The sequence below is a fragment of the Salminus brasiliensis genome, chromosome 1 (assembly GCF_030463535.1).
Source record: "Salminus brasiliensis chromosome 1, fSalBra1.hap2, whole genome shotgun sequence".
NCBI classification, from domain to species: domain Eukaryota; kingdom Metazoa; phylum Chordata; class Actinopteri; order Characiformes; family Bryconidae; genus Salminus; species Salminus brasiliensis.
In genome coordinates, this window is record NC_132878.1 from 32,967,236 (window position 1) to 33,111,414 (window position 144,179).

Consider the following 144,179-nt stretch of genomic DNA (forward strand, 5'->3'; position numbering starts at 1 on the left):
TAGGATCCAGGATTTGGCGCGCTGGAACCCAGGAGCGCTCCTCAGGCCCGTAGCCCTCCCAGTCAACCAGATACTGGGTACCACCCCGGACCGTACGCACGTCCAGCAAACGCCGGACAGTGTAAGCCGGGGCACCCCCCACCATGCGTGGGGGAGGGGGCTGGGCCCGAGGCACAGGGGCCCCACACACAAACGGACGCAGGCGGGACACATGGAAGGTGGGATGCACCTTCATACTTGTGGGCAGTTGCAGCCGGAAGGAGACCGGATTCACTCGCCAAAGTATCTTAAAGGGGCCCACATACCTAGGGGACAGTTTGTGTGAGACACCTCGCAGCGGGAGGTCTCGGGTGGACAGCCATACCCTTTGACCCACACGGAAAGATGGAGCACAACGCCTCTTGCGATCCGCAATCCGCTTTCTGGCCCTCGAGGTTGCCAGTAGGGTGGCCCGAGCCTTCTGCCAGGTCCTACGACATCGACGGACAAGCTGCACAGCAGAGGGAACCCCCACCTCCATCTCTTGTTCTGCGAACAAGGGAGGAGAGTACCCATATTGGCATTTGAAGGGAGACATACCCAGGGACGAGTGCCAAAGCGTGTTGTGAGCATACTCCGCCCAGGGCAGTTGGTCCACCCAAGAGGCTGGGTTCCCTGCTGTCAAGCAGCGGAGCAGCTGGCCTAGGTCTTGGTTGGTTCGTTCAGCCTGTCCATTCGATTCAGGGTGGAAACCTGAAGTAAAGCTGACCGTGGCTCCCATCAACTGGCAGAATGCCCTCCAAAACCGGCTGGCGAATTGGGGTCCCCGATCCGACACTAGGTCGCAGGGCATTCCGTGCACCCTCACTATGTGCTGCAACAGCAACTCTGCTGTCTCTTGGGCCGAGGGGAGTTTGGGCAATGCAACAAACTTGCATGCCTTTGAGAAACGGTCCACGACCACCATTATAACCGTGTTGCCTTTGGATGGTGGAAGACCCGTCACGAAGTCCAGGGACACATGGGACCACGGACGAGCCGGAGTTGGCAATGGATGTAAAAGGCCAGGTGGTCGGGACTGGAGTGCCTTGTTTTTGGTACACACTTCACATGAGGCAACATAGGCACGTGTGTCCTTGTCCATTCCTGGCCACCAGAAGCGTCTCCGGAGGAACTCCAATGTCCGGACCGCACCCGGGTGACCAGAAAATGGGGAGGCATGTCCCCATTGCAGAAGCGCCTGGCGAACTGCGGAGGGCACATATTGCCGACCAGGAGGACCACCCCCAGGGTCAGGCTCCCGTCTGAGAGCTTGCACTATGTCCTGCTCAATGTTCCAGCGGAGGGGAGCAACTATTTGAGAGGCCGGGATGATTGGTTCAGGCTCTGGATTGGATCTCCGGGGTTCCCACCGCCGGGATAAGGCATCTGGCTTGGTGTTCTTTGAACCCGGCCGATAGGACAGTGTAAAATGGAAACGGCCAAAATACAGCGCCCATCGGGCCTGCCGAGGGTTCAGTCGTTTGGCCTGCTGTATGTAAGCCAAATTTTTGTGGTCCGTCCAAACAATAAATGGGTGTTTGGCCCCCTCAAGCCAGTGCCTCCATTCCTCCAGAGCCAACGTCACCGCGAGGAGCTCCCTGTCCCCAATGGGATAGTTGCGTTCCGCCGGGGTTAGCCTGTGGGAGTAGAACGCACAGGGATGGAGCTTTTTACCTGGCCCCAGGCGTTGGGAAAGGAACCGCACCTACGCCTACATCTGAGGCGTCTACCTCGACGACAAACGGTTCATTGGGGTCCAGTAGCTGTAAAACCGGGGGTGAGGTCAACCTCACTTTAATCTCTTCAAAGGCCCTTTGAGCCTCCATGGACCAACGAAAGGGGCCTGGGGTCTTTCGAGTCAGGGCAGTGAGGGGGACCGCCACCGTACTGAAGTTCCGCACAAAACGGCGAAAGAAGTTAGCGAACCCCAGGAAGGACTGGACTTGCCTGAGAGAAGAAGGACGAGGCCAGTCCTTGACGGCCTGAATCTTGGTTGGATCCATTTGAAGAGTGCCTTTGGAGATTATGAACCCCAGGAACGACACAGTCTCTGTGTGGAACACAGATTTCTCCAACTTGATGAAGAGACGGTTCTCCAAGAGCAGTTGGAGGACTCGCCTGACGTGTCCCACGTGTTCCTCCAGGGACTGGCTGTATATTAATATGTCATCGAGGTAGACATATACGAAGTGGTCCAACGCCTCCCGTAACACGTCGTTGATAAGACGCTGGAAAACCGCTGGGGCATTCATAAGGCCGAAAGGCATGACGCGATACTCATAATGCCCTGTTGGGGTGATGAAAGCAGTTTTCCACTCATCCCCCTGTCATATGCGGACCAGGTTGTAGGCACTGCGTAGGTCCAGTTTGGTAAAGACTGATGCCTGCTGCAGTGCCTCAAAGGCCGTCGACATGAGGGGGAGGGGATAGCGGTCTTTCACAGTGATCGCATTTAGGCCTCGATAATCAATGCATGGGCGGAGTCCGCCATCTTTCTTCCCCACAAAGAAGAAACTAGCCCCAGCAGGGGATGAGGATGGATGTATGAAACCGGACTCCAGTGCCTCCTTAATGTAGGAGTCCATGGCAGAACGTTCCGGAGGAGAAATTGCAAACAGGCGCCCCCTTGGGGGAGTAGTCCCCGGTAGGAGGTCTATGGCACAGTCATAAGGCCTGTGAGGGGGCAGGATTAGCGATTCCTCCTTGCGGAACACAGCACAGAGATCCCAGTACACCTCAGGAACCCTGTCTAGATGAGGAACGACTGACTCTGGCTTAGGGTCTCTCTGAGGGGGTCCTTCCTTGTGACCCAGACAGGCCCCCTGACAATGTGGCCCCCAAGCATAGACTGAGCGGGTTGTCCAATCTATCCGTGGGTTGTGGAGTTCCAACCAGGGGTAGCCCAGCACCAACTGCAGATAAGGTGCCCGAGTCAGGTACAATTCCACCTGCTCAGTGTGGGCCCCAATCCGCAGTGTTATCGGTTGGGTGCGATGGGTCACAGGACCAGAACCCACAATCCTCCCATCTATGGCATGGACAGGTAGTGGGCGTTCCAGGGGGTCCACGGGAAGGCCAAGACTAGCCGCCAGTGAGCTGTCCACAAAATTGCCTGCAGCCCCAGAATCCACAAAGGCTGTCAGCGATTTATGTTGGGAGGTCCAGGCTAGAGTAACCGGGAGGTGAAGTCCTGAGGTGGGGGATACCACATGGTCTAAGGCCGAGTCCCCCGCTTGGGTTAGACCCTCTCGTTTCCCCGACTTACGAAGGACTGTCTTAGACCTGTCCCCCGGGACGGGTCAGGGTGGTAGATAACCGGGTAACCGGGTACCTCCCAGTTGCATGGGCTCAGGAGCCTCCCGTGGTGGGGGTTCCCAAGTGGGATTGACTGGCTGCTGGTGCCAAAAACCTGTAGCACGAGGGTTACGTGCTCTCTCTGGCCCTCTGACGTATGCGGTTGTCCAGGCGGATGTACACGTCATAGAGGTCACAGAGTGTAGGGGGTAGGTCACGAGTGGCCAGCTCATCCTTCATCTTGCCCTTGAGACCTCGCAGAAAGATCGGCCTCAAGGCCTCTTCACCCCAAGCACTCTCTGCTGCCAGAGTACGAAAGTCTATAGCATATTCCGCTACAGAGCGTGCACCCTGGGTGAGGTCTAGCAGCCGTGGGCCAGCGTCTCTACCCTCCAATGGCTGGTAAAATGTCTGACGCAATGCCTTAGCGAACGCCTGAGCAGTGAGGCAATCAGGGGAGTTCTGCTCCCACAGGGCCGTAGCCCACGCTAGAGCTCGGTCCGTGAGCAGAGACAACATGTAGGCCACTTTGGAGCGCTCTGTGGGGAACCGGGAAGGTTGCTGCTCGAATGCAAGACTGCATTGCAGCAGGAATCCTCTGCATTTTTCTGATTCCCCAGTGTAACGCTCAGGTGTAACCAAGTGGGCCTCATGTCTCACCGTAGTTACCTCAGGAGGAGGGAGTGGGACTGGGTGTGCGGCAGTCTCAGGGCGGGCCTGTGGGGCCTCAGCCTGAACTGTAACCAGCTGGTTCAGTCGCTCTGAGATCGCCAGCAGCAGTTGTTCATGGCGGCCGATGGCCGTGCCTTGATGCTGTAAAGCTTCATTAATAGGTGCCAACTCTGCTAAGTCCATTTTTGGTCGCACCTTTCTGTTACGGTGTGCAGTTAAAGTTTGTTTTATTATTGTCAAATGAGACAACTCCTTTTGTGGTGTGTGCTTGGTGACTGTTGGGCTTGAACTCCCAACCTTGGTAATGGGAGCCCAGTGTATTTCCACTGGGCCACCACAGCTGTGGGGGGGTGGCAGTATAAGCACTGATCGTAAGCAACACAAAAAGGTGGGAAAACAAACAAAGGACAACCAAACTAAAGACAACTCAAATTCTTTTCTCTTTTTTCGCTTTTCTCTTCACAGCTGTTCACTTTTCTCTTTTCTGTTCACAGCTTGAACTTCTTTTCTTTTTCACTTTTTTTTTTTTTCTTTTCTCTTTTTCACTTTTCTCTTCACAGCTGTTTACTTTTCTCTTTTCTGTTTACAGCTTGAACTTCTTTTTCACTTTTTTTTTTTTTTTTTTAACAGCTGTTCACTTTTCTCTTTTCTGTTCACTGTTACCGTTCGCCCCTCTACAAAGGTGCGACGGGGAAGTGTGTTTGGCTAGGTGTATTTATACCGTGCCACACAGGTGGGTCTGGTTAGCGTTGATTATCGCTGGGAATTCTGGGGCTTGGAGTTCTTTGCTCCAACCCCACCAGCTTTCCTACTTTGCTGGCTGGGCCCCCTGCTGGCAGCTGGCGGTACATGCTGCCTGCTCACAGTCATCATGCCTTCTTCCATTGCTATCATTTGATCTCGTGTTCAACCAGTCTGCACCAACACACAAAGCAGAGAACACTCTGGACCTTTTCATTAGCAGACCTGTCCCTGCTCTGGATGATGTGGCTGTGACTCCTTTGGACTTCTCTGAACACCACTTTCTCTCCTTCTCACTCCCTCTCTTTACTCCTTCTTCAACCACTACTTCCACAAATTCTTCCACCCTTTACTGCAACCTTCGCTCTGTTTCCCCTTCAGCTCTTGCCTCAACTGTCTTGAATCTTTCTCCTCTCTCCCACTAGATAGTACTACAAACACTTTCCTCTCATCTATCTCCACCTCTGTCGACCTTCTCTGCCCTTTCCATTCTAGGTCAGCAAATTCCTCTCCACCTTCCCTATGGCTGTAAGATGTTCTCGGCAACAACCGTAGAGAGCTAAGAATGGCTGAAAGGAAGTGGACATGACATGACTCTGACCTCAATTCCTATCGGTCTCTTCTCTCCAGGTTTAGAACGGAAGTTGCTGCTGCAAAAAGCATCTTTCTACAGGGGGAAATTGGAAGCATCTGCATCTGACCCACGCAAACTTTTCACCATTTTCTCTTCCCTCCTCAACCTTCCTACTCCCCCACCACCCACTACCCTGTCTGCAGAAGATTTTGTCTCCTTCTTTAAAGAAAACGTTGATAAGATCCGCTGATCCTTCCCCCCTGCCTCTGCACCCCCTTTAGACACGGTCCTCCCTTTTCTCTTTCCTGCTTCTCTCCTCTTTCCACAGATGACCTCCTACACATTCTCACCTCTAATAAGTTCTAAGGTTTCTACCTGCATCTCAGCATGTCTTACAGATGTGTCTTTTTGGATGGTGGCTTACCACGTCAAACTCAACCCCAGCAAGTTCAGCCATGTCACTCCTGTCTTCCAGAGTCACTTGCTGTTCTCAAACGCAGACTGAAGACCTTCCTCTTCCGAGAGTACTTGGGTATTATGGTTTCCATATTGACTTGTGTTTAGTAGTGTTCTTGGCCAGATGTGGACTTGGGCTGCGACTCATGGCATTTCACAAGTCCACAAGAGAATCAGCTAAACATGACCAACATGACCCTTCTGTTTGGTTCAGTTGGGGTTTGTATGCTTAGAAGATAAACAACTGCATCAGCACCATCTGTTCTTGACTGTCAGCATCACTCTATCTGACTTTTAAAAATAGTCGATACACCACAGTATCAGTTATCAGCTGATGGTCGCTGGACTTTTCCCGGACATCTAGATGATCAGTCTAGATGACAGATAGACTAAGTAGTTATTTAAAAAGGCAATATTATGGTCATGGTCATGGACAGTGAGAGGATCTTTAATGAGCTGATCCGCTCCATTGAGAAAAAGCACTCTGAGGTAACAGAGCTGATCAGAGCTCAGGAGAAGACTCAACTGAGTGGAGAAATTACAGGAGGAGATCAAAGATCTAAAAGGGAGACACACTGAGCTAGAGCAGCTTCGCCAGATTTCCTGTTTGTAACACAGGACTGCTGATCCTGTCCTTACTGTTGCGTCATGAAACACAATTCCTAATTTTGTAGTTTTATGTTTATGGTCCTTAATTGCAGTATATTAATGAAACTAAAACATAACAGTACATGACATCCTCATCGATACGCAATGAATCTCTGGATATGTTGGTATGCTGTCGAAGGATCTTCCCGAAAAGAAGGACTTAAAGGTTGGATGGAGTAAGATAAGGAAGTAAATAACAAGGGAGTCAAAAGACTGAGGTAAAGAGAGATGAAGAAAGTGGAAAGGTATAGAGAAGTATAGGAGGACATGGTTTACATAGTAACTTACCCACAAAGTTAGTACCCACTGTTGGCTCTAACTGTAGTTTATTACAGTACAACAGTTACCAAAGTCAAAATCCATGAAACTGGAACTGTCCCCACTTTTTATTTCACCAGTAAAAACATGAAATATTTGAATAATATAATGACTGGCTATCTGGAAATGTCACCAGTTTTCATTTTAGAAGTGTCTTCAACCAGCTCTTCTCTTTAACCAGAGTAATCTCCATTTAGCTAACTGGTGTAGAATTAACAGCCTCCCAGTAATTCCAGGGTCTGCAATGCTAGCACATCTCACAACTAATAAACACATGAAAAATAAATACATCAGTGATCATTTTAGTGGCAGACAGATGCATGAACACACACACACAGAACCAACGAACACCATTGGAAAATGCACTTGCATCCACACCACTAAGCAGCATGCTGAACTTTGCCCTGAGCTGCTTCAAACCAATGAATGACATGCCACCTATGAATGGCATCCAGTTTGTACTGAGGTACTTTGTACAAGGCATTTTTAAAAGCCTGTTCTACAGAAAGCAAGGGGTTTAACCTGCAGTTACTGGTCAGGCTGCATTTTTAACCAACTTTAGTTTGGAAGGTTTCTTCCACATCGTTTCATCATTGAACAACATGCATTAAGTTAATAAGTGAAAGGTAAAGGGGGAATTATTGTTAGTGTTGTGGCTTTGTCTTTCAATTATGAACATCCTCAGATTGCTCTAACATATTTTACCAGAGCAGATCTTCTTACAGTGGTTGTCTTCTAACTGGAAGAAGTGAGTACTAACTGCAGTGTCTGCTCAAGATAAGGACACGTCACACTACTGAATGCAGGGTTACTGCATGTACTGCACACACTTTACTTTACTTTCAGAGTGGGAAAACATTTACTATTACTTTAAAACTTGAAATTAGAATCAGATGCAGCACATTAGCTGATGGAGAGCTCTGGAGTCAGAAAGTCAAAGCCAGGCTCTTAATCCTTTTTAAATGATGAGGGGCGATTTAAAGCTTTCTAACATCACACAGCTGAAAATATTCTGCATGGAGGAGGGGGAACTTTCTCCTGGTCAATGATAGAGACTTGTCGACAGTTAGGAAACATCTAATTGAGGTTATTTCAGCCAAAAGGGGCAATTACCAGCTATTAGGACATAAAGTGCCAACTTGTACCTAAGTAGGAAGAGGCATCCTTTCTTATTTATTTTTTGTTAAATAAATTATTTAAAAGATCTAATTGCATTGTTTTTAAGAAGGCAACACACATCACATTTATCTGGAGACATTGTTTGAAAGAAAATCCCATATTGATATGTCCATATTTCCTAACAATGAACTAAAAAAGATATATAAATAATAATTTCATATGATGAGAATATATGGATGTTTATTTCAGCTCATCACATAAACAACCTTAATGTCTGCTCCACAGAGTATATTCCCTCAGTCTGTCTAGGGTGGGATATTTTTCTGCTTGAAGCTGCTTGAAGCTTCAGCAGGTTCAATAAACGCAGCAGTGTACTGTAATCACCCTTGCCTGGCCCTAAATGGTTCCCATTTGTGCCTCCTTTGTAGCCCTGCCCTATCTTTGTCCTCCCTAGGTATTTTGGTTCAGGTGTTTGTTCATGAACTAATTTTTAGGGATTTTACTATTATTAATGTTATTAATGTTTTATTAATTCTCTGTTCAGTGACCTGTTAACTGTGTTAAATAATAATTAAACATAATTCAACAAAATAGTTAAATAATAAACTCTTACATGCCTTTAAAAATGTGTTTGAGGTGGGTACAAACACCCAGTCTTGTGCTAATGGATGTGTTTGGTCTGTTTTTTTAGCCGTGAAAGTGCTTCTTTCACTTTCCTGGTCCGCCGCTATGCAGCAACATTGCCACTTTGTTTGAAACCTGGGATTAGCTGATCGCGCTGAATCTGGCCGGCATGGAGACCAGGACAACGGACATCCCCGAAGAGCTTTGGAGATGGACACACAGAAGATGCAGAGGAGGAACAAAATAGGGTGAGTGAGGGCGAGATGACGGAGGCTTATGGAGAATATGTGAGGAGATGGTCTGAGGAAACTTACGAGGCACTGCAGGATAGCTTTAAAGCAACAGACTGGTCAGCACTCTGTGAGCATATGGAGAGGATATTGATGGGTTTCAACCAGGACTGTTAAATGTTACCCAAACAACAAGCCGTGGGTAACAAGGGACATTAAAGCTCTTCTTAATAACAAGAAAAGGACCTTCAGAGCTGGAGACAGGGAGGACATGAGAACGATCCACAGGGAACTGAAGACAGCTATCAGGGAGGCTATGAACAAATAGTGGAAATTCCAGCAGAACAACCTGAGGGAGGTCTGATGTTAAACGATGACAATCTCTGGCTTTAGGTCCAGCAACAACAGAGAAGGAAAGGACAGCGTGGACAGGGCCATCAAGCTAAATATGTTCTTTAACAGATTTGACACTGTAGGTTCTGTCATCCCCTGTCCTCAGCAGCCCACTCCAGTAACCCTGTATATTCCACCTGAAAGCCTGCCCCCCTCCTGTGACAGCCCACCTCACACCTCCATCCTTTACCAACCCGTTACCTCTAGAGTGAGTTTACTGCTGACCAGGTGAGGACATCAACATGAGCATGGGCCTCCAGAGGGTCCCTGTGATGTGGAAGACGTCCTGCATTGTTCCTGTTCCTAAGACTGTGGAACCCAGTGACATCAAGGACTACAGGCCAGTGGCACTAACGTCACACGTCATGAAGACTATGGAGAGGCTAGTATTGGATGAGCTCCAGTTAAGCCAGTCCAGCCAGTTAAGGAGTTGAGGATGCCATAATCTACCTGCTTAATGGAGTCTACACTCACTTGGACAAGCCAGCCAGCACATTGAGAGTCACTTTTTTTTTACTTCTCCAGTGCATTCAACACCATTCGGCCTGATCTTCTGGGTGACAGTGATGCAAATAGATGGCTCCCTCGTGTCCTGGATTGCGGACTACCTGACTGGCAGACCATAGTATGTACGTCTGCAGCACTGTGTGTCGGACAGAGTGGTCAGCAACATTGGAGCCCCGCAGGGAACTGTCATCTCTCCCTACCTCTTAACCCTCTACACCACAGACTTTAGCTACTGCACAGAGACCTGCCTCCTTCAGAAGTTTTCTGCTGACTCTGCAATAGTTGGATGTATCAGCAGGGGTAATGAGAATGAGTACAGGGCGACAGTGAAGGACTTTGTCGCATGGTGTGAGCTGAACTATCTGCAGCTCAGTGTGACAAAGACAAAAGAACCGGTGGTGGACTTGAGAAGGACACTGACAGAGGTGAGCCCTGTGTTAATCAGGGGGGTCAGTGTGGACACTGTGGAGAACTACAAATATCTGGGAGTACAAATTGACAATAAACTAGACTGGGCTAAGAACACTGACACCAGCTACAGGAAGGGCCAAAGTCATCTCTAGTTTCTGAGGCACCTGAGGTCCTTCAATATCTGCCAGAATTTGTTCACAATCCTTTTATGAGTCTGTGGTGGCAAGTGCTATCCTCTATACTCAAAAAACTGATCCCCAAGGCCAGGAATGTCGTAGGTGTGGAGTTGGACTTGTTGATGGCAGTGTCGGAGAGGAGGATGCTGTCTAAGCTGCATGCCATTATGGATAATGGCTACCACCCACATAATGATGAGATAAAAAAGTACATTCTATGCAGAGGTGATTCCTGCCTGTGTCCATCAAACTCTATAACATGTACATGTTGTACATACAATTTTCTTTTCTTCTCTCTCTTTTTGTTGTAATTTTTTTAAAAGAGTGTTTATTTTTATAGTGTTTATTCTTACACAAACAGTTTTGATTCTGATTACTGAGCTCAAAAATGTAAATTAAAACGCATGAAAACAAATTGCGTTTGGTTCCATATTTTTGAGGTTAAGCTATTAAAACAGGTCAGTTTGTAAGGGATAAACCTTGGTTTTCTTCCTCAGTCGCTTTGTTATTTTAGGTTCCACTACCCAAACAATTTTCACAACCGATGAGAAGTCTCTTGTCATGCAATAATATACGGGATCCAAAGGTTGAAGCAGTCAAACAGGGTGAACAAGGCAAACAAGGGCAATTCCAAAAATCTAAAACATAGAGACAGAAGCAGGTTGAAAATTGGAACAGTACTAAACCAGAGAATAACATGCTTTGAATTGCTGGGGTTAAACAACAAGATGTCACTCCTCAGTCAAGGTGCGGCATCCTAAAGTAACGTAGCTAATGGGTAAGTGACACCAGGTGTAAGCAAGTCAATACTGAGGTGATAGCAACCTCCTTAGGCAGAGAGGTGGAACTCCAGGGCCATTCGTGTCAGCTCTCAACTTTGCTACGATACACCTGACAGAGGTACAAGATACAAAAAATAGCAGATCTCTAAGCTCAATGCACCAACTGCTAAACAGAGAAAGTTACAGATATACAGAGGGGAAATGAATACCAATGGCTGGATCGTGTCAGAGAGAATGCGTACAAGCACAACTGCATCATCTGCCACCCGGTTTTCTCCAAAGCAATCAGAGCTCCTCAGTCCAGCACAGCCAGCTAAAGTTAGTAGTCATCCCTCAGTCCAGTTGTTTAGCCTTCCTGCTCACTGGCTGGTGATAACTTGTAATTTCACAGCTTCTACGTAATAAAAGAGAGCTGTTCTGATGGTCACTGCAGTCAAGGCAGAGAGGACCTTGGAGTGAACTTGCAGTCTCGGTGGTTAGTGTGGCACAACAGATAACACCACCACTGGGAGACTGGGGTTCGATTCATATACTGGGTGACTATGCTGCGCTACACCAATAAGAGACTCCTAAAACTGCATTGGCCCACCTCTGTAATACGAGTAACCTTGTAAGTCGCTCTGGATAATAGCGTCAGCTAAAAGCTAAATAATGTAAATGTAAATCTTGTAGACAGATGTTAGGGTAGGCTATGACAACTTAACTTCTCTCAGGGATAAATAAAGATGGAACTGTCTGCCTGCCTGAGTCAATAACTTACCATTCTTGTGAACGCTAAAGGAACTGTAAGCTAAGTAGGGCCGTTGTGTGCCAAATGCTGTGTATTTCAGACGTCTGGTGATGTGATCATTATTAAGTACTGACACAGTGGTTCAAAGCAACGGGGGTGGTGTTTTGTTTTTTTTTATATACATTGTATTTTTGTTTTTATAAACTCCAATTCCCAGCATACATCAGGAAAATCATCTAATTATTGTTCCATCTCACAGACTTCTGATTATATCTATAGAAGACTTAAGCAATCATTGACTGCAGGGGAAGTAAGAAGAGTTTGAACGATTAGGGATCCTGCTCATCCAGCATTGTTTTGTGTGAAATTTCATTTATATGAATTTGATTCCTGTCTTCAGCTTGTTGGGCATGGTGCATGCCCACTTTCATATTACTTATAAATGTACAATTCTGCACGGCTTTGTGCTTCTGTAGATGGAGTGATCTAGCAGCTCCTGGGATGTACAGCAGCTCAATCTTGCTGAGTTAAGTTTGAGGTGGTGAGCTGCCGTCCAAGAAAAGATGTCAGCGAGACATGCTGAGATGCAGGTAGAAACCTGTGTGTCAGAAGGTGGGAAGGAAAGGATGTGTTGAGTGTCATCAGCATAGAAGTGGTAAGAAAATTCATAGGGGGATATTACTTTACCAAGAGAGCTAGTGTAGATCAAGAAAATAATGTTTGTCTTGTCTTACAGAATATACAAGCATGAGGTCATCAACAGTTATTTATGGTTATTGTGTACACTCATTTACACTTCTTAGAACCCCTTTACGGGTTCTAACCTTGGTTTTCCTTTCAGCAGAGGATGGACTCATCCAGGTGAGTAAAAGTATTATCAGCCATCTGATGATAACTGGATCAGCGGTTAGAGCGCCGGGATATCGATAACAGGGTTGTGGGTTCGATTCCCAGGCTCGGCAAGCTGCCACTGTTGGGCCCTTGAGCAAGGCCCTTTACCCTCTCTGCTCCCCGGGCGCTGGAGTTGGCTGCCCACTGCTCTGGGTGTGTGTGTGTACTCACTGCCCCTAACACGTGTGATTGTGTGTTCACTACCAGATGGGTTAAATGCGGAGGACACATTTCGCTGTACAGTGTACACTGTACAGTGACAAATACGTGCACCTTAAAACAAATGTATTATTTTAACAAGAACAAATGTACCGACACAAGGAAGTGACATTTTTATTGTTGATACCTGCATACACTGTTAGACTGTATAGATTTTATAATCATAATAATAGGTTCAGTATCATTATATAATGTATACATTACTAAACAGTGTACTTTACATATTCATAGATGTTCTCATTAAATGTCACATTATAATACTGCCCAAGCTGCTATTACTACCAGATCAAAGAATAAAAAGGGCTTGTGCTAGAGTCACATCTAATAAGTAAATCAGGTGAAATGCTGGTGGAAGTAAACAAACTCATTCAGTGTTCTTCTTACTGTGTTCTTCCAACCTACATATGACTAACATTACTTTACTGACAAACAGCATGCTCTGATCACTGACTTTGTGAATGTGTTTATTCTGTTAGTGTTTTGCAAGTTCAGAGCTTGCAAAGAGTTTGGAGTAGTTTTCTTAGCTGCTTAAGGCTTTCACACGGTGCTATTTGTTTAGATAATAATAAAATCATTAAATAAGAATTCAAATATTCAGTTGTAATGTCTCCCTCTGCTGGCCTCAGTGGGGAGCTCATGCACAGCAAGCTCCAGTGTGCAAGGGCTAAGCTCCCTCCCCCGAGGCTCCGTCCCTGTGCTCCTACCAAGCTTCAAGTGTTTGTGTCTCTATTGTTGTTTATTCTGGTTTTGACCCTCTGTTGTGTTCTCTGACCTGGATTATGGACTTGCTTGAGGCATGCATGCCTGCTTGTTTCCTGACCTCTGCATGTCCTGATGATAAATATTGTATTAGCCCTAATAAAGTCTGTCTGCACATGCAGCCTGCCTCAATCCATATGTTACACCAGTAGTTGATCTGCTTCTGTCTATAGGAAGCCTTTGAATTGTGTAATGTATAAGCACAGTGTTTGTGCTGAGGGTGAGATGATATGTTTTATTCTTGCATTTTATTTGGCATGCCTTCCTTTCTGTGAAATTACATCTTTTTATTTCTCCACATTCCATTTACTTTGATTCCCTGAATGAGCACAGAACATAACAGGGGTATGATGTGTGGCATGTGATCAGTTATTAGCTTCTTAGGGATGAACACACCACCACTGAATACAAGCTCATAAGGAATAGCTTTGGATGGGGCCTTTCTTGAGAGCACAGCCTCTCGATAGCAAGTGGCATGATCAGTGAGGACAAGGATATTGGTCAGCCTAAAGAATCTTTGGCAGTGAGCTTGCTAGGTCTATTCTCTGACATTTGGTCATGAGAGAAAGCTGCGTCATGCAGGCTGCGATGAGGTTCACTGGCAGGCGGGGCAGTGCTGATAAATTTCACACCTCAACATTCACAGAGTGAAATCTCTAGCTAGGGTCTTCTTCGGGCTTAAGAAACCCCTATCAATGGATATGTGCATGTGGACAAGGCTTAAGGACAGTACCACTTATCGTTTGCCATGGGTCTATGTCAGCCATCCTGGACCGAAATTCTGTTTCTACAGCCAGGACATTTGGATGGATCATTCAGATCTTCAGGCTGGGTGGTGGTGGTGGTCTCATTATCACTGTCTTTTCTATATTCCCAGATCATTCATTTCAATCGCCTGTTTGTCCAACAGCAATACATGTAGGCCCCAGTACACAATACTGCATGTTCAACTGTTGTAAATGGAAGCATAAGCATATTGCATAACCAACACACCACCCTGTGAAGATCACTCTAAAAGCACACAAAAACATTGTGGGTTGTCTCAAGTTTGTCCAAGGTCACCTGAATGATTTAGGGAAGGGGACAAAAAAATGGAACTTTTAGCACAAATGCTGAACAGTTACTATTGGAGGAAAAAGAACACTGCACACCAACACCAAAAACTCATCCAAACTGTGAAGCACGGTGGAGAGAGCATCATGTTTTTCTGCCATCATGTTTAGGGCCTGGACACCTTGTGATCATTAAGGCAACAGGGAATTAAAAGATGCATCAATGCAGTTTACGTCAACCTAGACGTTCCCACATTATGTACAAACCAAAGCCAGACTTAGAAGCAGTGCTCTGCTGCCCTTTAGTGGTGATGTAGGGTACTGCATTATCCCTCTACTATACTATGCTATACAATATAACACTCATTCCAGCATTGCTGGGACTTTAATTAGTGTATAAATAAGGGTTAAGTTAAATGATTGATGAAGGGTTCCACTTCCAAACCTTCATACACCGAAGGGCCGTCTTTCCAACTTAAATCATAATTTTACTTTTGAAACATGGAAACTTATAATAAATAGTTTAGTATAAATATAAACTTTAAAAAACATAGTTGTTGTACATAAATCTTTGTTTGACGTATCTAAACATAATAAATCAAACAGTGTCAAGACATTGTTTTCTGTTACTTTCTAGATGTCATTTGTTTCATTAGATGGACCATGTGCTCCTTGAGAAGAGAGACTGAAAAGCAACCAACCTCATCCCCTTTGGAGCTGGATCTGCTGAAACCAGTTAGTATTGTTCTTACATCATTATATCAACATATCTACATTGAGCTTTGAGCTCTACAGTGTTCTCTAAGAACTCCAATACACACTGACCAATCCACACTTTCCACACAAAGCCACTCCCACTCTGCTGCTTCCTCATTTCAGAGAAAACGAAACTCTCTCTTTCTCTCTCTCTCAGTCTGTTAGAGCAGGAAAATGGCAGAGGCCAGCATTTCAGTAGATCAGGAGCAGTTCATCTGTCCAGTCTGTCTGGATCTGCTGAAAGATCCAGTAACGACTCCCTGTGGACACTGCTTCTGTATGGTGTGTATTAATGGCTGCTGGGATCATGAGGATCAGAGGAGGGTCTACAGCTGCCCCCAGTGCAGAGAGACGTTCACTCCGAGGCCTGTTCTACGCAGAAACAACATGCTGGCTGAAGTGGTAAAGAAACTGAAGAAGACTAATCTCCAGTCTGCTTCTGCTGCTCAGTGTTACGCTGGACCTGGAGATGTGGAGTGTGATTTCTGCACTGGGAGAAAACTCAAAGCCTCAAAGTCCTGTTTGGTGTGTCTGGCTTCTTACTGTGAGACTCATCTACAACCTCACTATCAGTCTCCTGCTTTCAAGAAGCACAAGCTGGTCAAAGCCTACAAACAGCTACAAGAGAAGATCTGCTCTCGGCATGATAAACTGATGGAGATCTACTGTCGCACTGACCAGCAGTTTATCTGTTATTTGTGTACGATGGATGAACACATGGGTCACAGTACAGTTGCAGCTGTGGCAGAAAGGAAAGAGAAGCAGGTGAGAAGTAGAATCCCTCTATAATCAGAATGATGCATAACTATATTAAATGCATTGAGCAGGAAAGTGTTAAGTGAACACATTACTTATTTGTAATTTGTAACTTAAACATTAACTAGTCAAAGCAGTCATCAATCCACCATCTTTCGGCTTTAATTTAAACCAGAGTTCAAATGCTTTCTCCTCAGAGTCAGCTAAAGGGAATACAGAAGAAAGTTCAGCAGAGAATCCAGGAGAAACAGGAGAAGCTGCAGGAGGTCAAACAGGCTTTAAGAAGTCTTAAGGTGAGTAGTGAACAGTGTGACAGTAAGGGGATAAATGTCTAGACTGTTTGGGATTTTAGACAGCTACAGTAGAAGTATAATACTAACAAAGTAATTACTTATTTAGCCAAGATATGAGATAATGGACTGAACCAAAGCATATACAAGACTATATAGTCAAGAAATATCCCTAATAATAGTAGCAGATCAGGAATTTACAATGTGGAATGCCTTTCTTTACGTTTCTTAACCACATATGAGCTTTAATACAAAAATCTCAATCCTAAAAGCTTAAAAGCAGGTTAACAGGCAACAAAGACGCAACAAGGATCAAAATCACCAGGGTGGCCTTGGAGAATATTTTCACACTACAATGGAAATCCACCTATTCAGCAACTTGGAGAAAATTTTGTTGGAGACATGTGATCCGTTTTTTATGTTTTAACTCCAATGCAGACTTTACAGGCAAGTCAGTATGTTGGAGTCAATGTGGTTCACAAAATGCTAATCACTACCATATCTTCTGGGAATGCCCTATTATAAAAATATATACAATGGGGGAAAAAAGTATTTAGTCATTCACCAATTGTGCAAGTTCTCCCACTTAAAAAGATGAGAGAGGCCTGTAATTGACATCATAGGTAGACCTCAACTATGAGAGACAAAATGAGAAAAAAAAATCAGAAAATAACATTGTCTGATTTTTAAAGAATTTATTTGCAAATAATGGTGGAAAATAAGTATTTGGTCACCTACAAACAAGCAAGATTTCTGGCTGTCACAGACCTGTAACTTCTTCTTTGAGAGGCTTCTCTGTCCTCCACTCATTACCTGTATTAATGGCACCTGTTTGAACTCGTTAACAGTATAAAAGACACCTGCCCACAACCTCAAACAGTCACACTCCAAACTCCACTATGGTGAAGACCAAAGAGCCGTCGAAGGACGCCAGAAACAAAATTGTAGACCTGCACCAGGCTGGGAAGACTGAATCTGCAATAGGCAAGCAGCTTGGTGTGAAGAAATCTACTGTGGGAGCAATAATCAGAAAATGGGAGACCTACAATCAGGGGCTCCACGCAAGATCTCAGCCCGTGGGGTCAAAATGATCAAAAGAACAGTGAGCAAAAATCCCAGAACCACACGGGGGGACCTAGTGAATGACCTGCAGAAAGCTGGGACCAACGTTACAAAGGCTACCGTACGCCTCTTCTGAAGTCTGTATACAAGAAGGCCGCAAACAGTTTGCTGAAGACATGTCAACAAAGGACATGGATTACTGGAACTGTCCTATGGTCTGATGAGACCAAAATTAAATTGTTTGGTTCAGATGGTCTCAAGCATGTGTGGCGTCAATTAGGTAAGGAGTACAAAGATAAGTGTGTCATGCCTACAGTCAAGCATGGTGGTGGGAATGTCATGGTCTGGGGCTGCATGAGTGCAGCAGGTGTTGGGGAGTTACATTTCATTGAGGGACACATGAACTCCAATATGTGCTGTGAAATACTGAAGCAGAGCATGATCCCCTCTCTCCGGAAACTGGTTCCAGCATGATAATAACCTCAAACACACCTCTAAGACGACCACTGCTTTATTGAAGAGGCTGAGGGTAAAGGTGATGGACTGGCCAAGCATGTCTCCAGACCTAAATCCAATAGAACATCTTTGGGGCATCCTCAAGCGGAAGGTGGAGGAGAGCAAAGTCTCGAATATCCGCCAGCTCCGTGATGTTGTCATGGAGGAGTAGAAAAGCATTCCAGTGGCAACCTGTGTAGCTCTGGTAAACTCCATGCCCAGGAGAGTTAAGGCAGTTCTGGAAAATAATGGTGGCCACACAAAATATTAACACTTCAGGAACTTTCACTAAGGGGTGTACTCACTTTGGTGAGTGGTTTAGACATTAATGGCTTATTTTGAGGGAAGAATAAATTTACACTGTTATATAAGCTGCACACAGACTACTTTTCATTGTGTCAAAATGTCATTTTGTCAGTGTTGTCCCATGAAAAGATATACTTAAATATCTGCAAAAATGTGAGGGGTGTACTCACTTTTGTGATACACTGTATATATATTTATGTGTGTATACGTGAATGCATATAATACTTGACAATGGAATTAGGCTTTCATGGTGTAACAATATTTAAATTTGTTAACAGAACTTACTGATTTGAAGGTTTTGTAAAGAAGCAAACAATACCTGTCTTTTCAATAAACATTTAAATAATAAAAATAATAGAATCACAGAACCAAAAACTAGTGATGTCACCCTTCTTGAATCTGAAGCTTTGAGGTGTGTCTCAAAAACAACACTTGTTTGCTTTCTACAATGATTCGTCCGAGGATTAGGAGAAAAACAGAAACAGAAATTGAAACAGAGACATAAACACAAAGACAAAGAGCTGTGGTAAATATATCAGAATCCCTGCCCAAGAGATTGTAGAAGAATGTTAGAAAATTTTTAACTGTAGATATACCATCAGAATAAACAACCAGCAACAGTGTGAACGTAATAAGAATTACATAGTTCCACTGTGCCTTGTTGTGTTCCAAACGTATCCTGACTACTTACTGTTTAATGCATTGTAATAGACTACACATTACATTATTCATCCATCAATACTTTTTCCTAAGTATTCTGCCCAACCCTGGGTGTTTGTATCCAACTCAGCAAATGATATGTTGAAGACATACACAACAAATAATTTATTTTTATCAGTTGCCTTTACTGAAACATCGAATGTCATGTTTTTTTTGTTAATGCACTGGTACAAATGCCTTTGTCTACTGTCTACACATAGCACGTTGTAGTTTTGGCCAGCATATGCTGCTAATGTGCACTGTGTCAGTTGTTTTCAATTTCACATTTTTCAATTTTAGTGCTTCAGAAAGCTTTGGTTTGCTGTTAATACAATATACTATATATTTATATATACAGTAAGTCAACTAGAGTAACCTCTTGTGTCTTGTGTGTGTGTGTGTCTGTGTGTGTGTCTGTCCTAACAGAGCTCTGCACAGGCAGCAGTGGATGACAGTGAGAGGATCTTTACTAAGCTCATCCGCTTAATTGAGAAAAAGCGCTCTGAGGTAACAGAGCTGATCAGAGCTCAGGAGAAGGCTGAACTGAGTAGAAATGAAGATCTCTTGGAGCAGCTGAAGCAGGAGATCACTGATCTAAAGAGGAGACACACTGAGCTGGAGCAGCTTTCACACAAAGAGGATCACATCCAGTTCATCCAGGTAACAACCACCCTAACCTAGGTAAAATTCAAACTTTGCATTTATGAGAAATCAGAATCAGGTCATATTCTCTCACTGGGACCTATTAGCCATCAGCCAGTGTTAATGACTAATGCAATTAGGAAATTGGTCACCACATGTAATCACCTTTACCCTTCCTAAATTATAGGTCTGTGCATTTTTTAGGCAAAGGTTATTTAAAACAGGTGCCAAAGGGGAAGGGGTTTTTAAATAAAATTAAATTGAAAGCTTTTCACTTTTCCACTTTTGCTATGCCTCGTATGTTTTAAGCATGTGACAACCATAATATCTAGCAAATCTTTTGTTTTGTTTTGTCTTAATCTTAGTGTTTTAGAAAATTTTGTAAAGATCCATTTTTTTGTTAAATGTTAAGCAAGAAATACAAGGATTCTATTGGTAGACAGAGTAGTCACTTTTCTCTGACCCATAAATGGTCATAGAAAACATGGCATGCATGTGGAGGACAAAAATATTGGAAATATCAGTGTCCCAAGGGGCAAGGTTACAAGGTCCCCACCGCTACCTAAACCTGAATTTAGTGCAAAAACATTTTCTTGTTTTATTGAACGGAATTCTCATTACATGGTGCATATTACCTTAGCAGTGTTGAGGAAGGACATGAGGGCCTCTAGCTAGACGTTAAGCATTTGTTTTGTTTGCTATTCCTTTTGGAAAATGCTTCCCACTGCTTTTTTATAAGCACGAGGAACATATTTAAAAGATCATTTGAAACACTATTGCAGAGTATACAGAAACACCATGCTGAAAAGTTTTACTCTTTAGGACCATTCCAAGACCTTTAAATTTTCCCCTTAAACCTCTCAAGTGTTGCTTTAGCAGTATGTTTAGGATAATTGCCCTGCTGGAAGATGAACCATCCACCGATCCTTCCATTTTGACCAGCTTTTCAGTCCCTGAAAATGAAAAACATCCCCACAGCATGATGCTGCCACCACCATGCTTTACTGTGGGTTGACTGTGGGTTGATGGCACCAATGACCAAAAAGTTCCATTGTTGTATCTTTTACCTTCTTCCATATTTTCAGGGAGTCTCCCACATGTCTTTTGGCAAACTCCAAACAAGTTTTCTTATTTTTTTTAATGTGAGCAATGGCTCAAGCCCAGCTCTGTGGAGTGTATGGCTTAAAGTGGTCCAAGGGACAGATCTCTGCTGTGGAGCTTTCCAGCTCAGCCAGGGATATCTTTGGTATACTTTACTGGCCTCTCTGATTAATGCCCTCATTGCCTGGTCTGAGAAAACTGCTCTGTGGGATGTGTTTTTGGGGGATATTTTTCTATTACCCAGCCTTGATATCTATACTTCTCCACAACTTTGACCATGACCTGTTTAGAGTCTGCCTTGGTGTTTATGGTGCTGCCTGCTGGTGGGGCTCCTTGCTTGTTTTGCAGACCCTGGGGCCTTTTAGAACAGGTATATATACTTGATAGTAAGATCATGTGACAGATCATATAATACTTGCAAACACATGGGCTAATTATAAGATGTCTGAAGGTAATTGTTAGGGGCTTTGTAGCAAAGGGGATGAGTATGTGTTTTTTCAGTTTTGTGTAGATTCATTACATAAAATCCAAATAAAAATCAGTAATACAACAAAATAGGAAAAAGGGGGTGAATACTTTCGCAAGTCGCAGTAGGTTCATTTACTCATTAAATACTGATTAAACACTTTATATGAAAGAAAATAAAGAAAACCTGATTTTACAGCAAAGATCTGACCATGGCACAAACTGCTGATTACAAGAGCTCAAAAACTATCCATGATTTAGTTTTTCCTTGACCACCATAATGCATTGCTTATAAGAAATCATACAACAACAACAACAACACTTTAAACTTTTTTTTTAAACTCACTTTTAAATATAAAAGGACAATGAATATGTAAGCTACATTATTCACTGGTGCCTGCTCATACTAAACTAAATACAAATCTCACTTAACACTAAACCAGCAGAGAGTCTCTCAATAAAAATGGCCAACATTGTTCTTTATGACAGCCAACCATGCAAAGCCCTACAACTTAAAGCAAAGCATTCATAAAAAAAAATACACCAACCGTTCATTAGACATCTATCTGCATTACTGTGTTCCCTCTGTAGAGTTTTCAGTCCGCGTGTGTCTCTTCTGGATGCAAGGACTCACCCAGCATCACTGTCCATCAGCATCTCTCATTTGACAGAGTCAGGAAATCTCTCTCTCTACTGAAAGAGCGACTGGAAGAATTCTGCAATAAGGAATTCCGTCTAATCTCTCCACTTGGTAGGAAGAATTGTCCTGATGTAAAGCCTTTGGATACCTATAAATGGATACTTACAGCTTTTTTGAATATTTATGCACTAGTAATTTGAATGTCATACATTATATTTCAAAACATATATGCTTAACAATATAAAAATGTTGTGAATTTAGGTTATTTCCCCATGTTGGGGAGTAAAAGCTGTCCCCCACTAAACAATTCCAGTTCCATCATTGGCCTTTATTCACCCAAGTTGATTAATAAAATTGTTCTACTGCATCAACAGTGGAGATTATAACATTGCATCTGTGTATTAAAACTGGTGTCTGCATATATATATATATATATATATATATATATATGCAAAAAAAGGTCTGACGACTGTTTAGCATTTAGCCAAGTAGACATACCCAGCCTGGTAAAAGCAATGAATGCTAACCACTGGTTTGTAATGACTTTAATGACCTTAACTGGCACCAGCAGCGTGTTACTACTAAAGCCTAAGCACCAAGAAAACTAACATTCAGTGCTTAGTAAAAGGCCAACCTGTACAACCTACATGTTTTGTTCAGGTTCAAACACTGAATCAATCCATGAACTGTTACACCCCTAGTAGCTGATTAAATCTATGAATTTGCATTTAATCTCATTCTTTCTGTTGGATTTCTTGGTTTGCAGCAGTTGCAGCAGTTCCGACGAGTTTACACCCTCAGCCAAAAACCAGAAAAGATTTTCTGCAATGTATGTGCAACACATATAAACACACTAATCATTTATATTGAAACTTGTGCCCTCTCTTTCCTTATTGGCAGATTTTGGGCATTGTCTAAAAAATTTTTTGAAATGTGTAAGAAACGAAACCTTTACTAATTCTTTGTTTTATTTGTTTATTTTGTTGTTGTTGTTGTTTAGATTTCTGCCGGCTGACTCTGGATCCCAACACAGTCAATTATTTCCTCAGGCTGTCTGAGAACAACAGAGCAGTGAGTTTCCATGATGAAACCCCGATGACCAGTTACCCTGACCATCCAGAGAGATTCGACTACATTTTCCAAGTGTTGAGTAAGGAACGCATGACTGGACGCTGTTACTGGGAGGTTGAGTGGAACATGGGTGGGGGATATGAAGTTTCTATATCAGTGTCATATAAAGGAATCAAAAGGAAAGGAGAGAATTGTGAGAGTGAATTTGGGAACAATGATCAGTCCTGGAGTCTGGAGTGTTCTTCCTCTCGCTCTCTCATCTTCTGCCACAACAAGATTGCGGTTGCGACTAAGATCTCAGCTCCACGATCCTCCAGAATAGGAGTGTATGTGGATCACAGTGCAGGAACTCTGTCCTTCTACAGCGTCTCTCACACAATGACCCGCATACACACAGTCCACACCACCTTCACTCAGCCTCTCTATGCTGGATTTAAGGTCTATGGAGGGGAAACTGTTAGGTTATGTTAAAGTGTGATTAGCTTTTATTCTTGATTGTTGTTATTAATTATGATGATTATAGTGGGGTAAGGGTTCTGACCCAAAATCAAAACAAACTTTTTTTTTCCTCCCTTGGACATCCTGGTGCTTGTCATGGGATTTGAAGGTTAATTGTTCAAGTTCTGATTAAGATCAGTTATGTTTCTTGAGACCATTTAAGGCCCTAGACCTTCTTAAGAGTGACTGTTACGGATATCAGTAGAATACAGTCAGACACTCATGTGGGCGTCAATGTCTGAACATGACATTGTTGTACTGTACCTTATGAGTTAATCTTTGTCTATGAACCTAGAACTCACCATCATAACTGTATTTTGCTTGGTTATGAGGAATCAGCCGCTTGTCTGATTTACTGATACTTTATTTACTGAATTTACTAAATGTTATTGGCTTGTTTTGTCTTTTTGGTTTAATCTTTTTTTTTTTTTGCTCAATTTTAGTACTATTTTACATACATTGGATTTAAATTCCAATTTGTGGCCTGTGATCTGTGTTCGTACAGTGTCTAGGTACAGTATGCTGATATACCACCATATGGAAATATTCGGTATGTAACGTAGTTCATTCATGTTAAAGCTGATGTACACATGTGGAGCCAACTAATGTATTATGCTGTGTAGCAAGTTGAACATAGTTTGATTGACTTATAAAACAACAAACCCAAAGGAGTAATTTTAATGCTTAGATTTAGTTGAAATATGTAATTGCCTACCACATGAAGTTTCTGAGCTGAGAAAAAATTTACACGCATTTTGGATCATGCTTAACGCATCTGGAAAGAGATCTACCCTATGTACCCTGACAGCCGAGCCACTCAACAATAACACACTGTTCTGGGTATAATTATATGCTTCAAATATCTGCAAATGACTTCACAGAATATCCATAGCATAGCAAATAAAAATCATGGTAAAAAAAATATATATAGAGTTGTATTATGCATCAGATGTAGCTTTAATATGTCTAAATGGCTAAAATGTATATGCCACCTCAGATTTCCTCCTGACGTGGAAATACACTAACCAATGGGAAGAGAAAATGGAATCATCTAAACTTCTGCATGTCAAGAGAAGTCACCACATGATTATATTGAAAGCTTATGCAAAATAGTAGTGTGATTCTACAGTGCGGTTCATTACATTGCTTTGACCAGTATTACAAGGCCTTATAAAGGGTTACCCAAATGGTGTGAAGGTAACATAAAATTCAGGGGACCTGCCAAGGGCAAATTGAGAGGAGAACATAGAGGAACTTAAACAAAGTATTGATTATTTGAATCTTTACTTATGTCATTACCAGGGAAAAATTTATGCTGTTAAGATGATGGTACTCCCACAGTTTTTGAATAGATTTTTTTAGACTGATAACCCCATTCTTTTGGAAGGCAGAAGGTGATTTTGGTTTACCTGCATTTAAATTGTACTTATATTATATTTGTAAAGATTTTTTCATGGTGGAAACAAGGCTCTGAAAACTTTACAGCTAATTGTCCTGCACTTTTGTCTAGAGATAGATCTCTTAGCAATAAAACCCCACTGTCTGCCATACATAATAGCCCTAAAAAAAGTTTTTTTTTAAATGTTTGAATCATTTTATGATGGCATTTTATCATAAGTAATGTTTTTAAGATATGAAAGAAGATCAAGGCACATATAGGAATCTCAGATGTGTATCTGGATAATCTAAGACGTGGAAACCATGCATTTTTCCCTGCTTTAAATAATTTTGCATTAATTCAATGGAAAGAAAGTGAGATTACACATTAGGGGATTTGTATATTGATGGTAAGTTTGTCACTTGCAGGACTCCAGAGAAGATCCAAATTTACAAACTAAAAGTTTTTTACCTAATTGGTAACTGGAAAACAACAACAACAACAACAACAACGTCTTGATTATTTCTGATTGATTTATTTACCTGCTTTAGGTCAGGAGGGGCTAGGTCAGACAGAGAGGGTGAACACGTGCAGGGGATGGACCAAAGCGAGAGGTTTATTGAACCAAACAGGGGAAAACGGGGTGAACAGAAACAGTGGCAAACAAACGTGGGCAAAACTAAAGAGCACACCTGAGGCTGGCGAGACACCGCAGAGCTAGAACTGAGACGTGAACCAAAACCTTCAGGCCGCGCCTGGGGAAAACTAGCTAGCTACAGATAACGTGAATAACTGCGCTGGTAGCTCTGGTTAGTGTGTGCTACCCGGGGCTGGCGCATATAGGGAGGGCAAGTGCCAGCTGCCGGATGCCGAGAATTGCACCCAGTGTACTCAGTGAACCTGTCGGTTCTGTTGGACTCACGGACTCTGTCGGGCTATTCGACAGACTCCTGGAGTAGCTCTGAACTTACGAGACGTGAGTGCGTGAGAGATCAGCCGCCAAACCCTAAAGACCGAACCGGTCCGGTGGCGGGACCAGCTTCCGCGAATCACTAGCGTACGAGTAGCTCGACACCTGAGCTCTTGACCCCAAATAGGCCTGGTGAAAGAGCTCCGTAGGCTAAACCTAGCTGCGTCTGGAAAGGTCCACTCGGTTCCGTAAGCTCCAATGACTCGACCGGTGAACCGGAGTCCACTTCTAATCCAGGAGTCTGTCGAATAGCCCGACAGAGTCCGTGAGTCCAACAGAACCGACAGGTTCACTGGGTGCAATTCTCGGCAGCTGGCACTAGCCCTCCCTATATGCGCCAGCCCCGGGTAGCACACATTAACCAAAACACTGAGCGGACACATGACGCTAACACAAGCAATATGGCGACAATGAGTGTCAACATAAAAGTCCGTGTCAACATAAAAGTCCTGAAGCCTGACACATGACCGTGACTGTGAATGTGAACCTACCCCTGAACGCCTGCGGGCCGTGGCAAGAGACACTTTATCATTAACATTTCTTAATTTAAGAATGTACAAAAACACATCTTTTTTCTAGTATTTCCAGTATTCTGTACAGTTGTTTACTGTAATTAAAATACAACATATTTTGTCCCTGATTTCCTAATTGTAGAATACATATAAGAAAGTTGAATAGGTTTCCTTAAAGCATTAATTATTTAGATTCAGTCTTTAGTTGCGTTGAATTAGCACAGAAAGGGTGTACATGCATGTTCTTGATTTTTAGATAGAGACGAGGTATGTGGGTCAGAATATGGAAATATTCTGTAATTGTATTACTGCTTGTAGGTGACTTACAGCAATTAGTGGAACTCAGACATGTATTTACACGACCTAGAATCAAGAGTTGTACTGTCGGATGTACAGTAAACAGGCAGTTGTACAATAAAATACTTACTTTGATAATCCTCCACTAACACACAAGCTATTAACACAGGTAAAAACACTACACATCATTAAACATGTGCCCCCCCCCCCCCCTCTCCTTCTTGGGGACAGGAACCACACAAGAAGTTTTGTACCTGGTTGGGATCCATCCTTGACTGCAGCTTAGGTTGAAAATGTGCTGAATGATCCCAGTTTCAGAACCTTAAGCTGAATGCAATCAGGTCATCAGGAGTTTCCTCAGTTCCTTCTTCACCTGGTCAAATATCAAATTCCCACACTCTTTCTGCAGTGTGTTTGTTTTTCTGAGCAGCTGGACATTTTAGCAGGTTTGAACAATGTTTACAGTTTCTGCTCTAGCAGAATTCACAATAATGCTCTGTTCACTACTAACTGAACAACATTATTATTAAGTATTAACTACAAACATGGAGCTTTAAGCTCTACAGTTTTCTCTGAGAGCTCTGACCAATCCACAGCTTCCACTCAAAGCCACTCCCACTCTGCTTCCTCATTTCAGAGAGAACGAAGCTCACTCTCTCTCTCAGTCTGAGAGTGCAGAAAAATGGCAGAGGCCAGTATTTCAGTAGACCAGGACCAGTTCAGCTGTCCAGTCTGTCTGGATCTGCTGAAAGATCCAGTAACGACTCCCTGTGGACACAGTTTCTGTATGGTGTGTATTAATGGCTGCTGGGATCAGGAGGATCAGAGGAGGGTCTACAGCTGCCCCCAGTGCAGAGAGACGTTCACTCCGAGGCCTGTTCTACGCAGAAACAACATGCTGGCTGAAGTGGTGGAGAAACTGAAGAAGACTAATCTCCAGTCTGCTTCTGCTGCTCAGTGTTACGCTGGACCTGGAGATGTGGAGTGTGATTCCTGCACTGGGAGAAAACTCAAAGCCTCAAAGTCCTGTTTGGTGTGTCTGGCTTCTTACTGTGAGACTCATCTACAACCTCACTATCAGTCTCCTGCCTTCAAGAAGCACAAGCTGGTCAAAGCCTCCACACAGCTACAAGAGAAGATCTGCTCTCGGCATGATAAACTGATGGAGATCTACTGTCGCACTGACCAGCAGTTTATCTGTTATTTGTGTACGATGGATGAACACATGGGTCACAGTACAGTTACAGCTGTGGCAGAAAGGAAAGAGAAGCAGGTGAGAATAGAAACTCTTTATAATCAGAATGACTGTATTTAAGAGGTTGGGTAGGAAAGTGATAAGTGAACCTATTGTTACCTATTGTTCCTTGAGTCAAAACAGGCAAACCTTTGAACAGCCAACCCCAATCTTTATAGTGCTCACGTCAGAGCTCTGTAGATTAAGAGTAAACTTGCTCTTCAACTCTTCAACTGCTGTTACTTTAAACAAGAGATCAAACTTTTTCTTTAGTGTCAGCTAAAGGAGATACAGAAGAAATTCCAGCTGAGAATCCAGGAGAAACGGAAGAAGCTGCAGGAGGAAAAACAGGCGGTGAAAACTCTTAAGGTGAGTAGTGAGAGGAGAGTCTCAATAAGGAGCTCAGTGTTGAGACTCATTGTGATCCTACACAGCCACACTATCTATTTTTACATGAATGCAGTGGACACGTACTGTTCGGGTTCTTATTCAGAAACATAATACATAGTTCATATACACGGTCCTCAGGAGTCACCTCTACCTTGTGTGTTCATTGTCTGTGTGTGTCTTCACAGCGCTCTGCACAGACAGCAGTGGAGGACAGTGAGAGGATCTTTACTGAGCTGATCCGCTTCATTAAGAAAAAGCGCTCTGAGGTAACAGAGCTGATCAGAGCTCAGGAGAAAACTGAACGGAGTGGAGCAGAAAAACGTCTGGAACAGCTGGAGCAGGAGATCACTGATCTAAAGAGGAGACACACTGAGTTGGAGCAGCTTTCACACACAGAGGATCACATCCAGTTCCACCAGGTAAGAACCATCTGTCTGATCTACAGAGAGACGTGCTTTTAGAAGGCTGCTCACACTCTTCCTCATTGAATTGCCCTTTTAAGGATCAATAAAATAGAAGTTCTTGCTCCTGATAAATCTCCTGACCACCCCACACTTTCATTCTATAAAAGATGTGTGAGAGCCGTTTGCTGGAGTGAGAACAGTTGCTACAATAATGCCACTAAATTCACTGTAGTTCCCACAATGCAGTGCATATTCTCAGTATCATATTCAGTGCATATAACTCCCAATATTCCCAAATAAATGTACATACAAGCACAACACCCTCACTCCACCTTCCACATTTAAACTAAAGAGAAGTAACTATAAACCATGTTTAATCTGATTTGTTCTCTCTTCAGCCTGCAGGGGGCGCTATATGCCAACAAACACATCAGGCAGTAACAGAACAGCAGCACTTTTCTTCATCTTTCTGTTGTTTTTGCCCCTCTGTAGACTTTCCAGTCTTTATGTGCCTCTTCTGGATGCGATGACTCCAGCGTCACCATCCATCAACATCTCTCATTTGATACAGTGAGGAAATCTCTTGCTGATCTGAAAGAGCGGCTGGAGGAATTCTGCAAGAAGGAATTCAGTCAAATCATTCCAGAAGGTAAGGGCTTTCAGAGGGCTTCCTGCTACAAAGAATAGTCATAGGAACATAGAATGTTACATTTAGTTAATGTTACACTGTTAGTTAATTAAAAGACAGAGGAAACACAAGACCTTCAGTGAAAAAAAGATTTAAATGAGGGAAGTGCTTCAACACAGTTCTTGTGCATAGAAAAGTGCATTTCCTGATGTGGGTTCCACTTCCAGGCAGTTGCTAAGCTGTTGCTATACTACATGATGGCTATAGTATTTCAGATGGTTTCCATGGTGTTGCCAACTAGTTGCTATAGTGTTGCTTAAGATTTATGGTACCCCAAGTGTTTGCTTTGCCTGTTGCTAAGGGGTTGCAAGGTAGTTGCTGTTGTATCACAGAAGGTTGGTGGTGTATGGTGTCCCGGGGGTTTTGGAGGTGGTTGCTGTGGTACTCTTTGTGGTTAGTTTGGTGTTTCTAGTGTATTTGCAACATTGTGACAATAGATAACATTGAAACTTTTGCACCCCATTCATTCACGGGAGAAAAATCCACAAAAAACTGTTGCTACATGACAACTGTGTGTCTAATCAAAAAGCTGCAAACAAGGCCACATCGCACAAGCTGACCAAACAATCTGGAGTTTGAACATTGTCTGAAAATCTGGGAAACGATTTAATGATTTATTAAAGCTGTAATAAAAACAGTTCCACATTGGGTTTGTGTCTCCACAGCTGCAGCATCCCAGACCCTTTTGCCCTCAGAGTCAAAAAGCAGAGCAGAACTTCTGCAGTGTATGTAGACAACACACACCTACAACCATCACACACTTACACACACGTAACAGTGTGTAACAGGGCCCCGTTAAGAGATATTACACTGGGCCACACAACAATTCTGCCAATAATCTCAGATTAATACATTTTTTAGGGCCCCTGTCAGTCACAAGCCCTTAGAATCAACCTAATGTCCCTCCCCTATACACTCCCCAGCTCACACACACACACACACACACACACACACACTTCAAATAAAAAAATAAAAATCTCCTTCAAATACAAACCTGAAATATTCAGATTATTTTCTCCCTTTTTTTCAGATTTCTGTCGACTGACTCTGGATCCCGATACAGCACATTATTGCCTCATTCTGTCCAACAACAACAGAGTGATAAGAAACAGAGGGATAATCTTTAGTTACTCTGACCATCCAGAGAGATTTGATATATGGAGACAGGTGCTGAGTAAGGAGAGTGTGAGAGGACGCTGTTACTGGGAGGTTGAGTGGAGCAGTGAGGACGGATATGTGTACATAGCCGTCTCATATAAAGGGATCAGCAGGAAAGGATGGGCTAATGAGTGTGGGTTTGCACACAACAGTGAGTCCTGGACTCTGGCGTGTTCTCCGTCTTTCTCTTTTTGGCACAAAAGCATTGGGACTAAGCTCTCAGCTCCTCCATCCTCCAGAATAGGAGTGTATGTGGATCACAGTGCAGGAATTCTGTCCTTCTACAACGTGTCTACAACGTCTGACACAATGACCCTCCTACACACCGTCCACACTACCTTCACTCAGCCTCTCTATGCTGGGTTTGAGGTTGATAATGGGTTTGGAACTGTGAGGTTGTGTGATCCAGAATGATCAGTTACAGATTGTTTCTTTATTGTTTATATAAATGTATTTGTCACAGAAGTATTGATGTTATCTCCACAGACAAAGTTTAATTGGAAAAATCTTTTTCTATTTTTTTTTTAATGAAAAAATAAAATGAATATCGTCACTGTATAATGAAAAACATGTATCTCTAAAATGGTGACTTACAAGATGTTCTTAGCTTTGAATGGAAGTCAATGTAAAATAAGAGTTTATTTCAAATAGTTTTGAGCATTTCTATTGGTATATTCATCCAGAATTATGGAGTTATTATGGAGTGTACAGAGCAGCAGTGGCCATCAACAGTTTTTTAATGTAAATATTGGGAGATTTGTACAGCACTTAAGCAATTGATGCTTAAGAGACTCAGCCATTTTATTTCTTGATTACTTCCACCTTAAAAATGAATGTTTAAACAAATGCCTGAACTTTTAGAGCCGTGTCTTAAACAAAGGCTTCAAAGCCTGAACGTTTAGAACCACGTCTAACGGCAGTTTTTTGAGTTTGCTTAGACCCAATTTCTGGAACCCTCTCATCTCTTGTCAAAACTTAACACACAGCTGCCCAAGCCACATACACAATATGCCGAATGACTTGCACTTCTGGACAAAGTGAACACTTCACCCAAAGCTCTGTCAGCTCTTGCCAAAATGGTTTATTTACAGTTTTTCCACATTGTATAGACACATAATGTGAGACTATGCACATAAATCCAAAAACATGAAGCTCATGTTTCAACATTGTGACTCCAAACTTTTAAACTCTAAGCACAATTGCATATATTCTCACTCAAATATCGTTCTGCAAATCACTAACCACAAACTGCATCATTTAGCACACTTTGGTCTCCTAAGAAACACTGACCTTCAAATTCTACTTACCAAACTGTCTTACACAAGGTACACCTGTGCAAACTTCATTAGAAGAACGCTTCAATCATTTGTCAGAGTATAGAAGAGGCCTCAAATAATGATAAAGGTGTTAGACAAGATGATGGAGCAGCAGAAGCACAGAGGACGAGTGAGAGTAAGAGGAGGCCTAACAGGCCCAAGAGAATGAGGAAGGCAAAGACGAGGCAATCTTTCAAATGAGATACAGGTAACCTAACCATGACTTGAAGCTGGACGTCGAGTCCAGCCATATTTGAGCCGCTTAACAGAGAACAGAAAAGAATAGGTAAGTAACTATTGATTAGTTCTACAGTAATTTCGGTGTACTTTATGATTTCAGTGCTCACAGAAATGTGTGTACTATAGTGCAATGTTTATCTTAACATTTACGTAGCAATATATTCAAATATCATTTAATGTGTGTGTATATACTTTTCCCAGAATAGAAAGACGGCCAGCAAGAAGGAAAGAACAACAATACCAATATGTGCATGTGAGTACAGCACCCGCTCAGTACCCTGTTTGGAGAGGTCACTATTTACGTACCATAGTGTCTCTATGTAGGCTTTTTGTCTAATAATGTAATTTTTCTTTTTTCCAGAGTGCTTGAACTAGATGCCAGTGCTGTATATTCAGTATATTCATTGACGAGGCAAAGTTCAACCTGCACAAGATCAGGTGGGGGTGGAGGAACATTATTGCCAACCGTGCCATTGTCAGCGTGCCTGGGCTGCGTAGTGGATAATGTAAGTTTCCATCGGGCCGCTCTGGTCCATGACTGGTTCATTAACAATCCAAAATGTGTTGTGCTGCACCTTCTAACGTACAGTGGGGAGAACAAGTATTTGATACACTGCTGATTTTTCAGGTTTTCCCACTTGCAAAGCATGTAGAAGACTGTAATTTTTCTTCAACTGTGAGTGATGGAATCTAAAACAAAAATCCAGAAAAATACATTGTATGATTTTTAAATAATTAATTTCCATTTTATTGTGGGAAATAAGTATTTGATACACCAGAAAAAGAAACTTAATATTTGGTACAGAAACCTTTGTTTGCAATTACAGAGATGAGACGTTTCCTGTAGTTCTTGACAAGGTTTGCACACACTGCAGCAGGGATTTTGGCCCACTCCTCCATACAGATCTCCTCCAGAGCCTTCAGGTTTCGTGGCTGTCGCTGGGCCACACGGACTTTAAGCTCCCTCCAAAGATTTTCTATTGGATTCAGGTCTGGAGACTGGCTAGGCCACTCCAGGACCTTAAGATGTTTCCTACGGAGCCACTCTTTAGTTGCCCTGGCTGTGTGTTTTGGGTCGTTATCATGCTGGAAGACCCAGCCACGACCCATCTTCAGTGCTCTTACTGAGGGAAGGAGGTTGTTGGCCAAAATCTCACGATACATGGCCCCATCCATCCTTCCCACAATACGGTGCAGTCGTCCTGTCCCCTTTGCAGAAAAGCATCCCCAAAGAATGATGTTTCCACCGCCATGCTTCATGGTTGGGATGGTGTTCTTGGGGTTGTACTCATCATTCTTCTTCCTCCAAACATGACGAGTGGAGTTTAAACCAAAAAGTTATATTTTTGTCTCATCAGACCACATGACCTTCTCCCATTCCTCCTCTGGATCATTCAGATGGTCATTTGCAAACTTCAGACGGGCTTTGACATGCGTTGGCTTGAGGAAGGGCACCTTGCGTGCACTGCAGGATTTTAATCCTTGACGGCGTAGAGTGTTACTGATTGTTTTCTTTGAGACTGTGGTCCCAGCTCTATTCAGGTCATTGACCAGGTCCTGCCGTGTAATTCTGGGCTCATTCCTCACCTTCCTCAAGATCATTGATGCTCCACGAGGTGAGATCTTGCATGGCGCCCCAGACCGAGGGAGATTATCCGTTATTTTGCATTTCTTCCATTTTCTAATAATTGCACCAACAGTTGTTGCCTTCTCACCAAGCTGCTTGCCTATTGTCCTGTAGCCCATCCCAGCCTTGTGCAGGTCTACAATTTTATCCCTGATGTCCTTACAAAGCTCTCTGGTCTTGGGCATTGTGGAGATGCTGGAGTCTGACTGATTGAGTGTGTGGACAGGTGTCTTTTATACAGGTAACGAGTTCAAACAGGTGCAGTTAATACAGGTAATGAGTGGAGAACAGGAGGGCTTCTTAAAGAAGAAGTAACATGTCTGTGAGAGCCAAAATTCTTACTGGTTGATAGATGATCAAATACTTATTTCCCACAATAAAATGGAAATTAATTATTTAAAAATCATACAATGTATTTTTCTGGATTTTTGTTTTAGATTCCATCACTCACAGTTGAAGAGTACCTATGATAAAAATTACAGTCTTCTACATGCTTTGCAAGTGGGAAAACCTGAAAAATCAGCAGTGTATCAAATACTTGTTCTCCCCACTGTATTACCCATTTCTTAATCCAATAGAGGAATTCTTTTCTGCATAGACGTGGTGAGGGTATGAATGCAGATCCCACAAGCGTGTGGCGCTACTTCATGCAATGGAGGAGGCATGTGATGACATCCATGCAGATGACTGCGAAGGCCTCTGGCCTCTGGTCTGCACTTTGCAGTACAGACATTTTTGTTACGTCTTTGTATCTGAACTGATTTTCCTTGTCATGTTTCTCATTTTACTTACATAGGTAAAAATTACAGTTTTGCAACATACTATATAACAATGGATTACATTTGTGTTGCATATATATTTAGTACTGTAAATGCTATATGGGGGTGGGGGGGTGGGGGCAGAAAGAATGTAAAGAACAGAAAGCCAACATATTTCCATGGACTTGTATGCAAAACACACACAAAGACTTCTGACAATAGTGCTTTGAATTGATCTTGTCAGTGTGTATTTGATGCTCCGTAAGAGATAAGCAAATAAATAGCTGTGTGCTGTGTTAGATTTTGCTAGAGATTTGTGGAGTTTTACCAAAGTAGTTAATAAGTTTGAGATTGTGTTTAGAGTTTTGGGAAACTGAGCCAAGTTTCTTTAAAATGTGTTTAAACATTTGGGAAAAAACTGTAAATCCAAACTTTACACACACATAGCCAATCAACAGTTTTTTACACCATAACTACACACCAATGGAATAAACAGGAAATACTACTAGCTTGTGTTTGTCTGTCATAATACGTACATATATTTTCACAGATATACAGCCTATTTTTGCATAATTAGTACATAACCAATTCAAAGTACAGCACAGTTACTAGGGTAATGTTTATTTTTTGGACATTACTGAAACACATGCTGTACACACTGTAACATTACAAAACACAAAAATATAATTAAAAAAGGGTGGGAGGCGGGGGTTGCATCTTGCATCTTGACTTCTGTCTGGGTCTGGTCACAACACTCAACAGTGTTCTCTCTGGCCAGACAGCGAGGAATATATCGTCTAGAGTGACATATCTCCCGGCACACTCCCTCATCTGTCTTCAAACGCAGACTGAAGACCCACCTCTTCAGAAAATACTTGGGCGAATAGTAGAGTGGTCACCTTACTGACTTGTGTTTAGTAATGTCTAAACTTAGAGGTATCTTTAAATTTTTAGTCTATTTAAACTAGCTGAGGTTTTTCTTGGGTAAATAGCAAAGCACTTTTGTAAGTCGCTCTGGGTAAGAGCATCTGCTAAATGCCTTAAATGTAAATGTAAATGTCATCAATTTCACCACAGGGCTCCTCTATTGCCTGGTAAAGCGGGATGCGTTGGTGGGGCTGCTTTAAGCTCCATACTTAAGGGAAAGTACTAAGTATTGAAAGTAGTCTATACTAAAATGTCCTACTTAAGTACTAAAAGTAAAAGTACAAGTATTGTGTTATGTAGTTATTATGCAAAGCAAAGTTTGAATATCATTGTTTATATTATTTTGAATGCTTAGATATAAGGACTGTCACAATTTGTTTAGAATTCATGTACGAGTCTTCACTTAACTCTCTAAACAAACGTGCCCACCCCCAAAAAAGGGCTGAACAGAACTGACTCAACCTGTCACATACAAGCGTTCCATCTGTAAAAACAAGTGAGGAGAGCAGCTTAAACCCTGAGCTTCACTCTCTGTAAACTAAACTACAGCTAAAAGATCTCAGGTCATTCGGCCACATATGAGTATTTGAAGGTGGTGAAGATGGGGTTTCTTCTAGTGGTTCTTCCTCCATCTGGAGTTAAACTAACAGAGCTCTAGTGTTAGTGTCTTCACTGCAGCAGCGGAGGGATGGTGGTGATAATGTGGGTTTGAAATGATTCGTGACATTTGTATAATTGTAACGAGTAACGATGCAGCACATAAAAAGTTTACCAAAGTAAAAGTATTCAACTCCAAAATATGTAGTGAAGTACAAGTGGGAATAGGAGATAAAAAGAATACTCCAGTAGAGAACAGATACAGCATTTTAGTACTTAAGTACAGTAGTGAAGTAGTTCTACCTTCTTACTATACATCTCTGATGGTTTCTATGTAACAACTTGAACTTATTAAATATTAAACTGGTAAAGAACATTTATCGAATTTAATAGGTTCTTCACACTCACTGATCACAGATTTACAGACAGGCCTCTTCATGGGACCAAAAATGCATTGTTCATACTGTTACTCAGATGGCCCTTTGTAGCTTTTATTTAGCTCTTATTAGCTCTTATTTTTTTAAGAGGGTGCATTGTTACCCATGCGCCCACTGTATGGGCAATTTTGGTAAAAGTGAGCTATACTTTGTTCACATCTAACTGAACTGAGTTTCAGACTAAGAATATCTGCAGAGTATTCGCTGAGAGCTCAGACCGACCCAGACATGCACAGCCACTCCCACTCTGCTGCTTCCTCATTTCAGAGAAAACGAAACTCTCTTTCTCTTTCTCAGTCTGAGAGTGCAGGAAAATGGCAGAGGCCAGCATTTCAGTAGACCAGGACCAGTTCAGCTGTCCAGTCTGTCTGGATCTGCTGAAGGAGCCAGTGACCATCAACTGTGGACACAGTTTCTGTATGGTGTGTATTAATGGCTGCTGGGATCAGGAGGATCAGACTGGGCTCTACAGCTGCCCCCAGTGCAGAGAGACGTTCACTCCGAGGCCTGTTCTACGCAGAAACAACATGCTGGCTGAAGTGGTGGAGAAACTGAAGAAGACTAATCTCCAGTCTGCTTCTGCTGCTCAGTGTTACGCTGGACCTGGAGATGTGGAGTGTGATTCCTGCACTGGGAGAAAACTCAAAGCCTCAAAGTCCTGTTTGGTGTGTCTGGCTTCTTACTGTGAGACTCATCTACAACCTCACTATCAGTCTCCTGCCTTCAAGAAGCACAAGCTGGTCAAAGTCTCCTCACAGCTACAAGAGAAGATCTGCTCTCAGCATGATAAACTGATGGAGATCTACTGTCGCACTGACCAGCAGTTTATCTGTTATTTGTGTACGATAGATGAACACAAGGGTCACAGTACAGTTACAGCTGTGGCAGAAAGGAAAGAGAAGCAGGTGAGAAGTAGATGTTTTCTTAACACAACTATGCAGGCGATCAGTATGTTGAATAATTATGTTTAACATTTTATTTATAAACCAGTTATAAACCAGATATTACTTACAAGCGAGGCCAGCCAGACAGCACACTTCAGTGCCAATCTTCCAGATTTACAGTGCTCATATGTGAATAGAAACTTCTCAGCAGCTGTTATTTCAACGTAATTTCAATGTCACTTCACTGTTTGTCTCCTCAGAGTCAGCTAAAGGAGTTGCAACAGAAAGTTCAGATGAGAATCCAGGAGAAACTGAAAAAGCTGCAGGAGGTAAAACATACGGTGAAAAATCTTAAGGTGAGCAAAAATAGCTGGAGCAGCTATTTCACAGCATGTCAGACAGTGTTGGGAGCTGTCTCCTGTTGAGACCTAGTACAGTCACAATAATAATTTCTTTCTAAAATCTAAAAATTTAAAAATCTAAAATCTAAAATTTCTAAAATCCACAACCAAAGTAAAATCTGGATCGCGTCAAGACAAATAGAAGAGCTATGTCGAAGTCTACAGGTCTTTTAGCATGTGAAGCATGCTTATCACTTAGCAATCCACAGTGTAACAAATGGGTTGAGGCAGGATGCAAGTGCTGATTAGCTTCATTAGGGCATGTCCCATACACTTTGTCAGAAAGGCAAGCAGGGGTCCACATACACCTGCAACAGCTAGCTCACAAGCTCAAACCTCATCACAGAGACTTGCCAGACAGTCTTTATAGCAGAGTTGAAGAGCCCCAACTGCAATCTGGGGTGCCTCCTGATCACAATCAGATGAGGGGTGGTGCTTGGAGGGGCTTGGCAGTGATGGCCAGTCAGAGCACATGACCCTGTGCAGTACCTGACCAGGCCAGGAGAGGGATCTGTCATATCAAAGAGCTTAGGTGTGCATGTATACCCAAATAAATTTAGTAGCAGTGGTAATATTAAAGCAATTGAAGCACAAAATGCCACTAGTTGTTGTCTGCAATCACTTCCAGCTGTTCTCTGTATCTTAACAGAGCTCTGCACAGGCAGCAGTGGAGGACAGTGAGAGGATCTTTACTGAGCTGATTCGCTCCATTGAGAAAAAGCGCTCTGAGGTAACAGAGCTGATCAGAGCTCAGGAGAAGGCTGAACTGAGTGGAGCTGAGGAACTCCTGGAAGAGCTGGAGCAGGAGATCACTGATCTAAAGAGGAGACACACTGAGCTGGAGCAGCTTTTACACACAGAGGATCACATTCAGTTCCTCCAGGTAACACTTATCTGTCTGATCTACAGAGACAGCTGATCCATAGAAAGCTTCTCACACTCTTCCTCACAACATCACATCCCTTCACTGGTAGGTTACAATTTCCACTAGATAAAAGATAGAGGACCTGATCTCAATGTGTAGTCTGACTGTCCATTGATGTACCACCCAGGTCTTTAGCAAAGCTTTTGCAACCTTTGTCTAACCTACCTTATATGTCTCTATAACAAGTCTTCTGAGGGTGAATACAGTCTCATTTAATTAAAGCACCTTATGCCAATTCACTCCTGGGGAAGTCGTTAAGACAAAGTTTTCACTCACTTTTTCTAGCTAGCACTGTGGATGTTTCATTGGTGTGCTGAATAAAAAAAACATGAACATCACAGTGTTTGTCTATGATTGTAACAAATATGATCCACAGACCACATTTCTATTAGCAATCAAAGCAAAAATCCAGGTGATTCTAGTATGTTCACTCATGTTCACATTTTCTTAGAACTGCAACTAACAAGGTGCCTATGCTCTAAGGTACACATTGTCCCATTGGTTTTTACAGTGTTATATCATGATTAGTATTTCACTGCTTTGTCACACCCCTAGTGTTTGTGAGGGGCAAAAGCTTATTTAGGCAACAGCAACATTCTAAGAAAAAGATGTGCTCAGACTGTGTGCTGGCTAGTTTATCCACTAGAGGTCCCCCCAGGCACAACCTGATCCAATTTTGATCATAAAGTATTCATGCACTGCAGACTCTGTTATTGATCAGCAAACTAGGTTATAAATAGACGTTCACAGACCCTTTAAAAGCAGCACTCTTCTCCAACTTCATCTTTTTGTACTGTGTTCTTCCTTCTTCTGTAGAGTTTCCAGTCTGTATGTGTCTCTTCTGAAGATGAGGACTCCAGCATCACCATCCAGCAACTTCTCTCATTTGATACAGTGAGGAAATCTCTTGCTGATCTGAAAGAGCGACTGGAGGAATTCTGCAAGAAGGAATTCAGTCAAATCTTGCCAGAGGGTAAGAAGAGCTTCCTGCGGTAAAGAATAATCATGGAAATCGTTAGTTGTTTAGACAGAGGAAAAAGGAGCTATAAGATTTCCCAGTTTACTCAGAAATGATCTAACAGTCCTCTGTTACTCTGACTGCTACTCTCTGCATTACTTTTGTACCTGAACTTATTCAAGTTATTAACATGGTTTTAACTCATGGCACTAATATAAGAACGAGAATTTCACAGTGTCGTTTTCCAGTTCATCCATCAGAAAGGTGTTTTGTGTGTTTTGTTTTGCACAACATATTTCAGCTTTTTTATTGGGTTTGTTTCTCCACAGCTGCAGCAGCTCAGACCATTTTACCCTCAAAGCCAAAAATCAGAGCAGAACGTCTGAAGTGTATGTAGACAACACACACACACACACACACACACACACACTCACACAATTAGTGTGTTTTTGAAACACTAATTGCATTACCATTTTTAGCTAAGTTTGTTAATCAGACTTATGACTGTTAATGTAGTTACACTAATGTACTAGTTCATTTACATGACTTTTTCATTAATATGTAATGTTATAACATCACTACATGTACTCTATCTCTGTACATCTACTCTATGTTCTTGTGTTTTTCTAATTTTATACTTCTTGTATTTTTCTTATTTCCTTCTTGTATTGTTCTTGTTTTCCATTCTATTTTTCAAATTTTCTATTTCTTGTTTTTCCTATTTTTGTCCTCTTGTATACTTCCTTGAGGTCCACTTACAATGTTTGTTTAGCTTTTATATTCCAAAAACAATCAGAACTTTATTTCATTTTTTATTTGTTTTTTTTCCTACTTCTTGTATTTTTATCTTCTACTTTTTGTTTTTTTTTATTTTCTTCTTCTTGCATGTTTCATATTTTCTACTTCCTTTTTACTCTTATTTTCTTCTAGTATTTTTCTAATTTTCTTCTTTTTTTATTTTTCATGTTTTCCCACTTCTTGTGTTTTGCTTATTTTCTACTTGCTGTATTTTTATTTTTCACTTTGTGTGCTTTTATGTTCTTCTTGTATTGTTCCTATTTTCTTCTTATTGTATTTGTCTTATTTTGTACTTCTAGCGTTTTTCATATTTTTTACTTTCTGTATTTTTCTTTTTTCTACTTCTTGTATTTTTCTTATCTTCCACTTCCTTTGTTTTTATTTTCTACTTCTTGTGCTTTTATTTTCATCTTGTAGTTGTCTTATTTTATACTTCTCGTATTTTTCTTATTTCCTTCTTGTATTGTTCTTGTTTTCCATTCTATTTTAAAAATTTTCTATTTCTTGTTTTTTTTTTATTTTTGTCCTCTTGTATACTTCCTTGAGGTCCACTTACGATGTTTGTTCAGCTTTTATATTCCAAAAACAATCAGAACTTTATTTCATTTTTTATTAGTTTTTTCCTACTTCTTGTATTTTTACCTTCTACCTATTTTTTATTTTCTTGTTCTTGTATTTTCCATATTTTCTACTTCTTTTTTTACTCTTATTTTCTTCTTGTATTTTTCTCATTTTCTTCTTCTTTTATTTTTCTTATTTTCTACTTCTTGTATATTTCATGTCCACTTCTATTGTTTGTTTAGTTTTATATTCTCAAAACAATCACAATTTTTACACAACCATTTCTCAACCTCTATTATCTCTCAGAATTAAACAGGCTGTTTCTGAAATTGTGCCTTTCATGCTGATATACAGTAAATTAGCTCTGTTCCAACTGGCTGTTCTGCATTTAAAATGCAGCCAGACCTGAAACACTCCTGAGAACATGAAAATGAATATGTGGATTTAAACTGCAGTAGGTTGAATAGACAGAGGTTTGTAAACGATTTGGTTCTTGTGAATTCTAATGTGAAATTCTGTTCTTGACACGTGTTTACATAGTACATAGTACAAGTGTTAAACTCTAGTTCAGTAAAATGAAGACAATTAAACCCTTTGAAATATGTTTTTACACCCCAACCCCCAACCACACACATGTAGTGATGTTGCAAGTGTTTTGAATAAATTTCATTTGCGCATATGAAAACACATACAACTACATAAACAGTCCAAATAAATGTTTTTACATTGTAGGTAGTTCTTCTAGAAATAAATGCATCACGTCAATAAAAATTCTATGTTATCATTTTCTTTTTCATTTTTCTAGATTTCTGTCCGCTGACTCTGGATCCCAACACCGTAAACTGGTTTGTCAGACTGTCTAAGCAGTACAAAGTGGCGACATACCATGACAGATTTAAGGGACACTTTGATCATCCAGAGAGATTTGACCCCTGCCCTCAGGTGTTGTGTAAGGAGAGTCTGAGTGGACGCTGTTACTGGGAGGTTGAGTGCAGCAGGGATGCACATGTGTTCTTATCCGTCTCATATAAAGGGATCAGCAGGAAAGAGGGTAATGAGTGCAGGTTTGGGCACAATAGTCAGTCCTGGAGTCTGGAGTATTCTTCCTCGTTCTCTTTCTGGCACAACAGCATTGAGACTAAGCTCTCAGCTCCTCCATCCTCCAGAATAGGAGTGTATGTGGATCACAGTGCAGGAACTCTGTCCTTCTACAGCGTCTCTGACAGAGTGATCCGCATACACACAGTCCACACCACCTTCACTCAGCCTCTCTATGCTGGATTTTGTCTGGAGTGGGGAACTGTGAGGTTGTGTGATATAGAATGATGCATTTTTTAAAATTATTTTTAGCTCTTGCACAGTGTAATTTACCTTTACAGCAGTGATGTCAATTTTACATTTAATGCTTTAGGCTCTCCTAATAGACAGCTGTACATTTTCTCCCAGGCTGAAGGATATAGAATAAGAAGACAACATTGGAAGTGTAGCCATGTCTGACACAGTAAGAGTAGCATGCAAAACTGCTTACCTAAACCAGTGACAATAAAGAGGCTAAAATCCGATTGATTACAAACATGAATGGTGTATGTGTGTGTGTGTGTGTTTGGCAAATAGCAGGCATCCCATCCTACAAAAACTCATTTCAAGGAGGCAGCACCAAGCAACAGAATGACAGCTGTTCACTCCCCTCAGCTTCTCTTTTACAGTCATTTAACCCCCTCGGACAACAGAAAAGTCACTATTGTAAAAAGAACAGCACCAGTGTCACTCTTTTGGGCCTATAGGCAGGGGTAGAGCGTCATGGAGCTGAAGGACGCTAGGTCTATTGGGCAAAGAAAGACCAACAGAATGCTCTCAGGTGTTACTGTCTCACACTACGTCTGTCACTCACTTGCTCTGTGGCACTCTCTCGCTGCCAAAAAGTGTGTGAGTGAGCCCGATATACAGAATGTATCTATTAATATATGGAAAAAATTAGGTGCAATGTCTGTAATAGCACTCAAAGAACAGTTAGTCAGCAAAATTACCCTTAAAATACTTGGATTCTACAGACACAAAGTAAAACTTGGTCCGAAAAACAGCCAACCCTATCTAGCAAACGTGCTCATTTTACCTCATGTACCCTGCATGTCTAGCTAGCAGAAAACCCTTTCTGCAAATGGGCTGAACTAGCCTTTTAGCTCAATATTAGTCGTCCAAGCAAGCACTACAACACAAGACAAGTAAGCAGCTAATAAGTTGTTGTTTACTAGTCCAACAGGAAGAAGGCCAGCTTGGCATTTGATTGGCATGCTTTTATCTCTTTTAGCTCTTCTCAAGAAGTAAAAGCCAGGAGAGATGTACTCGTGTCACTTGTCTCTTTCGGTCTCTGCCACAATGTCCATGCTGCTTCTTCTTATAGCTAGCTGAAGACCCATAGTTGCTGGTGTGTGCCACCATCAAATGCATAATTTTGACAACACAAAATAATATATATATATATATATCATCGCTGTTCAATGGAAAACATGTATCTCCAAAAATAGGGACTTTACAGCGGAGGGCAAAAATGCTCTTAACTTTGAATGGAAGTTAATGTAAAATAAGAGTTTATTCCAAGGAATTTAGAGCATTTCTAGTGGTTTGTTCTCCAGAATGATTTACACAGTGTACAGAGTGGCTACAGGGTTCAAACCATGTAGAAAACTAAAAACAGACAAACATTGAGATATATTTTCATTGGACAGAAGCGAAAAATATATACATACTGAGACACAGAAATCTACAGTCAGTCAGGTATGATCAAAGGGTTTGTATGAGAAGATTGTATTTAAAAAATTACAGAACATCATCTTTTGTTTCTGCATGTGCTTTTATTGTAATGAAATGACAGTCTTTGTCCGTGTTTTAGACAGTATTTGTGATCGTTACCTAATGGGTAGGTTAGATTGGTTAGACATCTCCAAATACACTGAATGAGGACAGGACATAACAGAGGCATGATTGCGTTCCACATTAAACTTTAGCTTTTGTGCTTGTTTTTCACATTTGCTTTTTGGAGTAATGGCATAAACAGACACATACCTCAGCAACTCCATAAAAAAAGATGTATGCAAATCTCAAAAAATAAAAAAAAACAATAAAAATAAATAAAAGTACAAATGATTTTTTAAAAACTGCTTATAACAAATAGCAAAAGATACCTGTGACCCAACAAGTCACTCTGTTTAACACCTACATGATCAAATAATGGTTTTCACTGTGTGCTCACGAATGACCATAGAGGACGCAATATGGGAAGTTTAGAAACTCAGTATTGTTAACCAATGAATTAATGTTGAACTGTCACAACACACTCCCTCTTATTATATGACACACACATACTACACTCCACTGTACCAATGTAGAAAGCTTCAGATGAACACTGGACCAGAGAGTAAATGGTTTGTTCAGTATAAAAGTCTTCGTAATAGATTATAATTAGCTTTAGCTCTCAAGGTCAAACAGCAAAATACAGTATAGTACCACTTCACAAAAAGCCTACCATTATAAAGCACTTTCAATCGTTTTAATTAGTTCATTATTGGGTAGGTTAGGTTATAAGCACCTTGTAAATCATTAATAAGACATTATAAAACACATTCTAACATTATAAATGGCAACACTGACCTGTTGCTTGCCAAATTGTTGAATGAATTGAGCAACAGAAGATGACTGCCAGAAAAGTGTGTCCCATCAGGCTAACGTTACCATATGGTAACGGCTTATAATTTTCAGAGGCATCATAAACCCTAGTGGCTAAGCAGTCTAAGAAGAAACGATAGACACTATAACACCACTTACCTTAAAAGTTTCCATTTTTAAAATGCTGCTAACTCACTAGAATTAAAACAGTGGCGCATTAATACGGAATTCAGATGTTGTGAGGTGGTCATAGATGGTCATAGGGTTCGAACGTGGCTCAGCCAACCAGATTTTAGGAAAGCTAAAAACACAACACCATGTGTTATTGACTTACGAACATCAACATGTCAGATACTATACAATAATGAAAAACCCTTATAATGGGAAGTAGGTTACTGGATTTGTTTAGGTAGGACAGATGATCGTTTTTAAAAATGCTTGTTTGTTAAATAGCATTAACGTATTAAGAGAAATCTGCTGAAGATGACAATGTGAGCACTGACTGAGGTGATGAAGGACAAAGTAAGATCTGAGGTTTAACAGCATAGATAAATGTGGGCTCACTATCTTGCCCTTTTACTTTCAGTACTGTAACTGGTAGTTAATGATTTTAGGGTGCTTATGACCTTATTAATACACCTGCTTTTAACCACTCATAAACCCTTTATTAGGGTAGTCTTAGTGTTAGGTGGTACTTATGTTGTTATACTGAAGAGTATGTGGAAGACAAGTGTTTGTATGTACAAGTGTGTGTATGTGTGTGTGCATGTTTATTTTTGACGAGATATCTCTTTTTGCAGTTCCTGTACATAAGTGTGGTCCTTTCCGTGAACAATCTCCATAATGTCCAAAGCCTGAAATGAACAATCACACACAGGTCAAACAGAATTACACTCTAAAAATGGGTGTATGTTTTAACTTTTAACCTGATCTGAATCTCATGTCATTAATAACCAAACAGGCAGAGCTGACTAGCTTATGGATCCACATGACTCCCAGATCAGACGTATTCAGACGTATCAGAAGTATTGGGACTCAGACAGCCGTCAGTGGTTATCTCCGGTAGCCTGACCTCAACACTGCCTCACTGAGCTCACTGATATCTCACAATGGTATCAAGCTACAAATAATACACGTTGTACTCGACAAAGAGCTCCATTTCTATTGGACAGCATACAACGTAAATATCCACACTTAGGGTTGTTACCTTTTTGAGGGCGTTCGAGCCTGCAGACGGTCGGCCCAAAGCCACATAGAGCCTTCCGAGTTTCAGGTACATTGAGGCCACATTCAGGGAATAGGCTGGATACAGCTGACTGTAGACACAAAGAACAAGCATGTATCTAATCATGTCAGGTATAAGATATCATATATCAGGTTCAGGAAAATACAGTGCTGTGCAAGTTTTAAGTAGAACGCAATGTAGAACTTCCTTTGAACTCCATACAGGATATTCGTTTACATTTTATTAGATCTTCATTATGGGTATTTTTGTAAGTTTTATCTTAACTTTATTGTTGATATAAATTTAATTAGAAATTCATACATAATATTTATTTTTACTAAAACTTAATATATTAGAATATCAATGACCGTATTAATGCGCCACAATATCAATATCAATTAATAACAATATTAATGTGGTTTTATAAGAACTTTGAATTTATTCTGGAGAATAATTGTATAACAACTTCATTATGAATATTGATTTTATTAGTACATAATTTTGGACATTACATTTAATAGACCTTCCTTCTAGATATTCATTTTACTTCCTTTTGGATAGTATTTTTTATTAGAACTGCATTCTGGATGTTCATTTTATTAGAATATAATTTGGATAGTAATTTTATTAAAATGTTGTTTATTAGAAATGAATCATTAATATAAAAATAATTGTACTAGAACATCATTCTGGATATTAATATTATTGTACTATTTCTCTGCATATTCATTTTATTTGAAACTAATATTGCTTTTAGTAGAAATTCACCCTGAATATAAATGTTATCAGAACTTCATTCTTGATGTTCTACAGTTTAGAATCATATACAACTCGGTTAATCATTCTAGGCCATTTAATTAATTTGCATTTAAATTATTAACCTGAAGATGTAGAGCCCTAACATCATATAAGAATCATATTCACTTCTCTAGAACCACATTCTTTAACAGTGATTCCAAGCTTTTGACTGTAATAAGTATTTGTGTCACACTCCATTCTCACCTGAATGGCTTTATGACTTTCTCGCCGTAGCTCAAGGCACTGTCGTAGTCCTCTGTGAACAAACACACCCCCATTGCTTGGTACATCATATGGAGCATGTACACATTGGTGTCATCAAACACAGCGCTCATTTTATCCATGCTCAGCTCACACATCTCCAGCAGCTCTGCAGGGGGTGCTCAGGAGTCAAGGAAAATGAATACATCTCCCTTTCCAAGAACTGCAGCAGTCCTCAGTCTAATGGGCTTTTTAAAAAAGCTTGTTTTACCTATTATACATATTCCATTGATATGATACTAATATATAACCCTTTTAAAGCTAAACCTAATTTATCCCATCCTATAATATTTCAGTCACAGTCAGAAAGTAAGGAAAAGTAGAACAGCTTTGAGAAAATGTTTGATCTAATAATAAGTTGATGTGATAACTTCTTATAAGGGAATTCTTCAGACGTCTGGTTCTTTTCAGTCTTTTCAGCACTGTGAACAATTCTGACTTGGTGGGTTTCTCTGAATGACATTTTAACAGAACTACAGTTTAACAGTTAAATTATGTATAAATGTTGTAAAATACAAGGAATTCCCCATTTAACATATTTGTCATTTAGGGCTCGACATACATGTAGGTAATTATTTAACCTGGGTTCTAACTGGTTATGCTATATAAGAGTATATAACCTCAACAGGATATATTTCAAGGTGTGTATTGTCTGTATGGGAGTAGTGTAAAAGGATATTTTTCTCATGTTTTGCTCTGCGGAAGTCATCAATGGTGATTCGGGCATAGCGAACCATTTCTCTGATCTCCTCTGTGCGGGGTCCTTCATTCAGCTTTCTTAGCTTCATCTTAGCCTTGTCCTATAGCACACCCAGATACATACACATACATACATACACACATATAAACAAATGCAAAAGGGATGCACTGGAAGACACCAGATACAAAAACCCTCAGATGCACATGTACACAAACCCAATGATATACGAGTACATCTGTAAACTACAGAACTCAATCAGCATTGTAATTGTTCTTACACACATACCTTGGATTTGGTTTTGCACTCCCTGCAGTCACAGCTGAAGTGGTAGGAGTCTCTGAGCCTCTCAATCCTGTCTTCTGTTGGGTAAAGCAGGTCTATATAGCTGGTGAGTATCTACACACAAACACACACAACAGGTCCAGTCAGATTTGCTACATAACCTATACACTATAAATGAATTAAAGGTTTTGGGTAGTCTTTGAGTGTGTAGGCAAAATAAAAAGATTAATACATTATCTGACTTACACCTTATCTCACTAACACCTTATCTCACTAAAACATCTGAATAATACATTATCTGACTTACACCTTATCTCACTAACACCTTATCTCACTAAAACATCTGAATAATACATTATCTGACTTATACCTTATCTCACTAACACATTATCTTACTAAAACATCTGACTAATACATTTTCTGACTTACATCTTATCTCACTAACACATTATCTCACTAAAACATCTGACTAATACATTATCTGACTTACACCTTATCTCACTAACACCTTATCTCACTAAAACATCTGACTAATACATTATCTGACTTACACCTTATCTCACTAAAACATCTGACTAATACATTATCTCACTTACACCTCATATCACTAACACCTTATCTCACTAAAACATCTGACTAATACATTATCTGACTTACACCTTATCTCACTAAAACATCTGACTAATACATTATCTCACTTACACCTCATATCACTAGCACCTTATCTCACTAAAACATCTGACTAATACATTATCTGACTTACATCTTATCTCACTAACACATTATCTCACTAAAACATTTGACTAAACATTATCTGACTTACACCTTATCTCACTAAAACATCTGACTAATACATTATCCGACTTACATCTTATCTCACTAACACATTATCTCACTAAAACATTTGACTAATACATTATCTGACTTACACCGTATCTCACTAACACCTCATCTCACTAAAACATCTGACTAAACATTATCTGACTTACACCTTATCTCACTAACACATTATCTCACTAAAACATCTGACTAATACATTATCTGACTTACATCTTATCCCACTAACACATTATCTCACTAAAACATCTGACTAATACATTATCTCACTAACATCTCTAACACCAAGCTCGCTTTTCTCCCAGGCCCTGGTTTGTTTGTTTTTCACCCAGTCCAGGTTTGTACCCAGTGCAACATTATCTTATTATTATCTCACTAACACATTATTTCACCATCACAATGTCTTACTAACTAAACAACTAACACTATCTTACGTTATCTCACTGACTGAATAAAAAACACATAATCTGACTAACACATAGCTCACTAACATGAACACTACTACTACTATTACTACTAACACATTAACTCACATTTGTACTAACTAGTAACTAACACTTTATCCATCATTATCTCACTATTCTCACATGATCTCAGTACTAACAGGCTGACTAACTACCTAACTACTGAATAACTAATGAACTAACGATCAAACTATCTACCTACCTAAGATTGTTAGTTAGAAGTAATAGAAACTAATTATCGACATACCTACCTTCTTAACTAATATTATATCTAATCTTTATATAACTACCAGACTAACTAACTGACATCTCACTAACTACCTAATTACCCACCTACATTATCTATAGAACAAACTACTTACCTGACTACCTAAATAACTAAAAAAAATAGCATTAACAACTTAACTAGCAAACTAAGAACTTAACTAACTAGCATTATCTCTATAACTACTAACTAATCTCACTAACTAGCTAACTAACTAACATTTTACCAACTAACACCTCATTAGCTAAGTAATTCACTAACTAGGTCACTATTTCAGTAATTCACTTGCTAACACTGGGTTAGCAATCAAATAATTCTCCTGTTATGAGAATGTTAACATTCAAGCACCTTTTTGCTTCGTTAGAGTAGTACCTCATATCAATAACACTTATTTAATAAATACACCATGTGACTGCTTTGGTGTGAAGGTTATTTTGAAGACTCTAATATTCACACAGGAGGTTAAATGAAATGGTTCAATGGTTTAATCTCATTCCGTTCCGTTTCTAACCCTTGCTGCTAAATGCAGAGCTGTATTAAAAGTCTATTGCTGACTACTGGGGCTCACTGATCCAGTGACCAGCACAGCTCAGGTCAGAATGGGGCATAACTGGGTTACTACAGGTATCATATTACGTGTGTGTGTGTGTGTGTGTGTTCACGCATATGTGTGATGCAAGTTCACCAATCCTGTTTTAAATAGCACTGGATGCAGTTACAATCAGCTGTCGCACTCACACACATACACACTCTCTCTCTCACGCATGCACACACACACTCACAAAAGCTGTCATCCTCAGACATCATGGCTCTACAGGATTAACAGCCTACGATCCCTGCGCTTCCAGCTCTGTTATATAACCTACACCCCTAAAAGCTGCTCCATACACATTCACCTGAAAAGCATATTTTCAGCTTTTCCTTGCTATTCCTGCCCATCACTAAAAAAACTGTGAGAGAAAAAAATACATACTGTATCTGTACTGAAATTCTCCTCAGAGCTCAGTGAATCAACACTGAAATAGCAGCTCATGAGCTCTCTTGAATATATGTTTTATTATGGTTGCCATAACATTAAAACCACTGACAGGTGAAGTGAATAACATTGATTATCTGGTTACAGGGGCACCTGTCAACGGCTGACCTAAATATAGTAGGCAGTGTTGGAAGCAGTACAAATGGGCTTCATAATCTGAGCCATTCTGACAAGAGCCAGAATGTCATGTCTAGGCAACTGGATCAGAGCATCTCCAGAACAGCAAGTCTTGTGGGGTGTTCCCAGTATGCTGTGGTCAGTATTTACCAAAAGTGTTCCATGGAAGCACAGCAAACATTAAGAAAACACTGATTAATGACACAATGCATTTTGCCCAGCATATAAGCAGTAGTCTGAGGTTGTGCCTATGGTAAAAATATCATTTGGTGCACTAGACAGAATAAGGCATCCTGCTCTTTGACCTCATTGGGCAGCTGTGGTCTCACCTCATCTCCCTGACTGACGTCCTGAACAGCCCGCACCTCCGCTAACGTCCCTCTGTATGTGACTATGGCATTGGGACAGCAGCTATGATTCATCAGAGCGACACTAAGACACAGAGTAAGAGACAGTAGGAGAGATCGAAGAGAGAGAGAGAGTTCAGTCACAGGACACCAGAAAGCACAGGATGGGACAGTGTTTGATTGTGTGTGTGTGTGTGTGTGTGTTCGCTTCTGTTCTTACTCTGGAAACACTGCTGATCCCAGATGTGACAGTTCTTCATCCTCCACTGTAAAGCCATTGCAGTTGACCTGAGTGGCCGAGGGAGAGGAGAGAGAGAAAAAGATGAGGGAAGTGGAGAGAAAAGTTGGAAGAGAGGGTTGAGAAATAGAAAGCGAGAGAGAGAAAGGGCAGTTTTGACACTAAATGACCACCAAACAACAAAAAAAGCACTCTTTTTTTTATTACTGCCCCAGAAAATTGCTGGTGACCCTACAGAAAAGAGAGAGAGAGAAGCTAATATTGTAGCTTCTGCTTTGCTACCTTTGCCCTGGCCTGCAACAGTTCTTCATCCAGGCTGTATGTGACCGTCCTTCACCAGCACGTCACACATCACCTTACCACTATTCTGGCCCAGGAAAAAGGAAGCAGACACTCTTCCCTGGCTGGTTAGCATAAAGCTAATTTAATCATTCCAGACAAGGCTTCCTTAAATTAATATGTTGGTAAAATTCCAAATTGACAAAGTTTCCCCTCTCTAGAGAGCACTGGAACTATGAGCCAATGGTAGTTAACAAGTAATGGAAAACTATAGCCATTAGCACCATCTGCTAGGCTACATCATTGTTGTAAAAAGTCTGAATAAGGCTTGCTGGCATGTGGTTTCTGATATTATAGGACCCTGTATTTACAGACATTCTGATCATCAACATCTAAAAACAATATAAACATTACATTGTTGGTTTGCAGGCTATTTGCTTGTGTAACAGAATATGTAAGAAAAAGCACATCATTTGTTCAGGATTTTTTTTATTTCAAATTTATTAAGTGTTAACTTCCCCAGTACAGAGGTCACTAGCACTGCCCCTTCTGTCATGTGAAAAATTCAAGTTTAAAGATCACGGCAGATGAAGTTCTTTCTGAGGGAGCTAAAGAAATCTAATCTACCACAGGCCCCGATGATCTGGTTCTACACAGCTTTCACCATCTTTACATCATCCATAACCATTTGGGCTTCACAAGAAAGAGTAAAACTCCAGCAAATAAACAGAACAGCAGAGAGGATCATCGGATGTATTCTGCCAACACCTCAGGAGATACATGACAGCAGGATCGTGAAGTGCGCTGGCAAGATTACAGCCGACATCTTTCTCCCTGGACATCATCTCTTTCCATGCCTTCCCTCTGGTACAAGACTCCGGACTATAATAAAGCCAGCACAAGTGTGCATGCTAACAGCTTTTCCCAAGTTCACCAACCGCGTGAACAACATCACACTTTTAAAATACATGTTTTGGGTCAAAGAAAACCCATTATTGTGGCCCAAAACTATACAAACACCCTTACTGTAGCTAAAGACAGCAAGTTGAAAACATAGTTCTGCTTTCATGGCTGTTTTCTATTAGAACGCTGTCATTTAACTGATCTGTTTAAATCCCCATGTCCTGGAGTAAAGCATGAGTATGTCATGTTCTAATTTTATTAATAAAAGTCTCAGTTATATTGAATGTTAAGGTAATGCTGGTTTAAGCAGTTTTCGTCTTAAGAAGTTTTATGCAACCTGTATCAGAGCAATAAAAGATCAACCAGCTGGAGATCAACATGTAGCAGAGCAACCAGTAGCAAATCAACTGTAGCTGGTCTACCACCTGCATATCAATCAGTAGAAAAACAACCAATAAAAGAACAAGCAAAAGCAGATCAACCAATAACAGATCAGCCAGAAGCACATCAACCAATAACAGATCAGCCAGTAACAGATCAACCAATAACAGATCAACCAGTAGCGGATCAACCAATAACAGATCAGCCAGTAACATATCAACCAATAACAGATCAGCCAGCATATGATCAACCAATAACAGATCAGCCAGAAGCAGATCAACCAATAACAGATTGTCTAATAGCATATCACTCAGTAGCGGATCAACCAGAAGCAGATCAACCAATAACAGATCAGCCAGAAGCACATCAACCAATAACAGATCAACCAATAACAGATCCGCCAGTAACAGATCAACCAATAACAGATCAGCCAGTAACAGATCAACCAATAACAGATCAGCCAGCATATGATCAACCAATAACAGATCAGCTAGAAGCAGCTCAACCAATAACAGATTGTCTAATAGCATATCACCCGGTAGCAGATCAACCAATAACAGATCACCCAGTAGCAGATCAACCAATAACATATCAGCCAGTAACAGATAAACCAATAACAGATCAACCAATAACAGATCAGCCAGTAACAGATCAACCACTAACAGATCAGCCAGCATATGATCAACCAATAACAGATCAGCCAGAAGCAGATCAACCAATAACAGATTGTCTAATAGCATATCACCCAGTAGCGGATCAACCAATAACAGATCAGCCAGAAGCAGATCAACCAATAACAGATCAGCCAGAAGCACATCAACCAATAACAGATCAGCCAGAAGCACATCAACCAATAACAGATTGTCTAATAGCATATCACCCAGTAGCAGATTATCCAAGAGTTGGTTAACCACTAACAGATAAACCGGACATCTCCATCATAGAATCCAATGAAATTTGCATGGTATTAGAGGGTGCATGAGGGAAATGTGAGACCATTTGTTCAAACACACATAAGTTAAGGCAGAGGGGGACCAATTACCCCAAACACAACAGTAATTCCACCAAGGAATGGCTCAAAACTGAAATGAAGAGTTCTGGAATGGCAAAGTCAAAGCCCAGATCTTAATCCTATTGAGATGAGGTAGGATGATTCAAAACTCTTAAATGTCTCACAACTGAAAGATTTCTGCAAGGAGGAGTGGGAAAACTTTTGCCTAGTCAATTTCAGAGACCGGTAGATCATTAAAGGAAATGTCTAACCCAAAAAGGGGAAAATACCAGGGTGTCCTAAATTTTTCCTCACTTCTATTACTTACATTTTACAAATGATGATTTTACAAAATAATTTTCTTCAGTTGTATGTGTTTACATTTACATTTACATGTACAGCATGTAGCAGACACTCTTACCCAGAGCGACTTACAAAAGTGCCTCGCTATTTAACCTCAGCTAGTTTGAATAGACTAAAAATTCAAAGATACCTCTAAGTTTAGACACTACTTAACACAAGTCAAAATGGAAACCATAATTCTCAGAAAGTATTCTCAGAAAAGGTGGGTCTTCAGTTTGCGTTTAAAGACAGCGAGCAACTCTGCTGTTCGGACACCCAGGTGAAGCTTGTTCCACCACTCGGTGCCAGAACAGAAAAAACCCTTAATGGATTTTAAAGGATGGCGGGTCGAGCCGAGCCGTACTTGAAGCTCGAAGGGTTCTTGGTGCAGATCGTTTTTTTGACCATTGCCATCAAGTATGAAGGGGCTGGTGTATTCTTGGCTTTGTAGGCCAGAGGCAGATACAGGAAATGTTATTGTTTATTTATATTACCTCTATATTATCTCTTAATATTGTTCAGGTGAAGTTCAAATGTCCCTATGTTTAAATATATTAAAAAAGGATATTACTGTAATAGAGAAAATCTAAAGGTACTGATTGCAAATGAATTGATTAGGGGAATGCTTAGGGTTTAGATTTGAGCTTATGTGGATAAAGTTTATGTTCCCCCTGAGAAAAAAAAAATGGACTTTAGATGCTTTATGCACCAATCACCAGTGATCTGTTTGTAAATGTGAGATTTAGAACACTTTGTTTCATTCATGAATCTGGTTCAGTTGGCATGGCAGCAGAGCTATCTGACGCTACAGCCAGGATTAGAGTACCAGTGATTAATCAGGAATGGTGGACTGGGAAACAGTGATGGGAAAGAGAAGAGGAGAAAGAGAGAGAAAGAGAGAGAAAGAGAAATGGATCTCAGTGGATCTGAAGTCTCTGAACAGGTGATTCCAAAAGTACAGAGCCATTTTAACCACTGCCCCCACACAGAGGCCTAGTGCCCCCCTGGGGTCAATGGTGTAGTCAAATGCCTGTCATGAAGTGTCTTTTGGTGACACAATTGTTGAATCAGCACAGACAACGAAGCTAATGTCTTTCTTTGTCACGTCTGGGTTCAATAATCTACTAATATAAATATAATAATGAAACAAACTCTCCAAAATAGTAAATGTACAGGAAAAGAAAATAACCTTAACTTTCAATGTAAATGGAACTTCATTTTGGGTAATTATATCAAAATACAGCAAAAATGGAGACACAATAAAGAGTCCAGCAGAGCTGAACTCGGGGAGGGTAAGAGAAAGTTGGTGTGTGTTTGTGTGTGTATGAGTATGCATGTGTATACCTGGGCAAACAGAGAAAGCAGGTCTTGGTGATCAGGGAACTGCAAGTGTTTGGAATAGAAGTGATGGAGGCCGGCTATGTCTGCTTCATTCATGTCCCTCTTCTCATTATCCAACTTATCCAGGTCTGAGAGAGAGAGAGAGAGAGAGAGTAGAGGTAAAATACACTATTGATAAACCACAGAGCTTGAGAAGTAGTAATGTGGCTTCATTCAGAGCACTAGTGAGACAAGCACACACACACACAACTTCACAGACTTGGAGCGTTTCAAGCAGTGTAAAGTTCACTTACCTCTGAAAAATAACACTGCTCACTTAGAAGAGTGTAGAAAGAAAACAAACAAACAAACAAACTAAATAAAAAACAGTGAATCAGCCCCTCACCCATGTTGGGAAACAGAACCCAGGCTGGGAATTGGGAAATGTTGAGAAAAGGCATGCAGAAGTATACGGAAAGAGCAGGTACAGTGGAATCAGCATGGGGAATTAAACAGAGTAGGATGGAATTCAGTGGAGCAGAATTCAGCAGAAAGGAATTGAACAGAATGAGTGATGAGTAGAATCAAATGAAACTGGATGGAAAGTATTACAATGGAATGCAGCAGAGTGATAAATAGAATGAAGCTGAATAGAATTGAATAGAACTGAACTGAAATAATGATGGAATAAAAAGAGTTGTTCAATGGAATGGAACTGTAATGGACCTTCCCTTGCTATTAAATGTAATTCGTTTTGGTCATGGTTTGGACTGGAATAGAGAGTTGAGAAGAATGCTATGTTGAAGAAGTGCTGTGGAGTACTAAAGCAATAGGACATGATTGGGAGCGAGTACTTGGGAAAGAACAGCACGGTTGTTGTGAAACAGACGAGAGACGGATTTCATCACAACCATGCTCCTCTTTCACAATAACACACAACCTCCACTGTTCTACTGCTTTAATACAACGGTTCTCAAAATTAATTAAGTAAGAAATAAATGAATAAAGTCATGAACACAGCATGTAATATGTTTTAATGTTAGTACTTCCTTCCCCCAAATGATAGTTCCTTAACAAGCAGCTTGTAGCTACATGACAGTAATGAACTCCACTCACTCACTGAACAGCCTGCAGTTCCTCCTCCTGCTCCTTACACAGACCAACTAATTAAAAACCATATAATTAATGCACAGGGCCTTTTTACTTTACAAGTTACATCTTGGTTTAATAGCGTTCAGTGATACAGTGTTTGTGAAAAAACGTGCTGTTATGGCAAAACAACAGCATGACTAGAGCCCTTCTTAACCAACCAAGCTTGCGTGGCCGAAACTAACTGTTGAATTATAGTTAAGTAAATACAACAGTTAGTTCTGACCTTACAATCTGATTGGTTGAGAAGCGTTGTAACAGCACAGCTTTTTCCCACTATCACTCCACTGACAACAACTGAAAAGGCGAGCTGAGTTCTTATAGACAAGCCTGTTAACTCAACAGCCATCTTTGCAGTAATTTCCAGTCACAGAAGACCAGGCTCCTATTATTATGAATGAGGAGAGGCCAACAAACTGGAAACTGAAGGTTAAATAGCCATTTTAGGAACATATTTTAAATAACGGATAAGATCTGACAGAAATCTCTTTTTGTTGAAGGGCAGGACTTTATCTGTAAAACAGATGCCATGCTGAGCGTTACGAAAACCCCCATTCATATTTCAACCAGTTATAAAATGACCAATGGACTCCAGTAAAGAACAGATTGGGCTGAACTTTTCCAGTTTTCCTGCTTCCAAAACCATCAGAGCTGAACTCAGGGAGGGTAAGAGAAAGCACCTGGTTTGCTAATATTACTAACAATAAAGTGAGGAGCAACTATTTAGTCAAAATCTAACCCTAACCATAATCCTAATCCTAACCCCAACCCTAAACCCTACCGTAACCTAACCTAACCCTACCCTAACCAACTCTAAACCCTAACCATAATCATAACCTTAACCCCAACTGTAAACCATAACTTATCCCTAATCCTAATCTAACCCTAAACCCTAACCCTAACTATAAACCATAACTGAACCCTAACTCTAATCTAACCCTAAACCCTAACCTAACCCTACCATAACCTTATACCTACCCTAACCCTAGTTCATAATTTCAATGGAAATGTTTGGTGTTTACAATATCTTGTGTAAATAACTCTCAAGTTTGGTACAAATTCCTATTGTATACAATACAGCGCTAACAGCGGCATTCACCTGGAAGCAAGTTTATTGTTATTGTGACCTACAGCTGATTTGCCCTATTCAATGGAATGAAAGTGAATGTATTGTAACAGAACGGAATGGAAAATGCTGACATTAAATGGGATATTATGGCATGAAAGTGTCATAAAAGGAATAGAATTTAAGGAATGGAATTAGGAGTTGGATGCAGTGGAATAGAGTGGCTCTCTATGGGTCTTGGGAAGCACTGTGCTGCAGTTGTAGAATTGAGTGTAGCAGATGTAAACAGTGGCTTTGAGTGTTTACTGTACCATTTTCTCTCATAATGAGCAAACACAGAGCGCCTGTTCTCCTCTGATCTGGATCTGCTCAGGTCAGCACATCTGAGCGACACACACAAAAACACACACTTACATGCATACACACGCAAAGACACAAACAGACAGCTAGGTTTTCAGCAAAAACACTCCCTTCTACCACACCACTGTGGCATGTGTGTGTGCTCTGTTTGTTCTTATGAAGATTAGGACATTTGCTTGTGTGGTTTATGTGTGAAAAACAGCCCCATCTTTTTTTTTTTTGCATGACCCTATCCCACCCTCTTTATATTCCCAAGCTGTTTGTTGATGTGCCTTTAAAGGGATGGTTTGGTATAAAATCAAATTCACACATTTTCCACTTACAGACGTTGAGATCGAGCAGCCAAGACATTTTCTTTGTCTAAATGTGCTTTTTTAGGTTTGCCCTGTAGCTACAAGGCTAATGTAGCTAATAAACACCAGAAGTCAATAGTCACCCAAAATTGTTTTGTAAGTACCTGATCACACACTTAAAAACAGCCCACTCAAAACACATCCAGGTCTTTAGGTGGTGCAGACTTGTCAATGTGCTTGGGGAAGCAGTATGAGCGATTGTTAACTATGTAAATGTATGTAGATGTTTGTCCATACGGCTCCCTAGACCACACTGATCAGTCTGTACCACCTTAACGGACACCTGCATACAGTTTAAGCAGGTTGAGAAAAATGTGATTTCATGTATTTATGGAAAAAACAAAATTAAGTGACTATTGACTTCTAGTGTTTTGTTAGCAATTTCAGCTTCTTAGCCCCAACACAAAGCTAACGAATCAACATTTGGAGACCAAACATGTCTTGGCTGATTGACTGCATATGGGGTTTCAAATTGTGTACATGCCGATCCATTAAAAATTACCCTATAGTATGACATATGACAATGGCCTGTGTTCTGATAGGCTGCCCTGTATTGTGGCTCTTAAATGTGAAGAACGTTATATGACCAAGGATCCAGACAGATCTCTCACATGAGAGACAGAAGCAGACGCAGACAGACAGAAGGAAAGACACACTTTCAGACCAAGATGTAGAGACGTAGACAGCAAGATGGAGTGTTAAATACTACTTACTGGCCTCCATCTCTTTCAGCAGCATCAGTTTCTCAGATGCACTCCTCTCTTTCTGGACTTTCTGCGAGAGGAAGAGAGGAAGATAAAGATAAGGAAGATAATGAACTGTAGTTTGTTCATCCCTGAAGCATCATCTCACTGCGAGCTGAAGCTGAAGCACAGCTGGGTCATGCAACAAGACAATGACCCAAAGCACACAAGCAAGTCAACCTCATAGCAACTCAAAGTCCCAACCTAAACTCTGTTGTGGCAGGACCTGAAACACTTAGACTTGCAAAGAGGAGTAGGTCAAAATCCCTCCATGCCATTGTGAGCCGCTAATTCACAAATATGGAAAGTGTGGTCCCACTTCACATTAGGTATCTCTATTAACTGTGTAGTTACACATGAACAATCCCTGCAAAAAAGTACTGGTGGTGCTTTCAGTGTTACAGGTGCAGTAGTACAGCTTGTGTAAATCAGACTTCAGTGTTTCATCCTTGTAATTACACAAATAATTCTATATCTATATCATGAAAGGCAGCAGTTCACTTAGATACATCACCCTTGTCTTACTACACATGCATAACCACAATAACAGCTACTGTTACAGCTACTGAAATACACTTGTGCACGTTGTGCAAGTTTGTGTAATTTATTTATTGTGTATTTGTTTTTGACTCTTTGGCATAATTTGAATCTGGTGGTTGTTCATCTTGTGTCAAAGAGGTTGGAAGACCAGTGATGACCAGTGTATCCAAACTGGGCAGTGTCCTACCAGCTTGGGCATATCTGTCTGCATTGGTTGGAGAATTAAGTGCTTTGGTGGGCTGGACAATATTTGGACTTGATTTGTTAGGTTGTAGAACAGTTCATAAACAGAATGAACAATATTGCTCTGTTTTCCGATACAGCTGGACAGTTATAAGGACCTCCCTACATTCAATAAGTAATCAAAACTTGATTACTTGATTAACACAATTTATATATAATTTCCTGTTGAGTAGGGACCATTGGCAAGTAGAGCATGGGCTTAAGACTTATTTATTATTATGAAAAATTATTTAATTACTACAAATGTTCTTGATAGTTTCAGAGGTTACAGTTTTTGAATATTAAAGTTGAGCAGTGTGATCATTGTAATCTTTTATACAGTGATAATTACACGAAGGCTGCATTGCTGAAAAGAAGGATCCTCTTTCACTCGCTCTCTCTGTCTCACAGTGACAGTCTGAACCACCCCCCAATGCATTCCCTATCGTCTAGCTTACATAGTGTCAATTAACTGTAGGCTTGGCTCTCGGCCTGCTGGACAGATAAAGGCCGGAATAACTCTCACACTGCAGATACCTGCTGTATATGCAAGCCTTCCGGCCACGGGTCGTCCTCAACATGGCTGCCCGACATTCTGCCCTTGTTGCAGTTGAGACTGTCCTTTTGGAAGCTTTTCAAAGTCTTTTTAAGCCGTTAGAGCCACAGTTATGTCCATCAGTGATAGAAACATGTAGTAAAGATTTTAGGAGAGGTGATCTTATATTAGGATTTAAGGTTGGATAAAACTTACTGTAAAGCATACAGCACAAACATCCTTTATATTTTTACCATGTCTTTATCCATTTTTATACTGAAAGAAAAGTAACAAACAACAAAACAACATACTGTTGAAATATGTAAACTGAATGGAAATGCAACCAATGCAATTGATAATGTAATTACATTTACATGCTTTACATGATTAATCAATAATTATCTAATTATTTATGTAACAATTCATTATAAAAAACAGTAATATTAGACAATATACATGATTTTAGTTCCCTGGTGAATTATCTGTGCACTGCATGCACAATAAAAGTACAAACAGAATGAAGTCTGTAAAATCTTAAACACTTAAACACTCTATATGTTTTAATTTGTTTATGAAAACAAGCAAGCAATAAATTCTTGATGTTTTAAAAATGATACAAAAGAAAAGTCATATAAATTCAAAGTATTATTTCCCTTTTGTTTCTATTGTTTCCTTTTCTAAATAATGTGTTAGAACATCCAATAAAAACTCCTGTTTAAATGAGCAATTGTTTGATGGTTCAGGCCTTAAAGGGTTATGTGACATCAAATGTGTGTCAAAATGAAAATAATAAGGCTTGTAAACATTGCTAAATTCATAAAATGATTTGTATGGATTGCTGCATTTTTCCAAATTTGCCTGGTTATGGATTACTTTGGCTTAGTGGAACATATTTTGTAGATGGTTCTATATAGCACCGTTGCACTATAAGTCAAATAACACTTTTTCTATACTACATGCATACTGCACCTTCTTCTCTTAGAGCATACTGTGCTGATCTGTCCTAGCAGTGATAATACTGACCAGCGTGGCGATGATGCGGGCTACCAGCCTGACCGTCTCTGATGGACACCAGTTCTCCCCAAAGGCACACATTGCGGAGCATTCCAGCTTGTGCATGGCCCAGTCTCCTCTCTTGACAAACACACATAGACAACAATTACTATATGGCATTAGTCACACACATTCCTATCAAAAAGCTGAAATTCATTATAAAGTATGGTGTTCGTTGTGTTTACCCTATGTGTTAATGTTTAACTGCATCAACCAAAATGGCTACTCAAGTCAATGGGTGGAAATCACTATAGGCCCCATCATACTGTACAACATAATGATACCTGAGCCATGATAGGATTCTACTGGGAAAAATATGTAAAGTATTGTAATTAATATAGTCCAATGCAATGTAATACTGTTGTCTCTGTAGGTGTGTTTACATTCTGTTCTTCTAACTTCAACCTTTTTTTAATGTTAATGTAAAGGCAGTGAGCATAAGGTCTAGCCTTATTGGACTCTTAATGGTATATTTTAGTCTACGTTCACATTAACAGGTTATAGGGCACACCTTAGATTGTTTTTACCTTTAAGAGACCCACATGTGGTGTTGTCAGAACTGTGTGGTAGCTCAAATCTGATCTGAACCACTTTCACATGCGGTCCTATAGTGTAGCTTGTGAAAACAGAGGCTTCTCCCATAGTGTCTAGATTAACAGAGAGCGCACTAGGGAGCGAGGCTCTGTTTGGGAAGCAGTTGTAGTTTCATGAGCTTCACTAAAGATAGATACGGATCGCTTACACCATATGAACATAACCCTGAATGCAGTCATACTTGTGTGTCATACTGCTTCGTGCCTAAACAGGAGCTTGAAGCCCACTCTCTCACATGTGGAACTGTATACTGTTTATACTTCAGTCAAGTCTGAATGGCTTTTAACCAACTCACACTCATTCTTACCTGACATTCCACATTGCAGTAGAAAGCTTTCTTGCATTTTCCACATTTAGCAAGGCCCTCTTTCCTACAGACAAGGAGAGATGGTTATTTTTGTAACACACACACACACACACATACACAAAAAGATGACAACAACCCAATGGTTATCCCGCCAAGAGCATATGGCCTACACACACACACAATTCACCATGACTGCCAACAACACACTCACACTCACACATACACACACTGGTGCCATATTACAGCACATGGTATTATGTGTCCGCATGGAGGCCAGAAGCACAAGCTGTATTCCACAGAAGGATGAAAATATCCACTGACACACTTAGACAGAGCTTACACAAACTACATGTAGATATATGTTCCTACAGTGTAATAATACAGCCCTGGGGTATAAAGCGGTGTGAATCTACTTGTATTAAGGCAACCTTTAGCTTCATTCACAATGCAGTGGACATGCCGACCTAGGATGCTGACTTTGCATCAGTTAGGAGATCTAGGTTCAGGTTACAAGGTCGTAATATATTTGCCCAGGCCTGATCTCTACAAATCTAGCTCAAGCTCTAGCATCTGAGTTGTGAAGCATGAGCAACTCTGCCTTCGCTCTGCTGCGGTCACTAGCCAATTCTTGATTCAAGCTGATGCTTGATGCTTGACAACCCAGCAAAACAGCCCCTGCTAATGGACTTTATTTCATCACCACAAAGCGGCCAAGACTTTTAAATTCAGCTGTATTTATAGACTTGACCTTTGGGGAAACCATCTGCTCTCATGGAGAGGAAAAAACGAGGTCAACCCAAGAATCCAAGAATGGTAAGGCGATGGCACAGGTAAAAGAGTGGAGGAGAAAATGCCTACTTGTCTAAGGGGAAAACCTAGCAGACAATCAACTCCTTAGAACGTTCTGCTTCAAATAATCAATAAGATACGTCTTGTAAGGCTTACACCTTATACTTTCTTTGGAAGAGAACAAGGGACAAAAACAAGAAAGCAAGATCCCACCACTTAGGGTTCACACAATCACAAGTTTTTACATGACCATCAAACATGCTTAACTCCTTAAACAGCCTAAGGGCCGCAGATGGGTCAAAAGCATATGACAAATTCTGTTACCAAAGAATAGCCCAACCAGTTTGTACAGAAGTCCCTGTAGTGTGTAAGAAGCTGACTTAAGGGAATAAAGCAAAGTTATGTGAGCATTAGTATTTTACCACTGAAGGACACGTTTTACACATGCATTTCTGGACAAGCCCAGAGTTGGAATGATATCAACATGATTCTGAAGCTATTAAAGTTCTGAAGTAAAATTCTGAAGTTATTTTGGGGTAAAGGTTCTACAAAATGTTGCTCTAAAATGTTTTAAAATGACATTACATTTAGTCATGTGGATGGAAAAGAACTCATTGTCACAGTCATTTTTTAGTTGCCTCAGTTAAGCTGTCTGTTGCTACCTATATAGAGAACGAAATGAACATAAACAACCAGCATCTCTCCTGCAGAGCAGAACAGTCATTGTTAGCTTGGCTGCAAGATAATCTGTGGCAGTATTGTCATTATTCCGCTCCATTGCAGTCTCAGAGAACAGAGAGAGGGGGGAAATTAGGTTGCCTCTGCAATGCAGTAATCAGGACATTTCAGGACGCCTGTTTGCCTCTCCTGAGCCACTCTCTGGAAGCTCAGAGGTGAGAGCCCATGAATGGCCTTGTCCTAATTCTTGCCTAATGTGCTCTTGTTCCAGCGGCCTACCTAATGTCTTTTGAAAAATGTCCCTAGGATGAGGGACACTTTTTTTACACACTTGAAAGTCTTCATCAGCCAGATTCATTCCGGTAGAATTTCCTGGAACACTTGTAGTATTATGTTGCTAGAACAAGAAATACAAAAGCTTACTCAGTCACATTCAGTGGCAGTAAAATGTATTACTGGCAAGGTTGATCCTTAGTGTATAGATAACCTTGCCAAGTACAAAAAAGCTAACACTTTAATATAGAGGGTCTGCATGTGATGTCACAGTTGGCGAGAGTGGCAAAAAGACTGAGCGAGCTGAGCTATCCTTTTACAAAGTCAGGAGAATGAAGAAAATGGATTGCTACAATGTGCAGAAACAACGGGAATCCAGGCACAGAAACTTGTGGGAGCTTACTTAGTGGCGAAGTCACACTCTGAAAACAGGTGGTAGGAAAATGAAGCCCATGGCAGTTGTGGGTTTAGTGACATGCTGAGTTTGATTAAAAGGGAAAGCGAGCAAAACCTGGATGAACTAGTCTACTAAATGTACCAGAAAACACTCCTAAGACCAGTCACTCAACTTTGTGCTCTCAGATAAGCGGCTGCAATTATTTGAACTACAGCATGTTCCAGTTGCTGCCACTTTATTATATTCATTTCACTTATATACATGTACATATTTACATTTTTCTCCTTTTGTTTTAAATGTTTTTTTTTTTATTATTCTTACATGAACGGTTGCGACTGTAACAACTGCAATTTCCCTCCTGGGATCGAAACACATCAACATCCATGGACCACTGGTTTTCCTAAGTAATTTGGTTGTATTGCTGTCGAGTCCGACTGCCCTTAACCTGAGCAGATAATGGCTTGTTTTATTTCCCAGTTTTGTCGTTCCTCTAATAAACACAGCCGTGTTTTGCCACTAAAGGGGGCAGACTAAAGGGGGCATGTTCCATCAGGAACAGTACAATGCTCTTATAGAGAGCTTACTAACCTTCATGAAGCCAGCAGTTGTCACTTAACTTGCTGCTCAATGCTATTTGATAAAGCAGTAACTAAAGTCTATTAAGCATTTTTAATCACCTTTATTTGTGCATTATATAATCTTTTGATCGCACACTTTTAAGTGTCCTTTTGTAGGCCTTATTACTCCAATAACTAGTAACTAACTTCACAACCCAATACATCTATTAATTGTTGACTCAATAAGATTTAATAAGGTCTTAACAGGGGAATTATTATGCTAGCTTTCTCCCAAACACCAAAAGAAGATATCTTGGCAACCAAAACATATATAGTCTATTTGATACCCTCTCTCTATTTCCCTCCACTTCACATATGTCTGTCCCAAAATCTGATATTCTACTCTATGTTAGATCCACTACTAAAGGACACATCTTGTCATATACTTCGTTACATGAATATGCATTTAAAGGTGGAGCTTGAGACAGCCAACTCCAGAAATATCTCTATTGCACAAGCTATATCAGCTATGCCCAACTGCGGTCATGTGGAATCAGAACTCCACACACTCCACGAGGAGCACCAGCCCATATCAGATGGCTGTCATGCTCTCACTAAAAATTTACTCATAGTTTAAAAACATTAGGGGATGTAGCACCACTCTTAAAACTAACTAAACTAGAAAAAGTAATGATCGTCTACTATGGCCAAGCTTTGAGATACAGATAACTGCCTAAATCACACGTTTGACCCCTTAAACAGCCTATGGCCGCTGGCAGGACGAAAGTATTATTACAAACTTCTATTACCAAAGAATAGCCCCCCGCCCCCCCCAGTTTGTGCAGAAGTCCCTGTAGATACCAAGTAATACACCTTAGTGTGTAAAAAGTCTTTCTACAATAACGGGTTAATGAACACATAGAATTTATTAAACACTAACAATGTTGACTTAATACAAACACAACTAAGTCTTAGTATTAAATATCTATATATCTATCTGCCTGTATTCTGCATTTAATAAACACCTACAGTGTTCAATGAACACTTATAGTCATATATTAACACATATAGTGTTAAATGAACATATACAGTAATGAATTCATAACTTTAGTGTTGAACAAACAACTATAGTAATGAATTAACACCTATAGAGGAGCACACAGAGTTAAATGAACATGTATAGTAATAAATGAACACCTATAATGTGGAACAAATATAGTAAAGAATGAACAGCTTAAGTGTTGAATGAACACCAACAGCGATAAATGAACACATGTAATAATGAATGAACACCTATAATTCAATGAACATCTATAGTGTTGAACACCTACAGTCTGAATGGAGATCTATAGTATTGAATGGACACCTACAGAGCTGAGTGGAGATCTATAGTATTGAATGAAAACCTACAGTGCTGATTGGAGATCTATAGCGTTGAATAGACACCTACAGTGTTGAATGAACACCTACAGTGCTGAATGAACACCTACAGTGCTGAATGGAGATTTACAGTATTGAATGAACACCTACAGTGTTGAATCGAGACCTACAGTATTGAATGGACACCAACAGTGCTGAATGAACACCTACAGTGCTGAATGGAGATTTGCAGTATTGAATGGACACCTACAGTGTTGAATGGACATATATAGTAATGAATGAAAACCGATAATTTTAAATGAACACCTAAAGTGTTGAATAGAGATTTATAGTATTGAATGGACACCTACAGTGCTGAATGGAGATCTACAGTATTGAATTGACACATACAGTGTTAAATGAACACCTACAGTGCTGAATGGAGATCTACAGTGTTGAATGGACACCTACAGTGCTGAATGGAGATCTACAGTGTTGAATGGACAACTACAGTGCTGAATGGAGATCTACAGTGTTGAATGGAAACCTACAGTGCTGAATGGAGATCTACAGTATTGAATGGACACACACAGTGTTAAATGAACATATATTGTAATGAATGAACACCTATAATGTTTAACGAACATCTACAGTGTTAAATGAACACCTATGATGTTATATGAACACCTATAATGTTAAATGAACACCCATAATGTTTAATGAACATCTATAGTGTTAAATGAACACCTATGGTGTTGAATGAACACCTACAGTGCTGAATGGAAATCTACAGTATTGAATGGAAACATACAGTGTTGAATGAACACCTACAGTGCTGAATGGAAATCTATAGTATTGAATGGACACCTACAGCTTTGAATAAACACCTACAGTGCTGAATGGAGATCTACAGTATTGAATGGACACCTACAGCTTTGAATAAACACCTACAGTGCTGAATGGAGATCTACAGTATTGGATGGACACATACAGTGTTGAATGAATATCTACAGTGCTGAATGGAGATCTACAGTATTGGATGGACACATACAGTGTTGAATGAATATCTACAGTGTTGAATGGAGATCTACAGTATTGGATGGATACCCACAGTATGGAATGGACACCTACAGTGTTGAATGAACACCTACCGTGTTGAATAGAGATCTACAGTGCTGAATGGACATGTACAGTGCTGAATGGAGACCTACAGTATTGGATGGACATCTACAGTGCTGAATGGAGATCTACAGTATTGGATGGACATCTACAGTGCTGAATGGAGATCTCCAGTATTGGATGGACATCTACAGTGCTAAATGGAGATCTACAGTATTGAATGGACACATATAGTAATGAATAAATACCTGTAGTGTTGAATAACAGTGGGGGGGGGGGGGGTTGCTCTTTTCCACAAAAATTAGCATTGTATGTGTTGATACACAGCTGTTGAGACACTGACAGGCTGAAACACTTTTGACCACTGACCCTTGCATTATGCCTAACATTTAGCTTACTTTCCTAATAAGCGCCAATCACCTTCAATTACACAAGCCCTAATCTCTATTACCGACTCTACCCATGCGTAATGGATGAGAGCGCGGTCACGTGGTAGGGCTGTAAAGCCACAGCATAAGAGAAACGTCTCGTTATGAAGACCTCACTTACCTCGCAAAGCAGTGCTCGCAGATGTAGCCCCTCTCACTGACCGACAGCACGTGTGAGTAAGCGGGGCACGAGAAGAGCAGCTCCCCGATCCTGTAGGGTCTCGTGGCCCGCAGACCTCTGCCTTTCCCCAGGCTCTCAAAACGCTCAATGCCCTCGATGCCCTCGTGCTTCATGGTTGTGTGTGTGTGTGTGAGTGATGCGCGCGTGTGTCTGTGTGTGTGAGAGATGCGCGCTTTCCCGCGTTTCTCTGCAACCGTTCACTCCAGCGACGCTGTACAAGCTGCCGATGCTGTGAATGAATACGCGAGCCCGAGCCTGAGTCAAGTCTTATGGGCGAGTCATCGAGGCCCCGCCCCTTCAAATACGTGTTTGTCCTAAACTCACTTGGCGCTCGGCGGCCATTGGTTACAGTGGCGATTATGTAAGCAAGCCACGGTGTCGTAAGCCGCGCGCGCATACAGAAACAGAGGTGCGCGCAGAGGCGCACACAGACGCGCGCGCATTTTCGATTCATATATTCATTAACTACAGTGATTCATTACTGATCAGACAGACAGGCAGACAGGCAGACAGATAGATAGATAGATAGATAGATAGATAGACAGACAGACAGACAAGCAGACAGACAGGACAGACAGACAGACAGACAGACAGACAGACAGACAGATAGATAGATAGATAGTCAGACAAACAGGTATATAGACAGACAGACAGACAGGCAGACAGATAGATAGATAGATAGATAGATAGTCAGACAAACAGGTATATAGACAGACAGACAGACAGGCAGACAGATAGATAGATAGATAGATAGATAGATAGATAGATAGATAGATAGATAGATAGATAGACAGGCAGACAGATAGATAGATAGATAGATAGATAGATAGATAGATAGATAGATAGATAGATAGATAGATAGATAGACAGGCAGACAGATAGATAGATAGATAGATAGATAGATAGACAGACAGACAGATAGACAGACAGACAGACAGACAAGCAGACAGACAGGACAGACAGACAGACAGACAGATAGATAGATAGATAGATAGATAGATAGATAGATAGATAGATAGATAGTCAGACAAACAGGTATATAGACAGACAGGCAGACAGATAGATAGATAGATAGACAGGCAGACAGATAGATAGATAGACAGACAGGCAGACAGACAAGACAGACAGACAGACAGATAGATAGATAGATAGTCAGACAAACAGGTATATAGACAGACAGACAGACAAACAGGTATATAGACAGACAGACAGACAGACAGACAGACAGATAGATAGATAGATAGATAGATAGATAGATGGACGGACGGACGGACGGACGGACGGACAGACAGACAGACAGATAGATAGATAGATAGATAGATAGATAGATAGACACACAGATAGATAGACGGACGGACGGACGGACGGATGGACGGACGGACGGACGGACAGACAGATAGATAGATAGATAGATAGATAGATAGATAGATAGATCTATCTACTGTCTATTCAGGACACATTACAGTCATTGCTGTATCTCTCTCTCTCTCTCTCTCTCTCTCTCTCTCTCTCTTGTTCTGTCTCTCTCTCCATCTCTCTTTCTGTGCTATTAATAGTTCAGGTGTGCTCTCACATGCTGATATTAAACTTTCAGTGCTCCTTTTCTTCATATTCTGCCTAAGTGTTGATTAAAACAGCTGGCAGATTTAAAAAACAGGGCTGGCTTTCCAAAAGCTTCTGAGCACGAAGATGTCTCTTAAATGGCCGGGCAACACTGAACACTATCTCTACCAGATAAGAGATCTTGAGCTGTTTTTATGTGAAAATATCTGCTCAATGTCGACAGCAACTCAGTGACAGTGGACAGGAGTGCTGTTTGGGGGAGGTTACAACAATTCTAAAGGCATGACAGTGGCCACAAAAATTCTTAGTGTTGTGTGGCCCGGTGTTATTTCTTAATATTAGGATCAAAATCCCTGCCAGCGCCCCTGATAGTGGACCTTCTTATTTACACTTTAACTTTAAAAACCCTTGCTCTGGGCATCATAATAAGGTCCTACTAAAAAAGGATGTGTGGGAGTGAGAAAACAGGTTGCAGGATTCAAAGGTGAAAACGTCAACAGTTAAACAACACCCCAAACCCCCACCCCTCTGACACCTACCCCAGAAAGCAAAGCAGTGATCACAGGGGTGTAATGCTATGCTATTTGAGTAATAATAAGCATATATATAAATATAAATGTTTTGAAAAGTAAACATTACACTGAAATCTGACTTTGTACACATGCACATAGTATGACTTTATTGAGTTCACTTTGTACAGAAATATGGTTTGACATTGGAGCACTGTAAGTGTTAGGCTACTGTCAGGCTACTGGAGTGAACCGCTGACAGCCGACTGACTGAGTCAGAATACTGTACTGAAACGTCCTCTCCTAGATTATGCATGACCTGGTAGCCATGTGGATCTACATGTTAGTCAGCTCCTCCTGTATTTTTACTGAGACCATGGGATACAGATCAGCCAGAATCAAGGAAAATGAAGAATCCTAACACTACATTCACCTATTAGTGTAACATGATTAAAACGTAAGTCACTCTGAATTAAAGCATCGGACAAATGCCACAATTGTGAATTTAAGGAAAACAGAAAGGAGAGGAGGTTTCTTCAGACTCAAACTGCATCAAATTTACATACATTACATTCCATTACATTTTGATTCCATGTTTGCAAATGTATGTATCTGTACAGTAATGGATCTGTTCCATGTTGCACCATGATGGTCCTGGAGGAACGGAATTCTGCTCTACTGTGTACTTGTATTCAGATGGATTAACAATGAAAGCCTCTTGACTTGACCTGACTTGAAGAGGCACCTGAGCAAACACACTTCAATAAGAAGGCAACCTAGATCTACACTGTTTAAAGTATAAGATCCTTAAGGCATTTTTGGCTGTTCTTCAGTTTGCAACTGTGGAGGAACCTCTTAAGGTGCTTTTGAGGAACATTCAAGAAAAGTTGTTTTATCTTGAAGGTTCCTCAAAGCACCTTAAGAGGTTCCTCCACAGTTTCTCTTCAAGGATCTTATACTTTTAACAGTGTGGAGTGTGACTTTGCGCCGACACCTGGCTAGGCGTGAAATTCACTGCATGGCCAGTTTTTGCAACAGTCTTAAGCCTGCTATGCTCAGAAAGCTACAGCATAGAGTAAGGCTTCAGCTCTGCTGGTGCAGTCAGTCTGGCTCTATATTTAGCATGGTGGAGTAAAAGTGACAACGTCAAGTGGTCCCTGCGCTCCCAGCTGGCTAAAACTGACCCCAGATCACACCTCTTTCTTTAGAGTTGGTCAAAGAATTCACATCTGGTCTCTGTCTGGAGCTCCAGGAGGAACCTGACAATTCCATGTCTGGTAATGTGTCCCACCCACTGGCAACTGTTAAGTGTTGTCTTTGTGTGTGTGTGTGTGTGTGTGTGTGTGTGTGTGTGTGTGTGTGTGTGTGTGTTTATCTGTCAAGAACATACTGTTGTTGTCAAAGAACTACATGATGTAGTGCTATATACACAGACATATAATATAAACATATATTTCTGATTACTATATTACAAGAACAACTTAATTCTTGACGTTCTACAGTCTCTCAGTCAGTTCACCATCTACAGCTCTCAAAATCTACCGTTTACAGATTCACTGCACTTATTCTAAAGCTATTAAAATGTAGAGCAATTACAGCCCCTTCTTGTAGTAATGATATAAAATACTAATTAACACTAATTAACAACGTTAACACTCTGACCACACACCTCTGAAATCACATGCCTACTGTCCCCTTGTGGACAAAATGAAGAAATGTTTTTATTTATATGTTTATACATGCATTTACATATATATCCATCAGCGGTACCACCAACATCCTCCACAGACCAGAGGTGAAGACAGCACAATATAGATACCATTTTTGTCATCTTTGCCTTTTAAACATAATCTGGCAGCTGCCTCTTATATTGTGTCAGAAACTCATAAGACGAATGAACCAATAGAACTGTCCTAAAATGAGTTGGAATAAAGTGATGCTTAAAAAAATATATTTTCTTCTATTGTAAAAGTATCATTTTGGAGATACGAGGTTATAAATACAATGTTATGTATACTGCATATTATTGTACATTTATTAAAGTGTGTATGTGGATTCTAAAGATTAGAATGAAAGAATTAAGCTTGTTATCCTTCTGTCTTACTGTTTCTGTGCTGTCTAGAGAGATCATACACTCTTTGAGAGAGGCAGAAAGAAAATCAAGCCACAATCATCTCCTCTTCAACACTGACATCTAGTGTGCGTGTGGGGTCAGTGCCCTTTTGAACGGTCAGACATTTAAAGAGTACTGATTACCTGCTAAATTATATAATTACATATTTATTGGAGTTTGTCAGGTGGCAATATTTGATTGAATCCAGCAGAAATATTAAAACATGGAAAATGACAGCTGTTTCCTGATGCCCAGATGTGCCCTGTTAGACTGACTGTTGGTTTGAGGTCTGGGTTTAACCTCTGAAGACATTAGTTGTTAAAGGGTATGAATCAACATGAATATCAGAGAGTCATATATGGGACATTGCAAAAGCATTGACTTGGATGCTTTAGCCTAAACAACAATTAGGATTGTACAAAAAAAAATCTGGTGGAGGAAAAACTTTATATATGGCAGTTGATATTTACCTTATGTCAAAAATTTATAATAAATAGAAATGCACCGAAAATGCTCCAACAAAGCAGGCCTCATCAAAAAAGTCATTATTGCAATTGAAATAGTCAAAAAATTATAAAACACTCACAAATTACAACAAATCACTTCAAAGGTCTGCTGCCCCCTTGTGTCCAAACTGCAGAAGTACCTTATTTTCATTTTGTTGGTCGGTCACCCATCTCTAATTACACGATCCCATTCAGTTTAACTGGAGCTTGCAGCAGACGTATATATGATTATGATATGATATATGATGATATACAGCCTAAACCTAATGATTACCAAAAAAGTCAAATCCACACTCAGCCAGACCATCAAGCTGAGACAAAGGTCTAAAAATGATCTTGATCTTTCTTCCTCATTCTACACTACTATGTCTGAGTAAGGACTTTTTTCAGCTTGTGCCTATGTGCACTGTCCTCCTCTGCCACTAATAAAATAAGTCATTTTTCATAATTCATAATTCAGCTTACCGCCTACTGCTAAGTCTTGGCCTACATCTGTGACCCGGGCCTTTATCCTACCTTGCCCCAGATGTACGGTTTTACAGTAATTCCATTTTTTTCCCTCGCCAACCTTTGCCAAGCTAAAGACGCTTTATCGTTTCCTTTTTTAATAACGTTGGACCGCAGCACGGGAGGAAACTCCCCCCTCCTGATTATGTTTGTCCCGTTTGTAGTCTCTTCTTGATTAAATCAATTTGATTTCTTCAGAAGGAGCTCGGTATTATCGCGTTATTACATGCAGGCTTTAGAAATCTTTTTATTATCAGACGGGGGACGTTTCATGTGATTTGTTCCCTGGAGAGCAAGAGATTAGATGTTTGAGGATTACTCCCTTCACTGAAGACAATTGATAAGGAATTGTTATGAAATCATAAGAAGATTTCTTTTTTTTTCAGTGGATGGACCCATAAATTATCACGGAAAAAAGAAGTGTATCTGCCTGCCAGATCTCAAGACCCAAGAGACATGAGAATCACTAGAGAAAATAAAATGATGCTGTTTATCTGAATAAGACCCCTAGAACACAGTATACTGAACAGGGTACCATCTATATGTATGCACTAGTCTCTACAAAACCCTTTCTTGTAGCTCCACCTTCACTCTAAAAACATAAAGATTATATATATATAAGGTTCTTTGAGCGATGCCATTGAAGAACTGTAATTGTAATTGTAATTGTAATTGTAATAGATATGTGACCTTTAAATTGATAAAGAACGTTTGCATCAGGAGAAGATTTTTTGGGTCTTAACGGTTCTTCACACTCACACATCTTTATGACAAACATGGTTCGTCATCCTTTATGTTGTAGTCAAGACCATTGTAGTCAGAGGCAATAGAGAAATACTCCAAGAGACTCCAAGTCAAGACCAGGTCTTTCGTAAATGTCATGTTTGCGTTAAGACCAAGACTTTATAGTAGCTAAGTCTGAGTCCATACAAAGACCAGGACACATTGGGTCTGTTTACACCTGGCATTAACATGGGTTTTGTATATGGACAGGCTCTGGATTTACTTTGATTCCACAAGATTCTGTTTACACGTGTCAATAAAATGCATCTCTAGTTTGACCAGATGAGATCCGATTGTACTGTCCAGCATTTCCATTAACGTCCTGTAAACAACGGTTTCTCCCCAGAACTGTCCCGCTCCGGGAGCCCGTGAACTGTTTAGAAGAACAGTGCGCTCTACAACATGATGGAACCATAGACGGCTCTATTTGGTTTTAAGAAACTCATTCCCTTTACGCTTGTTTCATTTTGTAGTAGTCCAGTCTGAGTCAATACAGAGACCGGGACACACTGGGGCCGAGTCTAGATTTTGTAGTAGTCCAGTCTGAGTCAATACAGAGACCGGGACACACTGGGGCAGAGTCTCGATTTTGTAGTAGTCCAGTCTGAGTCAATACAGAGACCGGGACACACTGGAGCAGAGTCTAGATTTTGTAATAGTCCAGTCTGAGTCAATACAGAGACTGGGACACACTGGGGCCGAGTCTAGATTTTGTAGTAGTCCAGTCTGAGTCAATACAGAGACCGGGACACACTGGGGCAGAGTCTAGATTTTGTAGTAGTCCAGTCTGAGTCAATACAGAGACCGGGACACACTGGGGCTGAGTCTAGATTTTGTAGTTGGTTCCGTTGGTTGGAAATCACTCCCATGGTTAACGGTTACTTACTAAATGTCACAGAGGAACTTGTATTGACTGCTTTTATTGCAGGTGAAGCTCAAGCAAAAAATGGAAACTCATTCAGAGCCATATCGTCTGCTTTCTGTTTCATATTCATACGAGCAATTTGTTTGGAAAGGAACAGGTCATGAAACGGACGCTTACAGCTCGTGCAATTCTGCAACAATAACCGAAATGATGCATTTAAACGCTAACTCAGTCCATTAGTTTGACTGTGCTTCTAATTGCTTGGCACAAGAACAAAGCAACAGGGTGATCTCGATGAATTTAATTCTTCAGCACAAAGCATTTATGAGGGAGAAATGCTTATGCGTTTAGCCGTTGTAGGAGTGTGATGTTTAGTGTATTTTCAGGCTTAGCTGCGGTTAGCTGCTCTGTCGTATGCAGATATTAGGCGTGTGCTTGTGCTCATTTGTGAAGTCCCCCAGCACCTGGCCATAGGCTTAAAGTGGTATTAGTGAGTGCATACACACACACACACGCACACACACACAGGCTACGAAAAGAAAGGGGTGAGTGTGTTTTATAAATACACACACAATGTGTCAGTGTGTTCAGTGGGTGTCTCTCCACACCTTGTTTTAACAAGAGTGATGGGGCACCCCATTGGGAAGGGTTATGATGTGTATATGTGTGTGTGTGTGTGCGCGCATGTGTACGTGTACCTTTTCAGGACAAACATTTAGTAAATCTTTGTAAACATCTGGAGCATATTATTATGTCTTAACATTAGCATATGCAGTATATTATACATAATTAAGATTGCTGTTTTTTTTATTATTTTATTTATATTATATTATTATTGCATGCAGATATATCCTTGAGTATGACCAGAGCTATGTGTAGGGGAGCAAACACAAAAGAGGCATTCAATCCCAAGAACGCCATACCAACTGCATGGAGGTGGTAGCATCATTATAACCTCAAACTAATAGCAAGATGTTGATAGTTCAGATCAGGTTGAAATGTGGACACAGTTGGGTGTACCAATGGGACAATGACTCCAAACACATTTTGAATGGACTTCCTGAACGCCACCATGTTGAAAACATAGGGACTGTGTAAAATTCAGGCTTTTGCTAGAAAGCTGTTAATGGATCCTGCCAATTCAGCAGGTCAAATATCCAACCTAAAGGACACATATAAGGGACATAAATGTATATATGTATATGGATACCTGTCTCTTTCTAAATAGACCTTGGGTTACTGTGTCTATTTGCATACTTGTTGTATTCCCTTGGCTTATCTTTGAACTCAATGACAGCAGTAAGACAATGCCAGAGACTCTGTAGTAATTCCTTAGCACCTGTTTCTTTTTTTCTTTCTGTCTCTCTCCTCTCTGCATTGTGTCTATCAGTGAGAGACAGACACATTGTCTCCAGTGTTAATTAGACTGCCCCTGACACTTCTCCTAAAAAAATAAAAAGAAAGAAAGAAAGAAAGAAGAAACACTGTATTTAGAGCTGTCAATGATAAAATACTCCTGTCATCTGACCTCCAAGTTGCTCTAAGAGGCATCCAGTAAGCGCTGCAAATCTCTGGAACGTCCTCTTTAAGGAAAGTCTGGAAAAACTAATTGGCAAAACTAATTACACAAAAAGGCATCAGTGTAGACATAAATGGGTGAAATGAATGGTTTTGACATTACACCAACAATACACTAGTTTGTTAACACCTGTTCATCCAGCATTTCTTCTGAATTCCCAGGTATTAATAAGGAGCTAATCCCCCTTTGCTGCAGTAACAGCTTCTACTCATCTGGGAGGGCTTAACACTAGATATTGGAACAGCACATTGAGAATTTGGTTGTATTCACCAGCAAAAGCATTAGTGAGGTCAGGTACTGAAGGTGTTGCAACGTCTAAATGTCAGTTCTATCATCGACAGATTGCTGGTTTAATCCCTGGTGATGGCCCTCCCTCTCCCCTCACCACTTAGTGTGATGCTAGCCAAATTAGACATCTGGTTTTTAAAGCAGAAGAACTGGCAGTTAGCACTCCCCTCAAAGTGTGTTCAACTGAGGTGTTAGCGGCAGTGCAATGTGGTGATGTAGCTGCACTTCAAGTGACTCGTGCTAGCCTTTCCTCTACAGGCACTGGGAGAGTGCAAGCTAGCAAATTGAGGTGCAACAATTGGGTTAAAAGAAAGGGTGCATGCTTACTTAGTCAATCAGAAAGTCCACATGATTTTAAAGGGAACAAAGACAAACACTGGATAGATCACCTATAGTGGATTAGGCCAGACGGGGTTAAAGCATTTGGAAAAGCTGGGTGTCCCCAAACTTTTGAGCAGTAGTGTATATGAGGGGTCTGTTGCACTCTCCGCCGCGTTTATCCGCGTGTGTGTTTGCTTAGGCCGAGGCCAGGCGTCGGAGCCTTGCCCTCTGGCTGCTGGGTAAGCTGCGCTGTCACTGGCTGGCTTAGCGCCTCAGCTCCGGCCTCTTTATGAGCGGACAGCTGCCACCGCCGCCTGCTAAACTTAGACGTGACAACAGTTGCCTGAATGGCTCGGCCGCTATATCGGGCTACAACAATAGGCCGCCCCTCGCCTCCCCGCCTAATAGAGCCCTATTGTCTTCGGCCGTTATTCTCCTGCTTTGCTGCAGCTATGTTAATGACAACGGGCTGGGTTCGAAAAATCTACATCCATCACGGTGGCCCGTACTCAAGTTCACTCTCAGCATGAGCATAAGCGATTCTATATGCATGCCTGCAATATGGGCTGTAATCGAGTCACTTTGAGGCTGATTATCACATAGCTAAAGCTCCGCTGTTAATGATGTCAGGTCTAAACAGACGCTGCACATCATTACACCGTAAATAACTTTTATACGCTCTGTCGTCGGGCCGTTTGTGTTCACCGTCGGGCTATAAATAGACACTAAGCATGGCAATCTTTTCTTGCTTGCTTCAACGGTGTAGCAAAGGAAGTTGCCCTGCCAGGAATACGCATACTTTCCTTTGTCCTATGTTTAGGACAGCATGTGAATGTGTGTGGATGTGGATGTGTGTGTGCACAAATAGCTCACCCTCTTAAGTGTGCCACATTGGCCTCTGAGGTGAAGGGTCGTATGTCTGGGTCAGCGATGTTACTGTTATTTTGTTGTTGTTGTTGTTTTTTTTTTACTGTAGACCAGTTTTATAATGTACTGTCTCGTTTGTCTGGGTATACAATGTGTTACGTGTGCAGCACTTACACTTGTCATCACTCGTGTTGACCATTGACCATTCGTGGGGAAAAAATGAACTCTGCTGCGTTCCTAGGATCAACAAGGTATTCTTACAAAGCAGTCTTATCTCAAGAGGAAATGCAGCACTGACCAAAAGTCACCAAAACTGTTTTAAATAGTTGATGTCAGCAGTATGTGGGCTTTCATCATAAATTAGAATAAATAGTTTAGGGACAAAGCGAGATCATTACATATGTGATTTGATGAGTTTGGTGTGGAGAAACTGTAAGAGCCTACTGTTTCCAAGATGAATATAAAGATGTTTAGCATGTGTGAGACTTGATTGTTTCTCCATGTATATGAATGTTCTTCAGTCCTGTTGGAAAAGCATCCCAGGAGGCTCCTCATGAAGGTGCTTGAGAGAACGCCAACAATGTGCAAAGCTACATTCTGGAAAAGGGGGTTACTGGAAATAGTTTGGCGACTATTTTCATTTTATTTTCAAGAGTCTTTAGAAATGAGCACTTCTTATGGTTGGTTTAATACTAATAAAATGTAATTACACTTTGCAACTTTACATTCAATTTGCATTCCCTTTGCACTTCTAAATTTTGCCCCAAAATAATGACGTTGTAGCTAACCAGGAAGCTGTACGCACAATGACAGCCAATGGAAATCCCAACAAAAGTTTTTATAAACTACTAATCAAAAAGAATTCTGCTGCTAATTATGACTTCTAAGGCTTAATTAGCATTTCCACCTTTGTCTTCAGATGCTCTCTGTACTTAGAGACTGTTTTGAACTTCTGTCCATGACCCCAGGGTCACTGAGGGTCAGGGCCTGGTTGATGACAGCAGGCCCAGGGTGAGAGGTGGTAACAAGTTTTATTCAAAACAGGTTTGAAGTCATTCCGTTGTGTTGTCTCAGCCTACAACCTGCTTTACTGTTGCTCACTATGCTTAAGCAAAAGCATTCAAATATGGAAACAATGGAGTCAAACCTCCAGCTCTTGACATATAAGACACTCATTACTATGTACGTATGTACATGTCAGTTTTTCCTTGCAAGCCCACTTTAACTTGCACTTGAGTCATTATTTCACTGTAACTGTCAAGTAACTTGAGTATGGGCCAGGGGGCGAGCTGGACGCTCGGCTTGTCGTCTTTTTTTGCGGAGGAGAAGCCAAGGGCATTTCAGAATTAGTGCTATTCCGCAGCGGGTAACAGCTTGCTCGGATGGACGGACGTGTCATAATCTTGTCCCCGTCCCCTTCCCCTCCCCTCTCTGCTCCAAATGGCACCGAACACATTGTCTTTAGCTGAAAACACAGTACCCCCCCACCCCTCCCACCACCAACCCCCATCCGCTCTATATTACTGCAGTAATTAGTAAATTAATGGAGATAGAGGCGGACATCTGTACAGAGAGGGGTCAGCGGCAGCAGATGCTCAGAAAGCAATATGCACAAAAATGCCTTGATGAATGTTTACACAGGGACTGAGTGGTGCTTGGCAATGTTTTGGGCAGTGTTTCTTTTCTATGACTTTTCTGAAACTTTTTGACTGGCTGCCTATACGCCATGTGATCGATTTAATAGGTATACTATATGCTATATGTTATCCCCATATATATATATATATATATATATATATATATATATATATATAGCTTGTCGAATCAGTGTAACGATGGCTAGTCAAAGCCATAAGAAAGATTACTGTGGCAGAAGTGTCACAATTCACAGCACATTAAAATAGAAATATACACATTCCCAAACATTTATAAAGGTTTATCACACGTGTAAGTTGTCATAAGACAGAAATGACAAAAGCAGCCTTTACGACCACTGACATTTGTAGGAATGAAAGGCCTATGTAGGTGTCTTGATGCCTTATGAATAGTGCCCTACAGTAAAAGTGCTGAGAAATTGAGGAAAATCTTACCATCTAGCTAAAAACAGTGAGCGCAGACATTTAGGCCTGTGGTTTTAGGCCTATTTTCATAGATTCAAACACTCTCCAAAACAATATAAGCAAGACTATGAGACATTACTGAATACATCCATCTGGTTTTGGATGTATGTGTGGTTAAGGCATGATTCTAACTTACATTCAGTGCTAAACTAAAGGTGTTTTTGACTGATTTTTTACTCTGTTTGGCGTAGAAGGAATAGTGTGTAAATTTGATCTTTTGTGCCAAGCTATTGCTATAATAGGACCATTTTCTATTCTGAAGCCAATGCAGGTCTCTCGTAAAGTTTAAATTTGGAGATGTGATTAAGTGCTGGCATGCCCTTGTCCACTCATCTGTACATTTGATCAGAGCGGATGAAAAGTGAGGGATTGAGTATAGTTCGTGAAGAGATGGCCGAGCCCTCCTTAGGATTACCCCTGCAGGTTGGGTCTGCCTCATCTCTGCGGATTAAGTTTATGAAAACATCCTTGTATTATTTCTGCATGCTTATTGTATTAATATTGGCTTCTGTGTCCTGGAGCCCCACCCCCACCCACCGCAGGCCTCCTGCTTAAAACGTCCAAGGTAATCTTCTTGAGAGTGATGTTAAGGGCAAAACTCGCTTCCCAGATTAAACTTCCTAGTATTTGTTGTCCTTGTCTGTGATTTCATTCCACAACCCCAGCCCCCTCTATATCGATGTATTAAGGAGGATTCCTCATCTGCACTTCATTTTCACCGAATGTTGAGCACATTTAGAACCGCTTGTTTGGTAATCTTCTCGACTACTTTTAAAGCTGTCTGGAGTTGTCTTATTGTATCTGCTTGTTTATTTTTAGACCAATGCTATAAAGATTTGTTCATGGATGTTAAACTCAACACAACACAATTCACTTGACAGTCAATGCTGTTGGATCCAGACAAGCTTTCCAACCTAAATACAGAAAAACATCCAAATAAATGGGATGAAGTGAAAAGAATTTGTGTTAAACACTGGCAAGTGGCTCAGCTGTCTAATGTGCTGCCACTATGGTCTGGGGTCAGGGGCCGAGCCATGCTGCTGCCATGCTCCAGAATCAGCAGCCGGAGTCCAAAAGAGCACAATTGGCCATGCTCTCTCCGGGTGGGTAGATGGCGCTCTCCACCCTCATCACTCTGAAGTGATCTGTTAACTGGTGTGGTGGAGCTGTCGACCCCCGCATCAGCCACAGTTTGGGAGTGTTGTTGGTGCTAGAGAGAGTTACAAACAAGTGAGTCATTGGCAGAACCAAATAGTGGAGAAAAATGAAAGAAAAAACTAATTAATAAAAAAAAAACCAAGTATTAAAATAAAATACAACCAAAAACAATCAAATCATAAATGAATGAATACATTAAGTGTATTTACATTATATCTGTAAAACATTTATTGATTATTCTGTGTATTAATCAGTTTAACTTCTTATTTGAACTGTTTTGTTTGTATATATTTCTATTTTAAATTCTCAAATGACGTTCAGCTTAAATCTGTTTAACTACATAACAATTCTATGTTACATTTTAGCCCATGTTAGTTTCTGTCCCCTTAGTTTCTGTTTGATGCCAATACAAGTTGGTGCATTAGGGTCACCTATCTATCTATCAACCAACCGTCCCTCCATCCTACCACCCATCTCTCTCGCTCGCTCTCTCTCTCTCTCTCTCTCTATTTGAAGTGTCACATTATACAGGCCTCATACTTGGCTGTAAATCCTGCCTTGTCACCTCACTGTTGTTTATTTCATCAGAGGAAAATCACTAACTCGCAGTTGAAGAATGGCGGTCATACTTGAACATCAAGGTTATGTTCTGACCATGTTTCAAAGTCAAAATGAAGGGAATTTTCAGGACCCCTTAAACAGCCTAAAAGTTGGTTATTACAAACTTATAATACTAAAGAATAGCCCAATCAGGTTGTACAGAAGTTCCTGTAGTTACTGAGTAATATGCCTTAATGTGTAGTAAGACATGCTGCGTTAAGGGGTTAATGCAATACTGAAAAAAATGTAAACAGACTGGACCATATCATGTTGATCGGTTTATCACTCCTCCGTGCGATCGAGCTCTTTCAGAAACAGTGAATATCAATTTTCTCAAATGCATTTTTTTTTTACAAAGAAATGACCATATCAAAAGGGCTATAATTCTCTCTTTGTATGTTGTACACGACACTCTACTAATGCCAGCAGATGCTTTCTCGTCACTTAGTGATTATAAAGACTTTTTTCATGACCTAGATGCCTAAAAGACACAATCTGAAAGTATGACCAACAAACTGCTTGGAGGGGGAGAAAAAAAATATTGGAGAAAAAAAAAAAAGCAAAACCACGTCAACCTTTTAAGAAGCTCAGGGAGTAAAGAGGCTTTGGAGCTGAAAGATGGAACATATTGCGCCGAGACAGAAGCTTGCTTGATTAATGGGCATGATAATCATCTCATCAAATCACTCTCACTTATTAAATCTTGTTTAATATCCAAATGAGGGCCCTCTTGAGCAGATTTGGTCAATTTTACCCCCTCCTTTTTGCACAGCGAGCTTGAACTCAAGCCACTTGGCCTCTCTCTCTCTCTCTCTCTCTCTCTCTCTCTCTCACACATATCGTGGCCTCTAAAAAATGTCTGATCTCTTCCAGGGAAAAAAAAGCAGGCTGTCCTTCATTGCACGATGCAGCCCTCCTCTGTGGATTGTCTTTGGGATTTGCTTATAATCACTAAGTGGTTGTTGGGCATTGCTTTATATCCTCTGAACTCCGGCTTCAGAACCATGCTCAGAGGGAACGTCCATCATATCATCCTCATCAACACCCCTGGCAGAAATGGCAAATGTTGCCAGAAACATCCATCTATTTTTTTTTTTTTTTTCCAAGCGCAGATTAAGTTTATTCTTGGCCTCTTGCGTGCTACTGATGGGGATTCTCCACAGAACATCTTTTTAAGGCTCATAAATAAAAACATTTTTACTCTTGAATTACGCACATTCCTTTAAAACCTCTTTTTCCCTTTCCTCTAGCGTTTCTCCTTTCCATCCATCAGAATTTGTGTTTGACCTTAACTCATTTAGGTCTGTTCTGTTCAATTATCATCAACAGAAATGGCTATCAACCCTGCTCCTGGAGATCCACCTTCCTTCCTTCTTTAGGACCAACCCATTAGAATTATTGCCTTTTATTGATTAGCTGAATGTGGTGTAAGATTTTGGTTGGAGGTGAAACCTGCAATTAGGTAGAACTCCAGGAAGGGGGTGTGTGACCATACAAGTACAGAAAGGCCCATTCTGGTTGACCATCCTCCTTCCATCCAGTTTCATTCAACTTCTTCTGTTTCAATTCATTGGTATAAGGCAGTAGGTAGCACTGTTGCCTACTGCCTACTGCAGCAGACTGGAAATCAGCTCCCTGTTTAGACAAGAATGCCATACTACACCAGGAAGGGTTCTTGAGTAAGTCTCCACCAAATGCTCTAAATGTAAAAAGACTACGTAGATCCATGATCAAGGCTTAGACTGATTTTGCTCTATTCCCTCACAGGAAATGAACCTCACCCTGGAATGAAGGAAGCAAGGGTGACCTGAAACTTCATAGACAGATTATAGATAGCACTGTAAATCTGGAGGAAATTCAGTGTCAAAAAAAGACCTAAGGAATAAGTTGAGGTCATAATTGCAGGCTGATTCTCATCACGTACCCCAGCTCCCCTTCAGCTGACCTGGTGAAGCCACCTCACTCTGAAAAGAACAACATGCCTTTGTCTTATTTACGGTCCGCATGTGTTGCACGGCATCTTCATGGCACAAAGGCCAAGTGACAAGCGCTTCTAAGAAGGAGAGGAAAAAATCCCCCGCCTCCCCCGGGTTTGAATTATAGGTATCCCTCAATAGCTGCGATCAAGTTGAGCCCCCCCCACACACACACACACACATACACACCCCCCTTCACCACAAAACTGATGTCACCCAAGCAGCAACTGGTGCAAGGTGACTAAAAGGGTATTGTGCATCTTCCGCGAGTGCCTCCCATTGCTCTCCATGTATTGTTGGGAAGCAGCTGTTGGCTACCTGGCCTCACATGCCACGTCTATGCCGACTATCTTGGCAGCCGAGGCTTCAGGCTTGGGATACCAGAGCGAATCGGTTCTTAAAGATGACGTTGGGGGGTGGTGGTGGTGGGGCAAAAGGCTTAGAGCCCCTGTCAGCAGGGCATGCGTTGATGGAGAACAAAAGACATCCCCTTGTCCTCCTCCCTGCTGCCAGACATTTTTATTTCGCTGCCATGCATTCACATCCCGGGCTCATATCACAGCGGTGGTTCTAGTGTCACCTTTACCTGCTGGAGCGTCCCTGACTTTCACACCTGCCCATACCTGACTCTAATGGGTAAGAACAAGAGAGTCAGGGAAACTCTTATATGTGCACAGAAACTGACCCTCTTTTTTGTTTTGCCTTCTCCCCTTTTGTCTTCCCGTTCCCGTACTCTTCCTTCGGCCCCTTTGTGGAAACAACACCCCTCTCAGATGAGGCCACGAGCCCTACCTTGGGACATGCGCCATTATTTTTAGCCAAGCTTCCGAGGAGCAGCGCTCCTTTGTTTGGAGGCCGGCATCCGTATCCATTTCATGACAAATGAAATTCCTCCTTTGGTCCCTTTGGCAGACACAGTCGAGCCCAGGCTAGTTAGCTAGTTACTTTGCTCCTGCACCTGTCCTTACCATCAGCCCCTTGTCTTGAGTCTGGGCCCTCGCAGCTCAAGGGGATCACTTCACGGATAAAGCGTCCCATCTGACAGAGGCGGCGCAGGAATTACGGGACTCAGTGGGGCCACACACTGCAACGCTGAAAAGCGGACTTAGTCCCTCAGAGGAACGGCGCAAAGCTCCCTTGAAATGGCCTTGCTTATGATGTCATGGACAGGGCTTCGCAGTCCAAGGCAATCGCCCGCTTAAGAAGAGCGCAGCATTTGATGAAGGCTGAACTAATTACACTCTATTGCCTGGAACCGTATCACCAACTCTGCCTCGGCCAGCAGTAATGGTGCTGATGCAGTACTATTCGTGACCATTTAGCAATATTTTACTCTCTGTTACCCTTAAGGTTACTGCGATGAAGCAATTTTAGACAATTAAGATGTGTCCATTGTTAGTCCTGCATTAATGTCAGCAACACCAGATGAGATGCAGAGCTCAATCCACAGTGAGCCTGGAACTGTGTCACTGACATAGTTAGCAGAGGTACTGATATTGTAGTAGCAGCAGTAAGTAAATATCAGGCCTTGTTTCCAGTCAAATAACTGAGATAATGCAATATCAGACCATCCAAAATGGTCAGGTGCTTATCATTTTGTACAGAGCTGGCACTTCGTGCACTGGCAAGGTCGTGCAGTGTCCATAGTGACCTGTTGCATTAAAAGAGTTCTGTTCTTGAAAGGTCTGATGGTCTAATGGACTATAATCTAACCTGGTTTGTGCTCATCAGCAGTGTAGTTACTGCCGCCTCAGGTCAGTGCAGGAATTTCTCTATGGTTGGACCCTGTGTCTCGGAGATTAGCGTTCCCCGAGCCTCCTGCTCACTTAAGTAATTACATTGTCAGAATTAGCCAGAAATGAGAGCACTGCTTCGGGATTATAATCCAGGCGATGCTCGGCTGCCCTGCCAAGTGGGTCATTACCATATCCTCCTGATTTTTTTTTTTTTTTAATCTTTGATGGATGTGGATTTCAAGGGATAAAATTGGTATCAAACAGCAGTAGCATATTTGCCATATACAGTCAACATGCCATGCTAAATTCTTTGTATGTGTTCTAAAGCTGTTCTGGTGGCTGTGTCCATTGCATTGCAGGCACTTTTAGGCTCTTCCCAAGCAGATACATCCACTGGGACAAATAGGGCTTTTTCTCTCTGCTTTTTGCACTAGGGTTACTAGGGCACAAGGTCTGTAATTTAGCCAGGCCAACTGCAAAACCGGATTAGTCAAGTTTACACAAATGCTTTGGGGAACTGACTGGAAAGGCTGGATAGGCTAGTCTTGGACTGAATTGCAGTCTAAACAAGTCTTAATCTGCTTCTTGGAAATAAACAACAAGAGTTCATTTACCACTTAAAATCTCTAGATTTGGGTAATAGCAACTTCAATTATTTAATTACAGGGGAGGAGCCTCAAGGCTATGCACACAATTAAATCTAGGTCAACTAATCAGATTTTTTGTGATAAGAAATTAAAAAATTAAGAATTAGATTAGTATATTAATAATACAGCAGATTGTAGACTGCAACCTCTGGTGCTATATGTCAATTACCTACTTTAATCTAGTGCAACCTTTTACACTATGCCTTCCTACATGGTACTTGAGTGAAAGCAGTTTACATTGTACAGTGTACATTGCTGCATTAATAAAATATTACATTTAAGAACGTTTAGATCTTATTCTGCTGTTGTAATGTTTTATTTCCTGTGCTCCGGTTGGTTAATGAACATAATGACTCTGTGGGTAATTATTTATAGTTTTCAATTGTTCATATTTCCATTATTATCTTATTGTTAGTGCGCAATTCTCATGGTCCGGGTCATTCGTTTCCTCAAACGTTCATGATACAATGGGTCTCTATAGAGTAAGAATAGGCCCTATAATAGGCCCTTATAGAGTAACTTCCTCCCCGAATTGCAATACACCGAAACTACACAAATGAACCCTCCCTCTGACACCATTGGAGTGAAACTAGAGCAAGCTGACCCCCATCAGACACAATCTATTGGGACAGCACTGGAAACATTGCTGTTCCTTCTGTCCTCTCGCTCTCTTTCTCTCAGTCTCTCTCTCTCTCTCTCTCTCTCTCTCTCTCTCTCTCTCTCTCACCCTGTCTGTCTCTCTTTCTCCCTCTGCCCCTCCACATTCTGAGTGCCCTCCAACAAGGCCAGCTTTGTGAGGCGCTCCCTGCTTTGCGTGTTTGCAGATTGTGTTTTTTTCCCCTCCTCTCCTCAGAAATGGAGGGCCCAGATCTCTCACATCTGAGAGGGTCTTAATTTGGATGGGGGTCCGACTGGGGCCGGACTCCTTTGTTCTTGGGTTCCCAGGATGTTCCCCCAGAGTCCCAGCAATTCCCGGCGCGTCGCCCTTTCCAGATTTTTCGGCAGGAATGAAAGAGACTGAAGGCAGACTGATCTGTCCAACTGGAATCTTTGTCCAAAACATGGGGGCGGGATGGTGGGGGGTGGAGGGGCAACAGGATGGTGAGGAGTGCGGCACATGTTCCTACAGTGCTGCAGCGCTAGAGTGGCACTCAGATATCCTGTGTGGATATTATAGATCAACGTAGAACAAAAAGATATCTCTCTTAAGATTCATATGATTCCAGCAAATATGAAACCATATGTGAACCATTATAGTTCTTAAACCTTCTTACGTTTGTCATGGCGTCTGTGTGTTGAAATGCCTGCATTTTCTTTCATCAGTTCTTTTGTAAACAGTGTGTTCCAGGAGTCTGAGACTGCATCTCATTAAAAACTGGAACTAAACAACAGAATGTGTGAGAATGTAACATTTTAAATGATATAAAGCAAAGAAGACTTATGAGTGTATTCAGATTTGGGCAGATTAGCGATATTGACCGCATTAAAGGTCAGATGTGTTTTGATGTGTGTCTGATCTCGTTCATTTAAGATAGTGTTCAGATCACTCTCAGGGGCATCTGAGTTGCTTATCAGAGGATTTTACACTAACATGTGAAGTTCATGCAGCTCAAGTGCACGCTGCCATAACAGCAAAAGGGGAACACATCACCAAATACTAAAATTCTAGAAAAAATAATAGAAATTCTAAAATCTGTTCAATTTTCAAAGACTTTACTTTTCATTAAAAATACAAAAATATCTAACATGATTTTTGTAATGTAAAAGTCTTTTGGCTCACTAAAACAAGGAGACGCCTGTTGAAAGTGTGGGTTGTAAACTCTCAATACACTTGTGATCATAATTGTGGGTGTATATTTAATTAATTAGCTGCTTTTTGTCTGGTTTTGCCATTTATGTCATTGTTCAATATCAAAACACCTGGAAAATCAGTGCAGACTTACCTGTCAAATTGTTGTTTATTTACCTCTCATATTGGAACAAAATTAAACATAAATAAATACATTAAAATGTCCGGGACAATGATTGTGTGATTCAAATATGACTGTAAATCATGATGGAATGAATACCCATAATTGCTTACATTTATGGCAAACTCTCAAGACAGATAAACTCTGGACAAAGGAAATCATATAAATAGATAACTACAGTACATCCATCTTTATTTTTCCTCTAGTAACTTTCAAGTAACTTTGCAGTTATATTTTAAATATTGAATGTGTCTACAGTTGACTAGTGATTTTTTAATAAAATGTAGAAATGTACTTTAAAGTACTTCCCAATTTGAATAATTACCACATAGGTTTGCATTGGGCCATTTTTCTGAACTTTCATTTGGAGAGTGATTAGAAATGATGTTTCTCTGTACCACATACTGTGTGAAATAAGGGCAGGATTTGGCTTAATCAGTTTGATTTGCAATTCTAAATTGAAGTATCTGTGTTTGATAGAAAGAATTGTTCTGTGGACAAACTCTAGGATGTCCTTAAACATTTGAATTCAATCTGACGCCTGTCTTGTAAAATATGATAAACAGCAGTTTTGCTAAGTGGAATTTGGATACATGCTTGGCAAATTAGTTTAGAGGGAGAAATTAGAACATCTCATGCCTTCAACTGCAAATGAGCTCAAGGCATGACCTGAAGCTCATTGTGGCAGAGTGGAATAACAATGGTCATTACACAATATTTCCACAAATAGTCCTACAAGAATAGGGCCTTGTAAACATGAAGGTTGTCTTGGGCCACAGTGCAAATAGCATCTGACATTGAAGAGAGTAGTAGCAGTGGGGAAGCTTCTTTGCTTAGTTAAGAGTTTATGAGATAGTAAGTAGATAATTACTGTGCAGGGTTGTTTTTTAGTTATTAGTTTCTTTTATTTGAACTCACTCCCTCATTGCTTAAGTGATGTTGGGCCAAAATTTGATTGAAAAAATGATTTAATCCAGTCCTGGAGATTTATAGAAACATGTAGACAAATTAAAAGTTCACAACGGTTATGTTTTTCCATCACAAACATCTTACATCTATTGAAACTGTGAGATCCCATATTCTTACAGAGGTCTATTCACGCCATGAGGTGCCAATGAAACCTGTGAAGTTGCACTTTCCTTTTGAAAAATGATTCAAAAACCTTTGAGAACAGAGCACAACTTTTAAACAGTGGTTTTAAAAAAAATGAAAAATGAGTAAAACATTTTAAACGATGATTTAAAACAGATTCCAAAACTTTCAAAAAGGTAAAAACTTTTTTTGATGACCCAAAACATTTGAACAGAGAATACAAATTTCTGATTTCAAACTGTACAGAGATTGAAATCTTTTAAACAGTGATTTGACACCAATTTTACACATAGATTTAAACTTTATAATGATTTCAAACATTTGAGCCATGGTGCAAATTTTGGAATCCAAACTTCTGAACAGAGAGCAAGTCTAAATAGTTGAATGGAGAGTTCAATCTTTCAAACTTCAACAATTATGATTTGAGAATATTCTGCAATGTACATACTTGGACAAAATACTTGGACAAACATACAGTGAATGAACCCACATCTAACTGTTTTAAACTACTTAGATGTCAGCGTTTGTTCACATGTAATCCTATTAATGTATATTTATCTATAAAGTAAAGTATCCCTGCTTTAACACCTGAGAAAATTAGACTGGTTAAACTGGTGAAGGATCACACTCACTTCCAAAAAAGAGTTTATTTCAGCACACATCATTTTAATCTAGCATTAATTCCCTTGTCATCTAATAATTTTCATAACTCTCTAGTGAGCTAAAGTAAGTATGCTAGAGCAAAGAAAACCCAAAAATATTTATAGCTGAGAGCTGCCTTCTTAAAGGCATCAGGGACATTCTTGCCACTAGGTGTCCCCCTCTCTTGTGTGTTTGGTGGCTGGTGACAGGCAGTTAAGATGTCTGTTCCATGTCTTCAGAAGCTTGTTAAAGGCCGGAGCGTGTGACTTTGAGAGCAACGAGGTGTGACACACTATATTTAACCCCGCCGGAACTCTCCTCTACAGCCCGAAGGAGGACAGAAGCCTTGAGCCGAGAACGGCACGTGCCCTTTTGGGTTAAGCTAACAATGAGGGTCACGATCAAAGATTTATGAGATTTAGGTGAGAGAAGGGTGCGAGAGGGGTAATTGAATGTGCTATTTTTTAGTGCTTGAATAAAGACATATAACATTTTAACTCTTTGACTATGGACCCATGTGGATCGTATCGCATCAATCCTCAGAACAATTCACAGGAGTTAATACACTGTTAGGAGAACAGCAGTGGCTCATTAAAAAAAAATGATGAGCATGAGACAAAAAGTTAGAAAAGCGTGCCAGTGCCTAGAACTTTGCTGGTTTAAATTCCCTGGCTGGCCAGGCATTCTGTGACCAGTGTGTAGTAGTATTTCTGTCCTGTTGGGTCCTTCAGCAGGGATGGCCATGACAATGTTTAACCTCAGACATACTACTTACTACTCATACTGAATTCATACTGGACTAACTCCACACTCCACAGGTATCACTGTCAGGCTAAAAAAACTACCCATACTGCAGATTCATACTGGATAAAAAAATACTCCACAGCTACTACTGTCAAATTGTAAAATGTAAACGCTGCAGATTCATACTGGATAAATATGACTCCACAATTATTACTGTCAGATTAAAAAACCTACACACACTGTAGCTTCATACTGGATTAAAATCTTCCAGCAATTATTACTGTCACCCCACAGTTACTACTGTCTGTCTTGTATGTAAGCACTGTGGATTCATACTAAATTCAAATCTTTCAACAATTATTACTGTCAGACTCTCACTCCACAGGTCACACTTAAAAACATAAACACTGCAGATTCATACTGGGTGAAAACCACTCCACAGTTACTTCTGTCAGACTGTGAAATGTATGCACTGTGAATCTGTACTTCATTAAGGTCACAGATCACTTGAATTGTAGTTGCTTTTTAGTCTCGAGCAGGAGGACTTCTCGAGCAGGACTTTAGACAGTTTGAAGGCCTGCGCATGACTTTATTTACTTACTGCGCTTCATGCCAAATCCTAAGTGTGTAAACTATGTTTTAGGAGCTTTTGCGAGGAGCAGGTGGCTCAGATGTGTGAGCGCACGCGCATGTGCGCAAGCATGCAAGTTCAGATGTAGCGACAGATGGTGTTTGATTGTGGAGCAGACGGTTCGTGTCACACAAAGATGCTGTCTCAGCCTTTCCCAAGGAGCCTTCATGCTGCCTGCAGACTACAGAAAGAGAGAGAGAGAGAGAGACAGAGAGAGAGACAGAGAGAGAGAGACAGAGAGAGTCTATGTGTGTGCTTGAGTGAAAAAATATCTAAGAGCTAACTGATCTCACATTTTTCTTTTTTTTTCTGAATCACAGAAGGATCAGCGGTCCCTACACATTCTGGGAAATCCTGATCCAGCGTCGGCCCATTTAGCCTGATGAGTGAGTGGCATCTGCAATTGCCTGCCATGCCTGGGAGAGAGCTGAGGACCCAGGGGTCAAGGTCAAAGTCAGGGGCAGGAGGGTGAATCTCCCCGCTTGAATTTTAATTACAGTAAGAGCACACGATCGGCTACTGAGAGATGAGCAGCCCCCAGCACAAAGCCTGAACCGTTTAAGATGCTTACTCACTCAGCATTTGACCCATAAAAAGGCTGTTATTCCATTTTACTGGGCCCTGGATGGTATGTGATAGCTTTATGCCAATCATGCCGACACTGTTGGGTGTATCATTTCAAGGCAGTGCTGCAAAACAATTAAAGTCAGATCAACTTAATAATAAAAGATCACTGGTCCAGCGTTGTGTCTGCATCTCAGTTAGGTCACCAAACGCAGTTTAGGTTGAGCTTCCTTGGAAAGAGAGCGTCATCAGACTCTCTGAGACTATGGAACTATAGCTATAGGATTCTACACATGCAACCTCCTGCGGATCAAACAGTTAGATAGTTGTGCCACTTAAGAGTCGTGAAGCTTGTGCATTGCCTGTGCTGTTTATATCATGAATGCAATGCTGCAGTGCTTCAGGATCAGCAGGGTCTCCCATTTGAAACATTTTAGGATAGGAAAAGTTATAGCTTGCAAGTGGGAACTTCTGAAGAGAAGGAATAATAAAAATTTATAAACATATATTAAAGGAAAGGAATTTTCTACCCTTTCAGAAAACCCCACTCCAAAATAGTGGAAAGCTTTTCTCCATGGTTTTGGGTCTGTAGTTCACTTGCTAAGCTACCCTTTGCTTAACTAGCTTGGCTAGTGCTAAAGCTCCACCTAGTATCAGACAGCCCAGTACAACTGCTGCTAACTGCTGAGCTCCCGACACAAGGGTTGATGACAAAAGCTTGTGCCTCGTAGCCAGCTATTTAGGCTTAGCTAAGTTAGCTAGCAGTGTTCCTGCTAACTCCTCAGTTAGCTTAGGAGTGTTTTTGACTGTTATTAGGCACATTGTGTAAAGGTGTAAGTATTTGGCACTGTACTATGTACAGCGAAAGGTGTCCTCTGAATTTGACTCTGTGGTGTGGTGAACACACACACACACTAGTGAACTAGGGACAGTGAGCACACACACACATCGCTGAACTCAAGCTAGGGTGGGCTTGTTTTTGCCCCACCTGTTTTCAGAGTATGACATCACCAATCAGTGAGCTCCCACAGCGCCCCTCACCATGTGGCTTTGCTATTTGACCATATACACAATTTGGAAATACCGTCCTCATCAATATTTTTTTAAATACCATGGTATATGATATTGCTGTTATACCGCCTTATGTATTAGCCTTTTTCCAACAGATTTTCTCCAGATTTACTTTGAAAACTTTGTTTAGTTGACCATTCTTCTAACTTCTGAAAAATGTCAGTTCAGTTCAGTTCTCGGACAGGTGAACAATTCAAGCTGAGCTCACTCAAAAAACCCAATTCGCATGATGTTCACAGACTGAGGTATTGCTGACCATGGAGCACTGAGGCCTTATTGAGTTTTAAACTGGAGATCATCTGTGGCTTAGGACCTCCTGTGCCAAACAAAAGAAGCAGATCCAAAAGCATTTTGAGTGGGTTGAGAAAATCGATGACATTTATATTTGACAGTCTTAGCTGAGCGTTTGTTAGCAACATTTGCTTACCATTAGCTTCCATTCTACACCAAAGAAGCACACATCAGATATCAGATGTCTTGGCGGATCCGCTGCATCTGGGGTCCGTGGTAAATCGTGATCGTTTGATTGAAAACTTTAGAGGAAACTAAGTTAACTGAAAAAAGCTGTAACCAGTTCATGTAGTAGTTTAGGCTGACCTGACTTTAAGTTGTCACAGAGTGCTTTTGTAACATGAAAGCTGAACTTGAGTGAGTCTGAGCTTTTGTATTAGACTGGTCTTCTAGAGAGTTAAGTTTAGCGTCATTTATATAAAGTACTAAACGGTCGTGTAGTGCTGAGGATCAATTCCGCAAGGGATTGGTCATTATCTTCATGAAAGTCAGTGAAGTCCGCAGACTGCAGCTCAAGTTGTGGGAGAGTGTAATTTGAGTTAGTGGTGTGGGAGTCATGGTGATTCTTATGATCTCTCTCTCTCTCTCTCCCTGTGTCTCTCTGCCCCCTCCTCCTCTCTTTTTCTCTCTCTCTCCCTCCCTCTCACCCTCTCATGAGGACGTATAAAGGTCTTTGAAACTTTTGACTGTTGAAGTAAGATGAAAGATTTGGTGATTGTGTTGCACAATGTCAAAGACCACTCCTTCATCTCTCACACAAGCAAAAGATCTTAAGATGAAAAGAGCATCTGAAAGAACAGTAGCACAGTAACAGGTGGAGTCTTGCCTTTGTGTGTGCGTTTGTGTGTCTGTGTGTGTGTGTGTGTGTGTGTGTGTGTGTGTACATATGCAATCTCGCAGTGTTTACTTGTTAAAACGTGGGTGTGTGATACACTGGTAAAGAAGAGCTGCTCTGTTCACTTGAGAACTTTGCGAGCATTCTTTTATGAAGATGTTATAGAAATGGTCACAGAGTAAAACAGCAGCAGTAGCAGGTGAGGAAATCAGGTTCTTTCATGTTGTCTTCAGCTGTTTGTGGTTACAGTTCATTTATATTAATAATATGTCAGCTCTTTCAATAGGACAATGTTCTAAAAAAGAATAAGATCTTCATCTCTGACTAATTCTAATATTTAAGTACTATTTGACACTGGTGTATCACAACAACTTAGCAGAATGCAGGGTAGTACGTTTTAAACCAAAAGGCCTTTTCTTATTATCCCCATCCCTTATTTTTACATGTCAAACATATTCTGACAAAGTAATGTCAATGCCTGAACATATAGCAACTGGTGCTTGGGTTCTCCCGATCAGTGAAGTGGAGATCACCTGAGTGCAATAAATGTGTCTCAAGTGATTGTAGTATAAAGAGACTGCTCTCTGAAAGGTCCAGATGATCCTCACTTTATGATATAATTAAGAAGTTGAGGAAATTAATGTCAGTTAACGGGAACAGTGGAGGTCAAGTTGAGGTCTGCAAGACCAAAGAACTTTCTGAGAGAACTGCTCATACTGCACTACTCCTCTGTTTGACTGCAAAAGGAAGGACCTTCAGGAAGATTTAGCAGGCACTGTTCTACTGTGCAGTGACACCTGCACAAGTATGACCTTCATGGAAGGTTCATCCGAGTAAAACCTTCCATACATCCTCCAGTCACTGGTGAACTTGTTATTACAAACTTCTGTAGTTAGAGAGAAATACCCCTTAGTGTGTAATAAGCATTTCTGTGTTAAAAGGTTAACCAATATTCCCAGTTACAAGTGCACCATGAACACAAAAGAACACTCCAGCCTATTGAAGAGTATGAGTCAGTGGATGGATACAAAAAAAGTCACTAGGTTAGGAATTGAAATCCAAATCACTCAACATTCTCTGGATTTCAATTAAATCCATCATCAAGAAAGGAAGGAATATGGCACATGTGTGGATCTGCCAAGGGCAGGCCATCTTCACAAACTAAGCAACCGGGCAAAAAGGAGATCATCAAGTGAGGGAGGCCACCAAGACACCTATGAGTTATTTTAAATTACCTATTTTATATCATTGTAACATTACTTTTAGCATCACTTTGACAGTAAAGAGTTATTTTTGACCATGATTCCATGTATAAAAGCAATGAAAGCAACGAAAGCAATAAAAATGGGGAAACATCCAATAGAGTGAATACTTCTTATACAATGTGTGCAGAATTATTAGGCAACTTAATAAAAAACAAATATATACCCATCTCACTTTTCAAAAACAAAACCAAAAACAAATCAGTGACCAATATAGCCACCTTTCTTTACGATGACACTCAAAAGCCTTCCATCCATAGATTCTGTCAGTTGCTTGATCTGTTTACGATCAACATTGCGTGCAGCAGACAACACAGCCTCCCAGACACTGTTCAGAGAGGTGTACTGTTTTCCCTCCCTGTAGATCTCGCATTTTATGAGGGACCACAGGTTCTCTATGGGGTTCAGATCAGACCCTTACTGTCCAGCCACGCTGTGGAGTATTTGGATGCATGTGATGGAGCATTGTCCTGCATGAAAATCATGTTTTTCTTGAACGATACCGACTTCTTTCTGTACCACTGCTTGTGTCTTCCAGAAACTGGCAGTAGGTCTGGGAGTTGAGCTTCACTCCATCCTCAATCCGAAAAGGTCCCACAAGTTCATCTTTGATGATACCAGCCCATACCAGTACCCCACCTCCACCTTGCTGGCGTCTGAGTCGGAGTGGAGCTCTCAGCCCTTTACTGATCCAGCCTCGGCCCATCCATCTGGCCCATCAAGAGTCACTCGCATTTCATCAGTCCATAAAACCTTCAGTCTTAAGATATTTCTTGGCCCAGTCTTGACATTTTATCTTATGTTTCTTGTTCAAAGGTGGTTGATTTTCAGCCTTCCTTACCTTGGCCATGTCCCTGAGTATCGCACACCTTGTGCTTTTTGATACTCCAGTAACGTTGCAGCTCTGAAATATGGCAAAACTGGTGGCAAATGGCATCCTGGCAGCTTCACGCTTGATTTTCCTCAATTCATGGGCAGTTATTTTGCGCCTTTTTTTTCGACACGTTTCTTGCAACCCTGTTGGCTATTTGCCATGAAATGCTTGATTGTTCGCTGATCACGCTTCAAAAGTTTGGCAATTTCTCAACATCTCCAACTTTTACACATCAATCATGCTAGAGGGAAGATCACTTATAGAGGGAAGAATGGGCCAGTTTATATACCAGCAAAAACAAAAAAGTATGTTTTACTGAATTCTTAAATGTCTTAAAGTATGCAGACATTTAAAACATAAGACCCTAAGTACATTTTGAGCACAAATTACCACCTTCATAATGGTGGAACTGTGAGCAATGTGCAGTGAGCAATTCATCTGCTGAATATCTTGCTGAAACAGTATCAGACCATGCTAGTCAGTGTTACTCTGTACCAGTTGATTTTTGACTTCATACTTAAAAACATTCTTAACTAAAATGCTGCCTTATTTAACACAAAAAACATACTAGCTTACAGGTTCATGTAGCAAATATTATATATTATAATGTTGTGTACATAATCTTTACATTTATCATTGCCATTTTGGAGATACAAGATTCTGTGACAATATGTGGTCAAATATATTAAAAATGGAACTCCAAACAATTCAATACTTTATGTAATACTTCAATACTGAGGTGTAGCTTTAGGTAATACATTTACTCTGGTTGTTTTGTGATATTCTATGTTTTATTAGTTAGATATTTGTGCTTCTTGGTTGTGTCAGTAAATTGTGCATATGTATGATGGTCGACCTATATTTAGTACACATTGTACCAATCTAGAAATGGTCTAAATTAAATTTATCGCTTAACAGCTAAATGAAACAGAACCAGAACTGATCTTTAAAAGACAAACGGTTGAATATAAAACATTCGAGACAATATGTGGCCAAATATATTAAAAATGGAACTCCAAACAAAAAAGCTAAATGGTTGAAAATACAGATATGCCAAGAAAGCTGTGTTTTTCCCTACATAATCCTATAAATATTTGGAGCCAGTTTGCCAGACTCAGATTAAGGCTATGGTGTCTGTGGCAATTCACCATCAACACTGCAGTTTGGTCCAGGAACTGCAAAGACTAGGTCCAGGAAACTGGTATTTGGTGATCAGGCAATGAAAAAGTGGTTTTCAGTTTTGTAGTTTGTCATAGTAGAATATTGTTTGGTTGCGAACCATTGAAAAAGGTGCCATGAAGGCGCTTGAGCAATACTATAGAAGAATCTTTTAAGAGTTTACAGAGGCATCACATTGTTGTCCTAGAACCCTTATATAATGACGTATGGGTGTTTTAAGAATCATTCACCTGAGGCCTTTTTTGCTTAATTACTGTGGGACACTGTGATATTTCTGATATAGGGACTACCCATTGAAGTAGTAGGCTCTTCTATCATTGTCCTTTAGTCTGTCTATGGAACTCCAGAGTCAGAATCATGGTTTGTCATATATTTCCTTAATAGTTCCTTATCCTGCTTCGTTATTTTAGTGCATAGCATGCGTTACAAAGTCCCAAGACCTTTTTAAATGGTTACCGGTCTAATTTCTACTAAACAGTGAATCACTGGGCTCTTCTATCATTGCCCTACAGTCCCTGGAACTAAAGATTCAATAAGAAATACTGAGATGAGCAGTATTGGGAACGGTCTTGACCTATCAGAAGCTTGATATGTCCTCATGTTTACAATGGCATCCAAACAGGTACAGATATAAACAGTGAACTGGAGAAACATGATGTTCATTTCAAGTATATTTTCAATCTTTATTAAATAAAATCCAATGTCATTGCCTCCACTGAACAACAGGTAAGTGCATTTTTTTTAAATTCATATCCATACAGTACAAACTTTCAATCGTAACATCCAGGAAAAAAAGGAAAGAAAAATGCAAGGATTGAATCTGTGTATTGTGTCCTCTTCAAACATGGTTGACTTTCATTTCATAGCAATTCTGTATTCAAGAAACACCATAAAAATACTGAGCTAATTACCACACGGCAAAAAAAAAAGAAAAAAAAGAAAAAAAAAGAAAAGAAAGAAAAAAAAGTCACTCACGCAGAAAAGGGCCAGAGGCCAACTACACACTCTCCTCAAAACCACACACACACGCACACACACACACACTCGAAGGTTTAGAATGCTTCCTCTGGAATGAGAAGTTGAAGGGCTTGTTCTTGAGATGTGTGACGTTTCAGGTCCGAGCTGCTGGTCGCCCAGAAATTCGGCCGTGAGGAGGTGACCTCCCCGGCGTCCGGCACGCAAACAGGCGTCTATCTCAAACTGAACAAGTGCCAAGCACACACACAGCATCTGAGTAAGCAGGACAGAACTGCTTGTGTGTGGGTGTATGTGTGTGTATTTGTGTGTGTGCTGGTGACGGTGGGTGTTCTTGAGGCATTGGGAAAGCATTTGTATTGTTTTCTGTGCAAACCAGAGAATTCTCAAAAGCAAAAATTGGCTGTGCAGCAAAAAAAATGAAATAAAAGAGAGAGAGAAAGAGAAAAAAAGAACTAATCTAGAGGGCGGGGTTACAATGCCTGTTCAAATGCCGCGATTGGTGTATTGAGCTGTCAGTCAAAGCAGCCAAAAATATAAACCCTTGGACCCATAGAAACCAAAAAAAAAAAAAAAAAAAAAAAAGAAGAAAAGAATCTGGGAGAGGACCAAATGAAAGCTATTCTAGTGTGAAGTCCATTCGGGCGTAGAGTCTGTAATATAGTTTTGCATATAGAGATTTACATTTTGGAATAATAATTTATTTCTTGCAACCTTAATCGTGAAACGAATGAAAGAAAAAAAAGAAAAAAAAGGAAAAACCTCCAAGTGCCAGTCTTACCCAAGCAGGAACAACAACAACAACAACAACACCAACAATAATAAAATAACAATAATATTAGAAATAATAATAATAATAGTAATAATAATAATAATAGATCTATACACCCTATAAATGCAATGCCCTATTCTCCGGAGAAAAAAATACGCACTTCAAAACTTCAGTTTGACAAGCCCAAGTCAACTTTACATCAGTCATTCTACTTCACTGTGTTGTTTGGCTTCAGTATAAGGGGTGCCATGAGCAATTCTTCCCCCATACCCATAAAACCAAACAGAGTGGGCAGGCAAATGTCAAAGGGGGCCCCTAACGGGATATCGAAAGTCTCTTCAAATATAAAACACGAAAAAAAGTTAAAGTAAAAGACAAAAAACAATCTCAAATTTAACAACTAGATCACCCCGGGGAAAAAAAATAAAAACAAAACAAAAAAAAGCTCAGGAATGCTACTTCATATGCCATACATTCAAAAACAAGAAGAGGAAAAAAGAAGAAATGTAAAACCTTCCAAAAAAAAGAAAAAGGAAATTCAAAAGAGAAAAGAAACAAAAAAAAAACAAGCGAACTTTTGGGAATCGTTTACTCATGAAGAAGTTCCTGGAGACAGTTGGGGGACTTGAATATCTCCGGAACTTCTGAGTCTAGCTTGCAGATGACCTTGTAGATGGCCTTCTTCCAAGACGGGTCCACGTCTTTTCCAGCCACGATGGCGTTGAAGAACTCCCGCAGTGTGATCTGAGCGACCTCCAGGAAGCGCTCCGGAACCTGCAGAGAGAAGAGGGTTCAGTTTTTTAATGAGATGACCACCAAATAAAACCCAACTGTACTCATACTGTTTAAAAAAAAAGGCCACACAGGGACATCAGAACAAAGGCATACACAATGGACAGCGACGGCTTGTGCCTGTAATCGTGAGATGACAGACGCTTTATGAAGTAACATACAGGACATAATGGGCTTTAGACGGAACCGATGGACATTGGTTCCAGCTGTCGATGCGTGTCTTTATAAACATGTTATTTAGCGCCTTAGGCATATGTGTTCCAAAGGCCTCTATGCAGGTAGATTTTAGATTGAGAGTGCTTTAAGCAAAGTAATGCTTGATTTTGTGAGTCCACAATATGGCTTTATAAATACCTCATTCAATACCTTATTCAATGCTTATGCCAGGAAGTCCTTATATGCAAAGGTTTCTGTTCCATTAGCAAAAGTATTGCGTTGTAAAGATGTTAGTCAGTGCTTTTGCAAGTCTCTTATGCCTCTCAAATCTCTCAAGTCTCTGACAAAGACGTGTTTTAGCTTTAACTTATGCCCAAGAAAATGTTTATTAAATATAACTAATATAACTCTAATTTGTTCAATTTGTGAACACAATGCTTTATAATCTTGTTATTAAAGGCGTATGCATGTGGTAATCTAGGTGTAAACTTGGCACGAGGGTGTGTGCGCCCACCCTTGCTCCGAATTTTTGTAACTCTCCGTGCTTCATTCAGAATGGAAGATTAAGGTACTTTTCCAGGAACCGCCACCTGTCATTCACGTTAGGGCTGCACAGTATATCATTTCTGCATCGCCATCGCAATGTGCGAATGCGCAACAGTGACATTGCAGGACGTGCAATGTCACTTAAAGCAAATTAAATCATATTCATCATGCTACACTTTGATACAAATAGAAATTTCACACTGTTCTAATTTTTTTACATATCAGCCAGAGGCAGATTATACCTGCCCTATATCATTTATTTTACTCCAAGTATTGATTCACAGAATGCATTATTAATATCACAAAATACTGATGGATTATTAACTTCTGGTGAAATGTTGTGAATATTGCTGTATTTTTTTATATACAGAACAACATTTTATTTTCCAAAATTGTACAGCCCTAGTTCATGCCCCCTGTGTTGTGAGTAACACTCTCAAACAAAAGTCCAACCAAGGTTTTCTTGAGGTCTTTAATGTCCATTTGATTACATATCTAGTAAATATAACAACTTGTTGAGCTGAGTGTAAAGGAGTATTAACTCTAGCCTCAAACCTAGACCTAATGCTAAACCTGACCCTAAAAGTAGTACTGTTAATAATCAACAGTTTCAGCAGATGGCAATCCATTAGTAATTTGAGAATCTGTAGATAATCTATAGGGAGTATCAAAACAGTGTGTGACAGGGCAGCTGGTGTTTTCAATCAGTTTAAACAAATGAAAATGGTAGCTAATGCAGAGCTGATACAAATGCTGTGAACATTATTCTACTGCCGTGTTTTATTTACATAGAAATTACCCGAATAGTAAACAGCAGCAGTGCTTGTAATAATTAAGTGGTATCCAATGTGTATTTAATATAGGACACACAGTAATAACTGTAATATAGTATTGTGTCTGTGACTGGTTGCTAACCTTACCCCGATCTCTACTTTTAAATGACAGCATGAGACACACACATATACACGTGTGTGCGCACACACACGCACACATCTTATCAGCCACTTCGCTTTGGTAGACAAGCATGGGGAAATGCAGTGATATGTGGTATTACAGCTCACACCGTCTTACTCTCACTTCCTCTAACAAGGCTTTACCCACATACTGTCTTCTGGGACTTCCCAGTATTTGTGTAGGCTTAAGGAACCTACACCTATGATAACACACACACACACACACACAGTCAAATCAAAGGAGTAAAGGGGGAAGTGAACACACGGCAGGTGTGTTGTTTGTGTATATGTGTGTGTGTGTGTGTGTGTGTGCGTGCCTCATAAATCTGAGGTGAGCTAACGACCTGCCATAAGGTAAGCAGTGGAAAGCAGAAGAAGTTAAAAGCAGAAGTTAAAGGGGAGTAGCCCCGCTCCTCTGTTCCTCTGTTCCCTCTCTGCTGTTTAACATCTCCATAAACTCTCACATCCCTCGCAAGCGAAAAATCTCTGCGGTTCGCGCCACTCTGAACCGAGACCGGAGAGTTCTTAAGAAGTAAGGAGCGAAATGAGCAACTGTCTGAAGCGCTAGCCTGTCAACAGTGGGCCAAGCTGGTCCACATGGGAATCACGCAGTCATTTCATTCAGATGAATGATTTGATTCTTTGAAAATGATTCAGTGTGTCGTAAACAAATCTCACATTTCTACTGATTCCATTCAATTAGGATTCTTCAAAGGGAGCCATGATTCTCAAGACATGAGCAACACTATTAAACCTGAAACGTAACATGTCCTAACAGTCAAAGATAGGAATGATTCAGTGTTTCACCAAATCTCAAGTTTGATTCTTGAAGAAACTATGAAATGCGTCTTGAATTTCACCATGACTGAATATAAAATTCAAAGAGATTCAATGTGTCATGAAACCTAAACTTCCCTACAATTTGATTTAATTACTACTTGCCAGATAATGATGTCTTAATGCCTCATTAGATCATCACTTATATAGGCCCTAAATTAGAAACCTGTGGAAAACCACAAAATCTGGCTACCACATAATGACTCCCAATAGCTTCCTCTAGAATTAATAACTGAATCATTAAGCTAGAGCTTAAAGTGTAAAAAAAATGGTCCATCATAAAATCTTACAGGTTAGCAGCATTTAATGCATTTACATTAATACATTTCACTACCCTTTAATTTCAAACCTAATTTTAAAGAAAGGACCAATTATGAAATCACCATGATTTAATTCGACTATGAGAAAAAAAATCTAAAATTTCACAATGATCCAATTCAGTGCCTTCATTTTTTTTTCAGAAGCATTTTTTAAATACACTGACTCCACAAATATGCCTGGAGCAGCTATGTACACAATAGTTAGAATACAGCTTACACATTTTTTTACACTTTAAAATGACCCGAAATTTTATTTTGACCATAAGTGCATCAGTGCACACTTTTACTGAATATTAGTCTACCTGATTATTACAAAATCAGTGCCTTCAGATTCCTTTCTGGGAGTCAGAAGACTGTGTCACAAGGCTTGGCCACGGAATCACTGGATCATGCATGCACTAGTATCAGGCCAGGTTCTTCTCAAAAACATCTCTTGAGGCGACACTTTACGCTCTAAAAGGCTGTAGATATGGCTGCAGCTAAACAATCTCTAGTGGTGTGCATGGCACTCCTCAGCTGAGTGCCCTGCGCTCTGTGTGTGTGTGTGTGGGAGCAGACTGCACTCCTCCTGTGCCCTGCAGACACTCATCAACAGTGTTAGGACACGCCAAGGTTAGCGGCCATGCACACACGCACACACACACGCTCACACACACACCGGCAGCCACTGCAACACCACCACCTTGGCACAGGATCGCCTCACAACTCACCCAGGGTGAAGAATGGGCCGTACTGTGTATGTGTGTGTATGGGAGTGTGTATGCCTTTGTGCATGTTCTGTAGGTGGCACAAACCATCATGACCAGTACAAACACTTAATGATGTTAACAGGGAAAGCTACTCGTAGCACCACATGGCTTTGTAGTGTTTCTCATAGTGGTGAATGCAGTTTTTATGTGGTTACACTTCTTTTTGGGAAGGAAATGGCATTTCTGTACAAACTGCTGCAGATATTATAACATCTCGAATATTAAATCTCCACTGAAAATGAACTAGGTTGATAACTAGGTTCAGTTTCAGGCTTCTCCTGATTCACCCCAGCCATCAGAAAGCTTTGTTAAAATCTACCAGAAGCTTACCTGGTTTAACTTACTTAATCACAGATTAACCAAACAAGTTGTTGGATATTAACAATGTAAAATAATACCGGCCAACAAGTAATACTATGGTACTGGGTTCCCAAAGGGGTCTCTTCCAGAAAGGGCCAGTGTGGCTTCAGGTCAATCCGTCAAGCAGAAGCACACCTGATTCCACTTGTTTTATCAGTTGGACTTTACACATAATGACATCCACCTCCACTACATGCATTGATAATTTGTGCCTTTTTATTATGGCATTGCATGAGAATACCGTAACTTAAGGAACACGACCATGGAGTGCAGTCATATTGTACAGTCATATTGTACAACTGACAGTTGATGGCTGGCAATTGTATTGTTTCAAAAATATAAATATAAAATAAAAGAAATCAAAAATAATATCAACCTAAATGATCAGAACTTTTAGCTCGGCATCATCTGCAAAATGTATCGGTCAGGCCCTAGTGCACACACATTTGCTCTGAGTGTAATGTTAATCTTAGATATGATTTGAATGAAAATGTCAAAGGGGATGCAAAGGGTAATGTTAAATTTACAGCGGGTGACTTCTGTCATTGTTTCAGGTTAGGTGGAAAGCTCCTTCTAGCGTGGCCCCTGAAATCAAGCGCTGGCTATATGAGGGTTGAAAAATTGGAGCTTCTTGTATCAACCCCAGGTGTAGACCCTGTTGACTTCATGGTCATACATATGTCTGCCCATAACTACAAGTTTTCCAGCAACTATTCAGTTAACTAAGGGGAGCGTTCAACTCAGTCCAAAATTAGGCTGCTGATAGATCAGTGGACAGCCACTTCTTTTCCAGATTTACAGCAGCTTGCGCTAAGGCCTTTTCTGTTGCCGACTGTCTGTAAATTTCCATCCGCTTGGCCACCCTGGCTTGGGCGCAGGAGCTGGAGGTGAACGGAGTGCCGCATTGCTAAGAATATTCCTGCATGGAATTTCTCCTGACGCTTTTACTATGAAAGGACAGCGAAATGCTGACTGCGAGGAGACGACAATGTCAAGGAGAAAAGGGTAGCGGGTATTTTAGATCCACTTGACTGAGAGAGGGAGAGGGAGGGAGAGAGGGGGGGGGAGAGAAACAGAGAGAGGGGGCGGGGGGTGAGAAGAAAAGAGGTAGTGTGGGGTAAAGAGAATATGTGTGTGTGTGTGTGTGTGTGAGAGAGCAAGCGAGAAAGAGAGAGAGAGAGAAAGAGTGTGTGTGAAAGGTAGGGATGGTTTAGGGAGGAAACCTGAGGGGGAAGGATAGAGTGATGGAATGAAAGGTGAGAAAGACAGAGATGAAGATAAACTGAGGGAGCGAGAGGCAGCGAAACAGAGGTGGGGGGAAAAAAAGGAAAGAAAGGAAAAGCTTGAGTGGGTTATTCTTGTCCTAAGCACCCTTTTCACGGTCTCTCACGGGAAGGTGTGTACGTCTATATATCATGCAGTTGTGACTGATTGTGTGTGTGTGTGTGTGTATGTGTGCATTCGTCCTCCAGTTTTAACTGTTTTTTTGTCTCCCTGCTGATCTCACCAGTCTGCTGTGGGACATTTGTCCCCTGCCCTGTAGGAGTTATGTACAGAGGGCATACGCAGCTGGGCCAACACCATTAAAGTGATAGTTTGGCCGAAAATCAAATGTACACAATTTTCCCCCTTGTCCCAAATGCAGTCAATTTTTCCAAGTTTGCTTCTTTAGTTTCGGACTGAAGCTACAAGGCTAATAGAGCTAACAACTGATGCAGACCTAAAGCCAGTTGTATGTGTACTTCATTACACACTCACCTTAAACTCTGCAGAGCTGTTAAGTACTCTATGTGGTATGTGGATTCTGACACTGTATGATGCTTGCTCTGAGATGGCTGCTAGCACAACACAGTTTTTAGCCAGTTTTATTGCTGATTGATATATTTGAATTAACTTACAAATTGCATGATCAGAAAGTGTGTATTTCACAAAAAGGCCTTAACTGAATGCCACTACCCTTATTGTTTACTCAGTACCATCTAAGTGCTAATTTTACTCCTAACTGGCAAACCAGAAAGGATGTAACGATGCAAGATGAACCAATATTATCGTATTGTGACTAGAATGTGGCTAGCTTATGCTGGGTGGCTATACTGGGATATTATTTAAACTAATTTCCTACATGTATACTAGATATGTAGCATGAAATCAAGCTAATTGGAACAACCAATTTACTGCAGTTGAACCCTGCAAATGTTATGCATATGTGATAGCTGGATATTACAACTGGGTGCTTTGCAAGCTTTAGAGCATGTTATTATCCAAGAGCTGAGATTAAGATTTAGCATAGCCTAGCAGTGTTGTTTTGTCCTTCAGCCAGCACACTGCAGGTAGCTTATAGGCCACGGAACATACCGAAGAAGTGTACATGTTTTCTAACGCAGAACACTGACGTAACACTGTAACACCACTGACATTGTAAAAGCTAATGTGGAGAAAGCAACTTAAAGAAGTCCTTGTCTGTATCTGTGTGGCAGCACATACATTGACCAGTTACAGAGTGTGAGGTGTGTGTGTGTGTGTGCGTAATGCTGGTTAAAAGGTTGTTTCTGTTTTCAGCTTAACACATGTCAAGTCTCCTCTGAAGTAGCATATAAACAGCCCTTAAGAGGCGCACGGTAATGATGACGGCATATGGCACCGTGGTAATATACCCCAACATTCTTCACACACAAAAACACACATAGCCGCCATTCCGCCAATGAAACTGGAGAATCACTCACTTTACACCGAAGCAGGTGTTAGGATGAACTAATCACTGCTGTAAACTCCTTCAAGGGTGATTAAGGCTGGGTGTAAAATGTTCTATATTTTATACTCTGAGGCTTATAACATCTGTGTGGGTTTTATGCATCATAAAACATCAAAAATAGTCATAATTAATTTTTACGTGACCGTTCTTCTTTTTTTTATTTTCTCTGATCTCTTAGATGATTTCAAATCAAACAGGCTGGTTTAACTTTAAATGGCCCTCTTTTTCAATTGGTATGTCTTGTATGGCCTATTCTGATCCTCTGTTGGCCTGAAACACTCCTTATAACTTTAAGCAAAATGGCCGGAGCTTAACTGCTGTGAAGTAGTATCTGCTGTCTATGCAAACGTGTTTATGACATTACCAAAACATTTTCAGAATGTATGGCCTGAGAAGTGCTTTTTATGTTTTGTATACACAAAATAGACTATTTAGCAAGCACTTTTCCCCACTTATCAATGAGATCTATGCTTCTCTGTCTCGCTGTGCTGACAGTTAGCTTTATGAGATTTGAGAGTTTATGTTTCTCAGAACAAGCAGAGTGAAGGCTTCAGATTTCCTCTATTTTGATTAGCTAATGGAACATTGTTCTGCCCTAGCACAGCTTTAAATCTGCTACAAACTCCGGACAACAAGCTGCCAATCAAGTTTCAATCAAATGAATCCTGTGCTAAAGAGCTGCTCTTGATCGGTGTGCCTGATGGTGTGTCGCGAAACGTTCGCTCAGATTTATGGACACAGGAGGACAGCTCTTTGACACGGCCTTATTTCATTCGGGAGCGTGTTTTTATTTGTTCTGCGCTGGCCAAACAAAAGCTGACCCTGAGAGATAAAGGCAGCGATGGCCTTGAAGGATTCACAGACCCCACATGCTCCGAGCGCTCCGGGTTAATCCCTAACCAATGGCCTGGGAACGCGAAACGGAAAAATTCTCATGTCAACCTGACCATTCCGGACGAGCTGGGAACTGCCCAGGTACAGTCTGCTGGACAAGGGGTGTATGCTTGTGTCGTTATGACTAAACCTAAGCCTATGAAACCCTACTTTGTCTAGCATGCTCCGATTTAGCCAAGCTCCTTCACCCCTTGCTTTGGCCGCACTCTGATGGTTCCTGGCACTACAAGCCGTACAGCTGTTCAGATTGGTCACTGTTGGGCAATCTTTGAGTGTCAAGGCCTCAGACTATGGAACTCTCCATCACAGGCTCTGTAGGGCTGTTTCTTTAGTTGATACTATTCTTGCGTCTTTTGTTTATTACTTTCTTTTAGGCCATTTATATGCTTATATTAATTATGTGCTTGTTATTATGTATTTTGTCACTGTAAAATTACCTCAGGTGTGAAAAAGTTAAACTCTAAGTTAAATATATTTTTTATTATTCCCATTATTATTATCATTTTACTTGCTACAGTTATATTACTAGCTTATAGTAGCATACTATCAATCAAGTGGTATTGATAATTATTATTATTGCTATTAACAACCACAGCTGGTTTCCACCTTTATCAAAGAACATCATTTATCAAGTCTTACGACGCTGAAAACAGGTCCATCTCTTTCTTAACGAAGCTTGAAACCGAGCCGTGTTTGGTCTCTAGCGTCCCTATCAGCTGCAAATCAATAGCTGCCGAGGATAAGCCATGATAAGCTCTTTGTGTCACAACAGCCAAACAGTCACAGTCTCTCTCTCTCACTCTCTCTCTCTGTTTGTGTTGCTGTCTCTTGTCCAAGCTCCTGATAAAACTCCCAGGCTTCCCTGAAACCAAGGCTTACGAACTATGCAGCCTTGAGGAGACCAAAGAGAGAGAGATCTAAAACTGATAGGCAAACATTTAGGCTGAGTTAGCTAGGCTAACATGGCCTTGCCATTTGCCTTGTTGTTTTCACTCTTAAGAACCAGCCAGAGGACATCCAGACCACATCATCACTCTATTTCTCAAGGTGTGTGTGGGTGTGCGTGATGATTGCGCTGACCCTCCAAGGACAGGGTCGAAGGAGTAGATAGAGGAAAGTGAGGGATCGCTTGCTCTCTCTTTGGCTCGCTTTTTCTCTCTTTTTTTTCTCCTGATTTACCTTGTCATGCTGTCTCTACTGACCTATATGTTATTGCAGTAGTGTCAAGTGCCGGCCCTAGAGGACCTAAGCACAGTTCAGTGGTTCCCTGCTCTAATGCACCTAGTTCATGTCAGCAGTTTGTTAGGGCGGGAATAGAGGGGTATTTCACTGGATTTCTCTGTCCAGTAAGACAAAACGTCATAAGCTACTCACACAGACTGTAAGGAGTTTAGTCTCGCTGGTGTGACTCGAGACTAAACTCGAGTTTGTTCATGCCCTTTGCTGGATATTTCGTCTTCTACGGTGTACAAATGTATTACACACTAATAGATTCAAGTGCACTCGTAACCTCTGCCACAAGCTCTGTTCAGAGCAGATTGCTGTGTAATCTGCATTACAGATGAGTCCCGGGCTCAGGAGCAAGGAGGACCCTGGGCTCTGGCGGAGCTGTTGTTTTACGGCGTCCTCCACATGGGGCACAGATTGTGTTTGATTTGGGGCACGCACAGAGCAAAGCCGGGTCAGAAACCAGGGTCCCTGGGGTCAAACGGCCACGACAGCCCGTAATAGTACAGAGCGAGGTGTATGTGTGTGTGTGCGTGCCTGTGTGGGTGGATCTGTGTCCAAGGGTGGGAGCTGAGACATCTGGAGGATAGGGTCTGAAAAGAATGAGGGAAGTGTGTGGGAAGAGAAACAAAAGAGGTCAAAAAGAAGTATGTCCTGTGAGGAAAAGTCAATGGCTTCCAATGGGAAGAAACCTTCATGGCCTTTCACTTTCCGCACACCACAATCTGGCTACAATTGTGCCTTTTGTGTATCCTATTTACAAACCCTTCTCAAGTTCTCAGACTCTACCTGCATCCTCCGAATCAATGTAGCAAATGAGAACTCGCGATAACGTTCATGTGTTTGCGTGTCCATCACAAGGTTAGAGGGGATTGAGCAGATTAGCAGAGGGCCCAGTATAGAGCCCTGGGGCACTCCATGTGGGAGTGGTGCATCCAGCCAGCCCTGATGGCCACCATCTTGGCCCGATCTAGTCGGGTGGAAAAAGGGAGGCAGGGGGACTTGAGACGAGGCCATTGGCACCCTTTCCTGCCAAGTGTGCGCAGATCTCCTTGGCATGGACACACACAAACACGAACACACACTGGAGCCTGGGACGTTCTGGGAAGGTCTTTGGGATTTTTTGTGTGTTTTTTTTTTTTTTTTTGCGTGTGTTTGAATGTGACAAGCTGTTTCTTTGCATCTCAATACCCGGACAGAGAGGAGAGCAGGTGGAAAGAGGGTGGGAAAGAAAGAAAAAGAGCAGGGAAGGACAGAATACAAGGAGAAGGATAGAGAGAAAGAATGGGGGAGGACAGAGAAAGGATGATTAATGGAAGAAGACGGAGTTAGAGTTAGTATAAAAAGAAAGAAGGGAAGAGAGTGAGAGAGTGAGAGTAAGAGTGATAGTATGTTTATGTGTGTGTGGTGTACGTGTGTGCTACCTCGCAGACCCGTGTCAGGACAGCAGTCTCTTTAGCAGTGATTGAGGCCACTTTAGATCAACTCAGATTAGAGCAAAGATTCACTGAGGACCAGATCTTCCAATGTCAGCCTGAGGGGAGGGTCTGGGATATAACACACAAACACAAACACACACACACACACGCACACACACGTACACACATACTCCAGAAAAAAAAGCAGCACACCAGAGTGCATGACAAGTCAAACTTTGCCTCTACAAGGTCATGTCTAGAGCTGGGCTAAAAGGCCAGGTTTCACCGGCAGGTAGGAGTGTTAGTGCAATTAAAAGAACAAGTTGCAATCGCTTTGGGGACACTGAAACCCGAATCCTAAATTTGACACAATTTTTTCACCTAAAGTGCACAAAAACACACAAAAGTGACAGTCAGCGGCTACACGTCTAAATCAGATCCTTTTGTCTTTGCTAAATGGCTTATCTGGTTCGTCTTGTCGCGGGCAATATGAGAAGAAGCAGACTACCTCATCCAAACCCATCCACCCCACCTGCCCCCATCTCCTGGGCCGCAGGGGAGAGCACTCTGGCTCTAAGTGCTTCTGTCTGGCACACACAAGACGACCTGGAGAGTGTTAGCCAAGGCGTTTTCGGCCTGCGGGGAAATCAGCGGTCATGCACGTATGACTCTGGCAACTAGTAATGCTGACGTGGGATCGCCTTCTGCATTTTAAGTCTTAATAAATATGATGATAGATAAAGGAAGGGAGGCAGGTGGACACTGTACGGGTTCTGGGCGGTTTCTGAGATGGCCAGGTGCTCACATACGTACCCATCGCTGGGTGGTGAGTTGACCCAAGGCAATGTTTGGCCTGGGCCAGTTTCTCTGGACTTTTCTATCATCGGCGTGAATGAAATGAACCAAAAGTGGCTGCTATGGTGTGGGAACGCATTCTTCCAATTCTGATTTGGGACCCTTGCTCTTTTTTTTTTCTTTATAAAACTAAAGCTAGAAGTCTAATCATGTGACAATGCACATTAACTTACACATCCTGACACACAGTACTACAGTCTGTCAAAAGTCTCGCGTAGCTCTAATCCTGTGTAAGGTGTTGTTTACTGCGTGGCCTTCATAAAGGGAGAGAAACAGTGGGAGAGTCAGAGAGAGAGAGGAGGGGGCAGAGAGAGGGAGTGCGGGGACAAGAGAGAGAGAGAGAGAGGAAGAAAGAGTAATTAATGAAGATGCTTTAATTGCTGATTGTGTTCACTGTGCCGTGAGGAAACGGGAGAGAGAGATAGAGTGAGCGAGGGGGGGGGGGGGGATGGGGTAGAGAAAAATATGTCATTAAAACTTCCTAATGGGCTCAAGAGAGGAGCGGATGGAAGAAAAGCATTTTGAAGAGGATGAAAGGAGCGAGGAAACAGAAGCTAAAAGACGTCGGGAGACAGTGGACGAGCGAGAAAAGGGGGGGGAGGAAACAATAACTACAAAAGACTTCTCAAAGAACGAGAGACGCGCAGGAGAGAGAAATTAGTGACAGAGCTGATTAACATCAAACAAAACTAGGGGGGGAAAGAAATGGAAAGAGAGAGAGAGAGAGAGAGAGAGAGAGAGAGAGAGAGAGAAGGGGGAGGTGAGGAGAGATAGAAAGAAGGAAAGAACATGGGATAGAGAGGGGGAGGAAAGTTGGAGGAAAGTTAGAGGAAAGGGGAGAGACGAGAGAAAGAGAAAGGAAAGGGAGTTTGTACAAAGGAGGAGAGAGAGAGTATTACTAAAAATAGGAGCAAGGTGGGCAAACAAAGGTAAGGAGAGAGAGCTGTAGACAGAAATGGAGAGGGGGAGAGTGAGAGTGATCAAAGGACAGAAAGAGTGAGAGACTGAAACAGAGGGGAAAAGAGGCAAAGAGGGAGGAAAGAGCCAGAGCCACTGTTAGTGAGAAGAATAAGGGAGAGAGAGATCACCAGGGAAAGAAGAGTTTAGCAAGAGTTTAACACATAAAAAAAGAGATAGAAAAAAAAGAGAGAGGTGCGGTAAAGAGACATAGAGACAGACTGAAAAAGAGAGGGAGAGAGACAGATAAACAGTGACAGAGAAACATAGAGGGAGAGAAAGAGAGAGAGAGAGAAAACATGCTAAAGGTAAAGCTAAAGAGATCAGCAAGGTGGAGCTGACTGTACGGTGAATCGAGGTGTGTGTATGTGTGTGTGTGCGCGATGCTGAATCAGCAGTGGCTCCTGTTTCTAATGGTGATGGAGGCAGGTGGGGGGTGGGGTGTCTTGGGGGCATGTAAGTTCACCACCAGCACAAAATCTGCCTGTACATCATATCACCTTAGTGGACACACACACACACACACACACACACACACACACACACACATACACAGTACGGTCAGGTGGGTTAGTTTGTAAAGATTTGCATTGCTTGGCATAATTTCCTTGTGCAAAGTTTTAATCAGCTATTAGATCTATCAGACACCTGCTGAGAAAATCCTTAACATGCAAAACGGCCCCCCTTCTGCCTCCGACAAACGCCCATACTCACACACAGACACACACACACACATTGCGCGCACAGGTCAGGCAAAACTTCACAAACAACAGTAGACTTATTCACTGATCTCCTCTCCGTATGCAAAATTCTCATTTATATATGGAAATAATCTTCAGCATGAAGCCTTAAGTTCCTGGAGCCAGAGAAGAGAGTGTGAGTATGTGTGTATGTGTCTGTGTAAAAGAAACAACCTCTCCTTTCTTTCACACCACCGGACGGTACTTTAGGGCACTGAGGCCGTATTACAGGGCTCATATGCTTTACATGAGTCCTCATGCACAGTTCAGGCCTCTCTTCATCCCTGATAATGAAACAGCCTGTTCTTGTTTCAGCATCTTTAAAGGAATAGGTTGGTGAAATCCAAATGAACATGACTGATCAATGGCCCCAGATGCAGTCCATCAGCAGTCCATGGTGTCTGACGTGCGCTTCTATAGTTTACAACAGGGGATGATAAGCTAACATTGCTGCAATGTGTGTGTTTGAGATTGGTGATAGTCTAAGGTCAGTGTTGGTTAGCAACATTAGCCTAGCATTTCTTATTCGACATTTATGTCCATCATGTTCATTTGATGTTTCACACAACTAGTCCTTTAAGACTGAACTGTGTAACCGAGCTCTGTTCTGATTGGCTGACCTGCATTTATACATTCACTCTCTCTCTGTTTCTTCTCTCTTTGTCTCACCCTCTCTTTCTCCTCCTGTCTTGTCCCTTTCTCCTTCCTTATCTCTCTCATTCTCTCTCTCTGTCATCCTCTTTCTCTCTCACACACACTCTCTCTCTCCCTCTCTCCCTCTCTCTCTCTCTCGCTCTGTGAAGCAGCAGGGCTCATAACCTTGCTCTGCTCCAGTGTGAGGTGTTTTCTGCAGAAGTGCTTTGCCAGCAGACCTGGGCCTTCCAGGGGACTGCACTACCCTTCCGGACAAGCAGGACACACACACACATACACACACTCCCTTTAATCACACACACGCACTCGCTCTAATCACTACAGCACAAATCGCTCTAACCCCCGTCCTCTTCTTTACCCATGTCTGCCATTAGCACCTTCCACAGTGCGGTCTCAGAGTGCTTAAATAGCTCGACAAAAGTCCAATGTTTGGAGACACATTGCAAGACATTTTTGGAGGACTGTTTGATTGCCACTGTTACGCTTCATTTTCTTACAAAAAAACAGTGACAAAGCAAGAGTTGCCGTAAATGCTTCTGGTGTATTTACACTATTAAACATAATAGCTTCTACAAAGGGGTTTTTGAGCAATGCCACAGAAGACGCACCATTTGCTTCCAAGAAGAACCATGTTTTTAGACCAAAGGTTTATACAAAATCTTCACTTGATAGAAAGGTTCTCATTCTTTAGGAAACCAAAAGTGGTTTTCTATGATGTCACTCAAAAAAAAAAACCTTGCAGTCAAAGGGTCTTCTTGGTACAATAAAGGCATGTTCGTGTACATTAAAAAATGCAGTGTCCCCAAACTTTTGATGGGCCGTGGGTATGTGTGTTTGTGTGTGCATGATCACGTGTGTGTGTGTGTGTATGTGTACCTCAAAGTCGTTGGCCTTGTTGTAGTGCATGTTGAGCGCCCTGAACAGCTCAGAGTCTCGGCTGACCGAGATCTCATCTGCTCCGGTCACTCCGTCATTTATGGCCTGCCTCGCGAACTTCTCCATCTGGATGTAGTAGAACTCCCGAAAGTTACTGAACCACTTTATCAACTGAGACGTGATACACCTGTTAAACTGTTGTGGGGTGAGAGAGAGAGAGAGAGAGAGAGAGAGAGAGAGAGAGAGAGAGAGAGAGAGGGAGGGAGAGAGAGAGAGAAAACATTAGACATTTGTGCTACAGGTAACAGAACTAAACTCTTAAAAAGCCAATGGTTCTATATAGAACCATGTAAACTTAAAGAACTTGTTGGATGCTTAAATAGTTCTTAGCCTGATTAATGAGTTCTTCACATTGGAGGAAAAACTCTCTGTAGATGTTTTTTCAAACAATAGTTCTTTATAGCACAAAAAAGAGTACCATGATTGATATGTAGTAATAAAGTAGTACTAAAAGAAGGTTGTTTGACAAGTAAAAACATTGGAACCTATTTTTAGTGCAATATTAATTGGTTCCAAAAAGAACTAGTCATGAAGAGACACATTTTAAGGCAAAAAGCACCTTTTTAAGACATAAAAACATTTAAAATTTGAATGGTTTTTGGAGTTGACTGGCTGTATGGTCTTTGACCTCCTGCCTATTTTCTTCCAATGTAAATGGAGGACTGAGTCCACCCAGAGTCCACCAAAGAAAATGATTATAAGACTCCCCAACTTCCCCATCCGAGCACCCATCAGTTTGGGATTTGGGAAGCGTATAATATGAATACGAACATCAGGAGGCTAATACGGCACGTAGCAGCAGTCCAATGTGACATCTGGCTAGACAATGAACAAGACGTGTATCTGGATGGGACTAAAATTTTCAGAAAGAAAATAAAACAGTAAATAATTTGACCTGTAATTTTCTAAAACAGTTGATTGTGTACATTTAAGCCCAAGGATTAGGCTAGAAATGCTGAAAACATGGAAAATTATTAAAATAACATTGTTTTTTTCCCCAGAAAACAGGACCAGATTCAATACGCCATCAAATTCATATCATAATAAAGCATCTAGAGTGAGATACGGAGTGGAAGTTCACAATCCGCTGGGTCTCCACTGGGTTCAATGGATGACGAGTGAGAAACAATTAATATCAAATTACAACATGCTCCTGTTGACAGTGGTGATAATTGTGGCTTGGAAGGGTTAATGAAGTGCTAAAGGATTGGAAAAAGAACAGCAGTCCCTCCGACTGGCCTTGTTAGCAAGTGTTCCTCAGGGGAAACGGTTAATCATTAACCAAATCTTCATAATCACAGATCCTGTGTCAACAACGAAGAATATCATTAACATCATTTACATGAAAAGAAAGGACTCTTTCCATGAGAGGCAATCTGTACGGTGTGTAAGCGTGTGTGTGTGTGTGTGGGGGGGGGGGTCTGTGAGTAGCCCTCAGCTGCGAGGCCTGGGATGGATAATTGAGTAGAAAACTGATAAAGTCAACATAAAAAGAGCCATCTGACCCACGGGGAGTTCAAACATCAGCTTAAAGCCCGTTCACCAATCAGCAGCTTGCTTTCAATGACTGTTACCCCACAGGCATGAGACGGGGGAGATGGGGGGTCCTGTGCCAAATTCAATACAACCTTAAACCAGTTAAGAGAGCAGTGGTTTACAGTTCACCGGGGCAATGAACCCGGGGAGGGAGGAGGAGTAGAGAGAGAAAGAGAGAGAAAGAGAGAGAGAGAGAGAGAGAGAGAGAGAGAGAGAGAGAGAGAGAGAAATAGTGAGAGTGACAGACAGAGAGATAAAGAGAGTGACATAAAGAGATAAAGAGAGAAGGAAAGGATGGCAGAGAGACAGAAAATTAGAGAGAAAGAGAGCGAGAGAGAGAGAGAGAGAGAGAGAGAGAGATACAGAATCTCACTATATTTAGAGATAGAGATTTAAAAAATAGACAAAAAAGGAGAAATAGAGTGAAAGAGAGGGGCTCAAGGGCAAAAGAATCAGGAGATAGGAGAGGAAGAGAGAAAAGACAGGGGGGAAAAGAGACAGAGAGAGAGATGAAGCAAAAACAACAGTGGCAGCTGATAAGTCCCAAATGGGCCCCTCGTACCCCTTTAATTGCCCCGCCCCTAAAAAAGCCCCCCTCTACCAACACCCCTCCCATCCCCCATTTTCTCCTTCATCTCCCGTCTTTCAGAAAAGACGACAAAACGATGGGCAGCGGCCCTCTGGGGAGGGGAAACAGCTTTTACATGGAGATTAGAGAGAACTATTGTTCAGAAAGAGAGAGAGAGAGAGAGAGAGAGAGAGAGAGAGAGGTTGGAGAGAAAGACGAGCAGAGGATGAAGAGAGAACAAGTGAGAGAGGAGAGAAACAGACAAATAGAAAGAGGGACCAAGGAGAGATTATGAAAGCAAAAATAGGATAATAAAGAGAAGAGAATGGGGGGGGGGGGGGGGGGGGCAAACAGAGAAGGAAGAAGAGAGAGAGACAGAGAGAGAAGTAAACAGAAGGTGGGCATGACAGTGAGAAAATCATAATAAGTTCATGTCATTATAAACTGATCAATAGAAATGATCTGGAATAAAATATTTTTACATTGACCTCCATTGACAACTTCACTTTGGAAGTGATGGAAGATGAGTGAATATATATATATATATATATATATATATATATATATATATATATATATATTGGTATGACTGAGAGGGTGACTAAACTAAACTACTACTCACACAATCAGATCCTGACACACACACACACACACAGTAACACAGTAAGTCCACATAACACAAACTTCCATAAACTTTCAAAGGCTTATCAAACTGATCAATCCATTATTCAAACACCACTGTCAAAAATTTGACCATCAGGAGGTCTGTCCAGTCTGGCCCTCAGTGTGTGTGTGTCTTTATGATGAGCACTAAATCACTGACAATGACCTCATCACTCACAACAAAGACCTTTCCTGTCACACCACCAGTGAAAGAGAAGAGACAGTGAGAGAACAAGGGTGTGTGTGTGTGTGTGTGTGTGTATTCTCATAAGCTGTTATTATTGGACAGTCCAACACTCTGAAGTCATCTGTATACATTTCTTTCGCCCTTATGTCCACTCTATCATGTGCCAATGTAACACCTAGCTTCTAATTCGCATATATACCCCCCCCCGTGTGCTCTCTCTCTCTCTCTCTCTCTCTCTCTCTCTCTCGCTCTCTCTCGCTCTCTCTCTCTCTCTCTCTCTCTCTCTCGCTCTCTCGCTCTCTCTCGCACTCTCACACAGACTCCACTGTTTGTTCTTTATGCTCATCCTCACTTCCTGATGGAGGACTAAAGAGAAAAAAACAAGGCTAATCCCCTCTCCTCGCCGGTCTGACCATCAGCAGGAAAACAAGAGGAAAGATCCTGAGTCATGAAGATCCTGAGAACTGTCACAGTAAAGGAGCAAAATGAATTCACAAGACAAGGACTACTGTGATCCCAGAATGGTTACATAAAGTATATTGTTGCTGTCGCATCAAACTCTTCATTATTACCACTGACGTCTTTACATCTTCGATTATGGCCACTTCCTTCTGCACTGTGAGAATTGAAACATCTCAGTACAGCTTGAAGTGAAATGTATTTTCTTTCGCTTACAAAGTTACCATTCCATACGATTGGGGCTGTTAAGACAGCGATGGTATATAGAAATACTTAATTAGTTTTTTGTTTTTTTTTAACCCTATAAGCATGAGACTGTTTCATAACCATATATTGCAAACTCAAACAAGTTTCTGAGCTTTCTGATGACTTTTAAAAATAAAATTCTGAAGTTTTATAATGTTTCTAATGGATTTGTAAAAAGGAATTTCTAAAGTGTATGAGGTTTCTAAAGAATTTGTAAAATGAGAATTCAAAAGTGTTATGAAGTTTTTAAAGGATTTGTTTGTGAAATAAGAACAAACAAAAGTTCTGAAAGTTCATGAAATTTCTAATGAATTTGTAAAATGAGAACTCAAAGAAAGTTTATGAAGGATCTTTTAATGGAATGGAAATATTAAGATTTATGACGTTTCTAATGAATTTGTAAAAGAAGGAATTCTAAAATTATAAATGAATCATAGAAAGAAAAGCAAGCATACATTCCTAAATAATAACTGTCCCTTAAGTGCAATAAATGTAACTTTTGTACTGGTCATTTGTACTGGTCCATTCACAAGGAAATGCTTATCCAGTGTAAATGGACAGCTGTTGTTGCAAAAGGTGTAAAAAAGTTTTAAAGTTCAACACCAGGAAAATTAATGAACAGTGAATTTGTTTATAAAAGGGGGATTTGGAAGTTGTTTTAGAAAGCATTGCTTTTAATGTAAAACACACACACACACACACACACACGACTCATTATCATGTATTGTAAAATCAGGCAGTCAACCAGATGAGCTCATATATGTGTTCTAGTCACTGAAGTGTCACTAATTCCAGATTCCAGCTTGTAAAAAACTAGCCTTCTGTGTACACACACACACGGGTCAAAAGTCAAGAGGTCCCTAACCACTTCAATTAGCGCTTTAAAGGCGTCCGTTCTGGACGAGGTCACTCTTGTTACTGACCTCGGACCAGCGCGCTCTCCCACGTTTACTGTCTGAGAGGAAACTCATGAACGGGCTCTGATCAGAAACAAAGGGGAAAGTCCACCAACAATCCGTTCCCACCATTATTATCCTTCAGATAATCAGACCTTATTAAGATTATGGCTGGTCTTTAATATGCAAAGCATGCTGCATTGATATTCATGAGATATGTAAATATGATGAATGACTAATGAGCAGCTACTCTAAAAGCAGCGGTCGATCCCCAAGAGAAAGGAAAGGGGGAAAAAAATAATAAAATCCGTGCCATCCATTGTTCCACAATGCAGTCAAAAACAAAGCCACACGGAGATAATGCTGCCAACAATCTGACCTTGTTTCGGCGTTATGTTAATCTAATTCAATTAAGCAAAACCTTTATGCTTGTGAGGATTATGTAAAATGAGTTTGTCGTGTTTAGTCAATGTACTCTGAGGACCATTACTCCATCTTATGTCATAATTTGATGATTTCATTTGAAGAAATGGTAAGTTTACAGAAAGCACCAAAGCTGGAAACTGCGTTAAAAGGGATCTCACTCAAGTGGCTGTCGTCGCCATAAGCACAATACATTCTGCCTATTTATTTCTGTCATTTTAACATTTTTGTTAAAATGTTTGGAAGAGAGCTCCTAGACAATCTGATGGACAATGGTCACCATATCTGGTTTCATTACCTTATAATATTATTTTAAAATATTTTTCCTCCTGTAAATTGGAGAAAGCTATTTTTAACAATTAACAAGTATCCTGAAATACTCTGTCTACTGATCTGTTTAAATGTAATTTCACTATATATGTCTAGCGTTAAGCAAAAACTTGCAGAATAAAATGTCTAATTGAACTGTGTCCAAACATTAGACTATGAAAAAATAAAATTATATATACATATATGTTTTTTGTCATGCTCACTTGTCTGTAAGGCTGTGCCTTACGCAACTACCTCCATGAGTATGAATTGTGACAAATGTCCAGCTATGATCAAATGAATGCCACTGTGGTTAGTGAGAAAGAGAGAAGTGGTTTGTTTACTTGTATGACCAGCAACATCAAGGAAAGAGAAAAGTCATTGATAAGGGCTTCATGGGGGAAGCAAATGATCACTTCAGAATATGAGTCTCAGACGCAAATGTGCCTGACATGTTAGCAGAGACGTGGGTGGGTGCTATAGGCTGCCCGTCATAAGTTCAGAAACAATCCGTAATTTTTAAAAGCTTAGCCAGTTTTCTTTGATGGTCTGATATTCGTGATAATGGAATTTTCTATTACTCGTGCCTGGTAGTGTATTACACCTGTGGGTTTTGGTGGGTTACACTTGTTAAAATGGTTCTTAATAAAACTTCCTAAAATGTTTCTGCATCAAAACACGTCCTAATGTTATTAAAGAATCTTCTAGTCAGCACTATATCCAACCCTATTTTAGAGCGTATGTTGATGGCTGTTCTTGATGGAGGAGAAAGTACACCAGGAACCTGCCTGGGTAAAATCTCTAAGTGTAAGTTGTGTCACATGATTATGGGTTGTTTGTCACTGTGGCAACAGTGACCTAAGGGCAGCTGGTGAAAAGGGGAAGTTTGTCTGTTCATTTGAATAAGATGGCCTGAATTTGTCAGAGGTTTTATCCAAGTCCGCACACACATAGGCACTGTGTGGCCTGAGAAGGTCTCATCGACTGCTTGCTCACACACATAAGTCTTTGTTTGTCATGTAGGCTACATGTTTCATTGTGGTCTTCCCTTTCTTGCATTCATTTAACTTTCCCAAACTCTCATTAAAGTGGTTCTCAAATGGTCCCCTGAGACGGTATTTGTGGTATGACCACGTATTCAGAGTTAGAGCAAAAAATCTATGGGTCTGAAGGTCCCTGAAAACTGTTTGGACTGATGTACAGAACCAGACAAAATGTTTATATAAATATTTATTTTTTAATCTATTTATTTAGCTTTTTTAAACAAAATATGCCGGTTTTAATATATATTATACTTCTATACTTATAATAAAGTTAAAATATCTATAAATAAGTTAAATAATCTAATTCATCTCCAAAAATTAGACATGATAGCTATATCGACTAGATTCAAGATTACTGCACTTTTAAAGATAGCATTTCTTGCTATGTAAATCTAAAGGCTAATGCTAAAAATGTGGACATCTGTTTCTAAAATCAATAATAACAAAGTTGGTTGCATTAAATTTATTTCTAGAGCAAAAAATGTATCTGCATAAAGCTGCTTGATAGAACACATGGAGCATATAAGGTTCCATGAAGTTATAAGATGGGGATTGTATAATAACAGAAGATCATATGCCAAGCCCCTTGCATAGGTGTGACTTTTACCCGCTACTTCAAGTACCCTTTTACCTGTTTATCTACGAGTCACTCCTTTAAATGATAAGTGATCACAAGTGTTCTTTGAGTGATGCCACAGAATATTCCCTTTTTGTTCCCTAAAAAACCTTCTAATAAATATTACTGGAGACCCATATTAGTAAATGGGATATATGCATATGAGGAGTCTTCTTAATGTTACTTGTAATGAAAAGATTGTGATTTTTTATTACGTGAAGGTTCTACCCAACCTGTAAGAACCACTGGATTTTTCAAACACAGTTCTATAGGGAACTAAAAGTGGCTGTTCTGTGGAACTGCTCAACCTACCCCCTTTTTAAAAAGTGATCCAGATTTTGATCTGACTTACTGTCTACCTATCCGCCCCACCTACCTGCCTATCTGACTTGTCTGCTGGTATGACATCCAACCAAATTAATCTCCATCAGCCTTAACCAACAGCAACAACTGTGGCATTTAACATTTCCCTAACGCCATCAGCGGTCTGCTCAGCATTCTTAAGTGAACTCACCTGGAGAAGTGAAGTAACCCCTCCTTCACCACCCTCAACCAAATACATACCACCCCAACAAAAAAGGACACAACTCAAACCTTTAAAACCAGAGGAGTCGTCCACTCACCTTGACGTCGGAGAAGAACATCTTCAGCATGTTGGAGCTGGGGTACCTGGTGTAGAAGAACATGAGCTTGGCCTTCTTCAGGTGGTTGGGAGAAAGCCCTTCCTGAATGTGCAAATGAGTGGGTTAAGGAAAAGCAGCCGAGCCCCAAGCAGAGAGCAGGGGCAGGATTTGCTTGCCATTATCATCATCATTACTCAAGGTGCCGCGGCGTCACGGCCAATAAAACACCACGGCCAAACCGGTTTTACATGAGAAAGTCATTTTGCAGGCAAAGTGAGCAACGTCTTTCCCTAAGCCCTTCGCCTCGGACGGCTTCTTCCTTCAGATGTAAAAGAGTAAGGGGTTATTTGCATGGCACCTACAAATACAGCGGTAAGTACTTGGAGGAACCCTCTGGGTCTCTCACAAAGCATGACGAGCTCATATCAGAAGCTAAATAGATACGTTCAGTGTATTTCTTCCTTTATCTTTTTGCTTAAGAAAAAATGACATGCATTGAATGTTATTTAACCTATTGAACTGCAAGGTTCCACATGTGTCTACACTTCAGTCCCTCACTTTCATAACTACGAGCATTAGGAAATCAGGAAATAAGTGGGTTTTTTTTTTTGCTGTAGTATCTAAGCATATATATTCAATCAAGCTCCCTTATTGGTTAATCTTTCAGGCACTAGACAAAATGTCAGATTAACCCACACTATAATTAGGAAGTGGCAAAGGAGTGATTAACTAATCACTGTTTGATTTCCAGTGGGTGGATCCAATTTTGAGATTAGAAATGTCCCTCTAGGCCTTCTGGAAGTCCTATCCAATGAGTACAGAAAGCTGTGAGATGTCAGAGGACATCCAGTTATGGGTCAGCCAGGCCTGACTTAAACTGGTTCATAAACAGACATTATGCTATTAGCATTTTTAACCAAAACATGGATTTTAAAAAAAAAAATATATATATATATGTGCTAATACATTTTAATATATTTAATACATTTTAATTTTGGTCAATTTCCCATGTTCTATTTTATTCATGTATGTTATTGTCTGATTGGGTAGATATATCATTAATTGCAAATAATAGCTGTTGTCTAACCAGGCTTCAGTTGTTATTAGCAGTAATGGCTGTAACCATTACAACTAATTACAGAAGGAGTTACTGTAAAACTGCTACATGCAAGCTAGAGTATATGGTAATGTGTCTGTTTAAATCATAAAGTCTTAAAATGTCTAATTCTCTATTATTTGCTCTAAAAAAGGCAAAAATATTAATAATAACCATAATAATATGCACTGCAGTGCAGTGTTAACATTCTTACAAATCCTATAGGTCCTAGAAATCAGCATTAACACTGTGTGTAAAGTTTATCATCCGTGCTGAAGGCCTAGCTAGGCCTAGCTGGTCACTGATAACAGTAAAAATCTTTCATGAAGACTCACTCATTTTATGATAAACGGTTGTTAGGGTCTCATAGCAGCAAACTTGCCAGCTCTCATCATACCTGTAGGCAGCGATTTGCTCATTACACTAAGAGGTTGGAAAAGACGAACTGCTGTGCCAAGGAACCGGTCAGCATTTATCTAAAAACATCTCTTTGATCCCACTATATGATTGCAAAATGACACATTTGTCATGTAAATATGGCTAATCCCAAAACATAAACATGTCTTGTTAAAGTGTGCACACATTCAAAGACTCAAAGGAACCGTAAGTAGAGTGCTCCACATGAATGAGAGAAAGAGGGAGAGGAAAAAAGGAACGAGAGGAAAATAAATAGGGGGTGGTTAGTTAGAAAAGCGCATCTATCGCTCTCTCTCTCTCTCTCTCTCTCTCTCTCTTTCTCTCTTTCTCTGCCCCTCTCTCTCGCTCTCTCGTGCCATCTGGTCTTGCTTTATGAGCACAAAGGCCAGAGAGAATGAAAGAGGGACAAGCTGCTCTTTTCTTTTGCAGCATTACTTCATTCAGCGCTATGGATGAATGGATCATGCGCAAGCACAAAAAAAAAACACACACTCACACACACACACTCGCATAACATGAAAGCTAGAGAGAAGTTTATCACTGCAAATAACTTACAAATAAAAGTTCAATGTTGGCAGTGCAACACCCACAGTAAGGTTCAACCCTACCATTGCTTCTTTAGTCATGTCGTAATAAAGAATGTCTTAATGGAGGGCATTCTGCAGCTTTTGTCTGTTTATAATGACGTGATTTTTAACATCTCCATAAAACTCTTTCCTTATACTCGGTGCTAGTCTGCTTCTCCAACCGAGAAAGGTCTTGACTGCTTACAACACCTTGTTATGTAAAGTCACCCAAGTTCGAGTCAGTGAAATTTTAGATGCATATGCAAATTAGTTCAAGACATCTTCGCGCAAGTTTGCGGCAAAGCTAGCAGGCCGAGCCCGCTGTGTTGATTATCGGCGTTTCTCTTTTTGCGAGGGAGGAAAAACTGCTTGGCCAGTTGTCCGGGTGTTTCAGTCCAATCTGCACTTTTTCCACCATGCGTTCTGCATTCATCAATAATCTATTTAAGCTAAGAACGCATTGTAAGTGCGAACGGGGACTGAGTGTGACATTCCTGCAGAGGACGTTCTCCTGCCCTAACCTCCGCCACACAACAAAATGGCTGATTATGCGATTCTGCCAGACAAAGAGTCCTCCGCACCCTCCTCCCCAGCCCTGCCTCCTCTGACACCAGCTCTGGGCCTTTTGTGTGTCTGTCAAACAGAGACTGGCTGCCAGTAACCCGGTGGTCACATTGGGGGAACTTTCACCTGCCACCGCTCCAACCCGATTGAGATCGCTCGACACAAGGCGTAAATGAAATGTCAATGGCGGACAAAAACAAACTTCCCAAGCTGCAGTACTGACTCCACATCCTGAGCCATAATCCCGCCCCACTTGCTTGCTATCTAATATCGCCGGTCTTAAGTCCATGGTAACCCCATTCCCAACACAGGGGTTCCCGGGTGCGCCTAACCTCATTCCCAGCACTTCACATAACCTCATTCCCAGGCACGTCCCAGGCACCAGAGACCCATCCTCGACCCTTCTCGTACTTTTACCTAATCTTTATCCCGCTGTAATTAACTATGCCCTAAGTATATCCAACCTCAATAACACTTCAGTTCCCAGCAGCCGTTTTCTCGAGGACACTTTCCGCATATTTAGTGGAACCTAGCGGACTTCAGCCACTCCAAGCCTTGGTTGGGTTATTGCATCCACAGCTAAATTTCTCCTCTTATTCTGACATTATTTGCAGTAATTAATGCTGCTGTTAGGGATGCGCAATGATATTGGAATCCTATTGCTATCAGCATATAACAATGAACAGTGCATTGAACAGTGCTGGTCTATTGTGCAAAAATATCTCCTTTTTATATCCCTGTAAAGATAAAAGAATCAAATTCACTGTAATGCTAATCCAGGTTTCTATTTCACAAATTAGCAAATTTTTCATATCACTTTCCACATCTGAAACTGCCTCCCTGTACATACTCGCGTGGACCTGGGAAGGGCGCATTTTCCTCCAACCAACACGCGCTCTACTGTCCGTTTTTCACTGGCTGCTCTGTTTGAGTGCAATCATTTTTTAAACAGCTATAATAATAACATACAGCAACTGGCGCGTAGGGTCGTTATTTAATTGTTTTCCACCCCTCTCTTTCTTTATTCCCCCCACTCTGCTTTCTGGATGGGCCGGCTGTGGAGAACGCAGGGGCCCTTGGCTCGGCAGACAAGACGAGGCAGTGTAATGAAAGACAAACAGACAGCCGCAAACACCTGTTAATGCCCGCTTCAAAGAAAAGAAAGGAAGAAAAAAAAAAGCATTGAAGAAAAAAAAGAGAGAGATTGTTTGGCTGCCAAGCAACAGCTGAGGGCCCTCAGGTTGTTGACAGATCTTTATGAATCAAAAAGGGGGGAATGAAAAGGAGGGATAATTGTTCCTCTCTCTCTTTTTTTCTATAATAGGATATGATGAGGGATGACAGAGGTGGAAACTGTCAGTCAAACAAAAAAACATGGACAGCAGGCTAGGCCTTGAGACCTTAAATGAACCTCACAGCTCGGCAACCGAGATAGCTGGCACCACTTATAGCCTAAAGGCCCCGAATGATTTTGGATCTTTTTTAAAAGGTACGTAATTACGGATTCACATGAATTAAACATTTAAAAGGTGCTCGTTCAGCATCAGGGCTTATTATGCGCAATAAGTTGTATAGGTGCTAGAATATATAGGATATCAGTGGTGACAATGAAGGTGCAATTTTGGCTGTGCTCAAGGCATATGTAGGCTCTAACCTACCATTTTAGCAGTGAGTCCCATTCTATGCTCAGTCCCTCAGGAGTTAACCTGAAACCTCCATCCATGAGCCCTTATCACACGGCCATCACATGGGGTTAAACCATGGGAATCAGAGGACATGGCACTCTAATGTTTGTCTGGAAGGGGTGAGTGTTCATAGTGAAAGGCACTTGAGTAGTAAATGAAAAACGCTAGTGTGACTTAACAAAACAGAGCAGGTAGACGGACACTTTCGGGGAGTGATTAATGGAGGTCTAAGCTGGGTTTCCCAATGGTGTTATGCACTGTAGAATGGGCAGCATTTTAAATGTTCTCTGTGAAACATAAGTAAATAAAAGTTCTCTTCAGTAAAGCGTGCCATGATGAGACTAATTAACAGAAAATGACAGCCAAACACAACAACACTTGACCAAACTACACTCTAAGGGACCCTAATTGAAAAGCATTGGGTAAAGATATCATTATGCATATGTACATATTTCAAAAGCAGAGTTCAGGTAAGCGAAAAACGTATGTTTCTTTTATAGCAAGGCATAAAAAGGATATTGTACTCCCTGAATATGGTGAGATGTCAGACATGTCCTGAAGATCTCCACACTCAGACTTAATGAGTGAAAGAGACAGACTCTCAGCCGTGCTCCCTGGGTGGGTTGGCGAGCAGGACCGGTGGTGTCCCAAATGGTGGCTGGACGCCATCTTGGTCCTTAAGCTGGTGGTCTCCCGTGAGAGGTCCATGGAATCAGGTGAGCCTCTGTCTTTGCCTGGGTACCCTACCGACGGGGCTCCAAGTGGGCCCTGGAAGGGGTACCCCATGAGAGGAAGAGGAAAGGGATGGCGAAAAGATGGCGGACTGAAGCCCATGTTGGCGGAGAGGGAGGAGGGGTGGAGGGAGGGATGGTGGTGGCCTCCATGAGCGCCCACAGCCGACGATTGGTGGTGGTGCTCAGAGGCTGACTTCCGCACCACTAGAGGCAGTGCCTCGGTCTGATCATTGGCACTGGGGAGAGGGACGCCACCGAACGATTCATGTGGGCTGGGGATTATGACATCGCCAAAGCACTGGAGCCGCTGATTGGCTGTGTGAAAGTTTGGGTTGTCCCCGTTGACGCTGAAACGATCCTGGGGTGCAGGGAGTGGTGGGAACACCTGTGGTAGAGGGCGCGGAGGTTTTGCGAAGACCTTTACTACAGTGTCTACAACCTGGGACATGGCAGAATTTAGTTCCTGCTTCAGTGTCTCTGCCAGTTGTTTGCCTTCTGCATGCATAGAGGTTGGACCTTGACCCTTGCTCCTCAGTGAGCCCTCCCTTTTGGGCTTTTCCCCATCCAACAGGGCTTGTTCCCTTAGCAATGCCCTTGCCCGATCCAGAAAGTGCCCTGGATCCAAATCTGACATTTCATTATCAGAACGATCGGCGGCGGAATCCTGCACAGGCCGCTCATCGATGTCTCCATCGATGAGTCCAGCGTCAGAACGTGCACTGTCTTCTGAGAGGTTTCCTCCATCGTGCTCTGGGTCATTCCCTTCAGAGTCAGTGCTGTCATAAATTTGGAAGAACTTCTCTTGCAGCTGTCGCAGCTGTTTCTGCATGTCCTCGAGCTGCAGCTTGAGCTGCCTGCGTTCCTCTACCTTTTGCTCCTTGCGCGCTGACACCAGCTGCTGGAAGCTCTGCTGCTGTTGAGGAAGCTTTTGCTTGCGCTTGTTTTCGCGGTAGCCATCTCGTGGACTGGGTGGCTGCTGAGGACAATCCATTTCTCCTTCCCCATCTCGTTCTCGCTCCCTTGTGCTGGAGTTTGATGGCACCATGACACTAGGTGAGTGGCTCATTCCACGTATGATGTTCTCTACACGAGCCCGCTTAGCTCGGAGGTGCTCGTCGTTAAGTCGCTCAACGTCAAAGTGACCCAGAGTGGAGCGGCCGAAAGGTGAGAGACACTCCTGAGGACTGTCTTGGGATGAGTTACTGCATGCGTCCTCCTGGGGCACCTCAGATCCTGTGCTGGAGAGGGCGCTACTAGGGAACCCTGATTCTCCTCCTCCACCTCCTCCATTTTTTGCCATGTTGCTCTTCAGCAGTTGGGAGATGATGGTAGCACCAGGAAAGGGCATCATTGCGTCCTCATATGAGTTGGCCCTCTTGAGAAGTTTCCGGAGCACATTGGATTTGGTCTCATTGCTGTCCCCGTGCCCAAGCTGTGTCCCTTGGCACTCCAGCAGGTCCTGCTCCCCGCTGTGATGGGCGTTCATGGCCCCGAAGATGGCGGCGGATTTGGCTGCGCGGGCTGCAATGCTGTCAGCGGAGGCTGCTGGTGTAGGTGTGGAAGTTGAGCCCACGGTTCTCTTTACGCCGATGTCCACTCGTCTTCTTTTGGTCTGTCGATTTAGGAAGGACTCGCTGTCATGGTCCGGCATCCCTAGTGCTACTACTGAGCCATTTCTCTCAGGCCAGGGCTCACACTGTTAGAGTACCACTCTAGTTATCTGCAGGCAGAAAGAGGGACAAAACAACAAAACATAGTTCACTAACACCATTTATAATAAAAAGCCAACTGTCTTGCATAAACCCACTGCCATTTATATAGATCTTGTTGATATATATATATATATATATGTATATATATATATATATATATATATATATATATATATATATATATATATATATATGCACATTGGCTGATTAAGTTGATGTTAAAAATGTTAAATGTTCCATTACTGTTTTATGATATATATATATATATATATATATATATATATATATATATATATATATATATATATATATATATATATTCTTTTTTCATTACTATTTATTAAAAATATTTTCCTATAACTATAACACCACGGCAAATTCATCGGAAATTAATGAATGCAGTGTCTTTGCTTCAGTTGTTAACGACAAAGAAGAATAAAGCTTGTTAATTCCTATTTGGACCAGAATGTCCTGAAACTGAGCATTTGCAATTAGGACATTTCATTAAATGTGTTCGCAATGTGAGGACAAGAAGCAAAAGGAGACAGCAAGTGTGTGTAGTGTAGTGGGTATTGGGGTGAACACCTCAGCTTTGCATACATGAGCAAAGTCCTACATTGTACAGACAAATAGAGCAACAATTGTCAGTTCACACGACAACAACAGCAGCAAAAAAAAAAAACCCTGCATAAAATTATGTTAATCGCCTTTCTACTGTCCCCAATTACATGGATTTAGACCAGGCAAAACATTTAGGAACCAATGGTTTAAAAAAAATGAAGATTAATAGCGCAGAGGAACAAAGATGACAACAGAAAGCATTCCCACGGTTATCAGACTTGCCCATGCATGATATAATGTCAAATCAAACACCACTTATGACCTGGGTGAGCAGAGTTTCATTTTAAAATTATATCATTTTTGATAAATGATAAAAAAAAAAAACTTTTAGTCATTTAAAATCATAAATTAACAGGATGATGTTATATATATATATATATATATATATATATATATATATATATATATATATATATATATCTTTGTCATTATTTTGGATTATGTCAATGCTGTGAAAGAGGTCAAAAAGGTCATAAATGGTTTTGGAGGAGCCAGGATCTAGTACACAGGATGAGATGACTGGCTGTAAACCATTTCGCAATGATGAGGAAAACAAATTTGACAGCAGAGAGTTTACTAAGCTAAGTTCACTGAATAAAACTCTTCTCTTTTTCCCAAAGGATGAAGGAGAAGCTGGTACTGTTGTCTGGCTTTCATTGTCTTTCTGGATGACATTGTTCCATTTGAAATAGGGTGCATTTAGCAGTGGGTGTGTAATATTAAATATTAGAGGTGGCATGTACACATTCACTGCTTTTAACACGAATACACATGTATACATTTGTTTTTTACAATTTTGTGAAATTTTAGACTTGGGAATAAGTGGAAATAAAATAATCCAAAAAAAAGGAAAACAGAGGAAAATCAAGGATGAAGGAGCCTAATTAATCGGTGGCAAAAATATCACACGGACCTGTTTTGTGTAGTGAAGAAGGGTCGTTATGTTTTGAAATAGACAAGTTCATGTCAGACATCTGTATTCAGTATAATTGCCGTAGACGAAAATAGACTAGTACACGATTACATACAACTCTCAGTTTTTATGTTTTTCAAACTTTTCGATTTTTTAAAGTAAATACTAAATTCAGTCCTCCCTCCTCTCGTTTTAACCTCGTTCTCGCTTGAAAACAACGCGCTGCTTTCTCTTTTTCTCAATTCTCAGTTTATGAACTATAATAAAAAATCATTTGGAGAAATTTATCAGAACTTGCCACAATCTTAGGTCGGGTCTGAGGTTCAGAAAATAACTCAACCTGCCGTTTGAGAACAGATCTGCTGTAGAAGCTCCACAGTGTAACGCAGACAGTTCACTGTTTTCTGAGGTTTCATTTTAAAAGCTAAAATTGCCTGTCCTTTTATTTAGTGTGGGATTTCGACGGGGGGCTGGTTCGTGTAGAGGGAACTGGAGAGTTTCAGTCCTCAGTATGAGAGAGGAACAGTAAAGTAGCAAGCTGAAATTCAGCCCAACTTCCCCCAGTCTCTGAAAATCAACAAACCAACTTCGACTTATTTGTGCCTGGAAAAAAAAAACCCCCAAACATCTCGAATTTACTTAACTTTACTTACTTATTTTACCTGGAGGTAAAAGGCGAGGATAACGTCGTGGCACAGCGTCAGTCGGTATGCAGGCTTAAGGACTTAAGACTTCATCACGACGCAACATCTGATGCCACACATCATCTATATATTAAGACAGTCTTAAAAAGACCCATTAAAGTTTACATTTTAGTGTTAAGTGACTCCAGTCCAACACAAACGGGCTGAGGAGTCAACTTAAGCTGAGGTCAAGTGAGAAAAACTCAAAAACATTGTAGCAGTTTTCCCGGCGCTCCAGCGCTAAGCCGTGGATTTACACACCGCTTCTAAAGGCTGCGCTGTATATGTATGCGTGTGTGTGTGTGTGTGTGTGTGCGTGTGTGTGTGTGTGCGTGTGTGTGTGCGAGACTCCCCAGCACCTGTCTGTCTTTCCTCACCGCGCACCTGTCTCCCTGTCTCCGCGCATGCGCTACAAGCCTCGCCGCTTTTTCGTCCATTTCGCAGAATTGACGAACGAGCAGCGAACGCCAAAAACGGGGCAGGAAGAAACTCTCATTCCCCCTCACTCGCATTTAATGCAACTTACCGCGGCGGTTTGCGAACAGGAGAAAGGGAGGAAAGAATGGAGGGAGAGAACAAAGTCGTCAGCCTGCCACAATCAGAGTTAGAGGCAGAGTCGAGTTGCCTGAAGTGCGCAAAAGCAAACCGCAGCAAATCCCCCATCAAACGAGTCTGCGGGAGCTGGAGGAGGTGAGGTGAGGTTAACCCTGTGATAAAGAAGCAGGACAGACCCGCACGCACTGCTCTCCCAGGGGACTGGCCGGTCGGGACAGCGCTTTGGAAAGGGAGATGGGGGGCCAGACAACCACACACACCCCTCCCCATCACCACCACCACCCCAACTCACCCTCCAGCAAGGGTCCGAGCTGAACACTGAACAGCAGTAAAACACGCAGAACTGCGCGGCATCAATGCGGGAATGTTCAAGAGTATAGCTAATGGACGCAGGAGCGTGCGTAATGGAGAACAGCGCGACTCCACGGACTGAACTCCGGGAAGCAGCTTCAAAGCCCCATCAGGGACCCCTCAGCCCACACGAACTAACCCCAAAAACAACACGACTGCCCAGCCCGACGCTTTTTAATTTGTTCTTTTAACACGTTCATTTAAGACTTTAAGAATCTGCTGTCCAACAAAGTGTATCAGAGAGTTTACTCACCTCACAGATGGACGAGAGCCGGACAAAAGCAAAAAAATCCCTGTTTCTTTTATCCGAGGGGGAAAAAAGAGAGAGAGAGAGAGAGAGAGAGCGAGAGAGAGAGAGAGAGGCTGGAATAGGGAGAGATAGAGAGAGGGAGAGAGGGAGAAACGACGTGCTAAAAGCGCGTGCGATGAAACTGAGCGATGCGCGTGGGAGAAAGGGAGAAAGGGAGAGAGAGAGGGGGAGAGATAAAGAGAGGAGCGAGGTGTGTGTGAGAGAGCGAGAGAGAGTGTGTGAGAGTGTGTGCGTGTGTGCGTGCGTGTGCGTGCGTGCGTTCTGTGTGTATGAGAGACAGAGCGCGCGCCGGTCCTTCCGTGTTTTTGCGGCTCCTCCGGCAGCGCGAGCCACTTAAAGACGCGAGCGAAGGAAACAGGAAGGACCCTCCGCGCGCGTCACGCGGCAAGCGTCGTCGTGGTGATGTAACGGCGCGCGCTGCCAATAAGGAGCGACCGGAGGCTCGCGAGGGGGATGAGGACAAAACGACAGAAAGAAAAGATAAAGAAAAGACTTTTTTCCTCCCTGTCCTGTTCTGTCCTGTTATACCGCCTTATAGCCGACAGAGTGAAGCGACTTGTAGATGCAGTTGGTCGATTAACAGTCGATGCTTGTTGGTAAATAATAATAATAATAAAAAAACAAAGCTGTTGTGAGGATGTTTAAAGTTACTTAAAGCTAATTAAAGCTCCTCGACCTGTTTCTTATCGTAATCGATCAAATTACTCGACTTTTTAAGAAAACGGTTTGGTTTGCCAATCTTAGCCGATGTTTTTATTAGCAGATTATTGTTGGTAAACAACAACAGCACTGATTTGTGCAGGTTTGATATGAATGCACGGTGCTGTGTGTGAGATGTCATGAGTGTTTACTGTTTTTAAGAAAGTTAAGAAAATGTTGAAGGCTAGATTGCTTCGAAATCGACGTGCACACAAACGATTAATCTGTTTAATCCTGATTTTTTTTTTTGTTTGTTTTTTTTATTTATTATTTTTTTTTTAATGGACTGGACTAAATACAGGTGTGAAATTGTGTAGTCTATAAATCTGACTTTTTAAGGTGTTTATGTTTTTTATTAACATCGTTAAATAAAACATCGTCTGGTCTGTAGGAGAGACACCGCGCTCTATTTCTCCACTGTTTGCCTGTGTAAAACGTCTCTTTCGGGGGCATCGTTTGATTTTCTTTCCCCACCCATGTTCCGTCAAGCCCCGCCTCTGAACGCTGTGATTGGATAACAGTCGCGCTTCGCCAGGCGTTAAAGAGCGGCGGACAGCTTCTGAGTACCAACTGCCAGCCAATCACAACACAGGAGGGGCAGGTTTGGAATACGGGTGGGGAAAGCAGCGCGGCTCGGGTGTGATATTCATTTCCAGCGCTGCTTTTCTTTCTGTTTTTTTCTTCTTAATGTCTTTCAATGCCTTTAAAACGCATACAGCATTTTATGCTGGATAGGCTCAGTTTCATAATCAATGTAGAACAGAGACACACGTTTTTCGTAGGTTTTCTGATAACACACTCTTGCATATTTGAGAAAAAGGGAGCTGAAAAAAAACTCCCAGTTGTTTTCTCTTTGTTTGCGTGTGTGTTTTGGGATCATAGCTCATCTCTAAATCAAGTTCAACACGTTTGTAATAACACGCAGATTTGCTTGTATATGTTCACATTCACACTGTTTGGTCTCTCGCGCGGCGTCCCCCTCTTTTTTCTCTTTATATTTTCCTTCTGTTCTTTATATTTTTCTTTCTGTCTTTCTTTCGGCCTGGGGTTTTAATACAGTTTTCTTACAGAGTTTGCTTTTCAAAACGGTGGTTTAAAATTCTGCAAGAATTCTCAGACATATGTTTTGTTTTCTATGGTTTGTGTTGCTGCATTTCTGTCTCTTCGACTGAGAGGACGCGTGGCCCGAATTACAATACAATTAGAATAATTTCAAAATAGCATTATTATCTGCTATAAAATACCACATTTATAAATAATCGTTTTGATCAAAGAAAGGCTGCTGCGCTCTTCGTGTTAATAGCCCGAATCAATAGCCCAGAGAAGGCTGGCGTTTTAATTTAAAATAGTGTTTAAAAATAATCAAATTGTAATATTACAGTATCATACAGATAGTGCTGCATTTTCTTGTGGTAAATAAAGCACTGGATTCACAATTTATCTGTTGCTCCACGGGATTTTACAGGGGTGTGATGGAATCTATTTGCCCTATATTGCTCACAGATGGTGTATATATGTTTCTGGTATGTGTGTATATATATATATATATATATATATATAATTTTTATTATTACTATTATTATATAACACCGTGTTAAAGATGTTTAGGTGATTATGGGGGACAGACGGTGAGAGTAGTTAGAAGTCTCAGTCAGGAGCGGTGAGGGTGGTGAGGGTGAGGAGGCACTGACCGCAGTTTGGGCCGCAGAGTTTCTGACCGACCGTTTTCTTTTTTCAGTGCCGTCTTTATCTCTCTCTCTCTCTCTCTCTCTCTCTCTCTCTCTCTCTCTCTGTCGGTGAGCACGCGGGGTGCAAAACACATCAGGACATGAAACAACGGGAAAAGCGCGAGGAGGTGAGAGGATGCGGGCGCGGGTGTAGGTGTATGTGTGTGTGCATATGTGCGGTGTGTGTGTGTGTGATATCTGCCCTCGAGAGCTCTCTCGGAACTATCCGGTGGGCACGGGGCGGCGATGTGACGGCGAAGTTTATAGGTGAGCGCGAGCTCTCTGGACAGTTTGGGTATTGTATGTGTGTGTGTGTGTGTGTGTGTGTGTGAGAGAGAGAGAGAGAGAGAGAGAGAGAGAGCGAGAGGCCTCCTGCTACACCGGGTTTGGCGGTGACCCTCTTTTTTCGGTTAGTCAGCCTGTTGCTCATCATTACTAGTGAATAACAAATAATAATAACAAACATTATTATTATTATTATTATTATTATTAATAATAATAATAATAATAATAATAACAATGACAATACTATTATTCTTATTGTTTAGTAGTAGTATTGTTGTTACATTAAAATGCAGGCAACCTAATTTTATTAGCATTAATAATAATAATAATAATAATAATAATAAGAAGAAGAAGAAGAAGAATATTAAAAAAAAAATAAAAATAATAATAATAATAATAATAATAATAAGAAGAAGAACAATAGTAATAATGAATATATTAAACGCTCGTGAGCACCTGCTGCAACATATGTACTTTAATAGTGAAAGTCTCCGCACGCTTTCAGTCTAAAAGGAAGTCAACGAGCGCGCGTCCTCGGCGTTTTCACTTCAAACGGGCTCGTCCGCGCGCACGAGAATGCTCGTTAAAAAAAAAACACGAGGACGCGCATTTGGACGCAATGCGCGCTCGAGGTCTATATATTAATCAATCCTATCTGCACTTCGCGTGAAGCTCTGCTTTAATTAAAGTAGGTGAACAGAACAAACAGCGCCGCTAGCCCTTTCAATGACCGAATATAAATGAAATACAAATGAACAAGAAAAGACCATTTAATAAAACGTGCGCGTGACTGACCGGACGTCAACAAACAAAACAACATTAAAAGAAGCTAAAGCTATGTCTCACAGTTAAAAGACATGCGGGTTATAAGCTGTACGATCGTGAGTCGTTTAGTCTACAGAGGAAAACAGACTGAATGTCTACGTGAACGTGAACGTCTCACACTAACGCATATTACTAATACACTTTACATGTAAGTGAGAAGTGAGAAGGTCAGTCTGATCAATGCAAGTGAGATTGCATTGATCAGACATTGCAAGAATCACTGAGCAAACAAACAAACAAACAAACAAACAAATGGGCGATGGTCCTAAAAACCTAAAAGAGAAACCAATAGAAGAGTTTGATGCTTCAGAAAACTCTTGTGTGCTCATCGCTATGTTGCTATGGAAACAGGCTAGGACTGTCTCTTCTCAGGTCAAAGGTCAGGGCTGAGAGTGGCGCCTCTGTGGTCAAAGGGAGGACTTTTGGAACGGGCAGTGTGTGGCACTGCCAGTTTAGCCCCAAACACACCCTGCAGCCACGCTGACGGCCTTCTGGAGCAGATGAAGGAGGAGGAGTGTGTGTCTTCAAGGGCTGGCTGCTTCATGGCCCAGTCGTATCTCTCATTATTGAGATACCAAGTTCAGAGAGGGAGAGAGAGAGAGAGAGAGAGAGAGGGAGGGAGAGAGAGCGAGTATTCAAGCATTAGAGCATTAGAAGGAGGGGCATAATGTCCAGCGATCTCGATGCCCAACTAGCTGTTTATCTCTGCAGCTCAGAAGCAGTGGAAAAAAAGAAGACACACGCACACACACACACACACACACACACACACACACACACACACACACATACACAGACAGATGGTCTCCTGATGTGTGATCTTTATCAGAATGCTCAGTGTGCTGATTGGTCAGCCTCATTGTTGTCTTTCTCAACATTCACTCATTTCTTACGATCTTTATTTAACCCTTAGGGGGTCGTTTTTTATGTGTGCAGCCACAGGTGTTTCTTCTTTCATTTTACCTTTCACCTGCTTACTTGCGGCATCTTTTGTGCGTAAGGATGTGTGCAAATTGTATTTGGCAACATGTGGAATGTTGTATAATGTGTGGCCTAACTGTTTGCTATGTCACACGCTGTGGCAGGAGAAGGTGTATTTCATCAGTGCAATAGCGATAACATTGAGCTCAGTTGAGCTGAGCTCCAGGTCCAGTTCCTGGAGCCACCATCAGATATAAAAAAAAAGGTTCTAGACCAGTGGTCCAAGCCCAGAACGCTGTATTTAGTTATACGTTGTTAAAGGTCAGCATGGCGCACACTTTCAAGTCTTTCATGACAACTGACATAACCCTACATAAGCATCAAAAAAGGCTTATTCTATAAAGTGCCCTTTGATGACCATGGCTGCTTTTGTCAATGTTGATTGTATTTCTCCCGAAAAGGGTTATGTGAGCTGATACTTGTTAGAATAATCCTTTATAATGGTGGAGAACCCTCAGAATTTTCCAGGCCTTTCGAGAAATTAAATATATCTCTTATTTTATGCCAATTTTAGTATTTAGAACCATTTCATGGTATTCATTTTTGGTGACAATAAAAGGACTTACCAAAAAAACGTCCAATCAGAATTGGTTTTCTCAGTGGCAGCTAGGTAGAAGCAGCTAAACAAGACCTCCCACTGGTTGGGACTTCACAAGCAGAGGTGAATGCCTAACCTGTCTGATTAACCACCCACATAATGAGGAACTCACATAGGAATCAACCAATCACACTCTAATTACTAGAGGGGTATAAAAGCCCCTCAGCATTCAGCTGTGGAGCAGTGGAACTGATCTGGAATGATTGGCTCCATCCAATACTTTTGGGATGAGGTGGGGTGGTGACCATCCAACATCCTGACCTCACTAGCGCTCTGGTTGCTAATTGTAACCAAATCCTCACAGTAATGCTCCAAAATCTAGTAGAAAGCCTTCTTCCCTGGACAGTAGAGACCGTTACTCCTACAAAAGCAGGATAAACTATTTGTAATATCCTTGATTACAAAAGAAGTAATAAATGAGCAGGCGTCCCAATACTTTTTTTCCATGTAGTGTACGTGTTTATACGTGTTGCAAGCTTTAAATCAAGTTTTGAATGTTCGTTTTTCACCTGGAATGTTCATACATGTTCATAAGAAAAGTAGTAGGGCTAACAGAAATGAGCAGAATGGCACAGATGAGTCTGAGTTTTGACGTTTGTGGCCTAAATTGAAGTCCTAGGAATGGTGCCGCTCAAAATGTTTGCCTTTATGTGTAAGAGTTTTACACACTGTTCCATTCTGCATGTCCAAACACGAAGATGCTGATCTGTATGTAAAACAGCAAAAAGCTCCAGAGTGAAGCGGCAGCTGAAGCCACACAAGACCAGAGCAGAGAGCACAGCCAAGCGGCCTGTTACAATAGCCTTATCACGCAGAGGCTTAAAATAGGGCCTGATGTTGCCAAAGTGCCCTCATGCTTGCTCACTTGCACTCTCTCTCTCTCTCTCTCTCTCTCTCTCTCTCTCTCTCTCTCTCTCTCTCTCTCTCCTCCCCTTTACTCTTCCTCCATTTTTCCATCTCTCTCTCTGGGTCAGATATTTTTGAGATTGTACTTATGGGAAGGTCACAGGACACAAATGTTATGAGCCAGTTTTCCAGCTTATGTGGGATACAGTTATCATATTGACCATGCTCATGCTAGTTTTTGTTTGTTTTACCCTATTACGTTGATTCATTGCGAATGAACAACCCCAGGTCAGTGCACCAAATACTTCCACATGATATATTTATACATTTGTTAATAAACATTTTACACTGGTTACTTCTCATCTTTTGTCTCTTGTGTTTACTTCAACCCTTTGCTTTAAGCTTTTGTCATGTCAGGGAGAGAAAAGCTTAGAAAAACAGTTAAAAAAGGATACATTTACATCTTCCTCATGATCCCAACTATAGTCTATAATCAGCATGATGCTAACTGGGAAGACATGAGTTTGCATTACTTGTTAGTTACACTAGCATCTCAAACTACTGAGGATAAGAAGAGCTGAACTGATTTTATGATAGTCTATCCCTTTAAGGTCACTTTGTTCACACCACAGGGCAAATCAGATGTGGTTAACCCCTTAAAAAGCCCCCTGTGGAAGTGTTATTATGAAATTTTTATTACCAAAGAATAGCCCCACCAGTTTCTACAGAGGTCCATGTAGTTACTGAGTAATATGCCGTAGTGTGTAATAAGCCTTTTTCAGCATTAAGGAGTAAACAGATCTAATTTTTAAAATTAATTGTCACATTTTACAAGATTACAAGTGATCAAAGCTGATTTGCCTGGTCAGACAGTAGTAGCAGTTATTGCACATTTACATTAGGAACCATAGTAATGACATACAAGTCAGCACAATGACCAGGAGCTTAGATGCTGATGTACCTTCACTTAACAACTGACCAGTGCTGCACATTTGATCAACTACAACATGGACAGAACATGGACATAGGTAGGCTGACCCTGTCAGTGGATAATGTTAGCTAACAGGCTAAAATATTACTCTAATAGAAATTAGCTCAAGTTCAGATCTTCAGTAAAGAAACAATTCAATGTTGTTTGAACTAGATGTGCAATGTAAATACATAAAACTATTACAGTAATTATCATTTCTTTACCCAAGACAAACTGGCATTTTTATTTTTTATAATTTATATATTATATATATTATATATTATAAAAACATCAGCATAAACATAAACAGAAATATATTTTATTTACATTAGATCTATAATGAAGTGAGGGTGTGGGGTATAGAAATCTCTCATTATTTTTCTAGGCAAGTGTTGAAACTAACCCCCCGGTGAGGAGGCTGTATGTTAACCTGGCTGGCCGTACCTGTGCGTTATTTATCTGCTTCTAAACAGGGCTCTATTACATCCACTAAGTGGGGGACTCAGATAATATTGGAGTGAGTCATGTGACTTTTACACACAACACAGTCATCGAACACACTTAAGCTAAATAAAACAGGCCAGAATTCTAAAAGCAGGCCTGATTTCTGTTACCTTGATACACCGAAAATGTGACTGAAAGTTTGCAGACACTTGCTCATCCAGTGGTTAAAAATGTGTTTGTCTTCCATCTGCTGCAATAAATATTTTGTTACATTTCAGATAAGGCTATTCATGAGATTTTACTGACTTTTTATAAACGTCAAAATATTAAGGCAGCTGATTGCCTTAATTATCTCGAAGTCAGCTAACTCATGCAGTTTTACAGTCTATCACTGTGCTTTGATGTCGGTCCACAGGTATTTAATGAGTGTCATGTGACCCCCACCGTATTGTTTTAGCAGTATGGTCCACTTGCAAAGGGTCTGTGTCCCTGTTTGACCTACCTTATGGTCAAAACAATCCAAATATAGGTTCTTTCTGTTACGTCTCAGTGATGCACAACCGCCTCTCAGACCCTGCCCACTGTATCCCCTCCACGCACATGAAAAGACGTGAAGCGATGGAACAACAGAGATAAGCACCGGTGCGTTTGTACTGCACAGGTCTGGACGTTGATTCTGCTCTGTGTAGTTTCCAATTGCCCCCCTGAGGAGTAACCGGGAGGGGAAGGTGGAATTGGGGGTTGGAGGGAGGTGTTACATCTGATTCATTTAGCCGGTGCTAAAGAGAACGATCACAAGGAGCCACTAAGATATCTTCCAATAACAAAAAACAAATCAAACGAGGGCCGTCCAAAATCAGTCCGAAATGTCCGGCTGGAAAATCCATTAAAGGCCAGACGACACTTTTATGGGAGGCCCAGCGCGGGGCCACGGTCGAGATAAAAACACTTCAAATGGGTCAGAGCTGGGGTCAGGACGGCTCAGTTTTTACCTGTTTAATTACCGGTGCAGGGTGCCAGGCTATTTTAACAGATTGCAATAGTCAAACTGCAGGTTTTGAGGCAGGGTCAAGCACTTTTTAAAAATAAAGCTGCCAAAAGGGTTCTTTGAGGTGATGCCTAAATAGAACTACCTTTGTTTCTCTATAGAACCTTTTTAATGGATGGCTCTATGTACTTAAAGGGGGGCACTGGTCAAAAAGATAATTGTACACATTACCAGAACTGCTGAAAGCGACAACTCATATCTTACAGCAGTGCTATATTGTTCTGTAGAGTGAGATTTTCATGTTTAAACACTGGCAAGCCCCCCTTTCTCATGACATATCTCAAAGGTGAAAAAGACTACAGCTGGATTTTTCTTTATTAGCTTGAAACACTAATGCTAGACATTAATGAGTCTATACAATTGTGGCTAGGCTAGCAGTCAGGATGGGTTGAGTACCACAGTAATTCCCATTGGTTTTTATAATGCATTGGCATAATGCATGCTGGGTATTGGAGTGAAAGAACATGAACACATACACATGGTTTACATTTCTGAATTCAAGTATGAAACAAATATTATCTGTATGTGTTTTTAATTAATCACAGGAACCTGAGCTAATTGTCCATGAAAAGTGACTGAACGATGGTTTCTCCAAAGAACTCTTTTGGTACTCTTGTACTTCTACTGTTATGACTGAGGATCACTGTGTGCTTTTGCTGTTTGACTTCCTAGCACTGAAGCTCCAAATTCTGTGAATAAGGTAACATTGTTACGACATGCAGACTCTAAAGTGACTTCTGTCCACTACCGTTGACCTGTGGATCGAGTGGAAGTGACTGCTGCCAAACACACACTGACAGATATGTCTGTACACGTGAGCACTTGCAGTAGAGGTCAAAAGACACACATATTCACCTTCTCCACATTTTACAGTAATAGTTCAGACAAGAGTTGAATTGTGCAGACCCATGGGCCTTAATGTAGACTCTTGAACGTCTCTTAAAAAAAAAAAACGTTTAGAAACATAGAGTTTGACCTCTAGCTGGGACCTTTTACTATGGGTGTTATAAATATTTTATCATTTCTATGTCCAAAAATAATTCACACAATATTTTGAATATTAATATTTAATATTAAAATCAACATACATCATACATTCCATCAGGTGTGTCCACCCCCCCCCACCCCCCCAGATAGCCAATTACACAACCCACTTGTTAGTACTCTCCCCCTATCACATGGCGATGCTACATTACCGAGCATGTCACTTTGATGCTCGGCTTGCAAATGCCCCAATGCCGGCCAGCATCACATTGAAGTGATGTGGGGAGGGAAGGTGAGAAAGTCGCGCTCTCTCTGGCTCTGGATGTTGAAAGCAGGCAGCGTGATCTGGGATTCAAACCAGAGATACTTGTAGTTTCAGTGCCTCAGTCCGCTGGACCATCTGAAGCCTTCATGTCCACACTTATGACTGATACTATATATGTCTAGAACATACTAGAACATAATCAAAACCTATGCTTATCCCCCAGTTTCTCAAAATTTCTGTATAATTCACTGGTTGAGCTATAAACTCGTCCATGGTGCGTTTGAAATGATTTATTGTAAAGAAATTTATAAACATGTTTACTATCCAAATCCACCATGAATGTGAATGTACACAGGTCTTCCGAGGTTTATATGTAATGAGGGGAAGGACTATGGACTAAGGACCCCCCCCCCCCAAAAGGTTTTAAAAACAAGCTTACTGACATTTTTTCATAAAACAATGTCACATCACCACCACTGTGAGCGTTTCATCCCAAGCACACCCTGATTGACTCTGTTTACCATTGTTTAACATTAAATTTAGCTGAAATCATCAAAAGCACAATCACATCAAAAGCATACATGCAATCTGGTGAGGCCAAACTTTTGATTGGTACTCTATGTTTGAGGGCACAACCACACTTACACACACACATACACACACACACACACACCCTGGAGGAGAGAGTCATCAGCCATCGCTCTCATAAATCTCCCTCTCCGTGGCGAGGAGGGCACTCTGCACCTTGTAGGAAACGCCCACATTAAACGCTGAATAAACCATAACATCCTGTCCTGGGACGGGCTCGCGGGCCGCCAGGAGCGTTCCAGACTCGGGGGGGGTCACCTGCCCTCTCACCTCCCTCCCTCCGCGCCTCCATCCCTCCATCTCCTTCCTTCTCTTCCGCCTGGCCGTGTCTTTCGCCTCAGCATCTGCTCGGACTCTGGAGGGGTTTTTCCATCCCAACGACTTCCTGCTCCCCCCCCTGTGATGTCAGAATGGGGGGAAGTGGGCACTTAAGCGGAGGATGAAAACACCCTCTTCCTGTCGTGTGCCAGACCTGTTCGAACGACAGTGCCGACAGGTGTGTGTGTGTGTGTATGTTGGGAGGTGTGTGTGTGTGTGTGTATGTTGGGAGGTGTGTGTGTGGGTGTCTATGCGCGTACCTAAACAGCTTTAAAATCCCCATAGAGGAAACATCACATTTCTGGAACGGAGGACGGAGAAAATGCTTTTATGACTCCGTAAGGGTGTGGCCAAGATAATGCACACACACAGAGACACACACATAACCTCACCATTATTATAGATAATAAAACCAACCACTTTACTCATAAAAAGTCACTTCTTTTATATCTCTATAATACAGAGGACTGAGTAAAAGTCAGAGACCACACGTCTCTTATTTTACTTCCTGTAAAACTGGCCAGTAAGAAAAAGGTATTCACTCTTCGACTTTTGGACAAAAGCAGAAGACATGATGACAGAAAATGACACAGAACAACTAAATTACTCAACAGCTAAATTGAATACCAGCTGTTACAGTGCATCCACCATTTACCTGTATTTCAGCTTCCACTCTTTCAGTATCCAGCTAAACATTCAAGGTCATCTTTTGCTGGTAGCTGGTTTCAGACCTTCTGAGCTGGTCTTTGATGGTCAAGGTGGTTGAAAAGGAGATGGGTAAGCTGGTTGACCAGCATAGCATATGTTTTCATATGAGTTAGATGGACTAGCTGAAATATTGGTTGACTAGTGTGGTAAAGCTGTTGGTCATGGTCATGCCGGTCATGTTAATCAACTGATCAACCACCTTGGATACACTGGAAATTCAACAACAGTCATTTTGTACAATAGTATACAAAGTAGGCTTGTGAAAGTAAAGAAAAATTATATATAATAAAAAAATAATTATTATAATTGATTATTACAAAATCATTTAAAGTGTTAAAAATACTATATTGTACACTCATTGTCCACTATGTTAGAAACAATTACCTTGTACTTCCACTCACTGATCATTATAACTAATAGAAATATGCATACAGAAGCTCAACTGATTAGTCCAGACATTTTTGCTTATTTACATAATCATAGCCTGGTTAAAAAAATGATATGACAAGTACACTCACTGTCCATCATTTCAGAAAAGACACTGTATGGCCACTAAATGAGGTCCACCTACCTTATAGGTGCATCATATAATCATATAACCCCATTCATTAGAGGTCAGTTTTATTAAGGCATGTTGCTGTAGTTTTGGGTGCACTATGACTCACTGCAAACTTCACCATGTAATTAAATGCTGGAGAAAGATTAAGCAAAGAAATCTGACTCCTATTGCTTGTTAGCAACATTAGACTTTAAATTAAAAAGCAAAATCCAGACACTACACATGTCTTGGCAGACTAGCTACATCTGGAATTGGTATATTTTCACCAAACTATTCTTTCTCTCTTATGTCCTGTTTTAGAACCCATTCACACTGTCTGTTGGTATTAGCGCAAAAGTGCCGAATCAGGGTGACCTTTGACG

General features: G+C 41.1%; 5 protein-coding genes across 7 annotated transcripts; 3 read left to right on the forward strand and 2 right to left on the reverse strand.

Annotated features, from left to right (window-relative positions):
* The first annotated feature begins 15,523 nt into the window (after nucleotides 1–15,523).
* Nucleotides 15,524–24,066, forward strand: LOC140554726 (tripartite motif-containing protein 16-like). Its single transcript, XM_072678027.1, has 6 exons — nucleotides 15,524–16,138; nucleotides 16,327–16,422; nucleotides 19,408–19,641; nucleotides 21,781–21,940; nucleotides 22,596–22,658; nucleotides 22,830–24,066. The coding sequence occupies exons 1-6, from the start codon at nucleotides 15,548–15,550 to the stop codon at nucleotides 23,369–23,371; spliced, it is 1,686 nt and encodes a 561-aa protein (XP_072534128.1). The 5' UTR covers nucleotides 15,524–15,547; the 3' UTR covers nucleotides 23,372–24,066.
* Nucleotides 24,067–26,827: 2,761 nt separating this feature from the next.
* LOC140554735 (tripartite motif-containing protein 16-like) lies at nucleotides 26,828–34,388 on the forward strand. Of its 2 annotated transcripts, XM_072678049.1 has the most exons (8): nucleotides 26,828–27,828; nucleotides 28,063–28,158; nucleotides 28,365–28,598; nucleotides 29,076–29,232; nucleotides 29,937–29,996; nucleotides 30,302–32,238; nucleotides 32,347–32,491; nucleotides 34,211–34,388. In XM_072678049.1, exons 1-6 carry the CDS (start codon nucleotides 27,238–27,240, stop codon nucleotides 30,841–30,843), a joined length of 1,680 nt encoding a protein of 559 aa, XP_072534150.1. In that variant the 5' UTR covers nucleotides 26,828–27,237; the 3' UTR covers nucleotides 30,844–32,238; nucleotides 32,347–32,491; nucleotides 34,211–34,388. The 2 variants fall into 2 exon arrangements, with proteins under 2 accessions (XP_072534150.1, XP_072534141.1); XM_072678040.1 differs by lacking the exon at nucleotides 34,211–34,388 and having other exon boundaries at nucleotides 32,347–32,533.
* A 2,244-nt stretch (nucleotides 34,389–36,632) lies between these two features.
* Nucleotides 36,633–42,437, forward strand: LOC140554744 (E3 ubiquitin/ISG15 ligase TRIM25-like). Its single transcript, XM_072678064.1, has 6 exons — nucleotides 36,633–37,236; nucleotides 37,476–37,571; nucleotides 38,266–38,499; nucleotides 39,358–39,514; nucleotides 39,829–39,888; nucleotides 41,664–42,437. The coding sequence occupies exons 1-6, from the start codon at nucleotides 36,646–36,648 to the stop codon at nucleotides 42,182–42,184; spliced, it is 1,659 nt and encodes a 552-aa protein (XP_072534165.1). The 5' UTR covers nucleotides 36,633–36,645; the 3' UTR covers nucleotides 42,185–42,437.
* A 1,268-nt stretch (nucleotides 42,438–43,705) lies between these two features.
* On the reverse strand, nucleotides 43,706–68,252 carry smyd2b (SET and MYND domain containing 2b). The gene is made up of 12 exons (XM_072678078.1): nucleotides 67,951–68,252; nucleotides 62,230–62,293; nucleotides 61,299–61,409; nucleotides 58,949–59,009; nucleotides 55,332–55,456; nucleotides 51,074–51,141; nucleotides 50,836–50,938; nucleotides 47,791–47,901; nucleotides 47,485–47,605; nucleotides 46,749–46,923; nucleotides 45,729–45,837; nucleotides 43,706–45,375 (listed from the first exon to the last, which is right to left on the reverse strand). The coding sequence occupies exons 1-12, from the start codon at nucleotides 68,121–68,123 to the stop codon at nucleotides 45,292–45,294; spliced, it is 1,305 nt and encodes a 434-aa protein (XP_072534179.1). The 5' UTR covers nucleotides 68,124–68,252; the 3' UTR covers nucleotides 43,706–45,291.
* Nucleotides 68,253–99,625: 31,373 nt separating this feature from the next.
* On the reverse strand, nucleotides 99,626–128,478 carry LOC140575181 (prospero homeobox protein 1-like). 2 transcript variants are annotated; one of them, XM_072695381.1, is made up of 4 exons: nucleotides 126,613–128,478; nucleotides 121,766–121,873; nucleotides 114,137–114,331; nucleotides 99,626–99,824 (listed from the first exon to the last, which is right to left on the reverse strand). In XM_072695381.1, exons 1-4 carry the CDS (start codon nucleotides 128,476–128,478, stop codon nucleotides 99,639–99,641), a joined length of 2,355 nt encoding a protein of 784 aa, XP_072551482.1. In that variant the 3' UTR covers nucleotides 99,626–99,638. The 2 variants fall into 2 exon arrangements, 1 of the variants encoding a protein (XP_072551482.1); XR_011980794.1 differs by lacking the exons at nucleotides 99,626–99,824; nucleotides 121,766–121,873; nucleotides 126,613–128,478 and adding an exon at nucleotides 112,282–112,366 and having other exon boundaries at nucleotides 114,137–114,221.
* Between the last annotated feature and the right edge of the window lie 15,701 nt (nucleotides 128,479–144,179).

What these genes read in the sequence shown, in the direction of transcription:
- LOC140554735 (XM_072678049.1), top strand. Translation starts at nt 27,238, where the DNA reads ATGGCAGAGGCCAGTATTTCAGTAGACCAGGACCAGTTCAGCTGTCCA. An exon ending in AGGCGGTGAAAACTCTTAAG is followed by an intron (nt 28,159 to 28,364) that starts GTGAGTAGTGAG and finishes GTGTCTTCACAG; the next exon opens with CGCTCTGCACAGACAGCAGT. An exon ending in CAGTCAAATCATTCCAGAAG is followed by an intron (nt 29,233 to 29,936) that starts GTAAGGGCTTTC and finishes GTGTCTCCACAG; the next exon opens with CTGCAGCATCCCAGACCCTT.
- LOC140554726 (XM_072678027.1), top strand. Translation starts at nt 15,548, where the DNA reads ATGGCAGAGGCCAGCATTTCAGTAGATCAGGAGCAGTTCATCTGTCCA. An exon ending in AGGCTTTAAGAAGTCTTAAG is followed by an intron (nt 16,423 to 19,407) that starts GTGAGTAGTGAA and finishes CTGTCCTAACAG; the next exon opens with AGCTCTGCACAGGCAGCAGT. An exon ending in CAGAAAAGATTTTCTGCAAT is followed by an intron (nt 22,659 to 22,829) that starts GTATGTGCAACA and finishes GTTGTTGTTTAG; the next exon opens with ATTTCTGCCGGCTGACTCTG.
- LOC140575181 (XM_072695381.1), bottom strand. Translation starts at nt 128,478, where the DNA reads ATGCCGGACCATGACAGCGAGTCCTTCCTAAATCGACAGACCAAAAGA. An exon ending in TGTTCTTCTCCGACGTCAAG is followed by an intron (nt 114,332 to 121,765) that starts GTGAGTGGACGA and finishes ACCCCACAACAG; the next exon opens with TTTAACAGGTGTATCACGTC. An exon ending in ACAAGGCCAACGACTTTGAG is followed by an intron (nt 99,825 to 114,136) that starts GTACACATACAC and finishes TTCTCTCTGCAG; the next exon opens with GTTCCGGAGCGCTTCCTGGA.
- smyd2b (XM_072678078.1), bottom strand. Translation starts at nt 68,123, where the DNA reads ATGAAGCACGAGGGCATCGAGGGCATTGAGCGTTTTGAGAGCCTGGGG. An exon ending in ACGTCAGTCAGGGAGATGAG is followed by an intron (nt 47,902 to 50,835) that starts GTGAGACCACAG and finishes GTTTGTGTGTAG; the next exon opens with ATACTCACCAGCTATATAGA. An exon ending in AAAGTCATAAAGCCATTCAG is followed by an intron (nt 45,838 to 46,748) that starts GTGAGAATGGAG and finishes TTGTGTCTACAG; the next exon opens with TCAGCTGTATCCAGCCTATT.
- LOC140554744 (XM_072678064.1), top strand. Translation starts at nt 36,646, where the DNA reads ATGGCAGAGGCCAGCATTTCAGTAGACCAGGACCAGTTCAGCTGTCCA. An exon ending in CAGAAAGGAAAGAGAAGCAG is followed by an intron (nt 37,237 to 37,475) that starts GTGAGAAGTAGA and finishes TTGTCTCCTCAG; the next exon opens with AGTCAGCTAAAGGAGTTGCA. An exon ending in CAGTCAAATCTTGCCAGAGG is followed by an intron (nt 39,515 to 39,828) that starts GTAAGAAGAGCT and finishes GTTTCTCCACAG; the next exon opens with CTGCAGCAGCTCAGACCATT.